The sequence below is a fragment of the Pempheris klunzingeri genome, chromosome 4 (genome assembly GCF_042242105.1).
Source record: "Pempheris klunzingeri isolate RE-2024b chromosome 4, fPemKlu1.hap1, whole genome shotgun sequence".
Lineage (NCBI taxonomy): Eukaryota > Metazoa > Chordata > Actinopteri > Acropomatiformes > Pempheridae > Pempheris > Pempheris klunzingeri.
This window is the reverse complement of record NC_092015.1, coordinates 21027094-21148989: the sequence shown is the minus strand read 5'-3', so window position 1 is coordinate 21148989 and position 121896 is coordinate 21027094. Positions and strand designations below refer to the sequence as shown.

Here is a 121896-nt window from a genome sequence, read left to right as displayed (position 1 = left end):
GCTCGGACTGCATTTAGCAAATCATGCCCCTGTAACTGTACTCCCCCAGGTTATTGCTGAAATGTACGCATTTTTGCCAGCTTAAGTAACGTTTAAAAATATAAGTGTTGTATACGCTGTAGAGTATAAGATCCAACTGCTATACATTGTCACATTGCACCCCAAGAGGTCTGTCAGTTCATACTTCATGTGCCGGGGCAGACGCAGACGTCCAGACAGACACATGCATAAACATGCATGAACAAACGTATACCCATGTTGCATAAGCTATATGTGCAAACACACGCTTGAGCTACAGCGTTGTCATTTGTGATAAAAGAGTAAAATCATGAAACATATATCAGCTCGTGAGCGATCCCAAAAAGCTTCCGTAGGACACCTGCTCAGTGTCTCTTTCGCTCTAGCAAAAAAAAAAAAAACTAAACCAGCTTTGGGTTCTTTGCCAGCTTTTTAACTGTAGCTGTTTTTCAACACAGCACAGCACCCTATAGTGTGTATAGTGTGGGCTGTAGACATCAGGAAGGGTATCATGAGTATAAAGAATATGTTTATCAGGGTCTGCCCCCCCCCCCCCAGGGGCTTTCCTGACTAGCTTTTGGCTCAGACAGTTGTAGACTTTCAGCTCTATTAGACAACTTTGTGAAACACCTGACAGGTGACTGAACACGTGTAAGCGAAAAACAACAAGAAACCGAGAAACGAGTTAAATCCATCAGCAGCATCTGTCTGTCGGTAGATTCGGACCAAGAGACGGTTTTTTGAAGGTGCTGTTGAATGTTGGATTTTGACAATTTGAACCTATCAGTGCGCTCTGGTGGACAAATTAAGTAATGGAGACACTATTTCCAAATAATGTATAATAATAATAATGTAATATAATACTGCTGTATATACAGTACCGACCTGGCTACTTTATCGGTCCAGCCCTACTGTCTGTGAGTCTATCTACTGCACCGATCAGTCTGGCTTAGTGAATCTGATCATTGCCATTCAAAAACACCACAAAGGAAAAAAAGAAAAAATGTTTTCCTCTCGCCAGTTGCATGCTATGACAGTTTACTAAATGTACTAATTCAATTCAAAATCCTAAGAATCTGGTTTAAAAAAAAAAACAGACAGAAAGTGTGGATTAAAAAAAGCATCAGAAGTATTAAGTTACCATGCTGGGATGGGTAAAAGAAGGTATTACAGTATGTGGTTTATGCTGCACAATATCATTTCAAATCTTAAGAATTTTTGATAAAACCATAAGATATTTTTGAATAAATTAGGTATAAAGTAGGTATTGGCTTAAATAAAGCGATTTATGTATAGAGTGCAGTTTTTGGAACAAAGTTACTCACAGCACATTAAACAGCGGATCCTCTGAAATTATTTTATCTGTATATAACTGTGGGGGAAACAGACTTAAAGGTCCCATATTATGCAAAAAGCACTTTGTATCGTCTTTGCAACATAAATATGTCTTCCCACTTCTGTCCTTCAATCACTTCTTCTCCTGCCCCGTCTTTCAGTAAATGTGTGTGAAAACGCTCCGTTTAAATTTGGCTCCCTTTGTGAGTTCATAAGGAGATCTGTTGATCAGGTGACCTCCTTCAGCCCTTCAGCAGGTCAGCAGCCCCTGCTCACTGAAAAAAACCCCTGAATCCACCCCGCTGTCCGCCATTGCTTCTTCTTCACTAACACGAAGATGTCGAAGGTGAGAGCAAAACGCGCGGATTGTTCCGTTCCTCTAAATGGAGCATGAAGAAAAAAGGCTGAAAACTGCTGCAGCCATGTCTGGTATGAGAAAAAAGAACGTGCTTTTTGAACATTATATGTAAACCCGTTTTAGCATCTCCTTCAAACACAAGCGTGAATTTGATAGATCAGCTCTCAAACACAAACACTTGTTTTGCACTTTTAGACATGCACACATACAAGAGCGGTGCAGATAGAGAGAGAGAGAGAGAGAGAGAGAGAGAGAGAGACCAACCTGACTGAATCATATGTTATTTAATCCTTGAAATGCTGCATTAGTTTTCTACTGTGCTCCACAAGTGCGGGCTATAGTTTCCCATGCCCACCTGACATCATGCCAGCTAGAGCCCTGGCTAATTGAAAAAGAAATAGTGCAGATAGACATGGGAGGGAGGGAAACCATGCAGCGCATTAGTTTGCTAATCTGAAAGCCTCTACGCCGCCGCCACATCTGCACAAACAACTCTAAACTGGTCGGAGGAACTTGTGGTGCTTTATGAGGAAACTACTCCCAGGAGAAAGGAAAAACACTTTGGGCTTTCACGTGTTCCACGTTGAGGGGCAGCTTGACAAGTAAACATGCAAACACATTTGAAGTGGCGAATGGTCAAGACCTGCGCGGTAACCTGCCCCGAAGGAGAGATTTACTTCCCTTTGCTGTGCAGTGGTTGCACAAGACGATGGGAAATGTGGGAAATGCTAATGTGGGCGGTATCAAATTATGGCCCTTTTATTTCTACAGTGACTGTATAAAACCTGCTTGTTGGCCCGGTCATGAACCTAAAGGCTACTCTGACACACACAAACAGCAGTCACTCTCACACAGTGGTCGCCATTCACACAGCCATGTTCTCACAGCCAGTAAAGTAAAGGACTTTCTACATGATCTTAAGTTTTAACGTAGCTGCTGGGTAATGTAGGAATTATCATTATACTGTTTAACTTTTAACATCAGTTCCTCTACAAGCTGCAAGAAACATTACTGTAACAAATCTCCTCATCCTTGTCTGTACCTGACATAAACTCTCCGTGGGTTGGACCAGCATCCTCCAACTTCAGTGACGTGCAGCCACTAAAAATAAAGACAATCCATAGTCATCTGATTAAAACACGGCTGCTGATCTGAGGCTAATGACGACAAAGGGTTCAAATACTACAGGTTGAGCAGGAGAATCATTGGCGGCGATTACACAAACCACAAGTATTGTGTCAGTATTGATTACAGAGCAAACGTTTCGCTCTATTAGACATCAAACATGCTATAAGCTATCAAAGTGTCAGAGCAAGTGTCTCCGAGCAAGACATCACAGCTCTTAAACAGCAAGCCAGACAATGTGACACTAGATAGAAACTTTCAATCACAATAAAAACAATACATCATGAGACGATAAAGAAACGTGTTATTGCACTTTGGTGTCTGTCAGATGAAGGTAAAATACTCTTAGCATTACATTAATGGCTGCCAAATAGATTTGAACGAATGACCTTAGAATCACGTGATGCTGATAACGTAGGTGGGAGCGACATTGTAAGCAGCATCTCTGTGATGTAGTGGAAAGTGTTTTCTGCAAACTTTACCACCTCGCAGATTATTTGCGAAATGATTATTAGGGCGTAGGTTATTTACTGTTAATACCCCCCACAGATCTAGTAGGATGACACAGTAGATTTCTGAGGGAAAAATTAAGAAATTCTATATCATAGAGGTTCTATATAAAGCGTGGAAGGGGCATGCCCTTGGGGGGGGCGGTGGAGTGTTATGGATCATGTTGCCTTAATTATTTTGGGATTTCTTGAAGTCAGTGGCTTTATGCCCACATTCTGTGCACTCGAGTGAACAGTGAAGGCTGACCTCTGAAACTGTTCCTGATAATGTGAAAAAAAACCCAACAACATTTGACCGGATAGAGAGATAGACAGAGGAGGTGTGGTGGGAGCTTTAATACGGTCTCCCCTCTCTGAGACAATACTGACGTTCAAGTAGCAGAAAATGAAACATCCCTTTAAAGGAAACGGAGAGAAAGAATCATAGTGCTGGTTACATTTTCTTTTTCATCTAATACAGGAAGAAACTACAAATGTCATTGAGTCCTCGTGTAAAGTAAAGAATTTGGCTTTGGGGCTTACATTTGTGCCTATCAAATGCTCCAAATTCATTAAAACACAAAACATCCCTAATTAAACAACTAATCTCCAAATCTGGAAGTTTCTAATGTGTTTCCCAAATCTCACAGATTATAAGCAGTGTAATTTCGAACGCCTAGAGGTTATGCAAAAACACGAATGATTAGAAATGACTGATATTGGGAGGCTCCGAAAAGAAATTAAACTCACGCTTAAGCTTGGACAGGCAAAAGAAATACCTCTCACCTGGTAAATAACGGCTAGTGTCACTGAACCCTGGTTTACACGCAGGCAAGACATATGGACACATCTCACACACATATAATATAATCAATATAAAGGTATAGCTGAGAACTGATTGGAGTAAACAGTGATTGCAATGATACACTGCTAATAATGGCATTATGGGATGTAAAAACCCCGGCAGAGTGGTCTTACCTTGATATTTCTAGCAGGACAGTTTGTGTTGTCCATGGAGCGTCTGGTCATCTGGTGTCCAAGACGTCGCCTATCGACGCAGCCTAAACCCAATCACACAAATCACACATGCCTGGGCTTACAGCAGGCCGTATTCTTGCTCTGCCTGGCTTAAGACACAAACACACATAAGCATTCATGCACCCGCTCACACACATGCTCTCACCCAAACACACACACACACACACACACACACACACACACACACGCTGAGCTTTAGAAAAGGATCCTTGCCCCTAATCCAAGACTCCTTGATGCATATTTATAAGTCGACCAAAGAGGAGTAAGACGACGCAGATCCATAAATTAAGCTACGAAATGTAGAAAGAAAGCGATGATGTGAAATGTAGATTCTATGAAGTCTGTGTGAGTGTGAGAGAGAGATTATTTGAGTCCCAGCCTGCCTGTGTCCTGGTCTAACTAACCCATTTACAGCCACCTGCAACCTACTGGGCCAAGAGGCACCATGCCAGGTACAGTAGTACAGTCAGTCTACTTAGACCTCATGGTGTGTGTGTGTGTGTGTGTGTGTGTGTGTGTGTGTGTGTGTGTATGTGTGTGTATGTGTGTGTGTGTGTGTGTGTGTGTGTGTGTGTGTGCACGAGCAGAGAAATGTAAGAGATATAATACAGGGCAACCTAGACAGAGTGAGACAGCACATTCACCGTCGTGTTGACATTCAGCTAGAATCACTGTGTCCTCTTTCTTTGTGTCACACCCAAACACACACACACACACGCACACGCACACGCACACACACACACACACACACACACACACACACACACACACACACACACACACACACACACACAGCACCCAGTCTCTCCTTCTTGTTACATGTAAAAGCCAGCCTGTGTGTGTGTTCAACGTCATTCCAATCAGCATCAGCTGAAGTACTAGGTTAATCCTCATTGCAACACACACAAATCCACACACACACAAACACACACACACACACACTGCACTGAAAAGGAGAAGAAGTGAAGAAAAACCAAAGGGAATAATGAGACCAGGTGTATGATGAGCAGGCCTGTATGGTTCAACGGTGGGCTAATTCCTCCCGTCAAACACAAACAGCTGGATATGGAAACTATCATAAGACTCACTTTTTGACGTCAGGACTTGTAAGCCAGGGTGGACAGGTTCACAAGTTCACAATCCTGCTTTGTTCTGCATCCCATACCTTCAGACATATCCACAATAAGCCTCAACAGGATACCTCCAGGAGAAGAAAGGACTGCTATTTAGACTTTCAAACAGTAAACCTATACTGTGATAACATACAACGTACAGATTGCACCTTCAGTAATACCAGGATCTGACCCAGATATAGCCCATAGATCAGTGGTGGCAGATCCTTTACTTACCTAAAAGTAGCAACACCACACCAACCTTATCTAAGTAAAAGTATATAACTTAAAGTCCTTAAGGATCAAAAGTACTTATTCTGCAGTAAAATGCTCCCTTTGAGTGTTTTACTTTGCATTGCACATGCTTAAGGTTGTGCAAATTGTAACGACTGAATCTACAGCAATGCATCATATTCTGTAGGTTCATCATACGTTTGTAGCGCTGCTGTCCTGCGAGAACCACAAAGCTCTAAAGAGTCCAGCTCAGACAAAACAGCGATGTGACGACGCATCATCCAACTGATTTAAAGAAAAAAATAGTATCTAAATAATTAAAGTTTCTAAATGAACCTTTTCACCCCCTTAGTTTTGGCAGAGGAACTCTTCATCCTTCAGCTTATCAGAAACATTCAAATTCAGAATCAGTGCCATCAGCTTTAAGGTTATACAAGCCCTTCATTTAGACACTGCTAACAGTTTAATATAGAACACACAAGACAGCAAAAAGTTTTTTTACTGCAGTGTATTTAAGCTAAATTGTAGCTATTAGCATCGGGCTAATTTACAGAATAACTTTAGCTTGCTGTAGTTAACTGACCAAGACATGAACCGTTTTGATGATGGCAGACAGAAATATAACTAATGTACAGAGAGAATATTACATGAACACCTTCATTTACCTTTATGACTTCACTGGGGTGCAGTCAGATCACATGACAGACACTTTCAGGAGATATAACTTACCTGTAGGCCTGCTCTGATCTGATTGGCTGTCAGTTGAGATAATTAACCAATAAGGGCACACCTCACACCTGCCTAGAAAACAATAACACCGGCTTTAATTGTTACCGACCAGATGCAATCCTTCTATACACTTCTATAAGCATGTCCCTAGTTACATACAACTAGTTGTCAGCATGGAAGTATTTAGTTCATTATTTTTCCTCAAAAAAGTAGAAATACAACAGTATAAAATATAAAATACCTAATTACAAAAAGTCCTTAAAAATCTAACTTTAGAAAGGGTATTTATTTCTATCAGCAAAATAAAATAGTAAAGTAAGACAAATTAACTTTCAGCTGGTATAACGGCCGTCTCACATGGCGTAGGAGAGTAAAAATGACATGGGAGAGAACTGCTAATATAAAACAACACAAACATCTGCTCTTACTTTTACATTTTAGACTCTTCATTTGGCTCTTGGTCCACACACGGACCATCATCCATTATCCACCAGATGCGGGGCTGCACTGACAACAAAAACAACAAGATTTGTGGGCTGTGCAGGAGAGACACTCACAAAAGGATTATTCAGCCTCGAAATACGTGGAATTAAATTCTAACAGGAAAAATCTCCTGAAGTTTGATGTTGAGGTCCATGACACATGTTCATAGTTTCTTCTCATTCTGAGGCTTCGCCCCGGTGAGCTGAGGTGAATAATTGCTGCTGGAGGTCAGGCTGAGTACCGGCTGCTCACACAACCTGCCAATCATACCAATAAACTCCATGCCTTTCATCTCACACCAGATACTTCATTCAAATGCAACTAGGGCTTCATATTTGTTAAACTATTTGACCTGCTGTTTATTTAGGCCCGCTTGTGCGAACACAAACACGCTCGGGTTCACATCTATATTTCTTCTATCGAACACTCAAAAACAGTAGTTCATGGGAAGCATTTAACTGTTTGTGCAGCTGTTTCATGGCAACTGTAATTACTCTTTTATATAAACCTGTCAAACAATCTGCACCTTTTGACCCGCAGTACTGAGACTTTATATAACTTCACAAAGGCAAAGGTGAAATACGATAAGAAATCATCTCCCATTTCCTCTTGAACATATTGTAAAACCATGGATTTTCCAGTTGAGATTTAGTGTTCACTCTCCTCTAAATCAAACCCAGATAAAAGAAAATACCATTCCTCTGAGGACAGAATTCTAGGAAAGGAATTGTTGGGTATGTTATTAATCAATTTACCAACAGTCCACACTTAAATCCTGCAACGCCATTTATCTAGCTTCTGTCGTAAGTGTTTCACTGACGCTATAAATCACATGTGAAAATCTCCGGGGCGTGTTTGAATCCGCCAAGAAGACTGGCACGAGTCCATCTCCAGCCATTTTGAGGGGTATGTGGACCAGGATGGATGGGGAGAAGCTCGTAGGAGAGAGCAGAAGAGTAAAAAGACGAGATAAAGGCAAAGAAAGTGGAGTGCCAGGCACAGGGTGGGCCAGAGGAGCTAACAATGGGAGGAAAAGTTGAGAAAATGCAGGTTGATAGGAGGGAGGACGGAGCAGTTAAACCAGCAGGCTTAAACTCTGGGTTGCAATGTTGGCAGGATCATTACAAAACAAAATTTTAATTCAAAAGCACCTAATCAAACATTCCTGTCACAACAACAGCTGTCATGTCCCAGGTCTCCCTTCCACAATCAGCCAGTGATGCTGACCGGGCACCTCTTACTCCAACAACCACACTGCAGAGGGTGAACGGCAATAACTCAGCTGACAGACCAACTGCAGGGAGGTCAAAGGTCGCCTTTACCAAGACAGGAGTGTTTTAAAGCAGGAAGAGTCAGAACGTCACCGAGGAATGATTACAGAGTCTATGCAGGAAGTGGTCGGATTTTCACCTGGCACGGCAACGCAGCCGCTCTGCGTAGAAGTGAGCGAGTCTGACCCTTTCCTGCTTTTAACATTCCTAGATACCCAATCGGGGGGATACAGACAGAAGATATGAAAACAAATACATAGATGAATGCACGTACACATGTGAGCACCTATGCTTCTTGTCTGGTGTACTTTACGTTGTTTGCTGAGAGAGGAAGTTATGAGAAGATTGTAACTGGAAATTCTGCAAGTGTTTTTCTAGGAACAGTAAATCACTGCTGTTTTGCCTGTGACCGAGAGGTTAGCTCGGCGAAAGAGACGCAGGCACAAGTCAAAGACATGAACTTCAAGAGTATGAATAAAAACTCAGGTTGCAGTTGTTTAACAAAAATGGAGGTGGTCTCTGTCCTCCGATTTCCTCGACAACCACTCATCTGATCGACTCTGTGCTTGGAGAGTTAATTGCTGAATAACAGAGGGGGCGCAGGGTCGAGTGCGACGTCGATCAGATCAGCGGTTCTTGAGAGCACTTCTGGGGCCAAACGACCGGACTGCTTCAAATGGGCGCGCACCCAGGCTACGATGTTTTGAACGTTGCATTAAACCAAGAAAAAAAAAAAAAAACAGAAAACAAGAACACAAAAAGGTGTGGAAGTAAAAGAAATAAAGACAGACAAAAGACACAGGCAGTCCAGTAAAAAAGAAAACAAAATCTTTATTGTTTTGTTTAGAAGAACAGGCTGTTTTGGAAGGAGGTGTGAGGGAAATATTGGAGAGGTAAAAGCAGCCGAGGAATAGGGCGGAGTCAAACAGACCACAAGTTGGGGCTGTAACCCGGATTTCTTTAGTTATGCCAGCGCGCCCATTGGGTCCCAGGCGGGGAGTACAACGGGCTCCTGCTGCATCACTTCCAGGACGTCAGGGGGGAGGAACTTCTTGTCTACCACCACCTCGTACACGTACTCGGAGAACCAATCATCCGTCATGATTAGGTAGCCTGCAGAGACAGACAGCGAAAGACAACCAATCAGTAGTTAACGCTGGATTAATGGCATGGATGATGGCAGTGAAGAAGGCCATTGGGGGAAAAACTAGTTCAGGTCAAACAAAACCTTGCTGTAGATCATTTTTTCATCACACTCTGGTAGTTGCTGTGTTTTTGTCACCTAAATAAGATCCATTTAGGATGATGGGAACCTTATTTGACTATTTTAAAGTGACAATGTTTGCATTATTCCTGTCTGAGCAGAACGTCAAAAAATCTGTCTGAACAGCGTTGAGACAAAGACACAATCTTCTACATTTGAAACCGTTCATTGGGACTTGGCTCGTCTCCTCTCGTCGCACACTCTGAGCCAGCTTGTGACTGTATCACAACCAAGTTTGATAAAGAAAACAACTGCTTTGGACATTTGTGTGGCTCAAAATGATAATTAAACCTGTCAGTCTAAATAAAAAAAGACCAGGACCAGTTCAACATGGTTGTATGCAGAAAGATTCCCCGTTTCAGACGCAGCTTTTTCTCCAAAAGAGAGCTGGTTAAGCCTTTAGATGAGTCAATTTCCAGAAAGCCTTAATCACACCACATTCTTCTAGAGATAAATACTTGATTCAAGAACATAACATGTCACTAATTAAACCAACTACGGTTACTCATCTTTCACTGAAAGGGGAGGGGTACAATTCAACAGAATTCAAACACACTTTGTCTTTGCACGCACATTTTAATTGCTTTAAGTGCTATTTAACACTAAACTATTGTTTCAACAGGCAGAAGGGTGAAGGACGAGAAGGAACCCCACCCCTTATGGTTCACACCCCCCCACCCTGTAGTGCTGCACACATTCAACACTTCTCCTTTAACCTCTGCACACCCACCCTGATAAAACAATGTCCCTGTCTCTCCCTGTGTGTGTGTGTGTGTGTGTGTGTGTGCTCACACAAGGTCAGCGTGGCCCAATGTGGGGAGGTTATGAAAGCCTATCTTGAACTTGACATGTTGGGATAACCTAATCTGTTTTTGGATGAGGATGTAGCCCCTTGCTGAATTGATTAATTAAAATAAAATACGTCAGCGTGTGTGAATTCGGCTCAAATAAGAGAGACGAAAAGATTTGAAACCAGAGCAGCTCGAGACACGTGTGGATGAGGACTGCCAACCAGATTCTAGAGTGAATTTAAGTTATTTACTGAGCTGAGCATCCCTCCTGCCGTCACGTTGACTTATCGAAGACGCCAGGGCAACCGCAAGAACGTGCCACAGTTCAAAACAACGTAGCAGGGATGGTGTGTCTGTTGCGTATGTGTGTTCTTCCAAGTACGCAATTCTTTGATGGCACGTTGCCTGGTTCTCACTGTGGTATCCGTGTGTGTGTTGATGTGAGCTTCCTGGAACCCGCGTGTTGGGTGGCATGATGGTGTGTGTGTGTGTCTGTGTGAGAATGCTGGGTGTCATTATTTGTTTTAAGGGATAGGCTGACTGTCCTGCCTCAGAACAGATGGATTAACTATAAGCTAGAAGAGTGTGCAGCAGCCACCGTGCTCTCCGAGCACCAATCTGCATCGCAGGACTATCGCTGGCCGGCGAGAACCATGATTTTCAGAAATGTCATCAAAATAAAGGTGGTGAACTATGAGAAAAAGTAAGGGTTTTTTCCATTCTGCAAATTTCAATTTTTTTTTTAAAAAGGGACAGTGTGAACCAAGTTTTATCATAATGTTTTAAATAACTTAAATGGTCACTTCAAACCGTAACTGTTACCCTGATGGTGAAGTTATTGACATACACTACTCACAAAAAGTTAGGGATATTCGACTTTCAGGTGAAATATATGGAAAATGTAAAAAGTGAATGCTACAGTGATATTATATCATGAAAGTAGGGCATTTAAGTAGAAGCATGCAATGATAATTTTATTCATCTTAAACAATGTATTTGTAGAAAATCTAATTTTCAGTCTCAATAAATTGGGATGTGGCCAAAGGACGTCCACTCCTCTCCTTTCTGTGACTCTTCCAGTCACTCTGTATCACTGTTACAACCTCCTGATGACACTCTGTGACCCTCTAAGCTCAGTGAACATCTCCGTCTGAGGACTTCCTGTTTGAAGCCTCCAGTGTTGAGGTGCTGCTGATCAATTGTTAGGTGTCGTCTTGGTCTCATGATGTCAGAATGTGAACAGCATGATGAGGAGGACTGTTTAAATACCAATTCTAACTGAAGCAGGAAATGTATTGGTCGATTCATGGATCAAACCTGTTGTGAATGTTGCTGTTAATCACCTTGTTAGAGAACAGCAACTTGTGCAAAAAGTACTGAAACACTGAACAGTTGGACATGTACATTCAAAGGTTTAGAGAAGGTCACATTAAGTTCACCTGGAAAGGTTAGAATGTATTTTAGGTTCATCCTGAAATTTCACCTGAAAGCCGAATATCCCTAACTTTTTGTGAGTAGTGTATATCGTATGGGACCATGATTGTACAAAATTCCATACTGTCCCATCCAACAGTTGGGGGGGGGTTCAATCGGAACCAAAGTGGTTGATCGACTGACTAAAGGAGATTGTATTTCCACGAGGAAGTTGAGGCTGGGCTCCACGTGATTCCATGATTCCGTCCTGACTGAAAAGAGGTTGTCTGGGTCTATGACCAGAGCACAAGGTGAGTCGGTGAAACTATTTTGTCGCTTGATGGGACAGAGGACAGTGTGGTATTACAACTACAACATTAGCAAATGTGTAAAATTGCCTTTACTTTTATATGTGGTACACATGAATGCATGGGGAACAGCACAGCCGCAGAACTGTGGTAAGACCTCAGAGTGTTTTTTTCCTTTTTTATTTCGTGGGAAATGAAATGGGACCTTTAAATGAGGTGAAGGGACAGATATGCAACTGCGGTTAGAAGCATGCTAAAAGCTAATAAAGCTTTTCTTCCCAAGAATCCGTTACATCTGCTACAAAGAAAAATCCTTCCATCCACATTAATGTCATCTTCTTGTATTTTTTTCAACAACAGAATCATGTTGGTGGAAAATAATAGTTTCTCTCTCTCCACGTCAAACTAATTCAGAGCTCAAATAAAACGTTTGACAAATGTTGAGGGGTCCACCTCAGACTGACGTCCTATGAAATTGAAAATAAAAACATCAGAACATCTGCCAACATCAAACATTCGCCTGAAACGGTGTAAAACTGTGAGCTGTGGGGTAAGCAGAGCCACAACATTGGCTGAGCGAGGGAAGCAGAAAGTTAAACCTCTCATGAGAGACTCCTTCAATATCACAACGGCCCCGAAGGGAGAAATTAAGCCTTTACAAACCTTACATACATCCCCCATCATCTTTCCAAAATCATCTCTACGTCTACTTGCCTGTTTTTCCTGATTTCTAGTGGATTCTACCTGTGCTACATCTCCATTTCTGTTTCACCTCCGTCCTTTCTCTTGCATACTCTGCTCTCTTTTTCCCCTCAGCCTTTGTCAAACAAACAAAGCCCCTGGATTCCCAAGTGAACGCCACTTCTCGAACTTTTGTTCTCAAACACTTTATTAATTTGGCTGCGGACGGGCTTGTGGGCCCTGGCCCTCCCTATCTGCTTGTGCTTATGGAATAAGATATGCGTGAAATACATTTGACTTGACTGAGGGGTTTTCACATGTTTTCCCAACAGTCACTACGGTTTGTGGGTTCAAGCAAATATTGTGAGTGTGTGTGTGTGTGTGTGTGTGTGCCTGTGCTGTACTGTACTGTATGTGTGCGCCGCCAGACGACGCATGACTGACCCAAAATACTCTCCTATAATTTGCAGTGGAATGTGGAGCCCAGAGATGGGGAGGAGAGGCAGAGAGGGTCAGAGGAAGATGAGAAGTAGAGATGAAAGCAAAGGGGGAATAACAGCAGTAGACAGTGAAGTCTGGGGCAGTGGTGAGGAGTACCTGCTGCGTCGTGGGGCCTGTTGCCTGGAGACAAACCAACTCTACTTACTTAATGACAACATTTTTCCCTGATGCATCCCAATGGCTTACTGGTAGTGAGCCCAAGACTTAGTTAGTTTGTTAAACTCATTTGGAATTTGTGGTTTTTAAAAAAACAAAAAACAAAACAAAACAAACAGAAGTCCGTAATCTGACTACCCCCCCAAAAAAAAAAATCAGGTTCAAAAGTTCCACGTCAAAATAAGTCTTTTTACAACTTTGTATTATATATGGTTATATTCTGATACAATCCATACTTACACCAGCATTTAAAACAGAGGCATGAAATCAATTTCCTCTAATAGAATAGTTTGATATTTGACATGAACTCTGACCGGAGGGTTCATTTGCAGCGTTGACCAACAGCAAGCTGCCTTGACAGCGCTGACGTTTGGGAGCCGGAGAGGCCAAAATGGAAGAAGCTATCTTAGCTGTGATGATCCATCTGATTGTCTTTACCACCACAGTGTACACTGCTCACAAAAGAGCAACTGCTTACAGACAATTATGACACAGGAGTCGATGGTACAAACACGTCTTTTGAATAAACTGCATCATCTATAGCCTGTTAGTGATGAAGCAAACATGTTGGCTAACTAAGCAAGCTCCTTAGTTTCTGTCCTTCAACTGAACTTTTTATTCAGCTCTCCACCTGCCATATGGCCAGGCCTGTAGAATCAAATATTTTGTAATATTTTTAAAAGACATTTTGAGGAATTTCATTGTGCTGTTTCCTGGCCTTGAGGATTAGCCCATTCTATAACCAAGTTTATACAACTGGACCCAGAGGCACTGAACTCAGAAAGCACGATAAAGGGCCGCTGTGCCTGTGTTAATGCCTGTGAGTCTTTCTGAAACAGGACACAGCCAATTATAAGTTCATAAAGCAGCAGCACAGGGAACCTCTCAGTCTAATCCTGGTCTTAATTTAATAGACGCAAGCAGGAGGATGCTGGTTTATCACGAGACCCCGTGGTGTGAGAAAGATGTGAAAGAGAGATGGGGAGGAAGGAAGCCTCTGTGGCAATATTTGTATGTGTATCGTTTTGAGACCGGATGCAGGTGAGAGCAACTGTTTTGGGTTCATTTCAGCCAGCAATTTCTTTCTGACTTGCTGGTAATTCGTTACATGTTCAATCTAAAAAAAAAAAAAAAAAAAAATCTTGAAAGAAAGGACTGAAAGTAGGAATAGCACAATAATGTGTTACCTTTGTTCCCACGGTCATCGCCCCAGGAGTTTTCCACCCTCCACTTCTCATAGCCTTCTTTTACATCCTGAGAGAGAGAGCAGACGATGGGGAGATAAGAGCGAGAAGCTGAGAGTGGAGGAAAGAAAGTGTCCTAACAGCTGGGGTTACTTAAAAAGGGGGAAATTGACATCACTATGAAAAACTGCAGCCGATTAAAGCAGCGTAAACACACGGCGAGGCTTTGATGCAATAAATCTTGGGAAATGTGTGTATTCCTGTTGGCTGTGCTTGTGTATGTAATGTACGTCTGCATGAGTTTACTGGACAGCCACATACCTGTACTGTGTGTTTGTGCGAGCGTACCTTGTCTGTGACAGCAGTGAGGATCATAGCATGGGTCATGAGTGAGTCTCCGTATATGAGCCGCTCTGCCTTCGAGAGGTTCTTCACTGAAACTCCAAACACGAGCTCATGGTTGAACCTGTACGTTCGGACACACACAAATCATAATACATCCTCTGATGAAAAAAAAAAAAAAGATTTTAATTTCACCCACATACCGTTCATTTTAGGAGAAAATGGAAAAGTTTTGCTAACTTCATGGGTAATCGCCCATATCACATCTCAGCAATACTTCATCTTTTTCATAGAGGCAAGGAAAGAGGTGTGATGACCATAAAAAGCAAAACCTTCATAAGTCTGGGATTCTGCATGAGCTAACAGACAGCTCGCCTTTCATTCCTTTCATGAGCATGACTGCAGAAATGAGGCTCCATTAAGCTGCAATCTCATTCCAATTATAATCTACCAGTGCAAGAAAAGATCTGTTTGAAGGATGAGCCTCAGCAGAGATGGTACCAGACATTCGGCACCATGCTGGTTTGGTTCAGTGGTCAAATTTGAGCCTGGCGCCAGCAACTCAGACACAGATGCTGCTGCTGCTGCACCTGAAGGACAAAGATAAGCAACTTTTCCCCTGGGGAGAGACTGACACCTCATGACGGCAGATGGTCTAGTTACGTGAACCCTGCAGTCATGGTGCAGACAACACTGGGCTACAACGGTGCCAAACAGAAGTGTAATTCACTTATTTTACTTTTAGATGAGTGCTTGGCTAGTATATGTTCAGCCATCTCAAGCATGTCAGAGCTGTAAGAGTAGGCATAGTAATAGTGGGGAAAAAACACTGCACTGATGTTGTATTCACTTGTTGCACTCTTCTAATAGTATAGTCGCTACAAGTCACTTGCCCAGAAACCACCTCTTTGAAAGGATGTAGCATGTAGTCCAAATTCTACTGCATCCTTGAACCTGCTACATTTGACAAATTAAGAAACTAAGGCCGTATCTGGGTGAGCCTGGGGAAGTCTGGCAGACTATATTCATATAGTTTGATCTAAGCCATTTGGAGTCAGGTAAATTCGCTTGCAATTCCCTTTGCAATATAAAATTCCACATGATTCCAATGCTGCCATGCCACATTCGTTCAACTGCAACACTGGACATCTTTGATCATTATACTCACACATTCATGTCATTAATGCCCAGCTTGCCGTGGAAATGTTTCCCGACATCACAACCAAACCACACCGCCTAAGAGAAAAACAGCAGCCATGTTCAGATTCACAAAGTTCACACGTGCAGACACGCTGACATGTACATACTTGTGTCCACAGTTATGCCTGTTAGCCCCAACCTACCTCTCCCTCCTTGATGGACTCAGCTGCAGCCTTTTTAAGGAGCTGGATGGGCTGGTTGTTGTACAGGGTGCTGCGACCCCCAACCATGTTACCTAGGAACTCGACACTGTACAGTTTCCCATAAGGGTTCTGGGGTCGCGGGTCGTTCACAAGGCAGACCTGAGGACAGAAAGTTTGCATACGAGCTTTAGAAACAATGCAACCTCTGACAGGAAGTTAGAAGCTCAAGTTTTACACTGTGATCAACAACAACATGGTACGCGGTCTATCTGATGCGAGATCACATACTTTGTCCTGAATGTTGTATAGGGGTTTGACGTGCTCCCTGTAGAACTCCTGAGGGGTGATGGGTCCCATGCGATGGAAGTTCTTGTCCTTGTCCCTGTACTCCCAGCAGATGGTCTCGGGAGGGCTGCCTAGACAAACGCTGGCCACCCGGAACACCTGCAAGGCACACACAGGGGGAATATCAACAACCTGCCAGCTTACAAGGCAAACTTCAGAGTGAACAAACGGTATCTCCATTTTAACCAGAGGTGACACAAGTACATGTGTGCATGGGTATGATACTGTTACTAGAGAATGGGGCTTTACTGCATATACTTTATGAAAAGAGAGTACTTCCTTGTGTTTAGGGGGGCTGTCAGAGAAGTTTGTAAATCTAATTTCTGGCTCATAATCTTAATGTGTGCTCATCTAAGCCCTCCATCCCCATGTCTGTCCTCGCTTACACTCATCCATCGGTGCCTGGGCTTCTCCCTGCATTTCCCCCTCTTTTTCCCCCCTCGACAGCCCCCCCCCCTTACATCTTTTTCATATCCCTCCATTTCCCCATTTGCGACCCACAACCTTCCCCTCTCCCTCCATGTGTGTCTTCCTGCGGCGCATGAAGTTCAGACTGAGTTCCTGTGGGCTAAATCGGGTTGTTTGGACTGGGCCGTCTGTCAATCTGGCCCTTCTAACCTCTGATATAGTTATCTCAGGAATTTCCCCCTTTTGCTTTTCACCTCCTCTGCTCTCCCCCTCCCTAGGACTCAGCAGACGCTTTTCCTATCAAACACGATTAAAAAAAAAAAGGGGGCGAAGAAATTAGACGTGGCACAGTCCATTGTTGGTAGTAGATAAAAGTGCGCCTAGACAGTGATACGTTGGCTTGACAAGAGGCAGACACACGTGTACAGTGGGTCTACAGCACAGTGTGTACTACAGTGAGTACTGTTCTGATTGTGTGGATGAATGGTGATATATCACTCTCTCACTGCTGCGACTATGGGTGTCACAAAGGACAAATATCCAACAGACTTTAACACACTATTTTTACTGAGCACTACTACTGATATCCAGACAACTTAAACGTCTGTCTCGCTGAATATAGAGCTGACAGGGTTATTATTTTTGGCTCGGCCTGGAGAAATATAGCAGCCATGGCAGCAGTTCCCCATGCTCAGTCAACACATATTAAATGTCTCTACATAAAGATGACATTCTTGCGTTCTTGTTAGTAGACACTGAAGCCACTGAGCCCGCCATTCTCACCCCGAACACACCCGGGCACATGCTCTTGCAGAGACAAACACACAAAAATGCATAAATTCTGGTAAGGCTTACGCAAACAAACAATCCCCGTCTTCATCACAGAAACGCGCACGGTCACAAAACTACAGATAGACACAAAAATACACACATGCGCAGAGTCAACAAAGGCATCTGTTCAGCGCCCTCCCTCCACCCCACCCTGAACGATTTTCCTCCTAATTCAACGACTTTGTTTAGACTGCCCTGTGGGCAAGACTACATGCCAGGGTGTCCATCCCCATGTCTGGTCTCTGTTTGCCCAGATGCCCTCGACATCTTAACAAGACATCTCTGTTACCCATTAACCCCCGCCTTTTTCTCTCCATTCCTCCTTTTTGCGTCTTTCTTCCAAGAATAGCTCTGCTCTCCCTGGTAACCGTTAACCTTTCCACTTTTACAATTTGTCTTTCAGATGCCCCGAGACAAACTGTAAGCACCTCCCTTAATGCCAGCTCAGCCTCGTGCCCGCTCATCCTCCCCGGGCAAGATAAATAAAGTAGGTGTGAGGAAAAGGCAGGGCTGACAGAGAGACCTCAGTCAGAGAATAAACAGCCACAGTGACATCAGAGCTGGATCAATATTGAAACACCTGCTGCCCCAATGACATATATACATAAATGGCAGAGAAAGAGGGAGAGACAGGGAGAGAAAAAAAAAGGTGAGAGGGACAGAGAGAGGTGGAAAAAAAATAGGGGAGGCTGACAAAACGGTTAAGTAACGAATAAGATGGAAGTGTTTTAATTGAAATACAGTAGTGTTAATGTAATGAATGTGACCACACATTCAGTCAGCAAATGTATCATGGTTGAATTTTCAGTAGAGAAATTAGAAATGATTTGAGCCCAAGCCCCAAGGGTAGACTTCAAGTTACTCATAAACTGTAACGTGACGTGATACATATTTAGATTGTGACTTCAAAGGCCATCTCATTTATATCTTATTATTCTAAACATGTGAAGTGTTAACAGGCTTCAGGAACCGGCTGTTATACAGGATTCTGATGGAGTTTGTCAACAGCCAGATTTCTCTTCCACTCGGTCGCTAGCAGAGGGTCCACCTCACGTCCACCTCAAGCCACCCTCGACTCTGTGACATAGCGAGTTTGCGTGTCTCGCTGTAAACAATAAGCTGACCGAGTGCACGCCATTGGGGCTAATGTCTGATAGCATCTGTGCTCCAGTGTTGATGGGCTGGCATCGCTCAGCATGTTTATTTGTTTTACGCGACCCAAACAAACAAATCACCTGGAGTCAGGAGTGAGTAACACTTTCAGTAAGTGGACTGGGCAAAAGGCAACACACAGCACACTGGAGTGCCTTGCTCCAGGTTACGCGCGCGCGCGCGCGCGCGTGCGTGTGTGTGTGTGTGCGCGCGCACGCACGCACGCACGCACGCACGCACGCACGCACGCACGCACGCACGCACGCACGCACGCACGCACGCACGCACGCACGCACGCACGCACGCACACACACACACACACACACACACACACACACACACACCATATGTTTTTATACTGTATATAGATATACATTATATCTTTTTAAGATTGTGGCAGTGGTGGCTTGACTTCAGCCTTCCTTTTTTCCATCTGTATAGTCCACAGAGAGCACTGACAGTAAAAAACGCTGCTTACTCTCATTGTATATACTATGTAGGTTTCTAGAAGTTACTATGATTTTTAGACAAACTTCTAACTTTGGTTAACGCCTAACTAACATCTAAGTGACTTCAACTTTTCCAGCAAAGAACCTCTGGGGAAAAAAACCATCTGATTGTGGCCTTTATGTGTTTGAATTGGCATGTTGCATTGAAGGCATTTAAAAAAAAAACAAAAAAAACGTATATTTAGATAGGCAGCGAACTGTCTATATCCTAAACGCTCTTCTTACAATAAACAAAATGATGAAAGGAAAGTACATTTCTTTTTCATTGCTTTCATCATGTTGTGTATTGGAAGAAGAGTTCGACCTGAGTGTAGCAATATGTGCACCTGCCACTGACTGACTATCTTGCTTCATTGATTAAGATTTTTTCTGGAAATAAAAGCCAAATAAAGGCTTTAATCTGGTCATCTGATAAATATCTGATCAAGACATACAGTAATTAGGGTGCAGCTGGCTCTCAATCAAATAATGCTATATTGGGCAGCTGTGGCACAGTGATGAAGTGGGTTGTCCACTAAACGAAAGATTGGTGGCTCAATCTGCATGGCCGCACATCAACTGATGAGCAGGTTGCTCCTTCCGTCTGTGAGTGGTTACAGTGCTTTGAGTGGTCAAACTGCCTAGAAAAGGTCCTTTTACCTTTGAGGCAAAAACATGTGCCTCATTGCTACTCTGAGGTAAATCTATAACTATTGTCTAGAAGCTGGACTTGTGAGTGTAAGCAAATGACACCATGCAAACAGTTTGGATAAAAATGAGCGAGGTTTTGATTAAACTTCCATGTTTTGTAAACATTCAACACATGTGGTCATTGTTAAATTCTAACAATGGTGCAAAGAAATTCAAGAAATCCGAGTGGACATCTCTGAACTGGCAAAGCTATCGTTGCAGCCCCTAACAATGACACATCTAAAAGGAAGCCACCCACATTGAACAACAAATCAAGTGAATAGCCAGCAGCGCAGAGCCTTTGAGCCGCGGCAACAATGTTCCTCTGTGATTTTGACGGCTGCCTCATAAATTAGTCTTGTCTTAAGAATCGCACTCCATGCATTCAGAGCCAAGAGCAGAGCCGCACATGGCGTTTCTGATTCCATGACGCAATGGAGCATGGAAAGGCTACAGTTGTGGCGTGAGGGATACCATCTGTGTGTCTGCGCATGTGTGTAAAACAACCGTACGTGCATGTACACTTACCAGTAAATGTGCGTTTATTTGTTTGTGTGTGTGTGTGTGTGTTGTGTGTGTACTTTCTTGTCTATGCAAGTGAGAGTAGAGGAGCACGGACACACACCAGATACAGCATGAAAGAGAAAGACTGGCTTTGAAACTTAAACTAATCCTCTCTGCCTCAATAACGCAGTGTATGGAGAATGTCATCCTCTAAAAAAAGAGAACCTGTCACGGTGCACAAGATTAGTTTGCTCATTCTTAGCGCAGGTGCTGGTTAAAATGAGTTAAGCTGCTATTGCAGAGGTTTTTAGATGGATGTGACGTGCTCCCTTTTAACTAATGTGCCTGACCAGCGTTAACAAAAAGAATAGATTCTTGACATGCGAGGGGGATCCATTTAAATCAAGTGCACCCCGGGTACAGTAAGTGGAAGCAGAGACATTGACCCCGGTTGCCTGTCACACACTCCACACACTGGAGTGTGTGTGGGTCTGGCATGATGAAGACCAGTGCACAATAACAGCCGCCACGTAGGAAGGGTGGACAGCATCACCTCCACACGCACCAAAGTAGGACTGACACGGCACTTTGATCCTGAGAAACACATGTGCACACATAGATACAAATGCATGTAAACATGTAAAGGAAATACTAGTAAAACATTTGTAAGATTTAGACAAAAAAAAAAAAAGACAGCTAGGGCAAGTATGTCCATAAAAGCACACGGTTTTGCACAAATGCACGTGGACGGCAAAGAAGCGAAATGTGAAATTACCACTTTTTGTAAACCTAATATAGCTCCTAAATGCTGTTAAAGTGCTTTGACATCACAATACTCTTACTGAAATTACCACAAACACACCTGACACTATGGATAATTGTTTGCTACTATTACTACTCCTACTTGTCATGTTCAAATGTCAATTAAATAATGATGTCATTCCACAATAAGTCTGGCATTTAATTGTCATAACTTGACGGCATGATTTTATAATTCTGCTTGTGCCATGATGATGCCAAATTGCCATTTACACACCCAGAACACATTACAATACTGTGGAATTATTATAATATTTATGCCACAAAAGTGCTATTTAATTTTTCAGCCTTAAGATCAGAACATCATGTGGGGTAACTTTATTGGGAATTTGTTCAGTTAATCAAATAAGTCTTTAGTTTAAAAACTGACGAAGGAATCTGCAAATAGCTTGCTTTGTCTGATTTACTGTCAAAGATATTCAGTTTATAATGAAATTCATGCAAATCTTCGAGTTTATTTTACTCAAGAAATTGAGCACATCTCTTCAGTTGAGACCAATTATTTAAAACACAATAATAATAAATAAAACAATTACTGTGCTAATTTTAGCCAATAATGTTGCTGTTGTGCTTCCTGTAGATGAAAACTGACACCTGACATGCAAATATCAAGTGAATCATCCACTTAAATACATGGGATTGGTCATAATTTTAATGTATATATATATATATAATGTAATATATTTTCAGTAAATTTTAAAATACAGAAAACTGACAAAAATATAGTGCATATTTAGTCGCTATTTTTTGAACTAATAAAGACATTTCACAACTTCATAACTTTCTTGATACTAGGGTCGTAACAAAGTCAAACTGTATTTCATTTGGTTCATGATTTCAACAATTGGGGTTTGATATCAATCAACATGTTAAAGATGTGACTTTCTGTGCTGCGGTGGATGTCCAATCATAATGATGGTTTTTAGAGTGCTGCTGGTCAAATGTACTTGCGACAATATCCTTGAACAATTTGGTTCTCGTTACGCCGCTCGTTCTTTTGACATGACCGAATCCTCCATCGCCAGCGGCCGTGACAGAGTGGTGTTTCGCAAAACAAACCACTTCCAGGTGGACAAACAAGCACACTGACAACTCCGCCCTCCACCCCCCACCCTGCCGTGCAGTGCAGCGGGAGCAGTCTTTACTGTTGCACAACATGTGTTAGTGTGTGTTAGTGTGTGTAAAAGTGTGTGTAAAAGTGTGTGTGTGTGTGTGTGTGTGTGTGTGTGGTGATGGCTGGGCATCCGTGGAGGCTCTGTGAGATACAGGCGACAGTTTAAACAAGCAACCGGCCGGCAGCACAATGCAACCCAACAGCTGACAACAAAGGCTGCTTAACCAGATCCCTGCTCTGTGTGCAATCGTCTCAATGGGAGACTGATTGACTGACAGGCCCCTCATACATTCACACACACAGGAAGCGTACATAAAGCCTCATATGCATACAAACATTGTGTCTTTGTGGTAACAAAGGCACATGACTGTATTTCACATAGAAGCACGTGTTACGCTATGAAAGAGTTTGTTTACATGCACATGTTCACCTTTTAATCTTGTTTTGGGGGCGAATTAGTCTTTGCCGTCCAGCGCCAGATGCCTTGTGATAAACTTTTCCATAATCAAGATCACCATCGTCAACTTAGTTCACTTAGGCAGTGAGAAGGTGATTTTTCTTTTTTATTTGTTTGTAGTCCAGATGACGTGTGCTCGTAACACGCTCAGAGCTACAAGTGAACGCTCTCTTGTGCACATAAAATAGGTACATGTAAGCACAATACACTGTCACCAGCGCTTTGTAACGTGTACATGATTATCATTAAAACAATTACAGGAAAAAATTATCAGTGCAGTTGACTTTAAGCCCTTAGAAGCTTCACAGTAAACTTATGGTGAACATGAACTTGCTCTGTTACCATTATATATAAAAACTACTTGTACTGCGCTGCATCTGCTGAATTAAGTCATTCTGATAGCAATTCCTCATGTTGTTCATTAGAAAATGACACCATTTGAGTAAGTGGTCTTTAGAGTTTCTTAATGAGAAAGGAAACTGTGCAGCATAATGTTGACACTCACTTATCAGATGTCAGAAAGTGGATATTGAACAAAGCTACGTTACGATTTGCTGATTTCCTTCAAAGTTGGGCAAAAGCTTCATCTTCAGACTGTTGCCATCACCCTGACCTGCAGGCTGCTTGTAGGTATGACTTCAAACTGGCTAGCCGTTGCTACTTTCAGCTAAGTATTACTTGACAGCCCCACCTTCTGGTAACAATGGAACAATGTTGTGACATTTTCAGTATACATTCAGTGATGTGGTGTTGGCATTGTCGAAAATGTGTAAATTAAATGACCATAAACATATAATAGCATTTCCAGTGGAGTACTTCTCATGTCTGGTTGGATGTCCTAAAGGAATGAGAAGGAGACTAAAAGCTCCATTACAACTATCGGCAAACTAACAGCAGTCTTCTGAGTGTTTGGTGGTTATTTAGTTCTGCTTTATTACATAGACCGTTTCGCTTTTTAATTTCTCATTTCACTTCTGTCTTTCTTCACAACTTTAAAGAAGAAAGCTGACTTCATGGCTGTTTTAAATGTTAAAAAAAAGCATCTGTACATTGCCCTAATGTTGGTGCCAGTGTCACCGAGTGCTTACTAATTTTTTTGAATGAAGCTGTACACAGTTGTAGCAGCCATCAGGCCTGTGTTTGATAGCGATGATCAGCTATCTGCAATGACGGCTTCTGAACTTTATGAAAGTAAAACCATGGGAGCAAGTACTTTTTTGGCACCCTAGATGAAAATTCTACATTCCTCCAGTAAAACAGATTATGTTCATCAGTTCCTCAAAAGGTTCTTGGCTCCCTGGGGAAATTCGCTATGACATATTTTACGGGAAACAGTTGTATGTGCTTTCAGTCTCACCTCCTCTATCATGGTGTCCACAGTCTCAAACAGCTCGGCTTTAGTAGCGTCACTGGCAACCATATTCCTGAGTCTTAGGCAGTATTCTCTCAGCTGAAACACACAATGAGACAAAAACAACAGTCAGCCCCGCCTCACCGAATATATGACAAATAGGTCTGTGCACGTGATTATTGTGAACTGAAGATTCAACTGCGTAAACGCACCTTATGATTAAGAATGTCATTCATTCTGCGTGAGGCCTCCGAGCTGTGTGACTCTGGAAAGCATTTCTTTGGGATGACGCCATACTTTTCTAAGACAGGACCGTATAAAACACAAGATTGTTAATACAGTCAGATGTTCTATTAAAAGATTTACATATTCAGAGTTGTTCATGTCATCTTGTTAATGTGCTCACAGTCCCGTTTGTACCTGCCTTTATCATGCATCTTGGGTGATCCAACCAGAAGTGGACAGCTCTAAGTACAGGTGTGAACGCACCCAACAAGCACTGAGGATGCACTGCAATCCAATCGCTCAGGCTAGAGGTGGTCAGAGGTTGTCTGGGTTGGTTTCTTTTAGCAGTGTCTACGTAAATGTGCCGCACTGAAAAAGCGCTTACTCAACTGACGTCCTCTGCATAAGCGGATGTACGTAGGGATGTCCATACAAGAGTGTCAGTGCGACAACAGGCAACAAGAGATTCTCAGACACATTGCCCTGTGCTCCAGATGGAACCTGATGCTGTGATATTGTTGCACCAAGCAGACATTTTTAAAAAAAGGGAGCCATTGTTTGTAGAGAGAATATGCTATTAATAGTTGTTTTAGTATCCAAATATCCATCCATCGTCTATACCGCTTATCCTTCAAGGTCGCAGGGGGGCTGGAGCCAATCCCAGCTGACTTTGGGCGAGAGCCGGGGTACTCCCTGAACTGGTTGCCAGTCAATCCCAGGGCCAACATGTAGAGACAACCGTTCACACTCTCACTCACACCTACGGGCAATTTACATTGACCAATTAACCTAACCTGCATGTCAGTACCCGGAGTAAACCCACGCAAACACAGGGAGAACGTGCAAACTCCACACAGAAAGACCCCAGGTTCAAACCTGGATTTGTTGCCTGTGAGGCAACAGTGCTTAGTAGTCAAACATATTTCATAAAATGTTTTTGCTCTTTTATAAATATTAGTGCAAATGGTGTACGATTCTTACAGAGGGCTGAAGTGATGTACTAAGAGCTGTACACTTGTGATCGGCCAAGATGCAAAATATGAAAAAGGGCCTATGTGCCGTGATGAGAACTAACCAATGAGGTTGACCAGCATGTCCCACTGTCCTCCATCATTGGTTGGATTGGAGAGCAGGAACTGGACCAGGCGTCCGTCCACTGGCTCCTTCCTCTGTGCTGTCTCCACACAGGCATGGAGGAAGTAGTAGCAACGCTCAACCTAAGGAACAAAAGGACAAAGCACATGAAAGAGACGTGGTGACTAAACAGGGAAACAGAGAGGCTGTACAAGATGAGACGTTATTGTGAGTTCCTCTGTGTGAGAATCTGTGACTTCTCACACTGACACAATTAACATGAGACCAAAACATTGAAGTATCATGTCTTTACTTGGTAAAATGTCTGAAAAATAAAAAGCAAATATGCAAAGCATGTCAGGCAGGCCTTACACAGCTGTTAACTATCATACCTAATAAAGGGAAACATGGTGTCATTTAAATGGTCAGAATTTAGCCCTTTGTAACTTGTGACTTGCTTTGGGAGACTTTAGACTCGACTTAAACTTAGTATAAAACTTACTTACAACTCTACACATCTGCTGTAAAGTAATAGCCAACTGGCTGGAAGGGAGATATTTTTAGGGTTCGACATTTACTGCTTCCTTATTTGAACTAATATTCCAGTCAGCTGTACGGCTGGAACTAAAAAAAGTTGCATTTGTGTGACTACAAACTGTCTAAATGTGGGAGAGAAAGACACGAGGCCAGAGAGAGAAAGCGACAGGGAGATAAAAACATTAAGCGAGGTGTCACTGTGACGTCCACCCTGGAACAGCACTGACCACAACGCACAAACGAGGGGTTTTAGGTGGACAATGACTGTATAGTAGTAGAGTAGGGCATAATAACACTGTACTGTACACACACACACACACACACACACACACACACACACACACACACACAGTGTCCTGACTGCATAAACAAAAACATCCACGTACCAGGATGTTATGACACTAATAACTTAGAACAGAGAACAGATGTGTGGCTCTATGTCCTACCTTGTCCCAGAAAAAGAGATAGGACTGACTAAACTCAAACTCCTCTATGTTAAATTTCTTCATGAAGGGAAGTCGCAAGACGTTGAGGCACGAGAAGATCCAACATCTCCCTGGTGATAAAAAGAAGCCAAAGAAAGATTATGAGAAATATGCAGTTGGTAAGGACTTATATGCAGGCATCAGTAACAAACGTATGTGGATGTCTATAGACAATTAGTTTATTTTTCAGACTAAGACTAAACTTTTGTGGTCTTAATCAACCAACACATAATGAGCTGCACCACCAAAAGCAAAGATATGAAACCTGCCAGGTCACTGCAAATAGCTTCTCAACTGAGAAGTGTTTGACTGCCACACTTCTCAATTGAGAAGTGTGTGACTGCCTGGCACCAATTTACTGTCATGATCTCATTGTCTATATTCTCACTTGTCAACTAAGCCTTTCCTCTGGGGTTCCACAAGGGTCAGACCGTGGGTTACTGCTCTTCCATCTATACATGCTCCCACTTGGTATTATCAAAAAGAAACAATCCATCCTACCATTCATATGCCAATGACACACAAAGGTGCATTTCACTTTCCTCTGCCGCTCTCAGTACTGTTATCAACGTAGTAAACTGTATTAATGGCATTCATTTGTGGTTGTCCAGAACCATTTAACTTACTTTAAACAAACTCGGCATTGATGTCTCTGGAATATAGTGAGCAGGTCAGAAACCTCGGCTTTATTTTGGATACTCATATCAATTTTGAAAATTACATTACCAATATCACCAGAACAGTGTTTTATCTCTTAAAAAATATATCTAAAATTTGCGCATCTCTCAAAACGACTCTCAGAAAGTGGTTTATGCATTAATCTCAAACAGGTTAGAGTACTATAATGCTCTATTTGCAGGATTATCCCAAACATCAGTTGGACAGGTCCAGCTCATTCAGAATGCAGCAGTCAGAGTGTTTGCACGGACACAAACATTTTACCTCATTACCTCCCGCAACAATACGGAATCCTCTTTTAAATCCTGCCTATGGTACATAGAGCACTTGAGAATTAGGCCCCTCAGCACATGTCTGCCTTGTCTGGCTCACTGATTATAACCCAATTGGGCCTCTCAGGCCATCAGGTGGAGGTTTTCTAGCTGTGCCCAGAGTTAGATCCAGGTCTGGTGATGGTGCCTTCAGTTACTGTGGTCCTGCTCTCTGGAACAAGCTGCCTGCTGACTTGAGGTCCATCACAACCGTGTCCACATTCAACAGCTCAAACGTTCCTATTGTCCCTGGCTTATGGTCAATTATTGTAGCTGTGTGTATATACTTGTATGGTTGCATGCTTCTTATACAGTGTTATACAGGTTACATGTGATACAGCAAGGGTGTCTATTTGATTGTGCTGACGTTTTTTTTTTTTTTTTGTATGTTTAATGTACGTTGGGTGGATGCCTCATTGATTTGGTATCTGCATTTTACTCATGTTTATATTCTTATATTTATGTAACTTATGCTACCTTTGTTTTCATGTTTATCCTTGTATTTTGTCAGTCAATGTAAAGCACACTGAGCTTACATGTAACGAAATGTGCTATAAATAAAATTTCCATTGCCATTGCTCAAAGCAAACTCATTTCTTTTTGTTCTTGCTGTACTACAATATGTCCTACCTGAGTTTTTCTGGTTGGTGATGGGCTTGCCCTCTGTTGGGATAGAGTGCTGGAAGATGTGCACAGTATCCTGGACAGTCTGCCGATGCAGACAAACCTCCAACGGGTCGATGCAGGTCGACACATTCTGGGCCAAGAGGTAGCGTGGCTCAGCCCGCAGCCGCTTAAGGAAAGTGGCTACCTTCTCCTGACTCAGACCTGGAGGAGCAAGAAAAAATGGTGGTTGAAGGGAAGAATAAAAGGCAGACAGAAGGAATACAGATGAAAGACAAGCACAAATACAGTTAACTTGTAACAGGAAGACTTTCACAGACAGTCAGTCAGCTAGCTGTTTATAGGTAAGAGGAGGAATTTCCAACTGTCCCAATACCCATGGCTCGTCTGTGCACTTTAGGCATACACACTTCCCACTTATGATCTGATTTATGAGCACTCACATACTCAGATGACGCAATAATGCCTGGAAATTACCAGATCAATAGTCATAAACTACCAGCACATCCTTTATTGAGTACTAAAACTAGCTTGTGCATCGCTTTTCCTCCATCTACGCAGAGGTCATGGTAAAGCACAGTCTATTCAGGATAATGAGTGGACTTGTGATTAGAGCTCTGAAAAAGAATGAAGGACAAACTTGGAAAGGGGAGAGACAAACAAGGAAGAAATCGATGCTCTCTAGTAGTGCTATAAGTGGCCCTCAAGAGCTGAGGGCAGACCAGAGTTTGCCAGGATCACTCATCTGGCTCCATCTGTGAGAGGAATACACTGGAAAGCTTGTCTAGTCCCGCCGGACAGGGGAAGGAGGGGTTACACACTCTATGACAGAAGCAAACTGGCACTGATGTGTGGTTTGTAATTCCATCAAATAATGGTGCCCAGCAATTAAACATTGACAGGGACATTGCTTAGTCATGCATGCTGCCTAGAGTTCGACCCCTCTCTCCGCTGCATTCTGTTATTTTCCATCGGCGCAAAACTGAGATGCACTGACCGCTGCAGATTAGGACGGTGTCAAACTTCATTAACTGTCACACCCATATTATCAAGGGGAAAAAAAAGCAGAACCAGGCCTAAGGCAAAGAATATTTCAGAGCAGGACTGCACAGGGTTCTGTGTCAATGTCACACTGCTTTGCTTGTGGCACAACAGTTGAATCTTTTGACACTGATGAGTATGGATCGGTAATGAAGCAGAAATAGTAAAAAGAGTATTAACTGACAGCTTCATGCTGGCAGGAAACACGACATATATCGGAAAGGCTGAGCCAAACTGAAGAGTCAGTTAGTTAGTTGGTCACAGTGTTATTCAACAAGTGGGAGCATGAATGGTGAGGATGTCCATCAGTGATTTTCTATGGAAAGGGGCCAAGCACAGGCAGCCAGGGTGACTTGCAGAATTACACGGCAGCAGTTATACACCCATCACATGTGCAGAGGAACAGTAAAGCTGTAAGGTGGAGGCTCATTTTACAGCAGCTGGCAAATCAGAGCCCAAAGATCAGATCAGAAACACTAGCGAGCTCCTCAGATTAGTGCATATATGGATATATAGGGGAATATTTTCTCAATGGAAGAGAACAATTAGTTGAGACAGTTCTTAAATGAATGAATGAACGAACGAACTTCCGACCAAAGGCAAACTCCTGCACGCCAACAAAAGAGTTACGAAACGTCAGGATAAAGAGGGTGAAACCGAAACAATCTAACTCTTCTGAGTCAGCTTCAGGTTCATGGTTCAGCTTGGCAGCCTCAGACGGCAATAAACCCTCCTAAAGGAGCGGAATATTATTAGTGAAACTGTTATCAGGTCAAAGCGGCGCTTCCTAACGAAGCCCCCAGTCAAACGAATCGCTGCCACTTTAAAGAGTTTGACAGCTTCTGGTACTTCCAAGTCCATTTCTGACTAGCTAGCTGCACAAGCTAATATTTCCGGCTCCTGAAGCCGAACCAGCTTTGAACTGGCCACTTGGGGTGTGTTAGCAGTCTGTGTCTACAGTTTGGAAGTTGGCACCTTGCTCGTATTCTATCGGCATGAACTGTCAATCTAACCGAGTAAACGACGGCAAAGCCATGCTAACAGCCTGGCGTGCTAACGAACTGAATGCTAACTTAGCCCGTTAGCTCCCTCAGCTGTCATCCTCTGTCAAATACAGACGGCTGTCAGGCTGCCGGAGCCACAAACCACCGTGGCTGAAACAGGGGAAAGAGGCACTCAACATACCAGTTTCCATGTTTCCGTGGAGCTTGAGGAGCTTTGTCTGTTTTCCTGAAAAGTCGCCGGCTCTTTGTTTATCTCATTCACCGATAGCCAGTCAGTGTGATCACAGGGTGCGCTCGTTTGTCATCTCGCGGTCTGTCTTTGACGTGGCGGATGGGCGGAGTTTGCGATCTAGCCTATCTAGTTAAGCCTCGCCCCCAATTTTCCACCCCGCCCGTGTCCCAGCAGGTGCTGTGACCCCTGAGAGACATGACAAAGAGCTGCGCCGCAGCAAAAGCCACATTAATTCAATATACACCGTGATTTCAATTTAAAGACTAATGACTATGACCTAATAACTTTAATGACTTAAATTGTTTTAGTTTACACAAGTGAACAAACATTCGCACAAAACACAAGTTATATTCTATAAGAAAGTAGACCCAATATGTTCCTCAACTGATGAGACACGAAGGAGAAAAAAAATACAAAAACATCAAGCAAGTCATCTCTTTTTTTCATTTGCAGAGGGGTTGCAAATTTATCATTTTTGGTTTTTGCAAATTGTAGGAAGGAGCACACATCCTTAAATAATTAACCTTCAAACCCATAAACTAAGGTTCAGCATTGGAAAACCTTTCATTTGTGAATGATTTCAAACCTATCCAGTAGTTTTTTTTAACACATATTTATCTATTTATCTGTTTATTGATTCATTTGTTTATTATTTTGTTTGTGTTTTCCAACATCATCTTGTAGGCTACTTAGTTAGTATACATGACACATACATGTAATAATGTACTATATTCTACTACAATTTATTAGAATAAACATTCCAAGCAGAGATCACAAAGGTCATCATGAATAATGATGTAATGATGACGCATTATCATTTAACGCTTCCCAACATAAAAAAGTTTATTAAAGCTGATATATTCATCCAGTGGACGCTGCTGTTCTTACCTCCTGTTATTCCCACTCATCATGTGAGTTGGAGGACACGCAGCGACATTAAACGAGCGCTCCCAAAGTCAAACATCACAGAACAATTGCGTATAAAACGTCCGGCAACTGTTTGCAAAATAAAAGCACGCTTTGCATCTATTTGTTAGCAGCCTGATTTCGAAGTTCCAGTCCCCATGTCACTTACACTGAAAACACTCGCGAGGAAAGTGGAATGATTCCAACGATGAAAATTTTTTTGGGGGGGTATTGTGAACCCATTTTTAAGATGTTTCTCTCCATGGAGGCGACACGCAGCTTTTATTTTGAAGCTTTTATTCTCCTGCTAAGTAACTTTCAGTCAAACATTTCACAATGGGAAACCCCACACATTAAGGGAAGCCAGCCAGCTGAACTTAAACTCTTTAACACTTAAGCAAAATAAGATGACTCAACTTGTGGCCTTCATCAGGTTCACCCTACAACACAAACTAACCACCCAACAGGTCACAACACATCAGAAATGTTCAGTTTCTGTATTGCTCAATGTTTCTCTTTTCATATTGCTGTTCCTTGAAACGGGCCCCTTTCCTGTAGGAACGTTTATATTACCACTCATGAAGTCATTGCTTTCCTGTAATTTAGCATGTGAGCCTTGTGGTACTGTGTGTGTGTGTGTGTGTGTGTGTGTGGAGGGGTTGGCTTGAGGGTTCCTTCCTTCCTTTGCCTCAGCAGGAAAAAGGAAAAGAAAGTGAGAGAAACAGTGAGCTGATGGACCTCCAGCAACTGACAACAATTTGAACCAGCAGCGTAGCCATGCACATCATACAGCCGTCCTGGTGGAATGAAGACATGATCTGTAGAGAGGAAGTCAAATCAGCCTGTGAGAACCAATGACCAACGCACTTTTACAGTCAGACATGCAGAAATATCTCCTCAGAGCCATCAGCTGTCTCTGCCTTCTTCACACTGGTAAGTAACATGTTTTAGTTTGTGCAAATCTGATATGCCATTCAAATTCTCATTATAAATAAGGGAAATCTCCTCCATATATTATTTAGAGTTTGAGGAGCTTGACTCAGACGGCAGTCCCATGTCTTTGAATTCACCTATGTTGCAACAGCTGTAGTGAAGCTACGTTACAGTAAGATCTCAGTCCTGTAAGATCTCAGTCCGTTTTATATGTATTCAGTTCATTTTGCATTGAACATCTTTTTTTTTTTTTGTGAAACAATTTGTTCAACATGGAAATTATCTAAAAGCAACAAAACCACCCAAAACATTTAGTTGCAAGTCTACAGACACCTTGTTAGTTGTGAAATGCAAATGATGGAATCTTGCATTTCGTGTGTGTGTGTGTGTGTGTGTAGTTTGTTTTAAGACATATAGTAGAATAAGTGCATAATTATCTTTAATAATTTAGTATTCAGACCCTCAGTGATCACATACTGATACATACTATGTTAAAACAGTAACATTCACCACTATTTAACATATTCTTTCGGTTTAAACTGTTTCTTTGTCCGACAATAACATGCTAAAGGAGACTTCCTTTTTCAGGTCTCATTGCAGAAGAATGCAGCCCAACTGTTCTGGCAAAACGTGACACATTTTATGTACCAGCAGGGGGCAGTCTGTCCCTGTCCTGTGTGGTGCAGCACTGTGGAGACACCTGGAAGGGAGGCTGGATGTGGAGAAATTCAACAGATGAAAGCATGAAGGTCACTAAGGAAAATGTGTGGCAAACCAATGTGACCGTCTCAGCCAATCAAATTCAACTCAATTTGAATTTCCTGAGTGTCAACCAATCGGATGAAGGTTTCTATGGCTGCAGAGTTAAATGGGATGAAGGTGACACTGCAATGGGACATTTGGTGTATGTGAACGTCACTGCCGGTCGGTAGAATCCTATTTATTAGCAAAACATATGTTTGTGTGTATTGTAATGCATGTGTCATCTAATTGTATTAATTTCTGTGTATATTATTCTGTGTCCACCCCCAGCTGTCCTCTCCCAGAGGAGTGTGTTGCTCAGGGTTGTGGTCTGTGCCAGTGCTTTACTTTGTCTCCCCATCATTCTGGGATTGGCTCGTTGTCTGAGTTCAAAAGTCAATCCTCAGCCACTTCCCAGGACGCTGTCCACCCATCCAGCTGAATACAGAGGCCTACCACACCCGGCTCCACAGCCTCCATCTCGATGTCCAGTACCCCAGAAACGTACCATGGTACCCCAGAAACGAAGCACTTCCTCACACAAAGGTATCTCCTATTCTTACTTTGTGGCCTGTAAAACTGATAAAGACTTACTGCAGCATTTAAAAACTGACTCCTTATTGTCACGTTTTGTATTTTATAGCTCCCACGGAGTCCCAGCAGAAGGCTGAGGTGGGTAAATGTCCTGTTTCAAGACAGGATGCCCTTTGCAGTGCCCTCAGCCTTGTTTGTTTCCCCTCACTAGCCTCGAATATGTCCACACTCCATGCATGTGACCTCCTGACTCTATTTTTCCATCTGCAATGTTACAGGTGGTGTACGCAGACATTTCCCAGGAAGCACTGAGGCAACAGGGAGCCACCAGAGAGCCTGACCAGTCCACTGTGTACTCGGCCCTCAGGTTTTCCTGAAAAGCTGCCTGCTGAGGATCAATAATGCATAACTTTTTTGTGGGATTCTGCTTGATCCTTCCACCTTTGATGTGAACTCATGGTACCAGGGGGCTCTCACTCGCTGGAGTGCATCTTTGAGAATACATTCTTTCCCAGTTCATTGTGTAAAATCTTTACAGCAGAGGATAAGAGGATGCAAAAGAAGTAATGTTTATCTATCTATGAATATGGACTCCACTGATTACACCCTGATGTTGTCGTGGTAACTGTTTTACTTTCAGAGAAGTGCCAAAAAATCCCTCATATGCACGTAGTGTAAGACACAGCAAGTGGAGCAGATAATGAGATATCTCCGCATGCATCCACAAACTCGCCCTGAGGTGCTGCAGAAAGAAAAGATTGTGCTATAATATTACTGACACTTTGATTGTTTTGAAATGTGACCGCGGACAAGCAAAACTTTAAATGCATCCCGACCAATTTAAACATACTGCTGTTTTTAAAATGTGAAAGAAACGTTGTCTGTAATGTCTAACAGTTTTTTTCTGATTTGTTCATTCGCATCAAATATGAAAGCATGGATAGAACCACCACCTCTGTATTGTGCTGTAAGTGTCATGTGAGATTTAAATAAAACGAGATGACACGTGAGTGACACAAAATACAACATTTTATTTTTAGAATAAATTCTCAATGGCACGTTACATAACCAAATATACATATACTTGTTTAGACATCTTTTAAATTAATATATTTCCTTTAGTCATTTTACCTTTTTAATTAGCGTACTCTGCAGTTACATTTTTACATGACATCAATGCAAAAGAAGTTATCATTTTAATAAATTAAGCATATTAACAGAGAAAAAGGCTGCAGGGCGTTTAGGCGATTCCTGCTACAAACTAAATGACATCTTAACTTCCTGCTTTTGTGTGATTTTCTGTCCCTGCCTCCCCCGCTCGAGGTAATCACTGGCCTACAATTAATGAGCGCAGTGTGCGCACATCTGCCTCTACTTAATCCGGAAACGTACTTCTCAAGGAACTCCTGGCAAGTTAAAAAGTCACCTAAATTACAAAGTAGGTGTTTGTAAATTGGGTGAACTGACCCTTTAAGCCCCCACAGGACTTGACACGCTATTAAGCCATTCTCTCTACAACAGGAGTACATAGGCATCCTTCCAAAGACCCGCCAGCTTGGTTGTTTGGTCACATAGGAAACACATCTGTGTGTCTCTAAGTTATTTCTCGCTAAGCAAACTTAGCCGTGCTAACTCTAGTTTGTGCAGCTCCAGGCTAATGTTACAGTATAGTTGAAGACTAGAGTAGACCTATTGTCCTGTTGTGCTTGTAAGCAACTGGCTTTACGATTCACTTCTAGGAAATTTTGTACTAAGACCTAACAAAATCAAAAATAAAAAAAGCAAAAAAAAAAGCTCCAAGTTCACATTCAAAGTGTTTTTGCCAAAGGGTGGTTCAAAGGTTCATTTAACCTGAAGCATCTTTTTTCAAGTCATCTTCATCAGCTCACACGCTGGGAAACCCCGGAGACGTTCCTGTTCAAAGGTTCCACCGAACATAAACACGGATACATCGAGCTAGCAAGCTTCAATGGGAGGTATCAGGAGGTGAAATGTTTTCAGTAAGTGCAACGTCTATTTTCAGCAAATGTGGGTGTTGATCGGCTACCCACAACTGTGCTGTAACCGGATCCAGAGGATTCTTGTCCTCTCACATGGTGAGAGAGACAGACAGACAGAGAGAGAGAGAGACAGAGACAGAGACAGACAGAAAGAGAGAGAGAGAGAGAGAGAGAGTGGTGAGGAGGGCTTTTGATAGATTGTAAGGCGCAGCTTTGGCTAAAATAAGCTTATGGCGAAATGTGTTGGCAGTGTCCCTTACTGTGCCCCCCCCCCCTCCCCGTGAGCTAATTTCCACTAACCAAGCACTTGAGTTCAAGTAACCCCTTACAGATGCAGAAATGCTGTCAGCAATGTCGTGTTTACAGTGCAGCAGACACAATGCAGCAGCTAGTGAGGTTACAAAAGCATCTCGAAAATCAAAGGCGTTCTCTAGAAAAGCATTTTTATATGCAAAGAAACAAGCTCTGATCTTAAAGCGGAGTAGTAAGACTCCCTGCGTTGTCACCAAAATGTCTTTTGTAAGCCGTGTTTCTGTGCATGCGTGTGTTTTGTGTGTGTCTGTGTGTCTTTTTTTGTTAGGGCAAAGGGGGAACTGCTCCCAGACGTACCGTTGGAGGGCAAAGGCAAAAGGGAACATCCTGATGTCTGACAAAAAGACATCCTTTCCACTGAGAACTCAGCGGTCAGCTAGATAAGGAGTAACAGTTCAGCCACAGTCTCTTCTAGATCACTGTGTCTCTCTATCGAACAAGATGCTTGAGAAAAAGCTGCGGCAGAGTCTGGCTCGGCCTGCGCTCACAGTATTACAGCCAAACTGGGACTTCTGTGTGATGTGAACAATTAATAACTGATATGCAGCAGCTTGTAACATCGGTAGAGTATGGACTGATTACTGTAGCTAAAGGCTGGCTAAAAAGAAAGCCAACATGTCGGCTGCTTTTCGTCACTATACACTCACAGTATTGTTTTATAGTGTGTGGGGACTCTGGTGCGGATGGTAATCCTGTCAGATTATCCTTGCCTTAGGGAAGTGATTCTACAGTGATTTTGTGGTTGTTGTTGTGATTTTATTTTGCAGCTCCATCAGCCCGCGCTGTCCTTCTGTTGTGCAAGTCTGATATTTCCGTTCCACTGTTCTACTCGGACTGAAAGAGAGAGAAAGGTGAACAGAGGCGGCAGTTAGAGGAGAGCGTTCACTGACAGCGTGCATCTTTCAGTCTGGGCCTATTACCCGACAGCAGCTCCACTGTTTCAGAGACATTGCAGTGATCCAGAGGTAATGAGATGTCTGTAACCTGGACAGAGAGTCCATCAAAAACACACAGAGGAACTTTTTATGACAGCTTCCATCCTGCTGCATTAATTATGTCAATTCAAATGTTTCTGCTCCTCTCCTGTGGAGTCTCCTTCCAGTCTGGGTTCGGGGGGCAGACACCCTCTCTACATGTAAGAGTAGACTAAAAACCTTCCTTTTTGATAAAGCTTATAGTTTAGGGCTGGCTCAGGCCTTGGACCAGCCCCTAGTTATGCTGCTATAGGCTTAGACTGTCGGGGGACTCCCCGTGATGCACTGGGCTCCTCTCTCCTCCTCTTCCTCTCCATCCTTGTGTTTCATGTCTCTTTAATGTCTGTTACTAACTTATTATCTTCCCCTGGAGCTTTTCTGTGCTTTTCTCATCCCTCAGGTTCCTGTGGATCCTGGTCCTGGTTCTCTGGCTTCATGAATCACTTTTTACTGATATATATATATATATATATATATATATATTCATATATTAACTATTGTCATGTTTTTCAGTGTAACCATATTGTTATTAGTCATATTCCTATTGTCAGTGCTATAGTTGCTGTTGCGCTCTCTCTCTCTCTCTCTCTCTCTCTCTTCCACCCAACACGGACCCCGACAGGAAGACACCCCCCTCTGAGCCTGGTTCTGTTCCAGGTTTCTTCCCATTAAAGGAAGAAGGAAGGGACATCAATATAATATCTGAAGCCCCTCATGTGGGGATTCTTGAATCCTTAATTTTGAATTCTTGAATCGTTGGGTCTCTCTCTAATTAAAGAGTTTGGTCTAGACCTGCTCTTCATGGAAAGCGTCTTGAGATAACGCTGTTATGAATTGGCGCTGTATAAATAAAGACTGATTGATTGATGATTGATTCTGCTCTAAAACCTTATAACACTGAAATGGCTTTATAATGTTCGGTGTCCTCTTATTCATCAGCACTTTGTAAAAAGAAACTGCTTTACAAGAATATTCATCAAATTCTGCTAAACCAGGCAGCCATTACTAGACTTACAGTTGTGGATGAGTGGCTCATTTTATCAAAGCGAAACTTCAAGTTTGACCGCGGTGACGTCTTACTTCTTCCGTCTGCTGAATACAGAACAAGGAAGACAGGAAGAAAAACTACTCATTAGACGGCAAAAATCTGCCATTTTGAGGATGTTACTCTGTTGACAGTAGGAAATGAATCTTTTCTGTGTGTCTGCATGTAAAATTGTGGGTTCACCTGTTGGACTGCGGCACATGATGACAGGGGTGCTGGATCCCTGGCTGTCGACACTGAGGGCAGGACTGAAGGCAGAGGAGGACGCTATAGAGGGGTGGCTGGCCTGGGGACGGAGAGAGCACGAAAAAATGTCACATGGATGAAGAGGAAAGAAACTGAACATGCTTAGTGAATCAAGAAAGTGATGTTTTGACTGAAACCTTCCTGTCAGCAAAGTTAGAGGTTTGGCAGGAAGCACAACTAGAGGTGCAAATTCATTCTAAGTATTATTTAAAGAGTAGTTCAACAGTGTGTAAAATACACTTATTCACTTATGTGAAACTGCAGCGAGCAGCCTTTTAGTTTAGTTTAGCATAAAGATTTGAAATGGGGAAACAGCTAGCCTCTGTCTGACCAAAGGTGTAAAAATCCCCCCCCAGTCCAGTTGTGGCTTTAGTCTTGGTTTTTATGCAGATTAAACAGATATAATATGTTGATTAGTGAACTTTAGAGGCGTGGTAGACTGATATTGTTGCCTGAGTTAACTATTTCTCTCTTTCTCTGTTCTAGGTTAAGCTGAACGGTTGCTGCCGGTAGCTTCATATTTACTATACAAATATAAGATCTTGTCCTGTAACTCTCAGCAAGAAAGTGAACAAGCGCATTTCAAAAGTTTTCCTTTGAATTAATCAACGTGTAAGTTATTCTAAGGCAAAGAAAAGCATGAATTGATCTAATTTCCGATTGTGATGATCACTTTAACTGCATCAAAGCACTAGTGTAACTACTTTCTCTGGCCCTCAGTATTCAGACGGCACACTGTGCATCTGTTAGCACTCATTCCCCTCCAGCTCAATGGTGGGAGTAAGAATGCTTTGACAGCATTTCTCCCATGAAATCATAAATACAAACTGACAGGCAGTGTCATCACATACACAGCAAGCGAGAGGAGGTGTAATCATAATCCTAATCATAATCATAATCAGAATCAATGTGCTGACATTCAACACGATCTATTAGACATTTCATGGTAACTCCAAACCAATTCATCCATCCTTCAACAGTCAAAACACTGAAAACAAGCTTACTACAATGTCAACGACAGACAAAGTGAAATATTTTAAATTCTTTTATTACACATTTTCTTCTCATTAGCTGAAAATGCTGTGCTCACCGTGTCCAGTTCTTCCAGGGCTTCTGTTTCTCCCGTGGTGCTGCTGAAGCTGCTGGTGCTGGATGAAGAACGGGAGATGTTCGGTCTGCCGCCACTGCACTCTTTCAGCTTGATAAACGGCCTGTTGAGGAAAAAAGCGAGGGGAACGAAGAGACCCTATTTCACATCGCAGATAAAAGACTAACTTCACTCAGTTAGAACTCAAGTATTCTGTTTGAGTCCCTGAGCGTTGAGATGATCTCCGTGAGCTAGTGTTGCTTTTACCTCTCCTTGTTGGGGCAGATCTCAGGTGAGCTGGGGTTGGACGATGTCTCTGACCTCACTTCTTGGGACAGGGGGCAGATATCTGCAGGCTTTTGGTCACTGCGGACAAACGGTAACGGCAACACTAGTGTGACGACTGACTTCCTGTATAAAATACACAGAAAATGCTGATGCCTGTGTTTTAACATAACACCGACCTGCGTGTGTGTTTGTCTGACGGGGATTCTGTGCTGGAGTGCAGACGAGGGAAGAGGCCTGAGCGTCGTTTCACCGGGCTCTTCAGAGGAGACTTGGCTGACAACCCAGGAGGCTGAAGATCAAAGGTTGGACAATTCTTTTTTTAAAAGGAATGTGACAAGCTTTAACGTTCAAATGAAATAATCATCTCTTAAAAAATACAGGTGCAATAACTTTCTTCCTATTATCATTGTTATTATGGGATTTAAAAATCTAGAGAGATTTGGATGATATTCAGTGTGACACAAGTTCTACTTTCAATCTGACTGATTATCCATCTCTAACCTCTGTCCCTCCATCATACCCTTTCACTCACATTGAAGGTGCTCTTTGTGCATTCGCTGGTGCTCTGCGGTAAGCCTCCTCCACTGACGCTGGCCGGGACCCCCCCTCCTACCCCGGGGCTCCTGTGGCGGTGGGACCCCACCATGGTCTCCATGGAGTGGCTCCTGACACGCATGGCTCTCTGGAGGAGGGAGAGGAAACAAGAGAATGAGTTGATGTGGCAGAGGGGAACAGAGGAAAGAGAAAGAGGCAGGTGGGTAGAGGAAAAGCTGGTGACGGGGAGGTGTGCGTGGAAAGACAGAAAGTGGGGTGGGTGTGGAAATTAAGTAAAGAAATTAAGTAAAATGGGGTTTTATCACTTTGAATGCATTATTTTCCAAATGCTGTTGCTTTATACAACCACCAGAGAGCGCAGAGGGCACACAAAAGAAGCCAAGTGAGTTGGAGTGGATGCGTGACCACATGCTGTAATAATCCTTATTATTCTGAAGACTTTATATTCATATAGTTCATTTATAACACTGAGCACATTTCGATAACTGTTAACAATTCCAGCCATAAAGCAGTTACATTTGAAAGTTTTTGTCTTTCTAATTCAGCTATCTACTGCGGATACAGCAAGCATGTATGTTCTTTGAAAGTATAAACACCAACAACATCATATAAAATACATTTTATTTATCATGTGGCAATACTCCTGTTGAATTTACAGTAATGCAGACAGGTAATACAGAGTGACTGCCAGGACAGCAAGGACAACAGCGCCTCCTGGGACTGACTGCAGAAAGTGCAAAGTGGCTGCCCATAGTGCCTGGGAAGTGAGGGAAATAGTCACATTAGCCACACATTCATTTCACACACACACACACACACACACACACACACACACACACACACACACATACATTTGAATGGCCCTATTAACATCGCATGGACAAAAGGGAAGATAGTGAAGAAACAGTGAGTGATGAGACAGAAAGCGTTAGAGAGCAAATGAGGGAAAACTGAATAAAACTAGAAAAGTGCACTCAGTAGAGTGCTCTTTTCTGCTACACCAAACCATGACCTAAGCTGGCATCGAAAAGATAACTGTAGTGGAACATAACATATTTGGAATGGAATTAATTTGCAGAATCTCCAGTTCAAAATGAGACCAAACTTTTGTGCCAAACTGTAGCCTGCAGCAGACTAGGTACGGCTTGTTTTTGGCCTAGCTGATTGCTGGAAATGCTTTTTGCTATGTGATTTCAAACTGAAGCAGCTGATCACTTGCGGCAAATAAAATGAGTCCTTCAAAACTTCTGAGCCACTGCTACCATGAGAAATTGATGAGCATAGAGGCATAAATATGCACAAAAAATATTAGGACTATCAGTCCAGTAGTGTGCCAGATTAGCTGCAGAAAGACAGACAGACAGACACACACACACACACTGAATGAATAATCCCCCCAGTCGAACATCTGAGGGAGGTAATACTTACGATTAACAAGGAGAAAGGGACTATTTGTTCACAAATACATAAGCACAATAGTGTTTGCATTCATTTTCACTCTCTTTCTCTCTCTCGCACACACACACACACACACACACACATGAACGCCTGCACACTCACACAACACTCACAGTATAAGGAATCATCATCTTTGAGCAGAGAAAGGCAGCAGCGCTTTTAATCATCTTGCAGACCTGTGACATTTAGTTGACCTACAAGCAAGAACATCTCACACTCTTGTGCTGCAAAGACAGTGATTAAATAAATGTCATAGATAACATGGTGTCACCTTGAAGGACTCTAGCAGACCCCCGTGTCCCCCATTCTCCAGCTTGTCCTCCTCTCCCGCCTGGCCCAGACCCAGCGTGGCCTGGCTCTGTCTGTGCAGCTCGTCGTGAAGGTTGTCCAGCAGCGCGGCTCGTGTTCGGCCCTGGAATCAATTCACACACACGCACAAAGCTTATTGTGGTGAAGCGTCCTGATGGTTATGGATGAGGCGGAACAGTTATTGAAGGCATGTTGTGGTGTTTGAGCGCGGTTTGCGCGAACGTGTGTCACCTCTAGTTTGGCAAATTTGTCAGATTTGTAGCAGGCGTTTTCAGCATTGATCAGCTTTGTCAGCAGGAAGTCTCGAAACTCTGGACCCTGGAGGGAGAGAAGGAGCATGAGAAAGAGGGCAGAGAGAGAGAGAGAAGATGGGAAGAGTTAGATGATGAAACAAAAGGGTGGATGGCAACGGAAAGGAAAAGGTGACCTCTATCAGCACCGCACATATTTAACAATACTGCAGCAGTCTGTGTCTGAACCAGAGTATGAACCTCACTCATTTAAATCCTCATCAGCCTTAAATCTTCTCTCCGTTCTCCTGTACTGAAAATCATGTTCCCATTAGCTTTACTGAACCTTTGAGTCAGATTGTTTTTACAATTCACTTTCCCCTTAATGACAGTGATCTGAATGCTAGGGGGTAAAACAGTAGGGCAACAGTTTTTTAATGTGCACCAATATGTTAAACTGCTGTTTTGAATGAGAACATTTTAAATGCGTACAAGCTGTAGAGGATGAAGTACTCAGATCATTTACTTAAGTAAAAGAACAAACACAACAATGAAAAACATTCAGTACTTTTAACTACGGTGGGGTCCTGAACCTGGGGGCTAATGGGGCAAGAAAGCAGGAAAGTAAAAAAAAAATAATAATAATGATAATTAAATTTGTTTTTACATATTTGGGTGGAAAAAACTTTAATGAATCATTCTGAAGCCACAAACCACATGTACTGTAGTGATCTGTGGATTGGCTCTGAAGTCATCTCAATCTGCATAAATCATGTCTTCATGTAGCTCAATAAACTTTAGTTAACTATCTTGACACATTAGTATATAATGTCATATATCCGAACGGCGCTTCCACTTTACAGTAGATTCTAAATACTTCACTCCAGTCATGTTTGTAAATCGGCGATAAGCTGAAACCGACATAGTGTTTCCTTAATTATTGATTATCTCGCCCTTGGATGGATTCTAAGATACAGAGACATTATAAAACTACATATGATAGTCTGGAAAACTGTTACAGCACCTAAATAATATATATGTATTATTTCAATCACCAGCAACTCATCTACTTTTAATCATACATAAATACTGTTTGCCAGACTTTTTACCATTTAAAAGCAAAGCCATCAAGTGTGTCTTGGTATTTGAATATTCTGAGCCAAAGGTTTTGCATGTCTGGAGGACGGCACAATGATGAGTGATAATCCAAGTTGTCATCTCTGCCAAATGTATCTTTTCCTCCTTCTTGCACAGGCTGCCATTGGATTGATCTGAGCTATTGCCACGGTCAGAAAAACAAAGTCGACTCACTGAACACTTTATCTCCTAAAAAGCCTAAAAGTCAAAGTCAGTGTTGTTCCAGATGTCGGGGCACAACCTGTATCTGAAAGGTGATAGGATTCACTATATTTTCCCCTGTGTCGATCTCAGCCCTGTCTCTCACCTTCCTAAAGACAGCTGGGTTCGGGAGAGGGGGTCCAAAAGGAGGCACGTCCTCCCTCGCTGTAACAGACACCTGACGACATAAAACGAATAATAGTCATAGGTTAGTCAGAGGGAAACCTGAGAAGACGTCGTCATCGTGCCGGATGAGCGATGATTAATTGGGCCTCTGTTGTGCTTATGAAGTTATTCATCTTCTCGGCTGCTGGCAGCGTCAAACACTACACAGCTTGTTTGGCTTACTCATTCGCACGCGTTACACGGCACCCTGGTGTGGCAGTCGTGTCATTTCACCACACGTGCCTCCTGCTTTGTACCTTGTATGTCGTGTGCTCTGTGCAGGGGTTCTCAACCTGCACCAGCACATAAGCGTGCAGGAAGTTGGAGGCGATCATGTCAGGAACAAACGGTGTGGCCTCTTCCTGGAAGACCGTGGCCACGATGTCATTTCCTATGTGCCTTTTCCTCTGGAGCTAAAGAAGCAGAAGGAAGGACGATTTATTAGCTGGTCATCATTGGACATTTTTAGAATAAGCTTTATGAGTCTTCCATGACACATAAAACCCTGAATGCTAAAAGTTTTTCTAAGCAGTTTGATATCAAATGACTTTTTGAAACAGCAATGAGAACAGCACAGTACATTGTCATTGACTACACCTGATCTGTTCAATACTTAATATTGATATTTCTGACTTGACAGCTAAATCCACTGCGCCTTTAGTGCGTCCACAACAAAGCCAGCCTCAAAGTCTTGTACCTGCTGGACGTCTCCCTCGGTGAAGGGGAGCTTGGTTGACACATGGAACATAATCTCTCTCCGCCTGAAGACAGTGTAGACAGATTCAGACCCTGTTTGTCCGTGGGAGACATCCAGCCCACCGCGAAACCTGTCACATCAGCAGGGCACATGTGTCATGTTCTCTGTGTGGCCTCCACTCTTCAGTCATGAGATAAGTCTTGAGGTTTTATTTCATGTATTTTAAACATCTGCTGCATCACATTCTGTGTCGTGCAGTTTGCCCTAATGTGTCTGCTATGCTTTCAGGCCATGTACCACAATAAAAAAAAAAAATTCAGTATACAAAGCTGTGATTGCCTGCCCCTGTGGCACTTTCTCTTCCCGGACGTGTTTCACTAAGAAGTTTATCCCGATTACATGCTAAGGCCGAAACAGCAGGACAAATTGAGCCAAGATTACAGCAATTAAACCCTGCTATTGTGGTTTATAGCAGTGCACTTTAATGGCATCCTTTTTGGGCCTTTTTTATTCGATCAAATTTTACCTTATTTCTTATTTTTATGTTTCTGAATCCGTCTTTTTTAAAAAGGAATTAATTTTTATTGAACTCTACTCCTGCTCTCACCCTTTAAAGTCCTGGAGTTCAATGTTGTCGCCCAAGATGCTGAGAAACTCCTTGAAAGCCGGCGTCTCCTCATTGTTCCCAAATAACTCCTCCTCTGATGTCTGTGAGGAAGCGACACAACATTGGAAACGACAGGAAAAACAGCAGGTAAGATCAGATGGCGCGCTTGAAATAAACTGGCAAACACCGACGGTATCAACATAACGGCTCACCTGTCCAAACTTCTGGTAGACGACTCCAAATTTGAAGGTGTTGTTCACCTCGTGCTCATCGTAGGCCACTATCAACTGGGATCCCTGCACATGAACAAAAACATTCTCCTACTTATTGCTAAGTTAGCTTATCTCACTCACTTTCTTCTCGCTGTGGGAGTTAGGAAAACATGTTTTCCTTTCCTCCACTCTGTCTCCAGGGCAGCTTTCTTGGGCCATTGTTACGTAAAGCTGACATGCAAACCCTCAGCGAGGCCAGTGATCTTGTCACTGCTCTCTGAGACACAGATGGGTTTTTTTTTTTTTTTTTCCTTTCCCGAGGCACAGGCTGAAAGCATGCTCCATCACACTCCTCCACAGGGCTCACAGGAGGAGAAGAGACAGATTCATCGTTTCCATTTTAGGAAGTTGTTTCCCTCTTGTATCATCAGTCGCTTTTGAATAATGCACGGAACAGGGCAGATGTTAGTGAGGTGGGGGGCTTATGAGGGCAATATGTGATAAGTGCTAGTTAAGTACAGGCTGTGAAATATTTATGGACGTACGGAATATAAGAAGTTACTGATGAAGGTGACTTTAAAGTTGAAGAATTAGCACCTTCAGCCCAACAGAGCCCCCCCCTCTCAACTGTCTCTTGGCAGAAGCGGTCGGAGACGGGAAAAGGTAACTCACGCCAGCTTTGATTAATGAATTTGTAACTGGTTCAATGAGCTGAGTTTGAACTGGTTATTAATGAGGTCACAATGTGGAGTTTAGGATAAACTCACCCGAGGGTACAGGACTGGGTTGAATTTCAGCCCTGTGGCATCATCACATAGAAGCTGAGGGAAGAAAAGAATGTCAGTATATCTAACTGATATCATATGAAAGAAATCGCATTATATTGTATATAGTGGGAAGTAAACCCACTGCAAGACACAAGGGAAGTTCATTTGTGTTTATACTTACAAGCTTGCCTACAAAGTCTATGGGATTTGCACATTTCTAAAAATCCTAATAATTTGCTCAGTGCACATCCTAGTTTTATCATCACATTTGCTTACAGTGTGTAATACCTTTCTATCCCTGACTGGATCACTGAATCACATGTCAGGGTGTAAAGCTAAAAAAAAAGCTGGTCTTTTTCTTCATTTCATGTGGGTTTGTCCTTCTGTTTCTCTTTTGAAAGTGAGTAATTAAAAGTATGCTGGTTGCGTGGTTGCTTAAACCGTTGCCAGAATCTTCCCAGCTGTGTTTATAAGGAGACGGGCCTCTCCTACCACCAGGTGTATCAACACGAGCTTACGTCAAAGACCAATCTCTGTCCTCGGAAGAGTGAGGCAAAGCCTGATTTTGCTGAATGGTCTTGAATTATGTGTTTACATGTTGGAAAAGTTAATTAAAAAATTGCCAAAGGCTGTTTTACTAGCACTAAGCAGCTTAAAAGATGTCCTCCTCCCTCAAGCTCCCCCTTGCAGTTAAGAGTGAGCAGGCACCCATATATACAACGTGGCACTCACAGCTGCAATTATGTTTTGAGGTTGTTATGTGTACATGGAGAGAGTGGGAAACTCTCGGAAAATACCTATTTTTAAACCTTGAGTACTTGTAAATTGTATTTTACTGTATCTTACCTTGGCAATCTGGGGTACACTGGGCAGCTGGCTGATGCCTGCTAATGAGATCCTGTCGTGGACCGTTTTGATCCTCGACCTGCAACAGAACAAAAGGAGGAGCTCTGCTGTTGAGGTGAATCTGACATTTGGCCAATCAAAGAGGTTTGTCAGGGAAATTGGGGAAAACTATGATCACAATGAGTTAGTCTCAGAAAGTCTCAACACATAAACAAAGACTCGTGATCAGTGGTGTGCTGATTGATACCCAATGCAGAGATACTGGTGATATTATCACTGGCACCTGTCAAAGATGAGATTAGCCATCACCTGGCTACGGTCCCCTTTGCAGCGCCAACAATGGCTAATCGAAAACATTGCATTTGTTCATTGTTTTCCTCGTCTGTTAATGAAAATGTCACCAACTGTGAAAGCTGTCCGTTACAGCACCACCAATCTGTTCAGAACTACTCATGACAAAGAGCACAATGAGCTGCAACAAAAGAAAAGGGACTGGAACCTGTGATGAACCTGAGAATGAATCAACCTACTTCAGTAATCTGTGATGAAGTGACGGGCAGGCCGATTCTTTTCACGGAGTCGGTTTCTTTGAGTTGACAGATCTAGCTCTATTGAACCTTTCGAGTTTTGATGCTTTTTGCAAAATAACGCTGCCTGTCACTACCTGATCCATACATTATCCTCCTGCCTGATCTGCCTCTCAGCAGAAAATGAACTTCACAGCCATCCAACAAAACTTCTCTTCAATGCATTGCAGTCCTCATGTATAAGTTTACATTAATGAAGATAAAACATTAATTCTAATGCTTTGATTCTGCATCCCAGTTCTATGTGAGCTATATGATACTATGTTAATACTATATATATACTATGCTATGTTGTTCTTTTTGAGTAGGCAAGTGTCTGGACCTGAGTCTGACTTCTTGTTCAGCAGTATGAGCGGCAGTATGAGTGGGAAAGGTCGGCTCTTCATGAGCACCCCGATGTTCGACAGGCCGACCTGGTAAATAACGGACACTAAAGAGAGTTGTTTGTTTATTTTCTCCCATCACTACACTAATTCTCTGACTGTTAGCCGAGATCCACCATGAATTTTCATGTTTGCAGCTGTCATTGAAATGTCTAGACAACTACTGGATGGATTGCCATAAAAGTTGGTAAGAATATTTACATTTTGGTGCAGTGGTTAGAACTGTTGCCCCACAGCAAGAAGGTTCCAGGTTTGAATCCAGGTTTGAACCTGGGGTCTTTCTGTGTTCTCCCTGTGCTTGCCTGGGTTTTCTCTGCCTTCCTCCCACAGTCCAAAGACATGCAGGTTAGGTTAATTGGTCACTCTAAATTGCCTGTAGGTGTGAGTGTGAATGGTGATTCACGGGCGACCAGTCCAGGGTGAACCCTGCCTCTCGCCCAAAGTCAGCTGGGATTGGCTCCAGCCCCCCTGCGACCCTGACAGATAAGCGGTGTAGATAATAGATGGATGGATGGCTTAAAATTTTTCTCAGGATGACTTCCGCAGGACATCAGTGTTTCCAATACTTTGGTTTCTGGCCAACTACCAGAGGAATCACATTCCCTTCAGCCTCAGCTATACTTTGTGTTTATTGCTAATAATTACAAATGTTAGTGCTAACACACCAAACTCAGATGGTGAACACGGTAAACATTATAGCAGCTTAATATCAGCATTTTAGCTTTGTTACTAAGCGCATGTCTGCATGCAGAAGTTAGCATTTAGCTCAAAGCGCTACTATACCTATGTAGATAGCTATACAGCTTCATAGAGATACGAGCATGGCTGTAGACTCTTAGTCTTCTTATTATTATTATTGGTATAGTGGTTAGTATTATAAGACCTTGGTATTGGAAAATATAATATGGCCCCCAACTAATAGGGACACGAACAGAGCCAGCAGACCAGGAGAGCAGACGTGGTAAAGACGGAATTTAATAGTCTGGACTCAACAAGGCTGCTAATCAATATTAAGGGTGTGGTGTTGATATTATATTTCTCCTATTAGATATAGATATTTGACATTTCTATCATTGTACCTGAGCATGATGCGCAGGAACTCCTGTCCCTCTGCCTCCTCGTGTTTCAGAGACATGATGAGGTTGCCTATGCTGCTGCCAGTGCAGTAATAGTTCATGTGTTCCTGGGGTGTAGAAATATGGGTGTGAGAAAGAAACATTTTAGATCAAACATAAGAACAGATATCTACTGCTAAATACAAGGTGAAACTGATTTGAATACACACACACACACACACACACACACACACACACACACTAACCTTCCCCAGGAAGTGTTTGCGGTAGGCGCGGGCTGTGCTGTTACACTCCAGGCGGAAGCTGTGCCCCCCACCAGGGCTCATGCCCTCTCCTCCATCCTCCTCCTCACAGAAACTGGACTCTGAGGAGGAGGGGGTCCCCGCTGGTGCCTCAACATCCTCGATCCAGTAACCCCCGAACTGTGGCAGGATTACTTGGGGATAAGGACCACCCTTCTCCAGGACCTTGGACAGAAGGGCAGGAGCGATATAAGGACACAAGGTAGATACAATCATCATACAATGATCAAATGCAATTCCTCTGGGACATGCAAAGTTCTCCAGAATTGCACCTTTATAAGTATAACCTTGTTAGCATTTACCACTTAGCAAGAAAAAATGCAAACTACTTCAACTTTAAATGTATTTTCTATCGTAGGAAGCATCTCTAGCTAGTGGTTTCACACGAGAAGGGTGTAAATATGTGTTATGAGTGTGTTATGTGAGTAAGAAATGACTCACATCTTCTATTCGCGGGTAGGGGATATAGTCATCCTGCAAATCAGAGGACACACACACTGTTAAAAGGACTAATTTTAACATGAGTGAACTTCACTGACTTTCACCACAATGATACAGTTGCAAGCACAGCCACAGACACAGGAATGGAATGGTAACACAGCTCATCATGCCAAAATGGACTCTGAGGCGATGATGCAACAGCCTGAAATTCACAGTCATCAGCAAACATCAATGAGGGTGTGTCACCCCTTGATGATGTCAGAGGTGTTTTGATCCAGGAGCCCCTTGGGTTAAGAGCTGTTATGAGCCTGTAGTCGTTTGGCAGTCTGCTAGTGTAGCACAGCTCCGCTGTATGACCTCTAAATACTGCTGAGGCCCGTTTGCACCTCTGAGAGCTCAGCACTACGGACAGCCAGTCATCTGTATTCAGCATCTGCAGGAGTCAGGATACTTGCAGTCCAGAGAAGATCGATTGACAGCTGGAGTTCATTCAACTTATAATCAATCAGATCAGGAGGCTATTGATTTTGTACTTTAAAAGGCCTGAGAAAATTTTGAAAAGCATTCACAGGGGTGCTCAGAATATGCTGATAGGCAGACGAAGAAAGAACAACCACAGAGCAAATCAGCAGTCGTGATGATGCAGTGATGAAGGAAAGCATGCAGAGAAATGAGGGACAGAATAACTAATGAGATGTGTACAGGTGTGTGTCTGGTGTCTGGTCACACCTTCCATTTTTTTGTCTCTTCAGCTTTAGGGACCTTATAAGTGTCCATATGCAGCATGAGGGTGAAAAAGCACAACATTCAAAAAGCAAGTTCCGGTTATTTTTGCGCATTTAGAAATTGCCCTGGAACATAGCATTCTCGTTTTCAGACCTCATTGTCTCTGTTGCCAGATGACAACTGTGTGAGTCATATATGCTAATGCACTTTCCTGCACGCGCACGCACACACACACACACACACACACACACACACACACACACACACACACACACACACACACACACAGGTAAAACAGACACCGTCATCCCCTCTCTCTGAATCCAGCTTCCAGACATGCTAAGTGTTCCTTTCCTCATTTATTATCCTCATTACTGAGATGCAGGCCAAAGCCTTCTCCAGTCTGCTGTGTTTTCTATTTATACATAGATAGAGATATAGATATATAGATACATATATATAGATACAGATGTGAAAAGCCAATCTGGTGCACAAGGAACAAACTTAGAGGCTCAGTGCCAACATCATTTCTACACGGCTGAACTTAGACGTGATGAAATGTACACGTGTGGGGATTTCGAGAACTGAACACACCACTACCATCACGTCTAAAACCCCCAATCATGCCAACAATCAGACAGCATTCATTTGAACAGTACAAGTACAGACTCCTGGGTCTCAATACACACACACACACACACACACACACACACACACTTCTCAGTCTAGTCTGCAGCAGTGTTTGTCTGTCTGAGTACATATTGACGGAGCAGCTGTTACAGTCATGGGGGAGTCATTGTCAACAATATGAGACTGATCACAAAGGGGCTCTCAGTAGGCTTTAATTTTCAGTCCTGACCACACAGACAAAGATGGAGAGAAGACAAAGGATGAGCAAGGAGGGAGACGTGGAAAAGGAGGGACGTTAGGGAGAAGGAAGAAGACAGGATGGGGAAAGAAGAGATTGGGATCAAAAAGGTGACCTTCATCAGCACTGTCCAGATTTGAGCACTGAAGCACACTTTGAACGCTGAGTTCCAAATGTGAAAGTCGAGGTGACAGAGTTCAAGAGAGCAGGTCGATGCGAGCTGAGGTCCACAAAAGATGGATGAGGTGCAGGTTCTGTGTGTGTGTGTGTGTGTGTGTGTGTGTACGTGTGTGTGCATTGAACTGACTGTCATCCACCACTCACACTTTCTAAATAACACTACTTGTGTTCAGTCAGCGTGTTCTGCTGCGTCTCCCGGAGCAGCATCTTTCTAGCTTTCCCTCTGTTATTAAGGCAAAATCATAATTCTAAATTAAAGGAGACGGCTGAAAGACAAAAAACAAGAACACACACACACACAGAGAAACAGACTGAATGAATCACCAAACTGAATGAATTCCAAACTGAGAAGAACAAAATGGCAATCCTGATTTTTCAAGTGCTGCTCTTCTCTGCCCCCAGCGTGCCCATTATCTGAGCAACAGACTGAACCCAGTGGGCTGACCTACGCTGATTGAATCATCAATGTCTTGTCTTATCCTTGATTATGTTGAATCTGGCTGTGGCAGACACTGCTCATATGCAACTTTTGCATTGCCATAAACTTAGCCAAAGAGAGGCAGAGAGAGAGAGAGAGAGAGAGAGAGAGAAAGGAGGAAACACAGATGGTGAAATAAAGAAGAAATACAAAGAGGATTACAGTATGGAAATAATTTGGATTCACAGGAAAGAAAGGAATTAATGAAAATTTCGTACCTGCATTCTCTCGAGCATATCGAAGAACTCTGCAGACTGAAGCAGACAAAAGAAGATTACAGAACATGTAAGACAGGGTGTGACACTGCTACATTTTAACATTCACAGCACCAAATTTCCACTGACACCAAACCCATGTTAGTTAGTGCAACGGCTGAGTCACTGACCTTCAGTTGGCTCTAATTTACACCTCATGCAAGTGTTTCAGCACTCAGAAGAAAACCAAAATGTCTGAATTGAAAGGTCTTGCATTGGACACATTTGTGTCAGCCGCAGCAAACCTTGTTGGCCGGCTCACTGTGTATGACTCTCCTCCACAGCATAAACTTAGCTGTGTCAAAAGGGCAGGGCAGCGGAGAGACTTTCCCATCAGCCTCTTACACCCACATGCACACAAGCTGATAACCACCCACTTCCTCAGAAAGTAACACACGCTCACACAAACATACGCATCCTTGAGTGCATTCACACATCTTCGCCCCCCCCCTGGGCTTCCACTTTGTCACATAAACAAGTTGTGAGGGTGATAATGGTCTGCATGCTTTGTGCCTTTGTGCTCTGAGTTTGGCACATGAATAATGTGCAAATGCAATGTGTGCAGCGTGGCATAGGCTGTACATGTAAGCACTCACTCACTCACACACACACACACACCCACACCCACACAAGGGATGTCAGGTCATGGCATTGAATTGAACTCTTCCGGCTTAAAGGAATAACTTCACAAAAGCAGCAGTGCTATGCTTCCTTTTTAAATGGCTACTACATAGTTCACTGCTCTTAAATCTCAATGTAACTAATGAGAAAAGAAAAAAAAAACTTTAATTGCTACAAAAGAGAATCAACTGTAACTCAACTTAAATGACTTTAATAGCACACATACACAATCTCACTTATAACTGCACCAGTCTGGGTGCTGCACCCTCAGTAGCGCCATAAAATACAAAGCAAGAGGAAACGGGAGATAAGTGCCTTACCCATGAACCGTAGCTCCTTAAACAGGGAAGTCTGGTAAAGGTGATTAACTGGTGTTTTACACCCGTTTAAACGACTGGATTCTGGCAGTAAAAAACTGTAAATGACTACATTTTGACAGCATCTCTGTAATAAAAATAAGGGTTATTCACTACGCTGGTTACTGGCATGAAAATAAAGCTATCATTTCTGTCAGCTGTGGGAGTCCCTGCCGACGGAACCACACACACTCAGCTTATCAAAGAGTTAATATTAACCAGTTAAAGGTGCTGTCGCTGATACTGCGCCGCGGGTGGACCTGCAGAGTCAACACCAGAGAGCCAGACTAACAATAAGCACTGCTGTCAGATAGCAACATGTGCTCTCAGCCAACTGCACATGTTTCCAAGAGGTGTATTTGTGTGTGTCCTGTGATGTTTAGTGGGATCATATGAGGGTGACAAAAGGAAGGGAGGGGATGCGCTCCTAAAAAGCAGCTTTTTTTTCCCCCCCTTTAAATCTAACGAGATGTGAGTGGCAGGTCCTCACAGACTGTGAACCATGACAGTTTAGAAGACACACTGATGCAACTTGTCCTGAATGGGATCCTGTAGCGCTGACAGCGTGTTCAATCAGCATTCATAGCCCCCGCAGAGACCAGACAAGAGCAAGGACAAAAGACTACTATCTGTCTTTCTGCTCTGCTGTCAATCCAAAACAGGACCTGGATGTCTGTATTTGTCACTTTTCTGTCCTTGCACTTTATTCTGTCTCTTTTATTTCAGTGTCTCACTATGCTAATTTGTTCTCTCTTCTTTCCCAACGCTCTAATATGTTTCCTCCTTTCTTCTCAGTCCCCTTTCTGCCTCTTATTTATTTACCTTTTCTCCTACTTTCTCTCTCACTCTGTGTTTTGCCTCTATGTTTCTCCCCCTCTCTCTCACCCGGCAACAACATCTGCATCTCTTATCTCCCATGGCAACCCACTGGGGGTGACCGAAGGCCACGGGCAGATCAGACCAGCTGTCTGCCTGCCTGCCAGACTGACTGACTGACTCCTCGGCTACTAGAATTCACAAATATTCATGTAAAGTCATGAACAGTATCTTCTGCACATTGGCAGCAATAATTATAAGTCACAGGGACGGTGGCCTCCGTGTCTCATCGTGTTATCTGCAGGATATTACAGAATTTAACCTCAAGAAAAACACTACATGAACATTTTGGGAGAGGAATTAAATGGAAACAAGCTAAATTTGCAAGAAACTACTATTTTTGTTTCCTCTTTTGTTAAGTCCCACTGAGTCAAACTGGCACAAGCACCATACTGTAGGTTTCACACTCTCTTTCAGCTTTCTAGACGACAATGAACATGAACATTTTGGGAGAGGAATTAAATGGAAACAAGCTAAATTTGCAAGAAACTACTATTTTTGTTTCCTCTTTTGTTAAGTCCCACTGAGTCAAACTGACACAAGCACCATACTGTAGGTTTCACACTCTCTTTCAGCTTTCTAGACGACAGCCTGAGACGGTCTTGTTCAAAATACTTGCACTTAGCATGACCAGGCCATACATCCACAGACTCTTCTCTCCTGCCCACAACACAACTCCCCCTCTGGGTCAAAAAAGGTGAAATGTGGATGAAGGGATGGCTATCAGATGTGCAGGAGGACACAAACACCCTTATAGCATCCTTACAGCACAGCTCTGTCAAACACTGACTGATATTTGCACTGACACACATCTGTATTTGATACATGAATCAATACTTGGCTGGTTTGGACCGTGGGGTTAGGACATATTGCTACAGAATACTGTACATGTGGGAGTAAGTGTGCTGTGAATGTGCCATAAAACCGTTCTATATTATAGGATATGTAATTCCATCACGACACTGACTAATTCTTTTACCTCAGTTGACTGGGGGATGTGAAGTTGTAAAATTTGCTCAAACTAGATGCAACATGTTTTGAAATGGAAACTTGCAAATTCTTTGGTGATTGCATCTGATATGGAAACTGCAGAATGCCTTTCTGACCTGCCCTCTAGGGACTTCCTTATATTTGGAGCAAAAGATAATAATAATAATAGTAAAACTTGTCTAGACAGCAGTCTGATTTTGTCTTTTGATATGGTTATCTTCTTGCTGCTGGGAAATTTATTGAATTTGGATCCATTGCAGATGGAGAATTGATATACATGTAAACTTAAAAGCCACACGCTTTGATCTGAAAAACATTACATATCAAATTGTTTTTCATAAAAAAACTACCCGATGGACTTTTGAGTCAGAATTTAGACTTACCTTAACAACAGCAGCTAAAAACAAGCGAGCCCTCTGTGTCTCTGCCTTCCTCTTTTCCCTACCTCTCTTCTACATTTATTTTGTCCTTATACCGCCTAAAGCTGGAGGACAGGAAAGTCGAGTCCGGCAGCAAACTGAATCGTTTGTTAAAGCAGAACAGGTCATTCCAGTCAGCCACGTGGGCCAACAACTGCTTAAGTTTTATTTTGCTGCGTAAGCAACCGTGTCTTTGAAGGTTGACTGCTAACATTATGCACATTGTGAGTCACTGCGACGTGTAAAATCACAGAATGAAATACTTTGTCTACAAAGACAACAAACACACAGCAAGCAGCTGCGGCGGCTCCAGCACTGCGCTGCAGAACATGTGCCAGGTGCACAAAATCCATATGTCTATGCCTGTGTGGCCTCCCAGGAGATTCATCTTTATGGCCATGAAAGGCCGGTGCCAATAACTACGTTGGGTAGCAACAACACGCAGCCTGTGCAATCAGATGTTTGTTGTATATCAGAGCAGTACATTATTCTGCACATAAAATACACAACAGAGAATTAGATGTGTGAACGGTAGCAGTGATTCTGGAGCTGTTTCTGATTCTTGGTTGCTGTCAGATGTTACTGTCCTTCTGATGCATCAACCTGCACATGGTTTAACTAATAAAAATATTCTGAGAAGCAAGGCAAGTGTTCACTGTACACCGTCCTCTGTGTATTATCCCACACTGCAGCCAAACTTGTACAATGTGGTGGATTTATTTGATGTGGACTGTGATTATAGGAAATGATGAGCTTCATAACTTCTTTACTATTGTGACATTGATCTGACCATTAGAGCATTTTAGCCCACAGCAAACATTTGGGATGCTGATTGTTAATTACCAGGAATCAGCCCTACACTGAGAAGGGAGAAGATGTTATATTACTTTCATATATTATTATTTTCTCTCACGTTGTCTTTTCTTCCTGTCTTGGACTGAACATATTTACAGTCAATCAGTTCTGTCTGTCTTACTCACAATGAGCAAACTTTATCCTTCGGTTCATCCTCTCCGACCTGTGCTATTTCCCTCCGTGTTGTCTTCAGCAGATTCAATAATGATGGCTTAGTCCAAGGTGACATACTGCAGAAAGTGGCTCCTTCTTGAAGGAGCTGTCGTCTATTTCCTGTATATCATCCTGCTGATCTGCCTTTCTGCAAAATGTGTCCTCTCTCTTTTATCGTGCTGGACGATAAATGGAAAAGCGCTGTGTGAGTAATGAGTGTAATGTCTGAAAACATCACACCTTACAGCCTCGTAAAAATAGTAGAAAATACTTTCTCTATATTTGCAGCACAATAACATGTCGCTGCAGGAGTCAGTGTGACAACACCAATGAAAGAAATATAATTTATATTCATGTTCACTTTGGCTTTGCTCTGATATTTTTTTCAATTTGCTGAGTCACAGCTTTGGCTGGCTTTTGGCTGTTTCTATTGATGACAAATTTGACTTAACTTAACAATTTGTGTTCAGGATACCATTAGAGAATAAAGCTTCATACCTTGTCCTACCGTAGTTGGTCACGGACCAAGGTACACTACATAAGAATTCATCTGCAATCCCTTTTTCATTACACAACCTTTTATTGGCCACCCATCCCAAAGTCATATCAGCACTGCAAATACATTAGTACACTAAGGGAAAAATAAAAACAAATGAGATCAGGTATGCTGACAGGTTCAAGGCCACAATGGCCATGGTTAGTTTTCTAACTGATTTGAATTTTGATTGCCTTGATCACCTTGACATTTTGTATCATACTAAATAGCACTAAACCAAACAATCATGAAAGGTGTATGTATTTAACTAATTTAATACTGTGAGTCTATACTGTACATACTGTATTTATTCATATAGATGCAACATGAATATTTACCTTTTGTGTGTCATAGATTATGAAAAAATATATATATAAATGTTGTGACATAAAACAACACCATAACCTGTTAAAACCTTACTTTGCTTCAAATAAACTCATGTAATATGTGTCATGAAGTTAACTTTAAGTTGCTGAGACGCTGCACTTCTCCGAACTGCTTTGATCGCTAAAGAGATTTCTCAGTGAGGATGATCAAGATCAATAGATTTTTTTTTTTTGGAGCGGGCCTAAAGGTATAAAGGTTAAAATTCAGCAAATCAATATCTATCTAAAAGGTGTGTGTTTACTCTTGTGCGTCTCACGAACACATGAACATACGTGTGTGTGTCCTACCTTCATGCTGGGCGGAGCAGTGCGGGGCGGTGAAGGGGGACATTCTCCCAGGGGAACGTTGGATATGTTCAACAGCTCCTGTTTCCTGCAGAGGAAAGGTAAAGAAGGTTGATTTATTGATGTTTCATGACCACCAAAATCGACCAAATTTTAGTAAAGGTCATCCGTCCTCATTTGCATCCACGCGGTGCACTTTCACTGTAAGCCTAATCTGATTAGGCTAATGCACTCGCTTCCCTTTATGTAAGTGAATGGAAAAAGGACATTTTATTTGATTATTTCCCCTCCGAAACACTCATTTTAAATACCTCTTCTCTGTGCTAATCCTCAAACACGATCCTGAGTGGTTTGCTTATACTAGAGTGACAACCTCCAGTTCCACCCTAGTTCCAAACCACTCTATCACAACTTACTCATTGGCTTGCTGTGCACTTTATTTTAGCCTAACTGCAAAGGATGTCTCATCCCTCCATCCATCATCTCTAACTCTTATCCTTTAAAGGATTGCAGGGGGCTGACACCTATCCCCGCTGACAATAAAACTATGTTTTAATGAAAGATTTCCCTCAAAAAAACTGAAACCATTTATCTTGCTAACAAATTTTGTCTGTAATAAAGACATTGTTTGTCTTGTAACTGTTAAAAACACACATACAGTGCATTGCACAAAGCATTAAAAAGCTCATAAGAGTTACATTATCAGGCCTAATGTGGCTAACTAAAGTAATTCCCGGCTAAATGAACAGCCGACTGGACCTCAATGAAAACAGGGCAACCAACTGAAATGCAAATTAAAAAAGCTAAAATGAGGATATCTGATATTATCTACAATATGCCATTAAATTCTGGATATGACTCCAAGTATCAGCAGCATTATGGTATTTTAGCATCACACAGCTTTCACACATCAGCACATTAGCCAGAATCTGGTAACTATCAGTTGTTTTTGCACCACTGATGACAATCTAATTCTTATGTGGCTTACAATGTAGTTTAAACCCAGATCCATTGACCTAATGTTCCAAACAGTACCATGTAGTTTTAACTTTAAATGTATCTTCATTTGAGGGTTTCAAAGTGAGTTGGAGATATGCACTGAAGTATCAGATGGCTGTTAAAGATGCTCTCTAGAGTCCCACGGGCTGTCAAGAGAAGTCCTTTGGGGCTTGAGGCCTCTTCTCCTCGTTTATGCTTTTTCTCTGCAGCGTACTCAGAGGCATGAGTGCACATTAATGATCCCAGATGTTAAAGGGAGGACAACATGAGCATTATCTAACCTGCTGTCTGTTCTGATAACATCCAATGGGTTTTCACTGGAACAAATGATGGTATGATACCTTGTGATGGACACCACTCATGCTGAATATACGATCAAGATCAAGAAAATGTACAAAGAAGTGATGTGAATCATTTAACGTGTTATATCTGGTAATATCCTCACTCTGATACTGACAATCAGGCTTATATCAGGTGACACGTGTTATTTAGTTTATTAGTTGCTTGTACAACAGAGTAATTGAAGGCACATGTCCGCTGTATTTCCAGCAGTGTGGAAAGCTGTGAATGATCACTTCAGATTTTGTGGATGGAAGGATAAGAGTTTAAATTGAGGGTTTTTGTGAAATGAATATGCCTCTTTGTTCCTGTCATTAGCTGGAGCCATAATAGTCATTCTCCAACAAGTCAGGTGTTTGTGAACTGCGAAAACACACAATATAACAATGTGAAATAGTGAAATTGACGTAGCAACAGCAGCGTCAGCAGCTGTTGCTGCGTCAAGTTCAGCAGGAGAAATGTCAGCAGGAGAAACATGACAATGTCATGACAACATTACTTGTACTCGGTTCGTCTGCTAAATTTAATCCACAAAGCTCTTTGACACTGACTTTCAAAACCATTCAATTTATATCTTAGGTTCACAGACACCCAAACAAAAGGTCACAGCCAAAGCAGAGTCTCAGCTAGTCACCACAGGCCAAACCTAAATTCCTGTTCATTCCACTGTCCAGAGAAAAAGCCCGTCCTGGCCAGGTCTTTCCACAGACTCAGCTTTCACACAATGCACCACTGTCTCCCCTGTATACGTAATGCTGCAGTACGTTAGCTCACAGTAACCCAGGGTGGACAATTTTGCCGTCTTGAGCCTAGACAGGCTGAAAGACTTTATAAAGCTGAGAAAACATGTTTTTTTTGCTGCTTTGTTCATTGTTCTTTCCCTTTGTTCTCTTCGGCTTGAGGACACCGTGTGTTTTACAGCACTGACCTGTGAAAAGGAAAAGCTTGTTCAGACTACTGTCCTTGGGGCGGATCCCTGCTGTGTGTCTCTACAGCTGCCCTGTATGGGCACATGGACGACACCTATCTCGCTGCACTTACACTTTTACTCACACCTGCAGACACGGAGATGCAGGGTGCAGGGGAACATTGTGTGTGTGTCTGTGAGAGAGAGGGAGGGAGAGACAAGACGCTGCTGTCCTTGCAGCCTCTCTGTCTCGGTGGCGATGAAACAACAGCTACGTCACTGCTACCGACTGCCACCCAGGAGGGGAGGGTAGTGGGGGAGGGAGGGCGGGAGAGTACATACTGGGACAGCAGGAGGGAGGAAGCAAAGAAACAATTTAGGAAGAATAGGTCATGGAGAGAGTGAGTCACCAGAGGGAACTGTGGAAAGAGGGTTAGACGAGATGTGCAGTAAAGGCACTTAAAATAAGGTGCGTTGAATAAGAGTATCATTATATGGAGTAATATGTAACGTTACAGCACAGTAACTCTATGTCCACATTGGATGATTCAGCAACATTGGCTGCCAAAGCAGACGATAGTGTGTCCTTTACTGTAAGTGACAGGGTGAGAAGTAGGGGTGTGGAGGTCAGGGTGGTGGATGGGAGTGTAGCACATCAGACTCTCTCTACTTGAGACCGCTGTCATGTACATGCCCTTACAGTTGAGCTAAGTAAAGATGTGGCCTAGAAATGGTCTGTGTCTCTGCTTTGGATTTCAATCATTTGAGCCAGTATTACCAGCTATATATCTATATATTCAGCTATATATGTACATAATAACCACCAGCTACCATCTTTTTTTTCGGATTAAGAACTAGAGCTGGAACAACTTGGGAAATGGTTGAAAGATCATTTTGATCATGCAGCAAATAGTATATAGTTTAATCTAGATGGGTATAAGAGCGTGAGGATTCTGGGAAATCCTTAAGAAAATAGGTAGATTTGTTAAAAGACCTTCTGGATCTTTCGAAGTTTGTGGATTTATCTTTCAGAAGAGCAGATGCTTGAATGGCTTGAACCTAATAATACAAAAAAAAACTATAACCGTGGCCAGTAGCAGCTTGTCTGGTGAGGGAGAGTGGAGCGAAGGCCAAAAGATACAGGAAAGCAGGAAAAAGAAAGTGGAACAATGGGAGTACACAAATTAGATTTAGATACAAAGGATAGCAACAGAGAGAGAGAGAGAGAGAGATGGGTATCTTGCCATCAGTGCCAACGCTGTCTCTGTGTTGGACAGTTGCTCCTCTGTGCGGTCAATTTAACTTCCGGCTTAATGAATAAATGGGCATTTTTCCTGAAATATTTGTATCAGTTCTGTCATGTCGATGTTGCCTAATCATCTGGAGAGAGAAATCAAATCACATGGTAAAATCACATTCAAACCTCTGACGCTGAGCTGAAACAACGCCTGGCAGAAATTTCCCAGCCAGCCAAAGGGCAGCGGCTGCCACACAATTACATTACTCTAATACACAGTAAATACTGGCTGCGAGGAATGCGAGGCAGCTGCGGTGGTTCGTGTGACTCGTTCTGGCCAGACGCTTAACGGAGAACAGCGAAGTTAACTCTGAAAAATCTTCTGCAATGATGCATGTGCTCTAGGAAACAATTACTGTTGAATGAATTTCTACCGAGTGAATGAATTTAGTGTAACATAACTAAAGCCTCTGTCACCTGGAGCTAAGATTAAGTGGTTGTAAGGCTGCTGGGTAAAAATAGGTCAGATCATGCTCCACATTTACATCCAAACTAGTACAAGATGTACCTTTCTTTCTACAGCAACATGTCTATAATCCTGCTTGCATTTTGGCTGGGGCGCTAATTATGGTTGATTCAACAGTAATTACATCTACACAGTCATCATGTTTATCTAATGACGCCAGTATTGCGTGTGTGTGTGTGTGTGTGTGTGTGTGTGTGTGTGTGTGTGTGTGTGTGTGAGTGAGTGAGAGAGAGAGAGATTGTAATACACCTGTTATTTCATTCAGGGCAGCAGGACATCAGGCACTGCCTCAGACCCAGAGAGCGAAAGAGTGTGTGAGAAAAAATAGAGAGAGACAGGGGAACAACACCTCTGCACATCCCCACAAGATGAACAGATCACCGGAGGAGGAGATAGGGGGATGAAAACAGGAAATCAGGGAGACGGAGGGTGCAGAGAGGATAAAAATAAAGACAGAGGCAGAAAGATTGAGGAGAGGGTGAACGGCGGGTCTCGGATATGAAGCCTCTCCCAGGGGCTTACCGTGCACTCCTCTCTCCAGTTGGGCTTTATATTTGTTATGAAACTTGATAAGGAGCCTGATCCTCATGCCAATTGGCCAATTACACAACTGATGGTTTCTCTAATGGAGTTAATACAACAGTAATTGGAAACAGAGAAAAGGAGAAAGTCGCGGGTTGTAAAGAGACGGAAAGCGTGGAGGGCTGGGAACATAAGACACCCATCAACCGTGATGTAAATGAAAGCAGACTGAGAATAAAGAATAACGTCGCACAGCAAAATCCTCTGCAGTATTACATATATGAGACAGGTCAGTGTCAGCTCTGATAAGCACTATAAGGGGCTGATGTTACAGGAGGCATGTAGGAAAAGTGAATCCTGTTGCTTAATATAACTAGAGTTAATTAAGTTACAAGAGTATGAACACATCTTACAGAAATTAGAAGTGGCTTTTGATGAATGGTGCAGAAGATTGACTGTGAAGACAACCACATAACGAGATCAACTCTTTAAATTAGCTCACTTTCTGTCTCCCACTTGGACGGAAGTGGCTGCATTTGACGTTCTTCAAGCTCATATATGTTTGGGATGGTGTTTAGCCACGCTAGCTGCATGTCAGTCGGTCTAACTCAACAACTATTGGATGGAACGAGATGAGATTTGGCACAAATATTCATTTTCCCCTCAGGGTGAACTGTAATCACTTTGGTAGTTCCTAAACGTTCCATCTAAACTTTCCATTAATTTGTCCAATATTTTAAGACATTTCCATCAGCTGCGCTTATTAGGTGTTTTACAGCATTTTAAAGGTGTGAAAATATTGACTGTGTAAAAGTGGCTGTAGCTTCGGCTCTGAAAAGTGAAGCCCATGCGAAGTGCCTTAAACCTGCATTCTTTCTAGTCCGAATGTAAGGAAATCTATGAGAAAACGGGCCTACTTCTCACTGTATTTATTACCCCAGTAAACCCTTTCCTAATGAGTCATCAGTAACGTGATGTTCATTTTGAATTTATGGTCCCATTTAGAGTAAAATAGACCATAAAGCAGGGTACGCTTTAGAGCTACCTTGTGACTAACCAATCATAGGTGGTCTTCGTGGAACAAACGTCACTTTTGGCTCCGAAAAAAACCAAGATGGCCGTGAAGCCAAACTTGAGGCTTCAAAATGGCGGTCCACAAACCGATGGGTGACGTCACGCTGGCTACGTTCACTTCTTATGTATGGTCTGTGTGTGAAAAATGCCGTGCAACAATTTTGTGCAAAATTCAAATCTTTTAATTCAGTTCAGTTCAATACAACTTTATTTGTCCCTGTAAGTGCAGTCGTATGCAGCAACTCACCACTCGGTTCAACAGATTAGATGACAGCAGATAGAAAAGAAAGAAAACTACTGGTGAGCACAAAATAAAAAACATTCAAATGCTGTCAGCTTAAAAAACTATGGTGGAATTGATAATAAATACATTAATAAATAACTGTAAATAAATTTGTGTATTCAACAATCTTAAAGGACAAACAATCTGAAAGTACAGCTCACTAAAGAGTTCCTATTCTGTGTTGGGGGGGTAGAGAAGGAGTGAATGGGGAAGCGCTTTCAGACAAAGCTTTAGTCTTATTTGGGGATTGTTTCAGCTAACTTGTGACTAAAGATAATCTGTTTGCGTGGTAAGGTACATCACAGTGCTGTCACATGTCTTTTAATTGCTGTCACTGTCTTCTCGTCTTTCCTCTACTTCCCCCTGTACTCTAAGTCCACTCCACATATAGAGGTAAAGAAGTGGATGTATGAGTCAGTCAGCTGTCCAACAGCACAGTACAGGCATCCCAGATATGTGCAAATATGTGGAGAGGTCAGGAGAGCAATAATTAAAGGCAACTGCACTCCAAGTCACCGGCTGTTTCCTGTGGGAACGCCAGGCCTCACCCTCTCTCTCTCTCGCTGTGATATGAATAGATACAAAGATGACAGCACAGACAGGAGATAAGACTGTCCAGCCAGACAACCTGAAACACTCTCATTATCAATAAGAGGAAGAGGAACAGACAGACGGATGGTGAGGGGAGGGGAGGGGAGGGGAGCAGCATCTGAAATAGACAATCGCTACACTTCTAAACTTAATACATACATTTGTACAGAAATAATTATTGGTGCTTCAATTACAGAGCTGGCGAGTAGAAAGAAGCTGCACGGCTGATAGAGTAGAGGAAAGGAAATGGATTTTGTAGGGGTGGGGGTGGGGGTGGGGGTGAGGGCGTGTGCAGGCTTTGTGGAGGTACAAAAATAAATGACACACTTCAAAACCTATTTCAACTCCTTGAACAAAAATGTGAGCATGAAACAAACATCTAAACACACTTTTTCATTATCACGCTCACAACTTCTTTATATGACGGCCTGAAGCCCGTGTTAATGAGAACTCACACACACACACACACACACACAGGCAACGCTCAGAGAGCTTTAAGTGGCTTGTGTGCACGTTGCCATGTAATTTCCTTTAGTTTCCTATGACACCAGTGCAGCTGCAAGACACAAATGGCCATTTGGAGTGTGTGTATTTGAGACTGACACATAACCACACTTAATACACTTTTCGAGTGTGTGGTGTTTAGTTTAAAAGGTTTTTGATTTAAGTTGATTAAAATGTGTGGTCTGGCACTGGTGTTATTTTCAGCCAATATTTAGCTCTGCTTCAGTTTCACTCTATTATTATACAATCTTTATTCACAATTTCACAGTGTATGGTTTTGTTTTAGTTTTGCTGTATATGCATTTGAAAAGCTTTGTTTTTTTCAATTTCAGTTCAGAGGGAATTTATGATTGACCTTTGTGATCACTAAAATATTGGCTGCATGTGTCGAGTCTTGAAGTAAAGTGAATCTAAAAAAAAATGTAATTTTTGTATTTTTAGCATGCAGTTCACCTATCAGCCCCTTTTTTCTCTTTCCAACTGCCTTCTTGGTCCTCTCCTCTCCTCTCCTCTCCTCTCCATTGCTTCTGTAATTAATCCAAGTGTTAGACTACACTAGCATGAGTGAAGGTCTCGCCCTCTCCATGCACACACAGTCCCAACCAAGGAAGCTATCAGAGTGTGTGTGACTTTGTCCCTCCCAAAGAAACCAGGTTAATCATATAGCATTTAATTTGTAACCCTGTAAGATCCTCTGGTGCTTCACTATTATGTTCACAATGTTAGGTAACTACCAGTACTGACGCTACTTTACTGCCTTTAAAGATCAGGTTAAATGACCAGCTTCTCTGACACACGCGCTGCATCTCTGACACTGGATTTACCATCTAAACACCACAGTCGCACAGTACAAGCAAGTAAAAGGTTATGTACTGCAGCTTTTGTCTTACCTTTGAAATGTCAGTGTTGTTTTCTGTCTTGCTGCACAAATGGTACCAAGAGACCTCAGACATTTACGTGTACTTACTAACCAACAGCAGGGAGACACAGATAAAGGCCATGGGCTGAATCTTTGTTTGTTTCTTTGTCTGTGGTGGCACTTTATGCAGTTAATCACCTGCTATTTATATAGTCCAGCGGTGCTTGTAGTCAATTTACTCTTAAGTGACTGTAATGTTATTGGTAGGTGCATAGATATGGAGCTTTTTCATCCAGTTAAACGCCTGAATAACAGCTCAATCTGATGCAGGAAAAACACATCATTTGGAAGAAATGTTATCCTGTTTCGGTTTGAAACATGAAACGGACGTCATGTAAATGCTCTTTTCAGTTACTTTCTGTTTTCAGAATATCTGGTCTTCACATGCACATCCCCTGAATGTCATTCAAAGATGTTACTCTGGGGAGACGCATCACTCTGTCTTTAATTTTTTTGTCATTTGCAAACACTCTTGGGCATTTTTCAAGAGAGTTTGCAAATGACTAAAAATCTGTGTGCATCTTCTCTTCATCTGAAGAAGTGCGCTGTTCAATTATTAACACTGGACAGTGGGAAAAAAATGTTAATGAGGATTTAAATAAAGAGGTTTTTGCCCTTTGGCACAGTACTGCATTGCAGAAAAAACATAGTTGCCTGGCATCACTGTCTCTTTATATAACTGGAAATGCCATAAATCCTATCTAATCCTGTTCATTTCATGGGATCCACTTCCTCTTTATCACTGTCCAATCTCACCCAGTCTCACTGACTTGAGTCAAAGGAGCAAATACAGTAAAGCATCTGTCAGATGACATTGAATACACCCCTTCTCAACCAGCTCCACCACTTCAGACTAGCTGATAACCACAGCGGAAAAGGTCCCGAAGAAAAGGAGAGAGATATGCAGACAGAAAGGGAGAAGTGAAGAATGAATGACAGATCGCTGAAAGAGAGGCTGCAGAGTGAGGTATGGAGAGAGGGAGAGAATAAATGAATCTCTGCAGACTAAAAATAGCTCCCAATCCCCAGCACGGAGCTGGGTAAATAGGGGCGTCTTGGGTGGGTCTCTGGACACTTGTTAGAGACCATACCATCTCATCCATTACACCCCAAGACAAGGCTGACTGTCACACACATTGCACACAAACACACAGATTTGTACAAACAGACATGTGAGTTCAAGTGCAATCAGATGTGTGCATGTTTGTGTGTGTGTGTGTGTGTGTGTGTGTGTGTGAGAGAACACCTATACATGGGGTCCCCTGCCGCTGCTAATCACAAAAGGAGTGAAACGCACAAGGGGGACTTCAAGAGAGGGAGTAATTGAGGGGACAGAAGAAAAATAAGGAGAGACGGGGGAATGGAAATACGAGTTAGTCAGTGAATAAAAAGCACTTGTGTTAAACAGCAGCAGGAGGAGGAGGGTTCGACAGCCATTTGAGGGAATGTACAACACAACACGGAAAAACTGTGTAAGGTGGGTAAGAAAAGACTGCACTCTAAAACATCAGCTCTGTCTAACAAAGTTTCCTCTCCAACATCAAATGTTCAGAATCATCCATCGGCTTCACAAAAGGAAAAGAATGAATTGATTGTTTGGAAGATTATTATCTACAGGTATTTTTTTTTTCAGCTGTCCACAATAACACAAAACAGTTAAAATCCTTTTCTCTTCCATCCATCCATTCATCCATCCATTATTTTCCGCTGAACACAGCCTGAGCCCCCCCAAACTGCCCCCACACCCGGGTTTTCACCTCAGTGACCACTGAAACCACAAACCCTCTGGCCCCCCGATACCGATCTGCTGCTTCAAGGGACTCCCGGGCCAGCCACGCCCGAAAAGCCTCCCTTATCAGCTTGATGGCCACCCTCATTGCTGGTGTCCACCAGCGGGTTCTTAGGTTGCCGCCCCGACCAGCACAGACGACCCTCTGGCCACAGCTCCTCGGCTTTGAACATGGCCCACTCTGATTCCATGTCCCCAGCCTCCTTCAGGATACATGAGTAATATTAACCCCCCTATGCCTAACCACCTAACATGTTGTTCGTTGGCACAGAATTCAGATCAGGCAGGCAGTTCCTCCCAATCAACCCCCTCCAGGTTTCTCCCTCAGCGTTGAAGTCTCCCAGTAGAACTATGGAGTCCCCAGACGGCCCCCTTCCAGGATGCCATCCAGAGACTCCAAGAAGGCCGGATACTTTGGTGCATAAGCACACACAACAGTCAGAGCATTCCCCTCGTAGTCGAATGGCGGCAGACCTCTCATTCAACAGGGAGAACTCCAACACAGTGGCACTCAGCCCGAGGCTAGTAAGTATCCCCACACCTGCCCGGCACCTCTCACCCTGGGCAACTCCAGAAAAGGAAGAGAGTCTAGCCGCTCTACAGGAATTTGGTTCAAGACCTGACACTTTGTGAAGAAGTGAACCCAACTATATCGAGCTGGTACTGCTCAGCCTCCCGCACCAGCTGCGTCGGCCTGTGGCCTGCCGCCCTTTGGCCACGAGCCCAAAGGGCGGTGGCTCCACGTTATTCCGTGGATCCAAGCCCTGCCACCAGACACCCACGGGCGAGCTCCCTTGCCAGGTCTGGCTCCAGGAGGGGGGCTTGGTTTCCCTAACCCGGGCGAGGGAACACTAAACTTCTGGATCCACTTCATACAGAGGTTTTTTGAGTTGCCCTTAGTCTGGCCCCTCCCCTGGAACCACTTTGCCTTGGGAGACCCTACCAGGGGCTATAGCAGCCAACAACACAGCTCCCTGGTTCACAGGGGCACACAGGGGCTTTTTGTATTCAGTGCTTTAGCACAATCTAATGTATATAGTCATCAAGTATATATTGAATCATACTGAATCAAGATGCAGTCCCAAAATCAAAGTTAAAACTCGTATAGAGGTGCTTTGTAATGTGTGTTTGGGTGTGTGTCTGTGTCATTCCCCTCCTCTGGACCGCTGCCCGACTGGCTGCAGTGCCGCGGCTGAATCTGAGTGTCAGAGGAATGGGTTTGAGCTGTTACCAGCTGCTGGTGTAATTTATTCTCTCAGTTGTTGTCACAAACATTTCAGCAACTACGTGGATACTGCAGGACACTGTTACAAAGACTCCATGAGCCATGAGAGGGTCTAATTCCAGCTTCACCATGACTGTGCATGCTTGTTTGAAAACTATAGAAATGTTCGGAGGTGTACCATGCACTTTAAAGGGAAACAGTGCTAAATTTGTGTCTGACCATGTACCTTTCTATTGTTCTGCTCCTGCACATCTCCATCACAAGCCCTTAATAATAGACATATAATAGACTACTGACACATGTTTTAATTAAGGGACCACAACGGTTGAGATACTTGTATAACTGCCACTTCAAATCAATCTATCTAGTCCAAAGGTGAATATGATGCAGGGTAGGGCATGGTTTAAAACACCCCAAAAAATAACTGGAACAATCACTCAAGAACAACTAAGATAAAACATACAAAGCAAATAAATATGTAGAAGATACAATATCATGTACATGGTTTTCTCTAATCACAATATCAATATTCATCTATACCAGGACAACATTCAGGTGTTTCCATTTCCTAGCAGGCCCTTTGTAGCAGTGACCTGAAGGCAAGAGCTCAAACTCTCTGCAGGATCTATGGACCTGCTTGTTGTAAATATATCCCTGTAAAGGGCCTGACTCACCCCAACTACGGCCTCTTGTCACATTAATAAGGCCATTCTTTCTGCCTGTGTAAAGATTTCCATGTCAGACAACAGTAAATAAAGATAAGATAATTTCCCTCAGAATGAAAAGAAGCTGATTCACTCTTTAAGAATCTCAAATGATTTCAAAACAGTTTCCTGTCCAGAATAGTATCAGAGTACAGTATTTGCTGTGTTCCACCAGCTCGAGTTCCTCTCCTTTAGTAACAATCACTGTAGCAGCAGAGGACGACTTGCTAAAATCAATACTCTTGTCCTTAGTTTTGGCTACATTTAGCAGGATGAATGACTTGTCATGTCATGGTGCAAAGTCCTCCTCCACAGGCTGCTGATCTTATTCAACCCCATCCGTGGAGGCTGACTAATAACTGATTCATCAGCACATTTTATTATGTGTCTGTTCTCATTATTACTGTGACAGCTGCTCTTATAAATAATATAAAGAAGGTGAGGAAGACCTTGTGGGGATCTGAAAAGGGACTTAATATAAAGGGAGACTGTTGACCTGTTGGCTTAAGCTTTTGTTGTGTAGCTGTTGAATTGGCCTCATGTTTACTGGTCAGACATGAGAATGATGTTGATCTTCTCATCTGAATCGAACTTTTAACCGAATAAATGTATTTAAAAGCTTGTCTGTCATGCGACAGATACTATGCAAACTGTACTTTTTAATGTCCTTCACCATAAGTATGTGTCCTCAGTGTATCTACAGACCCTGAAACTATATGAAAAGACAATGCTCTCTCTTTTTCTGCTGTACCATCTTTCAACATATATGTATGCAAGCACACCCTTGAGCTAGCATTTCTTTGACTGAATGAATAACTGCATTTATGTACAGTGTAAGTGAAGTCACAGGGAAGTAGTCAGGGTGAATAGTGGGCATACAAAGTACACCAGAGTCCTGAATTCATGTCCACATTTTATGTCTGCGGTTAAGTTTAGGCAAGAGAAACACTTTGGTTATTATTAGGGAAAGATTGTGCTTTCAACAAATAAAAAACTAGTGAAATACATCCAGACTCCTGCCCGTGGTAAGGTTTAGGCAAGAAAAGCACTTTGGTTAAGGTTAGGGAAAGATCATCGTTTTGGTTATTTGGGCAGAAAACAAATTAAATATGTTGTCAGTGAACATTTTGATACATTCGGTTCTAAACATTCTTCTAACTTGTTTGTCCAGAATTTTGTGGTATTTCCCTTTAAACGGGTTGCCTTGAGTTTTCCACAGCTGAAAAGCGAAACCCAAATGACCTTGACAAGTTGGTTGAAATGCTAATAAAGCAGCACAAAAGCTGATCTGCTACATTTTACTGTGATACGTCTAACTCCTTATTAAAATACACTAGGGGGATTTTTTGATCATTAAAAAGTATCCACAATTCACAAGCGTCCTTGTAAGTTTTAAATTATAGATGAAGAATGTGTTCTAAATGTACTTTCTGAACCATCATAACCTAGCCTCAGAGGAAAACATGCAAACCAGCAAAATACATAATAATTATCCTTATAAATGTAGGTTGTTTATTAGTATTAGTACCAATGTACGTTCACATGCTGTTAGTGCACCCTTAACAACCTTTCCCTTTAATTTGGCTTATTTTATGAAGCATCTGCTCAGCCTCTGTAGTTACAGTCAACTGCAGGCTACTGTTGCTTAATTTACAGATGAGGTTAGCAGCCCATCTCTACATCTGGACATTTTTCTCCCCTTGTCAGTGAATCAGTTTTCATAAAGTGAACCACTTAATGTGTTTTTTTGTGAGCCTCAAAACCTCTAATTCACAGTGAAGGTCACGCTGCTTCCTGTGCCATTACTGTCCAACTGTCCAATCAACAGGAGGTATTGTGCCAACAGGCCAGTATGGTCATAAATAATGCTAATTACATGTTGCAGTTTTGCAGATGCAATTTTGGTCAATATGTTTGTATGTGATATTAAAAGCTTTTAATACTAGAAGGAGACAAAACAGTGTGTGAGCAGGAACCCCCATGCTGTGATTATAGATTAGGTCTCAAAAACACTCTGGCATCATAAATTAGTCTCTCTCTTGCTTTCACACGTACAAACACACACACACACACACACACACACACACTCTCTCTCTTTCTCTCTCTCTCTCTCTCTCTCTCTCTCTCTCTCTCTCTAACCCAGCGATAGCACCAAGCCACGACAAACGGACGGGGAAATAAACCATAACCACGGACACTTGTCGTATAAGCCTAAACACAACTCATTCAGACTACAGGCTACACACACACGATGGGACAAACATCTCATACACAAGCACACACAGACAAAACAGGTCTGCTGCTGGAGATAAATGAGCTGTGGAGGACATTAATGCATGGAGGGGTAATATAAACATTCAGACACAAGCAGCAGACCGCATGCTGTTCATCTTAATGGAGGGCAAATATACATTATGGCTCTATCAGCGTGGAGATTGAGAGTGCCAGGAATACTCAGAAGATACAGGTGAGGAGCAAGATTGCGTGTCTATATGTTTGCATGTGGACTTGTGGGTGTTGCCTGTATTTGAGGGAAGGCAGAAAAATATGGACAGTAAGAAAAATATTACATTTTGAAATTCTCTGCTGCAAAGTCAATAAAACGCTATTTTTCAAGCAGTCAATGCAACAAGTTCCCTGTTATTATGTGGTTACAAATGCTCGGCTCTAATAAAAAAACGGTCTACGATTAACTTTTCCTTGTATTCATTGTTACAATAAGCTTGCTTCAAGGACACAAAATACCCTGTCACAATGAACGGCCTATCGTAGAGAGAGACAGTAGTGGTAAAAGTCTGAAAGGGGCGCAATCATGCACATAACACCTACACTTGGAAAAAGACACCTTCAAATCGTTGGCAATTTTGCCTGGATCATTTTGTGACACAACCACAGCAATAGCAAAGACAGCAGTAGAAGATTGTTGTAGAAGTGCTTTGAGCTATTTATATTGTCCAGGCATGATTGTGCTATCATTTGACATGAGGGAATAACATGCGGAATTAAAATCACAGAGCTAGCATGTGAAATAAATGTGTTCCAGTCACAAAAGCGTGTGGTTTTGTTGCATTGACAGACGATCATACCCCCCAGGCATGGTTGGATTAATCCACTAGCAGGGGCCCTGGGGCAAAAATTAACTGCCGTGGCCCGACTGACCGACACTTCCTCTTGCTCACTGTGTATGTACCTTGTTGCTGTCAAATACAGATTTTGCCCGGAGCCACAGAAACTAATGACTTACTATTTGTTGGAAAACGACCTACCATTTCAGGTTTAGTGTTGCATGTATTTAAATTATATTACAGTTATTCAAATCACCACAAAGTGAGTGTCACACAATAAACCTGCGACTTTTAGGGACCCAGGAGGTCTGGGGCAATTGACCACTTTGCGTGGTTGCTAATCCAGCCTTGCCTATTACACTATCTGGAGCTAAATTACACACACACACACACACACACGCACACACACAAATACCCAGAGGTCAGATCGACTTATCAGCATTTGCAAAGTGTGTTACAGTCTATTTTGATGTAGCCTATTTTTGGTCCAAGCTGTTAGAACAGAGCGGCAAAAGGGCTGCATATCATATCACACGTACAACACCTAACCCAGACCGCACAGTAACAATAAATAGGCAAAAACAGTCTGCAACCTTCTGCTCGGGTTCCAGTTCAACTGTACATGCATGGCTGGTAATGTTAGCTCGGCCAAAAAGGTCCGTCTGGGGGGGAGGCGTCGTGGGGGGAAGCGTTGGCAGCCTCGACCCTGCCAACCTCGCTGTTTGTTACCAGGTGGGATATTCCCATGGGTCTTATTGACTGCACTCATCTAAGGTAGGTATTAGTGGTAAGATGATCTAGACGCAACGCAGCACGCAGGGAAAATCCGCTTACAGGTGCATGTGGCGAGGCAATTTCTGAAGAAGGAAGACGTCAACATCTTCTGTATTCTTTTTCTCTACTGTGGTTTGCAGCTCGCCTATTAAGCTCTCAGCCAGTGCACAAAACTATGAACGTGTGCTAGAGCTGGCTGGACTGAAAGAGTTCCATCAGTATTACAGGCATCAACAAGTGTCCACTGTGTCTACAGCAAAAACTGTAAAAGCAAAAAAAACATACATAGGACATAAATAGATGAGTGGATGACCTTTGCCCTTCACCTTTTGCTTTGTATCTCTTTCTTTTAACACTTCACATTGAGTGAACTCTTTTTTCAGTGTTCCTCTCTCTCCTCACCACAGCTTTGCCTCTGTCCTCCGTTCTCTCAATCCCTCTCGTTTGCTCTTCAAAAGCACTCAGAACACACCTCTACTCACCTACAATCCTCAATACCTCTCTCTCTCTTTCCTGTCTGTCATTTCCACTGACTGAATTACACATGCAAGTGTGATCAGCAAGAGACACACACACTCACACACTCTGGCAGACTGATAAAAAGGACCTATTATAAACTGCGGATGCAAACTCATTGAACCATAAAGAACACAAAGTGCCTCATGCCTCTGGAATAACAAAGACATTACAAGCTAATAAAGTTTTCTTCACAATCCCTGTTCAACACTGCACTGCAGAACCCTCTGCTTGTCCCTGAGCCACACGTAATCTACCCAGCATGCCCGCCACATCTGACGACTCAAACGGGACCAACTTCACCCACCCTTCGCTCTCCTCTTTCTCCCTCTCCTTCTCCTTGGCTTTGCGTGACTTGTGCAGGAGTCCGATGAGGATCACAGCGGCCCGAATGCCAGCCTTTTTATTGTGGAACCGCCCTCCGGTGTGAGACATGCTGGGCGCTTCGGCTGGTGCCAGGAGGGGTTCAGGCGACAGCCGGTCCAAGGTCAGGCCAGCTCCAGGGTCCCTGGACTGCAGGACCTGCTTAGCTGTGGCTTTGCGGGGTTCCAGCTTGAGCCGTGGGTGTCACAGTCTTGGATCTATATGCTGTCAGGTTTGGAGACAGCTGGCAAGTTTCTGACAAAGTACCTGTTTGATTTCAGGCCTTGGATTGGCAATTTAGAGCCTCTGTTTCAGATGCTCTGGTATCTGGACCAGTAATCCAAAAGTTAAAGATTCTGCAGCCACATCTGGTTTGGCAGCTTGTCAGATCCAATTAAACTTCTCTTGTTCTCGGTGTTGGGGTTGTTGAGTATTTCTTGTAATCCCAGAGTTTCAGAGGGACACTCTTGGACTCCAGCTCAAGGTGAACTTCTATCTGCATTCCCTGCTTCTGCAGAGAATCTGTGCATCATCGCTCCATAACCCATCATGGTTTCCGATGAGAGGATGAAGAGTTGCGCCACTGACAGCCTCGCAGACAAGCTCACTGTGACACTGCATCTCCCTGTCTACCTAGCTCTACCTTCCCACCTCTCCCTCCTTCTGTAGCATGCTCTGCTTTTGCTCCCTCTCTGTCTGTTGCTGTTCTGCTACCTCCTTCCTGACTGCTGAGCCCCGCCCTCCTCCATCTGATAGGCTGGATTTTGTGCAAGGGCCGCCTCCTCCTCCTCCTTTTCCTCCTCCTCTGCTGTGTGGCTCCCTCAGTCTCTCCCTGCCCTTGTTTCTACCTTGTTAATAATTTTATATTAATCTCCCTGACCTTGTTCTATCTATGCTTGATTTTATGATTTCATTTCTAGGCACACGCATGCACACCCACACCTACCTACCCCTCTCTCACACACTCACACACAGACACACATCCTCAGTTGTGTGAAATCTCAATTCAAACAGGCTTATCAGCCTATTGCCTGCTGTGCTGTTGCCAAGGACATTGCAACTGAAATGTAACCTCACAAAATGAAAGGCGATTAAATGAAACCACATGAAGAATTATAATTTTAACACATTTTACACACTCACAGTCAAAATACATAACACATTTTTTTCACACTGCACTTTTTGTTCTTTGCCTCTTAATAGCCTGTTGTGCTTCATCTTTTCTCCAATTTACCTTTATTTTGTATTCCATCTACTAATAAAGTGTCTGCATGCTGTCTACTATGCTAGCGTTTCTCTCCAGCCGGAGCCACTTTCCTCCTCAGTTACAGCTCAGTAAACAGAGCTACAGTAGTCATCTTCTCAGAATATATTGATCTAATGCGTTCTTCTCTGTCTTCTCTGTTAGTCAAACTTACCAACTGACTGATGGACTGAGTGAGCTGATGGCTAAATGACTGACTAGCCAAATAAATTCTAGTAGCATAAATTAGCATTATTTAATTTTTCAGCCCGGCCAAGCTGGTCCATCATTAACCATGTGGCTGTTTTTTTCCCTTCTTTCATTCATTCATCATATAATTTCATTATGTTTTTCATTAGTGAAATACTTTGATGTCCTAGGAAATGCACATATTTGCTTTCTTGCCAAGAGTTGGTTGAGAAGACTGATGTCTGTCCTGTTAAATATGAAGTCACAGCCAGGGAAGTTAGTAAAGCAAAGCATAAGGACTACAAGCGGGAGTTTCCTCTGGTTTCCTCGTTTTCCCTTTTTCGGTTTTTGTAAAGATTTAACAAACAAGGTATATGGCAGCCTTTCAAAACCGGGGTTGCCGTCCTTGGGGTGCCATCTGGCTGTCAACAAAAATATTCTGACATTCGACGCATGATGAAATGCATTAAAATCCCAAAAAACTAAAGCTACAACTTATCATGAAAATGTAAATAACTAAAATTGTCTCTTCTCCTCGTGTCACAAGTTTAACATCAGGGTCAGTGTGTACACACCATGTATATCACAGCATCGGATTTAGAGGTCATTTACTAGGGACTGGCTAGCAGCTAGCCACGTATATAAAATACAATTTTTTGGGGTTTGTTTTTTTTTTATTATTGTGCAATGTGTGCTGAGCTTATGAAATGCTGAGTGAAGCGATCGGTGCGCATAATCAAGCAACAGTTTTTGTAAAAAAAAAAAAAAAAAAAGGCGCCAGAATCACAGCGCATCCAGAAACTGTGACACTTTTGTGCACTACTGGAAAGGAAGCTCTGATTTGTTACCTTTCATCCATCTCAGTAAACGGCTTTACAGTCTGGCTTCTCTGCATCTCATTTCTGTTTCATGTTTGAAAAGGTTTTTATATTTCTCTGGACCATGAAACATTCCAAACGTATAACGTAAACTTTCATTTCATGGCAAAAACACCCTTGAGAATTATCAGCTTCTCATGCGGCAGCAAGGATTAAAACTCTATAGACCGACAAGGACGCAGACATAAAACTATATCAAGCAGCATAAAAGCCTGATGCAGCAGAAAAAACACACAGTGAATCATGTTGCACATCTGGTACAGCTTGTCTGGGGGAGAATAGTGACAATAATAAAGGGGTTCATGCTGTAAATGGACGATAGCTGAAATGGAGTGTTTCAGAAGATAATTAGAGAAATGCATCATTCAAGACAAGACACAAAGACATCTGAGTAGATGAGAAGCTTCAGTAATTGTCCTACAGGAAAAACATTGTGCTGGGAAAACAGTAGCAACAAACACGACAATTAAATAGATGGTCCCATTTCTCTCCTCGTGCATTGCTCTTCCTGTGTGTCATCAGCGCCATAGCAACTGGCAGCTGCCAGAGGACCTGCCTGAAAGACCCCCAAGGCTCAATCCCCTGGACAGCTGTCCAAGAAAAGACTTCTTAGATTTTTGGTTGCTATCATTTTGTGGACTTTGCTTCAAAAAGCTGCTTTTTGTGATTTTTGATTGACACAATCTGCGATAACGGCTCCCTCGCTCAAAACCACCTGAGGTTTCTACGAAGTCTTGTGCAGAGAAAAACAAACAAGCCGGACTATCACATGTCCTCTAGAGATCGACCGTAAAAACATATACATGCACACACTCGCTGTCTCTCTCTCTCTCTCTCTCTCTGCCGTTTCACTAGGGTCCTATTGTGCGTCATCAAGGGGGGAAATGAAACACCTGTAGGCCTATCTATTCACTTCCAGACACACAAACATGACTCAGTCTCTTTCAACCCCCCCCCCCCCTCTTTCTCTCACCCTCTCACTTAGATGCATACACACACCCAAACCCACAGGTGTGACATTGTTCCTGTGTGCTACACTGAGGTGCACCACTGCGCCCCTGAGCTTGAATGAACTTTCAGAGCACATACGGAGTAGTCTAACATAGACTTAATATGCATGCAGGCATTTCCAGTAGAAACTCACATATGAAAGGCAGGTCCTCAACTCTTAAATCATCAATTTTCATTTTCAAAATTAAACAGTATGTTACATATTTCTTGTAAGGTCATACCCACCCACAGATCATTTTGACAGTAAGCCAAAAAAGACTGTCTTTTTTCATTTTTGGGGTTTTTCATTTTTTATTTATTAAAGCAACTGTTATTCTCTCAGCCTGAAAGTGTAGATACTGCTTCAAAGCCTTCTCCACACTATTGGAATACACTTGTGGGACAGAAGGGGTTTGTGTGTTTGTTTGTTATGTTAATGGTCTAATAGTAGTTCTACTTCAACATATTGGACATAAAAAACACCAGAATCAGCCTAGAAATTAATTTTCACAATGGTTGGTGGTTTGTGGCTGGAACTTTTTCTCATTCTTTTGTTTTGCGTCACAGCCTCACTTCAAACAAAATGGCAAATTTGATGATAGTTGACAATATTACACATGTTGTGTCTCAGATGTAAATGTCCGCATGTACAGTAACAAACAGTTTCTTTCTATTGTAGACACACACACACACACACATGTGTGTGTGTGTCTACAATGGTGCCAAGCAGCCTTCCCTGTCACTTCACAGCTTCTCAAGTGTCTCTCAAACAAACAGATGCCAGTCCACCAACGTCACCTCCTCTCAGCTCATTCTATTACAGGACACACACACACGCACGCACGCGCACGCACACACACAAATACACACACACATCTACACGTATACACTTAAATTACATGCTCAACTCTGAAATGTGCCTTATAGTAAACAGAAATACAACGTGGCCGTCCATATAATAGGCCTACCCTTCACACACAAGGTCATGTATCTGCATACACACACACACACACACACACACACACACAAACACACACACACAAAATGTTTGACCCAACTGCAAGCCTGCTGGAGAAAATGACCTTCACAACTGCTGCTGAGTAACTACTCCATCATCCCACACACACACACACACACACACACACACACACACACACACACACACACACACACACACACACACACACACACACACACACACACACACACACACACACACACACACACACACACACACACACACACACACACACACACACACACACACACACACACACCCTCTGTCCACTTTCCTCTCTATTTAAATCCCTTTTTTTCCAATCCACCATGTTCAATAGCACTGTGAAATATAGACAACTCAAAGGCAACTCATCATGGCACCACGGCACAAGTGTGTGTGTGCAGTAACTATCAGTGGTCCATACAAGAACAAGTGTCTAGTGTTTATGAAGACACAAGGTTCAAATGAAAATGGCAAACGTGCCACAAATAAGAGATTAACTCTGAAATGTCATGTTGTCATATAAATCAAACCATGAGCACTGAAGCAAATAAAAGGAAATGCCATCTCTCCCTATTTTTCAACTTCACATATTGAGCTTAAACGTGTTACACAGGGGTTTAAATATTGTGCAGACTTTGATTATGTTAAGAGAGAAAAACACCACTTTGAAGAGTTGGTATTTTAGACATATTGCAGGTTTCCCTTTCATATGGAAAAGCCTGTGTGCACTGACTGTGTACACAAGGCTTCTTTAACCGGCTTTGATTGCTTCCTAAACATAATTTACTCCGTGTTTAGTTTCTTTGTGGGTGCCACTGTGCAATATGTGACAGGTTTCTAACATGATTAGTTCTCTTGTACTGACACTCTGTCGTGTCAGTAGCAGCTGGTGAAAGGAATTTCTCCTTTGGTGTGCTGGTGTCACTTTGCTGAAATGAACATTTCAGCACTTTAATCCTCACTTTAGTTGACCTTTAACTCTTAATGACATAACACCATTGGTAATTTCTGACCTACCAACCTAATATTTCACATCTTGATGGTAAACAGAACAATTAACACTGTGCCAACGCTTAGAACAAAGAGGAACAAATTCCTCCTCAATCTGCACAGCCTTAATTTCAGCAGATTTCAAAGGAAGGTAGTCATATTTCTATTATCCTGACAGAGTATGTGATCACTCATTATGTTGCATTTAGATAATCACTAATCTGTGACTGATTACCTGCATTCATTTACAGTTCTAATCCTTCCATCCACACCTATCTGCCATTAAGTCTCATCTCCAATCACCCCCCCTTTTTATCTCTCCTCTCTGCGTACTCCCCTTCCTCGCACAGTACACGCTGATCCTTTCCACCATTCAGCATTTGGATTCACGCCCAGAACTATAGCGTGCACTACCAGTACAATGACACATGCTAACACATACTGCACAGATATAAACAGTGAAGTATAATCATGCATATGCAGGCTCATTGAAAAACAAATGTGCACACACATAAGGTGCGGTTGCATCAAGTGATTTATCGCAGGGTTTAAAAGAAAAATCACAAAACATTCACACATAGTCATTTATATAATCATAAACTGTTCCTCTTTCTGTTCCACTCATGCCTCATTCAGTATAATTTCCCACTCTGGGGTGTGTGTGCAGTCAGGTAAGCAGTGGCCTCTTGCATTTACTCATTCAGCTAGAATTAGCATTGTATAAAAGAGACGCTGGTGTATTAGAGGTGAATTAAATGACGTTACAGGATTAGTCTGGATATATCCTCTATTTTTCGAAAAAGTCAACAAATCCAGCGTCAAGAACAAAACTAGCAATGATTGAAGTGCTGTCTGTGTAGCCAAGGATCTACTAGCTTATTTCTCAGTGCCATAGAGCTCCATTGTTGTCCAAAAATTAAGGAGACCACATTACTGACCTACATTGGTTGATGTTTTCCTTCATTACCATGAACACACATACTGTAGTTTATTTTATTTTATTTTATTTTTTTTCATTAATCCCACATTCATCATCCTGTTGCCCCAAATACTCCCTAGAGAACTAAATATTCATTAATCCACCACTGAAAATAATCTCCAACAAATACACCATTTGCTGCTGTTTGAGTCATATTTCCTAAAAACTACAATGCTTTGCCTTTTTAGGAGACACCTTGGCCTATTTTAAAAATGTAAGGATATGTTTTCATGATCCCTTTTTACACTTCATCAAAAATCTAGAACATTAACAGCATTTTTTCAATGACATTTCCTTTCTCTGCCTTGGATTTGTGTTTTTTTTATATGCACACCACTTCCCAAGATCCCTATTGTTCTTCAATCCACAAGCCACGTTAATGTCTGCTGTCACCTGACCACGTCTTTCCTATCCAGCAGTCGTGTTTTTCTTGAGTATTTGCAATACCTTGGGTAAAAAAACAAATCTGTGCCCAGTAGATGAATAAAAGAAACAACAAAGGCACTCAACATAGCTGTCATGTGATAATACAGAAGAAACAGGGACAGCAAAGTCTTTGTTTAGTCTAAGACACATAATTTCTTCTTTTGCGCACACTTGCCTTCCTCTGTCCAAATAAGCTGCCTCTTTTGTCTTGGTTTTCTTTAATAAGATTTGAGCGTCTCTGGGTGGCGTCCGTCCACCCATGGCAGCTGTAGCCCCTCATGCTAACTATCCATTTCCTCTGCAAGCAGCATAAAATGAATCATCAAAACTGTGCGACAGATAATTTTCCCAGACCTACTTGACATCTGTTTTCAAATGTAAAAGCTTCATAAATCACTGTTGCACCGTATCAGCGGCAGAGCAGCAAACAAACCAGAGTGTTGTGGATTATTACTTTAAGATAAGTTTACTGCAGCATGCTGCCAGTTCCTCTCAGGCAAGGTAGTAGACGTGAGTTATTACTCAGACACTGTTCCGAGGCAGGGAAATTGCTCTTATATAAGTAATGCACACATAAAATAACACAGTCACACCCACACACAGACACAGACACAGACAAACATGTCCACACATACAGTACAGGAGTGACATGGGAAGCAATGACTTCAGCTCAGTGATGAATAGTGTACACAAGAACAAGTGGCAGCAATGGATGACAAACTCTTTTTAAACTGGGACACAAATCAAATGTGTGAACACCACACGAGACATTGAGACAATTATAGGCCCAATACAGGTGGGTGGATAGATGTCTTTTTAGTATGTTTACAGTATGTGATGTAACTATAAGTCATCTACACACTAGACTAGGGTTCCAAACTATATGGTCCTCAAAAATCATCACGTCGGTACTGGGAAACTGGTTTTTAAAAGTTATGCTCCACAGAGATGGACCAGTCTGCAGAAGCTTGTAAAACTATACAAGCTAATCCCTTTCAATCAATTTAAATCTCTGTTGACTGACATGGTGCAGCACACTTTCTTTAACATTATCTTTTCCCTTATGTTGATGTCCTTGGCCTGTTTGAAATAGATAACTGATGCGTACTGTGACTTTCTTAATTTTGTCCACGTTCTTATTGTTGCATATGTCCTACATTCAGGGAGTCGTCGCAGAGGAATGCATGCTCTCAGCGGTCTTCCCTACTTAAATAAAGGTCAAAGAAAAGAAAAGAATGCACGTGCACAGTAAAAGTGGCATCTTACGTTGTTCAGTAATGTAATATGTTTCATTACAGTATTGCAAGTGACACTTAATACCAGGATCAGTGGATTTTTGCTCAGATTTCAGGGAAAAACAACATACAAGAATGATTTTATTTATTGGCTTTAGAGAGGAAGCCTTAGAGTCTGAAAGGTCTTAAATTTAATTAAGAGTTAAATTTTTTTGCTTATGGCTGTTTTATTATTGGGGGCCCGGATGCCTGGCTTTTCCTGTGTCCGACCTACAGTTTCTACTGTATAGTCGCCCAGGACATCCAAGGAGGGAGAATCACTTAAATCGCTTAAATTTGCTCCCCTGAGGTTTATTCCATTCCATTTTCTTCAACATATTTTCTGGGTGTTTTTTTTTTCCTGGTGTCCTTGCAGCGCTTGGACCCTGTTGTGATGCTTTATGTGATATTAGACCATACAAATAAACTTGAGTTGTGGATTCGTGGGAGAAACATAAAACCACACACGTATGCAAGAAAAATAAATTAAGACAAGACAGAAAAGGAGCAACACTGTCTATGATGTAGTTAAAAGCATACAATAAAAATGACTCATTTATAATATGTCATGCGGAATGTAACTAGCCATTAAACCCAATTGTACAGTATATCTGTGGTTGTGGCTCACTCAGGTATCCCTACATGTACTTTCTCACCAACGTTAATAAGTGTTATTTTAATTAAGTGTTATTTCTCTTAAGCCTTGACAATGGCAGCACTGGTGTACAGGTACATGTGGATACACACTCAAGAGAAGAGTTTAGTGTCAATACAATAAGTCAGCAATAATGAATAGTATGATACCAGCCTTAATGTGTAGGCTCTATATAGATAGCTTTTATTGGTAATTAGGCCTGGGGGGTATATTGATTATTACAAGAACCTAAGGCTAAGACCCGTTTGACGTACCTGTGTTTGTTGTATGTGTAGTTTGATGTGTGCTTACTAGGGGTGTCATGATATACCGGTATTGACGACAACTGTGATATTCAAGAAATGATTATTGAAAAAATATTAAAAATACACATATGCAGCATCTCGTAAATCATCTCAGTTTTATTCTCTTTTCACTTTATCTCCTTCCCCCAACGGCACATGTCCAATTATTATTTCAAACTTTCGATAGATATCACAATAATATTGTTATCGTGAATTCTTTAGGGCAACTATAATCGTGTGATTAAAATCTGATATCACTACAGCCCTAGTGCTTACACACCCTCTATGCGAAGTGCAGCCTGTTTTCAAAGCGCTCTAAGTGGATGCATACGCGATCTCTGTCGTTCAGGGGCAATAAAATCCTGGTTACTGAACATTTTCAACAAGGCATCTGGATGTGCCAGCCGTTATTCTGGGTGGCAGCGGCACCCAGGATGGCTGGAGCGCATGCAACAGCATGATGACTACACCACATGGTGATCACATCAGCATGTCACACAACCCCACATTAACATGACTATTGTAATTAGTGTGTCACTAACTGACCGTGGCATGTGCATGTGAATGTGTGAGCATGTGCGTGTGTTTAACTTGTAGCAGATCGTGTCACACGCCACACTCATGATTGGTAAAGTTAACACAAAATACATAAAAAAAGTTCAGTACACATCATAAAGATAGATACACTGGATTTAACCCTTTGAGGGTCTTCAGCACTTTCTAGTGTGTTATGATTTTTATTTTTAGCATATTTTATCAGTTTTTCATGCATATTGCTTATAATTTTGCAAGATGGTGAATTTTTCAGAGTTCTCAATTTTTTTCATGTATTTTTTGTGTATTTTAGACCATAAAATGATGCGCATCATGACAAAAACATGGCAATTTAAGGGTTAATTTTTTAAAAAACTAATTAAAATTTGATATGTATGATTAGGGCTGATGCTGGTCTAAAAAACTATTTAAAAAAAATGTTAAAAAAAGAAAGATTTTTAACATTTTTATGGCTTGTTTTTATGCATACACATTTATGTGTGTAAGGATCTTTAACGTGATTATTTCTGAGGACCTTCAAGGGGTTAAAGGTGCACTAATCAGCATTTTTATATTAACAAGTGATTCATTTACGATTCATTTGACTTTAAAGTTAAGGTGCTGCTCGCAGTGGCAAACGCAGAGACAGCCCCACTCTGCAGTTTCTCAGCTCTACTAAGGATTTGATAATCCTTCAGGTTATTGTTTCTATGTTACAGCTTCGGAGCAAAAAGAGTGAATAGTAGACTTACATTGATCAGCTGGTCAGAAACAGGAAAATACCAAATGAATACTATATGATCAAATTAACACTTAGGCTGCTGGTAATCTGGTGGATATGTAAACAGGCAACTATTTGCTAACACATTCACCATATCAACTAGAAAAGAGTTGTTTTTACAGCTTGTTCCACTGCCCCTTGGAGGTTTGTAATTATTGTGAGTCTTTGTTTCCAGGCCGCTGTGTGATCTTCCTCAACATTCTGGTGAGACTATGAGTTCTTGCAACACATTAACCATTCAGGTGGATTAGACTGCAGTAGCTTGAGTAAATGTTGTCGCCGCCATTGGACTTCATGGCAGCCCCTCATAAAAAGGCAGCCATTTGTTTTCATTAGTTATGGCTGTTCATTTGATGAATAAAGCTGACACCGCTGCTCAGATATTGAAATCAAGGCCAAAGATCTCGTTGTAAGTAAAGCGAGGAAGGTCTCACTTTGAAGCTGTTAAGCATTCAGCATGCTGTCAAGGTTTTATAAGGTTCATACACTCTAATTTTCTTGCCCCATAACTATCATGGATTGGAGCTCTCTTCAAGCTCCCAACTCTGAGAGATGTTGATGGATATCACCTTAGCCATCTGTGTGATACAGATTAGACTTAATAAGCATATCCATTTGATTTCAGGTTTCAATATTACTTTGGGAAATGTCTTAAGGGTTGGAGACACAAAGTTCGGCACAAAGCCTCCATTATTTACATGGGGATAAACCAACGAGCCCTACTGCATTGCTGCAGGTACTAAGAGTGCTGCTCTCCACAGAATGTGTGGCCCTTTAGTAAACTGTAATCCTAGAGGTCTACATGTCACATGCCTCTCTGTCATAGACTGGCATATGGCATTCATCATGGGCTGGCCCCTAGTCTCAACCTGTCTCACCGCATGCACGCTGAAGTCAAGTAATTAGCAGAATAAAACCATTCAGTCATCTGTGTGTCAATCCCTCTCTGAGCCGGTGTTTCTATGTCTCTCTATGCCCATAATTAACAGTATTTATGCCTGTTTGCTCCTCTCATCAGCCTTCTCCTCTGCTCTCTAGCTTTTCTCCTCCTCTCTACCAGGATAGTTCGCTGGCAGAATTTCAGGACACAGGACGAACCTGCTAACAGCCTCCAGTGAATGAACTGCAGTGAGCGCCCTCGTATGCCACCACTATGGATCATGGATTTTATTTTTTTGTCCGTCTTTCCCGCCCTTGTTTATGAATTCTGTCTCCCATGATGCATCCGTCTTGCCTCACTGAACTATTGTAAACCCCTTCATACCCTCTACATAGTACCATTATACAACAAGGCATGAAAGATTGATGATTGTAAGCTTGTGTGTGTGTGTGTGTGTGTGCGTGTGTGTGTGTGTGTGTGTGTGTGTATCTATACATGTAGCGCACATAGCCGGGGGCCTTGCTGAGTCGGCCAAACAAGACACCATGTGTTTGTCAAGAGGCAACAGATGGAGAAGGAGGAGAGAAGAGGGAGAGACGAGAGGAGGAACAGAATGTGTGGTGTGTGACGGTCAACACACACACACACACACACACAAGTATGTACACACACGCACAAGGCCAATCTTAAAGGGTTAGGTTAGGACAGAATACGAGCTCATTAAAAGTGCAATATATAAGATTTAGTCACCTGCTCCTGGTTATATGCTAACTTCAGTAAATATCTGTGCAACCAAAACATAGACATCTTTGATATAACATCACTACTGTTATATCTTCAAATTCTGTTGATATTATTAGTCAAAAGTGTTGAACGCATGAAGCCAAAAGCAGCAAAATGACACAAAACCTGAGGTGCAGTTCTGTTTTCATAAAGTGAAACACGTGACATGTATATAGAAGTCATCATCAAGGTCTCAGTATGCTTCAAGGTGTTCCATCATAGACAGTCCAGCCATCGCCTTCGAGTGTGAGTCATTGAGAACAGGTGTGAACACATTTCTCTTTAGATGTCTTCGGACGACACGACCAGGGGCGTAGCACCAAATTCTGGGCCCTGTACACTCTCAATGTCAGTGGGCCCCATCCCAGTGGAGCCTATTACTATGACAACTAAAGATAAAGAGAAAAAGTAATCTAAAAATAAAAAAATCAGATATTGATTTATAATGTGTCAAGTGTTGTGATGGTTTCTCTCTCTCTGTCTCTCCCTCGCGAACCAACATACCAACGTAAGTTAATTGGACTTTGCATAACAAGCAAACTCGGTTCACCTTTGGGAAAGAAAGCAGTCAACAGCTGCCACTGCCTCCCCTCATTCTGCCTTCTTTCTTTTTCTTTCCTCTTCTGATACCCCGACTTGTGCTCCTTGGGCAGCATCATGTCTAGCCCCCAGGTCATTCAATCTGGACTCACTGACGTTACACTTGTCGCCGGTCGCTGTCGGGCAGACTCAACCATTTTGCGCCTCCAAGAGGGGGCCCCCAGAATGTCCAATATGTTGGGAGGACTTTGACATAAAGTTCATTCTCTCAGTTGATGTTATCAGTATATTTGAAATAAATTATGACACCAATTAATTGGAGGGCCCAATTCATTCGAAATGAAAACATCACAAAAAAAAAATATATATATATATATCAGGATTTTCATGGGCCCCTCTCCCTACTCGGGCCCTGGGTAGTCAGGTCCACTTTTCCCCCCACTACCACGCCCATGGACACGACATACAGCCAACACTGTTTGAAGCATATACAGTATGAACCTTTTAGCGTGAAAAGGTCATTGTTGTGTGGTGTTTTTAAACTGCACATTCTAGTAATCACCAGTCAGTCAAACTATGTCTCTGACATTTTGACACATCATAACAAACCATAGATGTAAAACAATAACATTAATAAGCACTCTCACACTTACAGTGCTTTCTGTTCTGTACACTTAATGGAACTAATCCAATTATCATTTTTCCATCCACCTGTTTTATGCAAACTTTTGGCTACGCTAAAAATCTAACGAGACAAAGACGTGCACAGTTTTGCGAGGTAAGCGGCCACGTGGCCCTCCCCAAGCTACAAAAGCAAAATGCTTGATGGGATACGACTTGCCACATGATTGAGCTGAAACTCTCTGCTGCTCACAATGAATAAAACGCCTATTACCGTTTTTCATCATTGTTGCACAACGCTTATCAACATGAACTTTAGCAGCAACCAAAGCATTTAATAGCAGACCAGTTTGACATCAGCTACACAGGTACGAGCTGTTACTTTAAGGTATGTGAAAAGCAGCCAGTTGTTTTTTTCTTTCATAGAAAATACAGCCGAGCAAATCGAGACATTAAAAGGATCCTTCACTTTCAACAGGCTGTGTATTATTACAGTGTGGGTAGTATTTACAAATGTTTCCTCTTCTCTGTGTTCACCACGTGATGCATTTATGTCAGCTGCGTGGCTGTTGTTCGAGTGAATGTCTAATTTAACAGTGAAATTATTTTTAGCTGAAATTGCACTTCATAGTAGAGCGGGACCAAGTATCGACCTGCATTCGATAACTTGCATTGTTACGTGGATTTATGGCAAAGTGTGGGAGTGGAGGGCTTGTTCGCGTGCTCCCAGTTACACACTGATCAAGATTTATAAAACAAAACCATACGTACACACAGCTTTTTTTAAATCTGGCAAAGAAAATGCATGCATGTGCATTTCTGTCTCACAGTTTTTGTCACGAGTCTGAATTTTATGCATCTGGCCCCTGGTGTTTAAAGCAATAACTGTAAAAGCTTTTATTAGCAAACTGTGAGATTGATCACTGCTGTACTATTTGAATGGGGGAAATAGACTGTAGCAAAGGTAATTTTATATGAAATTGTTATTACTTTAATTTGAGCTTGAATGCCTCAAGTGTTGTGACTCATTAATATTGCAGAACTTGAATTAGATTGCTCTCCTTCGTATCATAACATTTGTGTGCCCAGAAATAATTTAGACTTCATAGAAATGCAGGGGACGTGGGAGATGAGACAGTGTAGACATCAGGAGCTGCAGCATATGTTTGTCATGGTCACTGCAGCAAGGGTAGAGACAGGATTGTCTGGACAACAGAACTTTGTCAGACGCTGTTTGATGACACTTTAAATATTCACCTGAAGCTCAGATGGCCTTGAGTGATAATGGCACTGAACACAGAATCACACACACACACACATACACAACCACACACATACACAATACTGAGTGGCAATATGGCGTAACATGCACACATACACACACGTACACACACACACGCACGCACATATACACTTCTATCTTTTGTCTTGTGAGGACTGGCCAAAATGTCCCGACTGTGCTAGTAAAATGTGTATCAAGTACAAGAACACACTCACACACACATACACTCACACACACACACACACACACACACACACACACACACACACAGCAGTTTACTTCCCCTGGGCCACAGCTGTGGGAAATAAGGGCAATAAACTAAAGAGGAAATAGTGATAAAACTGTCTTTGGGAGGTTGTGTGTGTTTGTGTGTGTGTGTGAAGTACCTGCAGGACCAATGAGCAGCCCTGTGAGATTCAGAGCAGAACGGAGATGCAGAGGAGAACAAGGCTTCAAGGGCTACACACACACACACACACACACACACACACACAGCGCGACAGCCCAGACAGCTATTACGAACTGCTCTCTTGCCCCCAGAGCGTCCAAAGTGGTGTCTGATGGATGATCCATCAGCAGGACTATTGGTGTCTGGTCTCCTGACAGGCTGTGACACAGACAACCCAGACAGTGCATGGCACCAGGACTGGTTCCGTCAGCATCAGGGAGAAGGTACAGAAGTCATACGGGACTAAGCTGCAAATTGTGGATTCATTTTCAATTACTTTAATTACAGAGTGATTCAGCTGATGATACAGTGGCAAAAAGATGTGACTGAAGAATTGAGAAATGGGGCAAAAGCAATGTGTGATACAACACCATAAATAATAAACCTCCCATCTGCCCTGTCTATCAATATTACTTCTTTAGTGTCCTTTAAAGACCCTGTTTTCAATCAGATTCTCACTATGAGCGATGGAGTCCTACACGAACACACAATTTTCTGCTAAATTATTATTAAATTATTACAAATAGCTGCGTTTCTGTTTTTGTTTGGGCTTTCTTAGTGGCTTAAAGTCGCCGGGTCTCAACAGGAAATCAGTGATGTCACAAAGTCCCACACTCCAAGTTTAGCACAATTTGAATGAAAGCTGCAGCCACAGGAGAGGTGAAGCAGGTTTTTCAATGTTAAAATCGTTTTTGTCAGGGAACAACAAACAGAAAAAGAAAAAAAAAAAAAAAAAAAAATCGATGCTCAGTTGACCCCAGACCTCATCATGCAGTCACCCATCTGTTCTTGGAAAGTCACTGATTTGACATAACTGAATCAGTAACAGCTGTGTGGTGAAACACCAGTCTGCACCTGTCCAGTCTTATAAAAAAAATCCTAGGCTGATGAAATGGAGGGAGGTCAGAGAGGAGGGAGACGATGTGTTTCCTGCCATCGCTTTTTCTAGTCCACTTATCCCATTCAGGGTTGTGGGGGCGCTGGAGCCTATCCCAGCATGCATCAAAGCAGAGGCAGAGTACAGGCCTAGAGAATGTCTTTTTTCTGATTATTAGAAACTGTCAGCACAAGATGCCACTTATATATTGCAACCTGGTTTTCTAGGACCACGTACATGACTACGGGTCATAACTTGTCACGGCAAAAAGTGTTCGCTCTTCTTGCATCAGCTGTACTTTGACTTTTTGGGAAATATTCTATATGCTACTCTGTGCAAGTTGACAAAATCCTCCTATCAACACCTCCACAGCGCCTTTATTAACTCTGCTCTATCTCGTCTGTTCAATCCATACAAAGAACGAAGTGTAAAAATGACAATTTGCAGTTTTACAGAGGTCGAAATTCCAACGACACTTGAAGTGTTTAGAACGCCTTTATTGTTAGACCAACGTGTTTCAGCTTGTGGCCTTCATCAGGTCATCGCAATGGTAATGTGTTTCTTGACAATCCTGATGAAGGTCACAAGCTGAAACATGTTGATCTAACAAGAAAAAACTGTTGTTGCTGGAGTTTTGACCTCTTCAGACCTTCTTCCCTTCTCCATGCACATTAGACTTAGATGAAATTGTGCCAGAATTGCCTTCTCCTCTTCTAGATTTCGCTGGTTGCCAATAGTTCGGAACATAAACCCACATAAGCCCCCAGCAAAAACGTATTTACAGATCCAATTTGGCTACTTCCAGTCTTCACATTTAACCTGCTGCTGGCCCCAGCTATATATTCGCTGTACAGACATGAGAGAGGGATTAATGTTCGTATGTAACTCTCAGCAAGAAAGCAAATAAGTATATTTTCCAAAATGTCAAACAATGGAAAAGAGGAATCGAAAAGATGAAAATTAAGTATAAGAATGAAAAAAAAAAAGCATAAAGACAAAGAAAATCAAATAAAAACTAAGCTGAACAGAATATGAGAATATAGAGCATGGAAACAAGTGAGTGAGTGAGATGGAGCGAGGAAATGCGAGACAGTTGAAGCAGAAAAATGAGATGTGAGTGGTGCAGGGCGATGATGAATAGGAGATATATCCGTTCCTTTTGTGAGCACTGATTACGGTGTCAAATCACAGACAGCTCTTTGTTAATCACCAAGCACACTGGCCTTGACTAGCCCTCTGCTTGCTGCTGTCATTTCATCGCGACAGAAATGTCACTGGACAATTATCCTCACACACTCTGGGCTATTTGCAGCATGATTGTTTATCTCTGCTTGTGATGTGTTGGCAAATTGGCTTTGGGCAATATTCTGTCCCTCCGTCTCTCTCACACCCAAATAAAATAGTTCTGCAAAAATTTGTACCCCTGATTTTGCAATTGTTGTCACAGATCGCTGAAATCACTGCAAATGTATCGCTGACAGGTCCATGTTTAAAAGCATAAGGAGATTATAAAGCTTTACTATACTGCTCCTTTGTATAGATCCAGCGTTGCGTTACAGTGAAGAAAAACTGTAGTGTACGCTGCCACACCTGTTTCTCTTTCATTACTTTTTGTTCCAGTCTTTTGTACTTTGTATTAGGCCGTCTCCTGCTCATTTATTCCTCTGTGGTCTCTCTCCTTCCTCTTTACCTCTCTGATGTCATGCGTAACATCAATTTCCTGCTTTCTCACTTTGCTTGGTTGACTAAGATGTCAGCTGACTGCTGGCTGACCCGTAGACACAAAAGAAATACATGCGCACATCTGAACACACACCTTGGGAAGAAGGGGCTTGGGGAAGAACAGAAATAAATCTTTACTCTAAAAAGAAAGGTTTGGAGATGGTTACCAGCACTGCAGATATGCAGCGTAGTAACATACAGCAGCGATGTAGTGTTGGACATCGCTGTGCATCATGTACCGCTGTATGTGTGAACCAATTGAACCTAAATCCCTGCCCCAAAAAGCAACTATAACTAGGCACAGCAAGCCTGTTAAGCGCTGGGATTCTCTCCATGAAGAGGCAGCATGCATTAAGGATGTCAAAAAAAAACATCACTCACCATTTTAAGATTTTGGTGAGTGCTGTCTTTTTTGTCACATTCACACCTAATGAATGTATCCTGCTAATGAAATATTATGAACTGTATACAGAAACACAGAGCTTGGCATACATAGCAACAGTAACTAAGCAGGTTGCAACAATCATTTTAATGGTAACTATTTTAAACAAGCAGCTCTCACTTTAGATTTACATCTAGATATTCATCTTCTGTAGCGTGTAATTTGATGTGACCAGGTGTAAATTGGCATTATCTGTCAACACAAAGCCATTACCATCTTAGGTGTTAGCAACAATGTACAGGCCAAACAGGCAAGGACCAGCTGAGCTGCCATACCTGCAGGTTGCTCATATGGAGATGAATTATTCCCTTAAAAGAAAATTGGGTATGAGCTCAGCTCTGCCGGAGCGAGGCAGGACCTTGTTCCCTACCTCTGATGAATTTACAAAATGGAGGAACTGAGAGGGGAGTGTGTGTGTGTGTGTGTGTGTGTGTGTGTGTGTTTATGTATGAATCTGCATATAAAACACAGAGTTGAACAGGAGCCAAGTGCAGCTTAATAAAGCTTTTTTCCCCCCATATGTCCACTCATGACTGAGAATAAGAGCAAGGTGAGCCAATAAGAACAGCGATTTCAGCCATAAGAGTGAGAAAACTATTGTTATTTTGATGAAAAGCTCTGAAATGGCTCCCGAATCAGAGGACAGATAAGAACGTCAGCGAAGTGCTCCATCATCTCTCATGTGGAGGTTTGAAAATGACCTCACAGGGTCAAAGAGAAGGCACATATGCACTCACTGTCTCTCAAACACATTTTACCCACAAGAGAGTAAGAGGAAAAAAAAAAACATTCTCTTTCATAACCCCTAGACCTTCCTTCTCGGCCTCTTTGTCCTTCTTCCTCTGCCCTTTTTCCTGCTCATTTTGCACAAGAAAGAGGCCATCTCTTTTTCTTCACCCTCTCCCTTCCTGTTATTTTTTCTCTCCCATCCCAACCCTTTTTTCTCGTGTTAGATGTGGTGTGTGGTAGTCAGCAGTGCCAGGAAGGAAGGAAGGAAGGAAGGAAGGAAGGAAGGAAGTGAGGAAGGAAAGTGACTATCTCTTCTCCTTTCTATTTGTCCAATCTAAGCAAAGGATCTGTCTCCCCTGGCCTAATACTGTCTCCTTGCCCTCTTCTATCACCCTTGATCTTTTTTTCTCTCCTGTGAACCAGGCAAAGCCTCTCTCCATCCTTTCAATCATTCTTTTTCTCATTTTCAGCACTCCATACGGCATCGCCCTCCATTCTTTCAAATGCTAAAGAGACGGGTTGTAATTTGCCGCTAGCTTATGTCAAGTGTTTGTGTACAAAACAGTAACAGCAGCAATTGCAGAGCATAACCTACAACATCCTATTACGTTGGTTTCCAACAGCAACCCTGTCGGGCCTGCTTAGATTTAGCAAAGACTCCCAGAGACACAACAAAGATTGACGAGACAGAGGAGAGGTGTACACAGGACACATCGAGGTTAGTTGTGATTAAAACACACATATCACTGGATGTTATGTTGTTACTTTCCCCAGTAAGAATATAGTAATATAAAAAGTAATATAAAAAAAGGCACCTAACCTCTGTTATGTTCGAAATGTCAGATTGAATTTGAGTTTCCTTCCTTCCGTCATCTCCGTCCTCTCAGCTAGTTAAGGTGAGAAATAGAGAAGTTCACTGTCTCTTGCAAGTATATAGAAATCTGAATCTGACCCCGTTGGTTGTAACCAAAGATATAAATCTTTAAAAGCAGCTCGAAGGTACATAGTTTTATTTTGAAAAAGCTCAAAAATGACTTGGCAATGATGTTTGTATCAAAATGTAACTCAGTAATCAGTGAATAGTGCATTTTGGGACTATTTTCAGCAGTGGATTCATACGTATTTGGTGTGCTAGTGGGTTTTTGGGGCAGCAGGGTGTTTCATGTGGGATAAACACACCTGACAGTGTGTGTGTTCATGGTAATGAAGGAACATGACACGTAACTGTAAGGCTAACTTGTGTTTTAGTTTTTGAGCTTTGTGGCAAAGGAGAACAAACTACATCAATGTTTGGATACATATAGTGGGATTTAATGACAATGAGTAAAAATTAGAAAAATGAGGAAGAGGTTACTTATTTCTGATTTAATATGCAACCATATTTTTTGAGACATATAAATAATATATTGAGCAATCCAGGCTTCATGTGAAAAGTGTAACAATCAGGAGTAGGTGAAACAATAATGCTCCTTTTAACCCCTTTACTGGGATGAATAATCAGCTCTCTGAATAACAAACCCAGCCCTGACATGTTGTCTAAGTTGTCAGATTTGTACTTTGCAGTACTGACGCGCATGTAACTGTAGGATCAGCGTGCAGGTTTGCAGAATCAATCTCTGTATATCTTTATCCTCGAAGAAAGCGAGTGAGGGCGGTAGAGATGAAGACATTTACAGAAGAACAGGTACATCCTCTGATCCTCTCACCTCCTATCTGTCTCACCTCCTACGTCCCCCGTGGATATGGATGTTCGTGTAGGTGGGTGTGCGTGAGACTGTGTGTGTGTGTGTGTGTGTGTGTGTGTGTGTGTATGCAGAAGCGAAAGTGCACGTGCTGTTTACCCGTTTTCCACAGCTTGCCGCTCAGGGAGCCCTCTGACTCTAAATAGGTGAGGGCCTGTTTTATGAGCCCTTAACAGCCAGCACTCAGGCCAGATGGTGCGCTTATCAGCTACTCTGAGTCTATGTGTGTGTGTGTGTGTGTGCGCAGCATCAGACGGGAAGCAAGAAGTAAATATTTGTCAAACAGAAAGAAGCAGCTGGTTGTCTGGGGGACTTAGGAGTAACAAGATTCTCGCTTAACAAGCAGAGCTCACACACAGGGACATTAGTGGCAATGCATATCTTAGAGACTGGAAGAGAAGGACAGAGATGATGTTAGTTTCATGTTTCTTTCTCAGGGATAAGGCCAGTGATCAACAGAGAGGCTGTAAACAACTCAGTCAGACTTCAGGATCATTTGCTTCTATTGTCTAACTTTATGAGGCCGCAAAGGAAAAATAAGAATTATACTATTCCACTACCCTCTTCTGAAACAGGAGAAATATGTCCCAGGTGTGTTTAGCCGCACGTAGAATGAAAGGGACTACTCATAAATGTGTTGTACTTACAGCATATTTTGGTCAGATCTAGTTGAACTTAAGTTGCTAAAATCAACATATTCATACCAACAGTGGATGAAAGGGCTGTGTATGTAAAGGAGGTCAAATATAATCACCAACCTACAAGATAGTACTACCTGACTCTGCAGTTTTCCTCAGCTCGGCACTTTCACTGCTTCTTTCAGCTCATTGTTTTTTACGGCACTCAAGTTTACAGTTCAGGTTCACTGTTATTCCTCTCATAGCATCATCTCCAGACACAGGGGGGGGGGAGCCGCTTACAGCAAAAAAAAAAAAAAAAAGTTGGTGGAGACAAAAACTGTGAAAAGAAAAGTTAATATTGGATTTGGATCAACAGGTGGCCAGACATGCCATTCCAAATCAGCATTGGTGCTGCTCCAAATGTTGCTAAATTTGTAAATAAGCAGCTGTCTGCCGACAGGTTCACCATATCAGCTTACAAGGTGATAATATGTGGCACTGTATTGTGTACAGTCATCCCGATAAAGCTGCTTAAATTGAACTGAAATTGAAAACTGAAATGAAAGCAGGATTGTGTGCTCGGTGACTGCAGACGGCAGCATCTCATACGTCGTGTCTGCATTGTCAAGTTTGAGAATCCTCTGACACAACATACAGACATGCAGTATGTTTCCCTTCACAAGAAGCATCACTTTTTTCCCACCTGCTACAAGTCTATGTGCTTCCTTCTCTTTACTGTGTTACAGAGAGAGGACAATGATACCTTCTTATGTTTCCTGAAAACAATGGACAAGCATGACGGAGTGCTTATTTAATCAAAGGAAAAGCAAAATGCACCGTAAACGAGGGGTGAGCAGAGGGTAAAAGAAGCTTAACAGCATGTTCTGCAGAATGTTTTACCTCTGACCTCTGTTTAAACAGAGGTTTAACATTGCAACCAGTGATCATCTCCTCTTATTAAAACCATAAAATCCCTTCTCCTGTATCTTTTCCCTGAATACAGAACCTTAGTGCAGCCTCCAACCCTCAACAGTTACATCAGATTTAACCTTGTTCTAAGTAGAACTCCATGTCCGGCAACAGCCACCTGATCACAACATTAATAAAGCTGTCTGTCCTCGCCATGTCTACAAACTTCACGGCAGCTTCTTAATTCCTTCTGACAAAAGAACACAAAGGCATTAGTGAAATGGACAATTTCAGAGGGACACGGGGCACAAACTACTTTCGATGTCATGTCACCAGTCATGTTATGCTGTCCCCCATACCTCTCATCCCTGTAATTCTTTGGACACACACACATACACACACACGCACAATCTCTAGATCCACGGGGGGAACACGCTGTGGTCGTTATGGGAAACTACTGACAATGAAAGACAGATTATCTTTACACTGGTTATATCTGATGCATCGGCAATGAAGTCTGGCTGCAAGGCGAGACAACCAGGGCCTATCACCGTGGTAATGAACCATACTGGACCGTCCCTTATGATCATCAGTTCTTGCTGCCATGGCAACAGCCTTGGCTCCCTATAGGCTGCTAGGTACAGTATGGCTGAAAAAACAAGGTGCTTTTGTATTGCAGCAGTAACCTATAGACATAAGCCTGTTGGGTTTAAGGTACATGATGTGGGGTGACATTCAAAGGGAGGACTGCACTATGTGCAGAACTGTGCCTGTTTTTACCACCTTGTTTATGAGGAATAGAAATCATTTCTGAGTGGTCAGGAGACAGTAAATGAAACATAACTATGCAATAAAAATGATATCTAATTGTTCATGAACAATCAATAGATAAAATTGAATCTATTTTGGTTTAACAAGTACAGTAGATTATAAAAAAAAAAAAAAATGACAGCGTAAATTGGTTTGACAATGAACACCAATGTCATCCTCAACAGGTAGACATGTTAGCAGGTGGGTCAGAGCTTAACACTGATTCAGCGTGCGTGAAAATAGAGAAATTGCTCCCTCTAGTGATCCGTTTTCTTTACTTCACCTGCCTTCATTGCAGTGCACCGCTCCCTCTGAGACAAACACATACTGTCAGCTCCCTCGTATGGTCACAGTTGAAATTGGTGAAAATGTGTCCACACATTATTCCACCCATGACCAGAAACTAAGATTTTAAGCTGAAATAAACCAAAAAAAATGTGGTTTTAATTATCGTCTTTTAATCCTTTTTACATACTGGTTTAGATATAGTGATGTAATCAGGTGTTCCATTTTCCGGTTCAAATGAAAATATTAAAAGTCATGCATCAAAAATGTCGTAAATAACTAGAATCCTATTCTGTAGCTTAAGTTCGTTGGGATTGGAGGTGTGAGAAGACAGAGGAAGTGTGACATCCTCTCCTGAGCTCTTGAGGATGGGTGGAGTTCCACCACTTCCCCATTTTGCGCTGCTACAAGTATCTCCGCAACTTTGTGGTCTCGGTTTCTCTACCGTTTTCTCACACACTCCCATGCAGCCACACATAGGCAGAGGGAAGCAAACTCTCAAACAAGACCCAAGTTTGTGTCATTTAGAAAAACTAAACTGAACTGAAACTGTGCTATGAGGAGTGACTCAATCCCACCAGATAACTTTGTATGTATATGAGAGTGTTTGCGGTTACACTGAACCCTGGTTCCAAAATGCTGAGCATCATTCAATTAAATTAAATAAATAAATAAGATAAATTAAATTAAATAAAATAAAAACTTTCTGACCTTCTTTCCTCCATTACTGCTCGTCCCTTTTCTCTCTGCTAGTGCACTGTTACATTAGATAACGTACTGTAACTGTGTACACTAAACCTACACTACACAACCTCATCCAATAAGCAAAACACAATAAAGCTGACAGCTAATTAAGGTTGCATACAGCCTTCCTGTGACTAATCATTGCTTCTTCTCCTCGTGCTACAGAGCAAAGCCTTGAGCTTTAATAAGCCATCATCTAAAGCAAATATGATACCAGCAGACATTTTGTCTTGTGTTTGTTCGGTGGTCACAACTCCCCACCGTTCCCTGCAATATAGAAGGTGCACCAGGAGATAGAGCAAATGCCAGGCTCCAGAAATAGCAGCAGCACATTTGCTCTTTTCCATGATGCTGGCAGACAGATAACATTTACACCTGGCCCCAAAAAACTAGGCTAGACAATGATAAGGGGACGGGTTTTTTTTAAGGCGAGTCCTGTTATCATACTCTTCTACATTTTTTTTTTAAAAAAGCCTGTTTCATAATTTTTTCTATTTTCTCTGGGGCTCTTGTTCGATCCCAGCCTCAGTCCTGTCAATCATCCTGCCTGTCAGTCCACACAACAATCCAGCTCAAATGGACGGTATGTTATTCATCACTTCCCCTATATGTGCAACTACAGACAATAATTTAGTCTTAAAAAAAGGCTCAAAATATCATAGTAAAAAAGTTAAGACTCCACATCAGCACCATCCGGCTGCAGCCTTGGTCTTAAACAGCGGAGAGGAGAACACCACAGGTGCCTGTGGATCCACATCACAGCGCTCTCATATGTAACCAGCTGCCCCCTTTGAACTGAACGGCAGAGGTGAGGAGAAGAGAGGGAGAAAACAGAGGAGGAGCTGAGGAGGACGGAAATAATGTATGACAAGTATCAACGTTTAATTAGCAGCAGCTGGCTGCAGAATCTCTGCCTCACACACACACACACACACATGCATGTTAACAGTAAGGTTGTTGTTCACGAGGCAGGCAGACAGTAACACCATCTGTGGTTGAGCCTGAGCAGCAAAACTCTCAAGTGATTTAAACACACACAAACACACAGCAACACTGATTTATTACACTCTGCTTGCATCCACTCTGTCCTAATCTGCTCTGCTCCATTCTGTTCACTTTGGCTGTAGTCAACTCTACTGGATGTTATTTAGTAAAGCAATCTCCCTCTCCTCTCCTCTCCTCTCCTCTCCTCTCTTCTCCTCTCTTCTCCTCTCTTCTCCTCTCTTCTCCTCTCTTCTCCTCTCTTCTCCTCTCTTCTCCTCTCCTCTCCTCTCTTCTCCTCTCCTCTCCTCTCTTCTCCTCTCTTCTCCTCTCTTCTCCTCTCTTCTCCTCTCTTCTCCTCTCTTCTCCTCTCCTCTCCTCTCCTCTCCTCTCCTCTCCTCTCCTCTCCTCTCCTCTCCTCTCCTCTCCTCTCTGTAATGTAACATCAACAGTAGCTACTCTTCCTGGGATCCATGGAAATATACGATGCTTCGTTAAAAAAATTAAGACTCAAAAATGACAAACACTGATACAAAACAACACAATAACATCGCTCTACATAACAGTATATCACCTCACCCCTTACCTCAAACAAAGCGGGATAGATTAATATCTTAATATCACATCTGACAGGAGCAAAACCAGTTCTCCATTTAGACATTTCTTAAATAAATAAATATAATCTTAACATTTTATTAAATACGGTGACATCAGAATCCAAATCTCTAAATGGTAAATGCCAATAAAGACATAATATGTCATATAATCTAATATTTTGCTGCACAATAGTGCAGTCTTCAGTCCAATGCAGATGCAAATTCATCTACAGATAGATGCAGGTTTGATGAAACAACTTAGGAACTGATGAGACAGAAAAGAAAAAGAGGATAAAATACTTACTACTAAAATACTGTGATCGTACTAGTTTGCAGACTGCAAAAAATACACATAAGACAGACAGCAGTTACTTACCACAGTTTGCGGGGCATCGTCGCTGTCTATTAAGAAGCTGATCAGGTGCAACCTCTCCCCCTCTCTCCTCTGTTTCATCCTCTCTCTCCTCTATTATCCCTGTTTGTCCACTTGTAATATTCATTTAACCTGGCCACCACTTCAAGACAAAACCCAGAAACAGATGCATGTGTTTGCTCTCACACACACACACACACACACCCATTTAGGCCACACAGGTTTGATTATGCGGTTATTAATGAGGTGTTGTGTGTACGGTGGAGGGTGAGGGAACTCTTTGAGCAGAGGGGAGGCAGAGGAGCACCGGGGACTAACGGCAGAGGAGAGAAAAGAGGGAGAGAAAGTTGGAGGAATAAAAGGCAGGGATAAAAAGCACGACAGAAAAGGGAGAGTACAACAGAATAAAATCCTCACACCTGCTGCCCTGCAGCCCCAAACTTTGAAGTGAGACATCCATCTGATGTTTTTGTTCCCATGGCCTTCCACTTCCCTTTTTCACCTTTCCCCCTTTTTGCTCTCCTCTCCCTATGTAGTTTTTCTTTTATTATTATTTTGTCTTGAGCATTTCATGCATTTATTTGATAGTGATAGCGATGGGGAAGAGAGGCAGACAGTAGAGGGAAGGAGTGAGGAAATGACTTGCAGCAAACTGTCAAACCGCTCGTATCGAACGTATCATTTGTGCCCATGTGGTAGGCATGCTAACCATTCGGCTAATGGGAAGCTTTATTGTCCTGTTTGTTCCTCCTTGTACAATTTCATTGCGGGAGTTTAGCTGACTGACAACCAACTACTGGGTCAGTAGCTGAAAGTTATAAATTAGGAAGACGACAAGCTGTGAGTTTGTTAGGACTGAACAACATGAGCATCCACACACTCATGCTCATCCATGTTAACCTTTTCTATCCTGCAGAGTGCCGCCTCTCTGTTTCTCTCTTCCTCAACGCTATGCTGCTTCTCCATGCACTTATATCTAACACCTGGATCAAACACATACACACACACACACACACATGCGCGTCCACACACAAGTTGGTGCTATTCAGTGTCTGGGAAGAGAGTCACGACTCACTTATTCATATTCAGAGCCACTCCAGGGCAGACGGTCTAATGACAGCTGGCCAGGGACTGAGGGAGACACTGGATGTGTGTGTGTGTGCAACAGTTGTTTTAGTTTTATATTTCTAATTTCATTAGATTTTACTATCTTCATTTTTAATTTTTGTACCTTTTATTTTTGTTTCAGTTTAGTTTTTGGTTGGTTTTCAGAGTGGGTTTGTTCATTACAGTTTTCAATTTGTATTCTTTAGAAATGTGACCAAAGTGACAAAGATTAGAACTAAGGGCATTATTTTAGTTTTGGATCAGTTAGTTTTTGTTTCCCTAAAGTCTAGTTTATGTGTTTATGTAAATTAACTAAAATGTTTGTTTTTCCAGTTAACAATAATCACCTTGGTTCACATGCATGGCAGCACTGTGGATCCTATTTGACATAACTCAGGCTTCCCTGATTTGTTATGCATTTTTTAGTGTTTTTTCCCGGTGGCCTTTGGAGACTCAGTCCAGCATTTCAATTGTATTGCTCATGTTGTAGATTATTAAATCATACAAGACCAAGTTTCGCTTTGATGTTAACAATTCTGGCACCATTATTGCAATCATTACGGCACATATGGACAGCCTGAGGAAGATGAAAGATGTGGCGACAAACCTTTGGGCAGCACAACCGGTTTGATCATTAATGTCGGTGTAAAGTGAGTGAGACACTTAGGGGAGTGTGCTTTGGAGAGTGGGGTTCGGGGTGTGGATACAGACATAAGCCTGTCACCTCTCATTGCTACGGCAACCTCAATTAGCGTGGCTTGCTGGTGGTTTGCTTCCCGCACACACAATATCCTCAAAGAACATCACATCAAGCAGGTTCACAAATGAGCAGGTGATTCGCTCTCCTCACCGACCCAGAATTTAATTGACCATATAGCTGATATGTATGCCTCAAAACATAATTATACAATGTGATTTCACTTCAAATTAAAGGTTCTCACAACGTTCACAATCCAGTCAAATGTATGAAAATCTACATCTGTCAAAATCTCCGCTGTTACTTCTGCTTTTTACAGCTATAACTTATGAAAAGGAGCTCATAATCATCTATTGAATCTTGACAGCGCTTGTTTCCAAAACACAGACGTGGGGATGAATGATGGCGTGTGTCCAAAGAATCAAACATCAACAATTCAAATACATGCAAAGTGGCGGAGCAACACAGTCCAGCTATTAAACAGTATGTTATGGCTATGACAGGTGTCGTGTGTTAAGGAAGAATAACTGGTCAAATATGACTTTAAAGCAACATTACATACAGTATCCTGCAGAAACCGGTTATATTAAGTCTAATAATCTAATTTATACTCTATCATTCCCTGTATTTGACCCATCCATTCTATTTTGGAGCAGTGGGCAACCATATTACAATGCTCACATACCAGCTCCAGCTCTGAGGCCACAGCACTGATCAAGGACAAAAGCAGGAGTGTAACTAATGCCTAATGTAGCTCTTTGACTGCAAGAGACACCAGAACAACCAGAGGAAACCAACGCTAACAGTGAACCCTGTAGCTTCTGACTGTGACGGTGGTAACCAGCTAATCAGCACGCTGTCGTACGATGAATCAGTAAGATCTGATATATGACAGTGTTGCACACAGTTTATCTCAATTGAACTTGTAGAAAATTAACTGCACAAATACAAAAGGAAAAGAACAAAGAATTTATTTTTGGTTTAATAAGGGAATGGAATCAGGAATCACACAGAAACACCTACATTTATATAAATTTATATTAGAGTTGGTCTTCAATAAGTCTAAGTATAGAATTAGAAATGTGGTCTTAATTTCTGTATCATTAATGCTCTAAACCTAAACATTATATGTGGTTTAACTGGTGGAATTAAGATTAAGACTAAGATAAGGATGTATAAGAGTTTAAGACTCAAATATTGTCACCAAAAATATATTCTTGTCCCAGGAACACTGTCCTTTCCTGTTTTTACTTTGATGGATATTTAATTGTAACATGTTCTTTTTATAAAATTCCCATCAGGTTGCATATATTACCAAAAAACTCCCTCATGACAGAGTCAGGGCAGCGTGGCTGTAGCTGAGGCAAAACCCTTGAAATGATCCAATACATAGGGTTTTGAAAAACTGAGGGGGTCATGTGGAAGTTACACACTTGCTGCTTCATGTTCATAAAATGAGCCACATTCACACCTGGAAGCCACAACAGAAACAATCTTCAACCACATCTGAGCATCTCCACTGGAACAGTGAGGAGTGGAGGGCTTGGCAGAACATGTTTTTTTTTTTTAAATCACAATCCTCACACAGCAGCACATGGAGGAAAGTATACGAGAAAGCAAACAAGAAAGTGATGACACAGTAGGGTTGAAAAAGCTTATGAGTGCATTGTGAGTAGTGAGTGTGTATTGCTCAATAAAATGTCCATAGCTCTACAGTGAATCGATTGTGGAGGTTTTAGTCAGAATCAATGATGGAAAGTTAGCAGAAATAGGTCCAGGCTGACACTAACTTTTACGATGTGACCAGTCCCAGTCTGTGAGCTGTTACACATCACTGCCTCCCAGTCATTTCTCCACAAGCACGTTTCCATAAATTATGCCTTTGCCTGACTAACTAGGATTAGAACATTAACTACATACTGAGATAAATGTGATCATTTGAGAAGCAAGAACTTACCGGGCTTTCAGTGCAGACAAAGTGGACTTGTCAATCCTGGAGAAGGAGCAGGAGAGAAAGGCAGACGGACACACACACACACACAGACAGACAGACAGAGAGACAGAGAGAAACATTATTGATCATCTCGCTGAATACAAAGTGCTCATAGCAGCAATTCAATTCTTTGCTGTTAGTGCTCTTATTTTACTTTGATAAACACTGGAAGACATGCAAATCAAGATGGTGAGGGGCGAGATGTGCGCCTCCATCTCTGCATGGTATAATCGCCCCCCCCCCCCCCCCCCCCCCTCCCCCTCCCCCTCCCCCTGCATTTAAAGCAATAGTCATTCATGTGTGACCGCTCATCTTCTCAGATTTGCATTCACTTTAATGTGGAAGAGGGAAATCTCCTTTGAAGTCTTGCGAAGTCTTTACATTTAACTGTAGTATGCAATACAGATTTTGTATAAAAAGACCCATTTTGTGCTTGGTGCAACTAAATTATGGGCTACGGGCCCATGACGGCCGAAAATAAGTACAGATCAGTCACTGGCAGAGAGCAGAACAGGCTTTATGACAGCTGACTTAATTTAACAAGGTTACATCTCAAGCTGCTCAGACCGGTTATGAGAGGTCTCAGTGTTTATAAGGGATTTATTCATGCCTCACTACATACTGTTCACACTAAAAACATGGCCAGTCACAAGATCCAAGTAAGTATGATATTAACTTTTCACCTCAGATGCTACTCATGGCTAATAACAGAGGAGGATCTTTGAGGCTTTTGTTAACATGTTGAGGGTTTTTACCTCATATGCATGTATGTGCACGTTCAGTGCTTGTCTTACGATGTTCTCACATGCCTCTCTGAGGACGACGGTATGACGTTAAATCTTTAATCCCGTTAATTTAGAGACTGAAGCGTGCAGATCTATTTCATGCAAATACACACCCTCGAAATAAGCACAAACACGGCGTACAAACACACAGCAGACGCTATTTCTACCCGACAGATCACAGATCAGTCATTCTGGATGTTTTGAATATTATTTTATTTCAAATAGCATCAAGCAGAGTGAACTGAGGCTGTTATTCTTCATGTCATTGACTAAACATTCATATTAAGCTACAGCCAGAGAAGTACATGCAACTAATATGGAAGAGTTAGCATAATTCATTAGTAAAGATGAATTTCAGTGCACAGAAAAACAGCTGAATAAAACAATAAATGCACAAATTCTCAGTGGGTGTCTCACATTTTGTTTGCTGCTCTGCCGCAGCGACACCTTACTGTCTCAGTGGCATCTGATCTTGCATGACAACGAAGGTTTTAACCTTTTTTTATATTGTAACGGAGCTGTAGTCTCTGTACACCAACACCCACCTTATGCCTGAATCACCCGACAGATCACACGATCATGTGTAAGCTTCATTCACCCACATCTCAGAGATGAAGGGAATACCACAATTGACTGTGTGTGTTAATCACATTATGGAGACTAAACTGTGCGTCCAGGATTTAACACCATATTTGATCAGCACCTTCAAAGCTATTGCACTACAGCACCGTTCTTTTTAATGATTTGATATATATTTTCACGAATGGCCAGCCTGCTGGTGCTGAGGGTCTGGTACTGCGTTCACTCATGTATGTTTTAACAGGTGCTCAAATAGCTCTCTATTTGAACTAGCTATCCAAGCATCCATATGTGTGTCTGTTCATGTCCAAAAACATGTTCAATTTCAAAAAGAGGCTGAATAGGATAAAAAGTAATATAATTTTATTCAACAAGACCAAATGCCTAAAGCCTGAACTGTTAGAACCACACCGAACATTTTAGTATTCTTAGTATTCTGACTATTAGACTGAATTACTATTTAGCATTCTTTAGTATTTAGTATATACTATTTTAACTTTAAAGTAGTGGAGCCACATTTTGCCTGTCAGTGTTGTGGGTGATATTTTTCTGTATAAATGACAACACAGGAACTGTCCAGATGACATTACAGTTAGGATTCATTCTCAAACCCAGCTGTTGGCTGGATGATAGCATGCCATGGTTTAGGTGTACCTGCACCGTGTTTTTTAGTCTTTTCAGATCACTAAGTGAAGAAGAGAGATACTGTCTCTTCACACTGTGTCTGCTTGTCTGTGTTTGTTGCACACAAAACATAATCTGTTGCCTGTCTATTAGTTGCTAATGGTAATCCGCTTAGATTCAGTTAAATTCGGATTAGTTTGCCTTCAGAAGTGATGCACAGCAGGACAAATCCTACTTAAGAAATATTTTCATTTCATATTTAGCTTTCAAGACATTTTAAGAAGCTAAAATTCTGCCAAAAAGGTCAGATAGTTTTGAGTGCAGCTTCACCTTTTATACAAGACACTTGAATTCTTGGTCATTCTTCACACAAAAAAAGGTTTTTCTAGTGTACAATCGAACCCAATCATATTGTCTAATAACTAAAAACAGTTATTAGAACAGTTTCCTCCAGTGGAGAAGTATATTCCATGGTGTATTCTTCAATTTGTAGAAGAATTATTTTCATCACTGCCTTCATTTTTGCACTTACATGCTGTGCATGACAAACATTTTCATCTCCAATCACACAACATTGAAATGTATCACTGATCTGATCAGTAATTTGGCACAGTACTTCAAATAAATTGGCTTTTCTGAAAAATATCTGAGTGCTTTGTTTTGTGTTTATATCATTGGTACACACAATAGTCACTAATTGACCCTGTTAGATGCAATGTGCTGCTCAGTTCTGTCTGTTTCAGGTTATTTCAGCCTGTCTGGCAGGATGTGCTACCTCAGCCCAGCTGGGAAGGTTAAGTGCTCTGAAGCAGAGCTTCAGTATCAGAACGCCAACCAGCAGGGGAGCCGGCACAAAAACACTCCATCCGAGTATGTCAGCCAATTCAGCGCTAAATGGGCTCCCTGGCAGCTTCTTCAGAGCTGCATCATGGGAAACTCTACTCGGCCAATAGAACAGGAGACCGTGACTGGTAAGAGCTATGTCCCATAACTAGACAGCAACAACAATAGCAGACACAGCCAGCAGGCAGCAGAGACAAAAGCAGGCTGTTGATTGTAATCCCTCCCTGAATGGAGACAGCACAGGGTGAAACTGTACATTCACACGCACAAACACACACGCACACACACAAAAGGCTGCGGGACAAAGTGTTAGAGGTGTGACACCGAGGAGCAGCCTCCACCCATCCTTCCTTTTTAGAAAAAAGTTGACATTTTTGCACCACACACACCCGTCTATAGCACCAGCACACACAAAATGTCAGCAGCACAATGGACATTATCATCAACAACTAGCTATAAAACCATAGTCATGATCTGCACAATCACAAGCATTTACATACATAATTCAGACACATACTCATCTGCATCCATTGAAAAGTCAACATACCATCCAAAGCCTCCAAATGACACGCTTCTCCTTCTTCTCAGCATTTTGTCAGACTGAACTTTTCAGCAGTCTCTTGCTCTCAGGCTCTCTCCTCTGGGAAATATATGGTCTGCTGTCAGTCTCTCTGACAGCACAGAGAAATGTGTACACTTGCACGTTGTTTCTCTCTCTGACCCTCCCCCCCTCCCCCTCTCTCTCTCTCTCTCTCTCTCTCTCGCTTCTATTTGCCCTCTTTTTTCCCTCTTTTGTCTCGTTCCCGTCTTCTTTGCCACTCCCCTCCACAGAGCTGTTGTCTTCCACTTTGCCACTTGACCAGCAAACCACGTTCCTAAAGCACTGCTTGCTCTTTGGCTTTCACAGGCTGTTAAATACACACACACACACACACACACACACACTGACACATACAGATACACTGATGTTCAGTATACACACATTTCAGTAGGGGGAGGAGCAAAGGTGAGGAGGGGCCACAACCTCCCATCTGACCGTTTGTGTTTGTTGCCAGTACACATACTCAGAGACATTCTGCACATGCAGTAGCATTTGGTCTCTTGAATCATCATCATCATCATCACACAACCAGCCTTGACAAGTGTGGTCCGCCCACATGTCCACCACCAGGAAATATGGTCTCTTCCTGCACTGTGTGTCCCCCTGGTGAGTCTGATGAGAGCCCACTTCACACTCATACAGCAACCTGCTAAAACACCCTAAGTGATGAAGAGATGAAAAGAAAAGTAGATTGGTCTTACAGTACATCCAATGCACATGATCCCTGCAATCTGATACAGCAAAAATAACAATCAGAGAGAGATCATTTTTCCAGAGTGGTTCAAATCTTGATCTTTCATTTTCAAGGTAGAGTTTTAACAGTCCTGAGTTACCAAATATATCAAAGCTATATTAATTCCACCACATGTTCAACACCAGTAATGCTGAATTTCTTTTGTAATATAGACTTATTAGGCTACTTAAGGAGAGGGGAGGAGTTGAACAGCCGTGCGGTCAGACTGTGGTATATACATAGAAAACCTCCCATGCTGTGACCAATGGGTGTGTCCTTCCTGAAACCCTTCTCACTCTCAGGGTTAACGTTTGCACAGCTAATGAACTGAGAATCATTACCAGTACGCTTTTTATTTTAACCCTAGAACACTAACAGTTAGCAACACCATCACTAACGTCGGGTATATTTTACCCGATATAATATACCCGATAAAACAATACTTTACTCATCAAAATATATTAAAGTCTGAAGTGTGTGACAACATTACAGAAAGGATCCCTACAGAGACAGACCTGTAAGAAAGCCACCAGGCTCAATACAGTCATTTTACCTTGCAGAACACAGAAGTTGCAGGTCTACCGTCGATCATGTAGTTTGTTTGTGTTACCAAAATATTGTGTTGGATCCAAACTTTAAAACACCAAAGTGACACAATAGCAAAAACAAACCGAGCAATCCAGGCAGAGGTAGACCAGAAACAGCTTGCAGGGTTATCTGTGTCGGGATCCTTTCTGTAATCCTGTCAGACACTTCAAATAACAATCTGAGCTCGATCGAAGCGGCCAGCTGAGCCAATCTACAGGAGAGCCCCCCTACAGGAGTTATCCAAGATCATCTTATGAAATATGTAATTTCATCACAGCAGAAAATACATTTTGACAGTTACAGTTCTGAACAAGTAGGGCTTACTTATTTATAAATAGGTCTAAACACACTCCAAGGAGGTAGTGATTTCTCATGAATTTTAATTTCAGTTCCACTTTAACGCTACACAAATGATCACCATGTGAACAAAATAATAAAGATCTTGACACTAGTTTATGAAACACGGTCCTACTCCTTTACACAGGATGTGTGTTCGTTGAAAATGTATGTTGCAAATATGTGCTGCAAGTTCCCTTAGAAATTTGCAATTAATGAAAATACAAAAACTGGGGGCCTTGGAGTGGTACTTTATCCTTAAATCCAATATAACACTGTCAGAAAGCACGGACTCAGATCTCCAAAGACTCACCATCTCTCTAACAAACAAAGTATTTGCGCACTTATTCATTTTCCAGGCTTTTGTACTGAATTACATTATTGCCGTGTGTTATTTTTAGACCCTGTGTAAATTGGAATTCAAAAGCAATCAATAGGCTGTGATACCACAGAATGAAAGAAACTAAGAATAATGTCCCCCTGAGATTCTAGGTTTCCTTTTCACATTAAACCCAAGCTCTTGTCTCATTCTCCTTTGAAAAGGACCTTGATTTTATTTACAATCACTTCATTAAGTATTCATTTAGACCAAGAAACCAAATAAGCACATCCGAAGCCTGTTGAGAATGATTATGGTCAAACGCTTTCACAATGAAATATCATATTTTTGCTTTGACTCTCTCTCTTTTCTCGTGGCTGGTGAGTGGATGGCTGGATGTGCTCTCCGACGATATCACCATCATGGTGAGATTGCACTGATTAAAAGCAATAAAACGCTCCACTGGCATAATGTGGTGTGTTTGTCTGCTGCACACATACACACACAGATGAGTCAGTCAGGTAATTATCATTTTTAGGGTTGAACAAGAATAGAATATAACAGAAGATACAATGAGTTTAACAGCATTTAAAAAAAAACTGCACTTAAATAAGAGGTAAAATGTTCATTCATCATTCTACAACATAGCTTTGCAAAATCAAAATGAAAGTTGTAATCCCATTTATGCTACACAAGAGAGATGAAATCTAATTTACATAGCTGACAGTGACAGTTTTGGGTGCAGACCGGATTAAAGGACAACTTTCCTTATGTTTTCTTTCTTTTTCAAGGTAGGACAATGAAGTCACTCTAAAAAAAAACTGAACAATTGCATCATGGCTTCCATTTGGCTTTGCCATGTCATTCATTTTGCTATATTGAACCCTTGTTGCCTCCATATGAATCACAGATAAAAAAAAACACCTTGTACTCCCTAAGGTTAGAAAACAGTTCTCATGATTACTTTATTGATCGTCGTTTATAAATGTCTCAAATGTCATTGTGTGAAACCGTTTTCCTCACTGGGCCTAAACACAACATTAACCATGACCCTGAAAGGTCGTCACTAAGGTGATGCCACAAATTTAGTTGCACACTCACAGAATTACAGGCTGTGTTCTCAGAAGAAACATGCAGCATCATGCTGCCACATTATAGAGATACCGTAAATCTGCATAAAGAGCTAGACAGCTGTTCTTCAGGTCAAGCTTTGATGATTTGCTATCAAATGTAAAACACAGGATTACGGTCTCCTTGTTCAGTGTATGATCACATGATGCATGCACATGATCATTTATTCCCACGTGCACTATTTAAAATGTTTTTCTACTGATGCTGCCGTGCTTTTGAGCAATAATACTGCAGCAGGGTTTTCAGTCAACTTTTAAGAACATAATCACCAGAGAATATTTGTTGTTTTCAGAGTCTGATCTCTAGTTCTCACGTCTCCGTGCTGCCTTGAGCAAAGCACACCAACATCCTCCTAAAAACTCACACCATGACCACATTTTCTGTCACCACTGAAATGTTGGTGAAAAAAGTGGGTTTGGTGGCATCATGCTACACTGTAAACCCAAATGTTCAAAGTAATGAAATAGATTAAGTGGTAAATAAATACAAAAAGTTCTACTAACTTAAATATTTTGAGTTGAGACCACGCACAACTGCAGGCTTTATAATTGCAAATTAGAAGTCTGTTATTGGAATATTTGGTCATCTTTTTTCAGAATAGCATGTAAAAATGGATGAACTAACATAACATCAGAATTTTATGAATTTCAGCATGTTGTAGAAGACGGCGACTGGCCATCTGCAGGTGGTGGCTCTTGTGGAGTACTGTCTGGTCATTTGGTCCAGGACATCCACTTCCACCTTGCTCTTGTTATAATAGTGCACTGGTGTCTGTCTGTTTCTTCTGGCTGTCACTTTCCACGTTCACTGTCTGGTGCATTATGCTGAGGATGCACACATTTTTGTTCACCTTGCCCTGGTATATTGTGAGCATTGCCATGTCACTCTTCATCACTTTGATGTCATACAGTGGTGCTCTCTGATGCACAGAAGGTGGGAGTGAACGCTTGTTTTTGTTCACAGTGCCTACCTGGTGTTCCTTACTAGGAGTTTGTGAGCTAGGGGGAGCGATGTAAAAAAGTTGTCTGTAGTGACGTTTCTCCCCTTGCCTAGGTAAGGCTGCATCAGGTTTATCACTACACTCTCTCCTAAGCTCAGAGTTGGTGGCCGGGCATGATGTTCATCCTCCCCCAGATAAGGATAGCCATTGACCATATATTTGGCCTCCACATCTGTGGGAAGCCAGAACTTAATGCTGAATTTGTCTGGTTTACCTGGCATGTACTGGATGAACCGACAACGTGCTTCCATGGGGAACAGCTGCTCTTACGGCTGCCCCTGGCTTGTAGCAGGCATCAAACTACATCAAAGTTCCTCAAGGCGAAGAAGATCAAGGTGCTCCAGGACTGGCCAGCCCAGTCACCAGACATGAACATCATTGAGCATGTGTAGCATGGGTAGAAGGAAAGAGGAAGCATGGAAGACGAAACCAAAGAATCTTGATGAACTCTGGGAGGCATGTAAGACTGCTTTCTTTGCTATTCCTGATGACTTCATCAATAAATTGTATGAATCATTGTCGAACCGCATGGATGCAGTCCTTCAAGCTCATGGAAGTCATACAAGATATTAAATATGGATCTCACAGCACCACTACTTAATTCACTGATGTTATGCAACATGTTTTTGTATTTGAAGTAAATTATTTGTTCAATTTTCACATTACTCTCTGTAGGCGACACAACTTTTGTCTTGCCAAAATCTGACCTTTCTGTGTTCATTAAATGATCAATCTTTCTTCAGTGAAGCAAATTTATTTTAGTATACTGAACATAATTTGGGAGGGTTTTAGCTTTCATATGAGCCATTTCTAAAACCAATGGATTAATTAAAAGTCAGGTTATAAGCTGTTGTTTCTACAAAATGGACAAGTGACAAGGCTTTTGTCAGGGACTGTATATAAATGCAGTCCATTTACCATTTTTACATTAGGAGTAATGGAGGTCAAAATTACCTCATGGCAGTTCTAGGTAAAAACACTCCTTTTTTCTCTTTCTTTTATTCCAGAATCCCCAAAACGCATAAGATGATGTGTAACACACTTTTAGGAAAAGTCATCGACTGGGAGACATAGGGTTTTTATTCAAGTTCAGTTACGTGCATTTTAATAGGCGAGAGAGGTCAAAATGACCTCATGGCAGTTCTAGTGTTAAGTTAATGAAAATGATCATTTTTGATTAAGGTGAACTATTTTGCAAATTAAGTAAGCACCACTCAAAAGTAATAATTTAACTATACTTATTTCTATTGTTTGTAAGTGTGTGGGTCTGACGTCAGTAACGGACGGGTGTGTTATGAGGGAGTGGGAAAGCGGGATTTTGCACACACAAAATGTCTCCTGTGAATCTGCGCCATTGGTCTCACGTAAGTGTTAAATATTCACATTTCTTAACATTTCTTTTTTTTTTTTAAAGTATTTGTTTTAATACTTAATACGTTTTTTTAATTTAACTGTAATCAATAGATATGTGTCTCATGGGATCTAAATATTTAAGCTCTGGCAATGTTTGACTTTTGAGTTTATCAACTTAAAAAATACTAAGGCAATCAGTTAACTACATTTTTTGAGTTCTGTGAACTTATTTGGGTTTACAGTGTACAGCAACCAGATGGATGGTGTCAGTGGGTTACCACAGTATCTTTGCTTTAGAAGAAACGTTTAAATATAAAACATAATTTTTTTTTCCTGCTTTGCAATGTGGTTGCTAAACGTTAGACTCCAGGGTAATGCACGACGCTAGTGCTGCTTTGAAAAACAGAACTAGAAATAGAATTAAAAAAACTTGTGACATTTGGCTCTCTCAAGAATGTTTCCTGCGCTGATGTGAACTAGTAAACACTGATGGCTTGAGTCCCACTTCGTCATACATGTTTCTAGCTCTATTATAATTTAAACACAGTGTTCCTGTGTCGGGAGACCAGGCTGCAATTTGTGTAATGGGCCATTGTGTCATTTTTAATTTCAAGCATGTCCTTAATGAGTGATGTAGGGTAGGTAAATGCTTTTTCCTGTGTGTATTTGCACATTTTTGCTATAGCTAAATAATGAAGTTGTTATAAATCTCTGCAGCTGCAGATTCAGGGGGTAATTCTCTGCAAGTTCATCACTATGCGTGTCCCGTCTCACATTGTCACATTGACCTGAGTCTATAGGCGAGTCGATGTCTGTAGTAACAGGAGAACGGAGGTGGCCAAACAGTGTATAGGTTTTTAGTTTTTAGCAGCCAGGCTAGTTGTTTTCCTGCTGCCAGTCTTTGTTCTAAGCTAGGCTAAACAGCAGCTGGCTGCAGCTATATTTAATGACAGATAAGAGAGTGGTATCGATCTTCTCATAGAATTCTCTGCAAGAAAGTAAATGTTACCTCTGGGGAAATTCCCAGAGCTAGAATGCGTATAGCATCATCACTTTAGTAATACAATGATAGCTTTTTTATCTGCCTCTGATTAGTTGGAATAGAGACATCACCTTTAGAATGTTGTGATGGTAAGTGGGGCTAACAGGTAGAAAAGGTGCTGTGTTTATCTCCAGCTTTTATAAATTGCTGTTGTTGTTGAATATTTCATGCAAGCTTAAACTCAAAGAGTATTTTCTGCCAGGTTACAGACTGACATTCGAGAGGGAAATCAAATAGCACATGACCTGATTTTACCATCTCTGCCCACGAATGTTTTTTTTTTCAGTATTTCCCATTTTGCACCTGTTTTGGTTGTTTATCTTCTCACAACAAAAATCTCCAACTTGAAATGGTTCATTCTCCTCTCTCCAAAGAATTGCTGTTTTTCTTGCCATGTCTGTAAAATGAATCCTCTAAAATCCAACAGGAGTGCATCAGTGGACAGATCTGTCACTGGTTCTAAACGTACAGCTGGTGTTACAGTGTATGTGAATGAAGCTATTTAAGCCTTCTTGTTTCAAAAGGCATGCATCATATAGATACGTTCCTTTGCTTACAGTGCAGTGCATTGATCTGTTGTCCTGCTTTAACACAAGCTTGTTAACAGATCAAACAGCATTGAATCCATCTCTTTACCTCCTGTCTATCTCTTAGCATTTCTCAAGTAGCTTGTAAACCTGAATGCATCATGTCTTCATGTGCTCTTCTGACTAAAAGTACCTTGGTAAGATATATGGATGCTTCAGGGACCAGATCGTCTACTGTGCCTTCTGTGAGTCTATTTTTCTGCCTGCTGTATCTCATCTTCCCTAGTGCGTGTGTTCTATACAAAATGCTGCATCCATGCCGATCACTGTCCATTGTACTTGGTCAGATTACAGAGAGCTTGAACTGTGCAATCTGGCTCAGCCACTGCATTCTGAATAATGTATTCACGAACATGATCCTTAATATCAGTCAATCACTGCAGTTTCACATCTTGGTTTTCATTCACAAACAGTGTGTACACGCAAATCTGTGCTTAAACTGTGATTACAAATATTTGATGCCCAAAAATGTCAGCCATCATTGGTATTTCTTAACTAAATGTGTTTGTAGTCAGCAGTCTGACAGTCCTGCCCACTGAAAGCCTGAACCCACCTCGCTGTTCTCTCTATGTGGCTCACACTATTAGCTCTGCTACTAAGAATGTCGAAGATTGGAGCAATGCACGTAAATTGTGCTGTTTTTGGCTGCAATAACTGACACGACAGTCTTCATGCTTCATGCTCTCCTACCATATGTGGAAATGATGACCCAGAGGATTATTTTGTATGAGCATGTGACAGAAATGTCCTCACAGTGTTTGCAAAATATATCTGTTGTGTGTGTGTGTGTGTGTGTGTGTGTGTGTGTAACGTTATTTTACTCTGGACTACTTTCTTAACGAGGGCTGTAAGCAGCATAAGCTCAAGGATGGATCAATGCCGGCTGTCCATGACCTGACTTCAGACTTGGAAGCTTTAAGATTAGTCGTGTTTTATGTTGTTTTGCTCTTAATTTGGCAGGTTAGTCTGCTGAAATTGGCATTCTAAATGTGGCTGTCTTTGGAGTGAGAGCTGGCCATTCAGAGCAGACTGGGCTTTTCCAGGAGACAGAAGCTGGAACAGAGTGTTCAGAACGAGCTCAGAAAGAGCATGATGTGAAAAAAAACGTGTTTCTTGAACATTAAAGCATGCAAACATATTCTAGTTGGACCCCCAAATACAAGTATGAACCTGAAAATAAGCATTATTTGTCTCCTCTAAATAAACACAAGATCATCAGCATCAATTTTGTCATAAAAATTTCAACCAAAAAGGTTTCTGTGACCTGAGCAGTCTGGAAGTCTCTCCCTGCCGAGTCTGAGTAATAAATCTATCTGAGGTTCGTCCTATTTACTGGATTAATGTCAGTGAGTGTTCAGTAACAACAGTTTAGCATTACTTTTACATCCAAGGCCATGATGTGTTTCAGGGCTAACAAGCTAACTGCAACTTATTCTGTCTTCCATAATCGTCAGGACGATGGAGGCTACGGTGGGTGAACATATTGCAATTTCCTCTCAGGTTACTGTTGGCTGTCTCACTCTTGTCTGCTCTCTCCTCTGACATGACTTTGCACGGCAGTAACACTTGTCACCACGCATGTTGGTGGTAGTAGTACTAGCTCGGTACTCCTTCAGGTGTATTTGTGTTTGTGTGTGAAATTGAATGAAACTGAAATGATTTAAGAAGCGCTGGATTATATACATATGTCATTATATTATATATTATTATCAATAATATATATATATAGATAGATAGATATAGATATTATTGATAATAAATAAATCAAATGTATATTGCACCACCCCTAGTTGAACATAAAGATGCTGAAGAAATGGGGGTCTGGCCGTATGTTGATCGCAAATAGTGGACATGCATCTGTCAATGGTGATTCTGATTCAGTGACACAAACTGGGTGGGAACGAACCAAAATTGGCAGTGACAAAACTTCTTAAATCTGACGATAATGTTGCTTGTGCACTAATTTCATGAGCAAAGTAAGATTTCTACATGCATATTTAGTAGCCCTAAATGAGGCCCACTGATTCCAGTGTTCAGGTCAGGTCAAGCTCTGCGTTCAATGACCCTACTTGCCACAAATAGTTTCCACAGTTTGGAGCTAATCCAATGGAACTCAATCATAGTATCACTGAATGATACATTTTGTTTATATATATTTTATTTACTTATTTCTCAATTGTAGGTTTGTTATGATGAATTTTATGAGTCTAGTACCAATGAATGCACCTATTAATTCTGATCTGGGGAGTTGTTGTTTTTTTATATATAATATATATATTTTTAGAAGTAACCAGACTTGATTTTACACAATGCAAGCACAGTGCAGCACAACAGGCCTTTTCACTGGCATCAGTACACACATGTACTTCAAGCTCCTTGGTTGAATTTACATCTGAGTCATCACATTTATGTTCAACATAATAACACGAATGAATGGCAATATTTTTCAAATATAGAATTTCTGAACACCACTAATGCCATTATTCTGCTAAATCTTCAGGAAGACATTGATCCAATGCCATTTCTCTTTCCACATCTCCAAAAAAAGACATTTGGTTTGAATACTGAATGGAAATAAGAGTCCAATAGGATCAAGGCTACGCAGCCTGAAGCATAGGGATGGGAATTGAGAATTGGTTCCAGTTCAGACTCAGATCCAAATTGTCAGATCTATTGGAATTATATGTCTCAGAGCTCATCATTTCCTTTTATCAATGCCGACACAGGCCTTGAATTAAGTTATTTTTAGGACAAGGCCACTTTGGCCTTTGATATATACACATTTATTTAAGGCCAGAACCAATGGTGCACAATAATAAGTGATATTACACCATATGAAGACACACAATATATAATCAACAAATAGGAATTAGTGATTTAAAAAAATTTCAACACATTTTCCCTATGATTTCCACTTGCTCCATCTCATGTTTCCTGCTTTCCCCACAACTGCTGCTCCATTTGCATCATGTCATATCTGAAATCATTTGCTTGGCTCTCCATGATACTTTCACAGCATGATCAACATTCTCTGCTCCGGTAAAAAAATCATCTACATACATTCATTAATTCAAAACTTTGACTTTTTCTGGACATAAGTGCTCATATTTTTTGAGAGGATGCCAAATCATTGCAGCCAACAAAAAGGGGCTGGCAGATGCACCAAGTGGCTTGAGTTCTCTCATAAAGAGCACCTTTAAATCATTGAGTGATTTCTCTATTAGCCATAAGAATCACAGTATCTCTCTCTCTCATAGGGTTATTTGCAAAATAGCCTTAGTTGCAGCCTCAGTTCCTCAGTAGATCTGGAATGAGATTTAGTCCGGTTAATCTGCAGTAGCAGCCATAAGAGGCATCAAACACAATTTGTAGCTTAGTTGTAGTTCTTCTTCCTCTCATCACTAGATCAGAGCAACTAATAGTATATTGGATTTTCCACATACGTTACCTCTTCTACTCTTCTATAATTCCCTGTGCTAGATACTCTTGAAACACATGACTATATCGATTGTACTGCTGGTCATTATTCTGAAATCTTACAGTACAGTACAAAGTCCCACCTGAACACATACTGGCCAATCATAATGTAGCTTCAGCCAGCTCTGGCCAGGGTCCAACAACAATAATGCTGTGCTCCATAGACTCTAATGGAATCGTTTTAGATGTTCAGCCAGGTTTTGTGGATTTTGAGCTTGTCATGCTTAAACATGCTTGTGTCTGGGTCACATGTCATACACAATATTCTAACTTTGTATTATTACACTGTAGGTAGTATTTGCAAATGAACGATGTTTACCTCTCTTCTGTGTTGCAGCCAGAGCTGCCCGCTTGACATCCAGCTCGTAACGGACATTTACCCATTCCATGGCTGCTGTTTAATTGAATAAGTGCTTTAATAGTAAAATAATAATTTTACTGTTAAGGCTTTGTGTCGTAAATTGTAATCATACAAAGATGGTTGAAAATTGACTAAGTATCAGTTTAATTTCATTGTCTTCTGTTTCACTTTTCCACTATGATCTGTAAAATTAGACTTTAGCGTCTATCTTACTCTATGTAGCCTGTGTTCGCTGCTGAGTCAGTACAACATTGTGGGATGTAATATTCAAACGCATATTGTAGACCCTTCTATCTGCTTTTCTCTGAAATCCCTTCTTTGTTTTTCTGAAAATTAGACAATATGTCTTAAGGAGGTGGAGTTAGTGACGATGTAGGCTCTATGCTAGCTCCGACAGCTCGATGGAGCAGCATCAGCTAACATTACGGTACTTAAGTTTGTGGAAAGGAGAATGGGAACAAAAAGTTATGGAGAGTCCCTGGACCGTGCTTTTCGCATGTCCACAGCTCAGTTTTAGCTCTGAAAAACACCCCCAAACCTGTGAATGATGCCCAAATAAGGAAATGGGCATCACTTAGGACGTGAGTGTGACCCCCCCCTCATAGAGAGCTGCTCATAGACGTGTATTCTATTGGACAGTGAGTTTGCATAAAGACGCAGTATGTATGGAATGAATGCACCGCTGCCACTTCTTCAGGATTTCTTCATGTCTCACAGAACTTCTTTCAAACTACAGCAATTCATCTTTTCTTTTGTCGCATCGCAACTTTTTCTCTCTCTCTCCCATCAATCTAGTTTTGTTTGTTTTGCTTCAGTCCCTCATCTCATTCTCATTAACTTTCTCCCTGTCATCCATAAGCAGTGAGGCTCCACAAGAGTCGTGATGTTTGCATCTTTATTACTTTTGTCCCTTCCTTGCCACCTCTCCCTTCCTCCATCTCTCTTCCCACCATGTAATAAGATATTTTGCTATTAGATGAACTCCCAGGAGGTGGTATCTGCCCAGACAGACGTGAGAGACCTTTCTCTTTTCCTTCATCTATCTTTGATTCCTTCCATCCCTCCTTTCTGTGTCTCTAATAGGTTACTTAGTCATGTGAGGTTTTCCAGGAGGCTTGCTGATTTAGAGACTGATGCTGATGCTCCACTTTAATGGTTCTTGTCTCAACCACATCCATCACCATCTATTATAAGGGACATACAGATAGTCACAACCACAGAGCACAGAGACACCAACCCTATATAATGAACAACAGCCACACGATATTTCCAAATGCATCTTTCTTTTCTTTCTTTTATGTTTACGTACATATGCTTGGTTGGTTAAGCAGCTGTTTTCTAGACAGAGAGCATAACTTAACTAATTTATATATTATGTATCTATTAGCTGCAAACTATTGGCTGTAAAGTCAGGCTCTTTCATAAATTTTGCCCTAAGCTAGTAAACGAGTTAACCATGATCACAAAAGATCCATTTTATTTCAATTAAAGTAACTTCATCTCTCATTAACATTAGACTACCAGTTAATGTTGTTGTGCGTGCCATAAAACATTCCATCTTAACATTTAAAGTCATTAGCAGATTACAACAGATCGATTTATCATGTTTGAAGTTATGATGCAAACAGAGGTTGCAACCACTATGATTCCTCTAATTAAACTAATAAAAATGAATGTAAAAAATACATTATATGACGATTGTGAAACAAAATAAACTCTGAATACATGAAAACACATGATATCTTGAGCCACCCACGTAATTAAGCTGTGATGTTGGGACAATGGGACTTGTGAATGTGACCAGACGTCTGTCTACTTGTTTGAAAACACCACATGGACTGTTGGAGGAAAAACCAACTATCTGCTGCTCTGAGCAAGAGAAATCAAAACTCATTCCCTACTGTAAAAAACATGCCCTTTTAATTCCACAATTTGCAGCAAAGGAAGAAATATTCAGTCATTCAATCATTTACTTGGTAAAAGTAGCAATACCTCACTACTGAATGACTCCATGACTCATAGCACCCACGGGAGCACCATCCAAATGGACATGTTCAGATTCAGTCCATCTTCATGTTAGAGGACTTGCTAACGTCTGATCTGTTCAAGCAGAGCTTCTTCATAACAAACCAGCGGTTATTTCAAGACATGAAGGAGCTCATTTCTCCAATTTTCAACTCGTGGAAATCTTATTTTTTGACCACCCGCTCCAGCTCGCATCAAAGTTCAAAGGGCCCCACCCTGAATGCAGCCCTCTACAACAAACTACCGCTCTGAAATAAAGAATTAAATTCTTTAAAAAATCTGAAATAAATTTAGTGAAGTAAAAAGTGTAATGTTTGCCTTTGAAATTTAGTAAGAGGGAAAACAGAGTACATGTACGAATTATACTTCAGTACAATATGTTTGTAGTGTTTACTGAGTTATAGAATAGATTGAAGAGGACAGATTCATTATTCTATTCAACACATAATAAAGCGATCATTATCCAATCAACTTATTCTTTTGTTTCATTAGTATGTGAGGTTGTTATTTTATCAGTATTGCTTCCCTTTTCTAATCTTCCATAATCCTCAATCTACCACTCTTCACTGAAATGTCTTCTTGTTTGCAATCTATTTTTATTTTCCTGTGTCCTCCCCCCCACATAGTTCTTCTCTTTGTTGGAGGATTTTAGTTAAAAGTGACAGCAAGCCCACCCACACGCCCACTCTTCCAGTTCACATACATACACACAAATGAATGTACACATCCATACACACCATCACAGACAATCACAGATAGACTTGTATGGTTAACAAGCTGTGACGTGTGTGTGTGTGTGTGTGTGTGTGTGTGTGTGTGTGTGTGTGTGTGTGTGTGTGTGCATGCGCATACACACACACACACACACGCGCACGCACGCACGCACGCACGCACGCACGCGCGCACTGCAACTCCACCCACAGCCTCCACGGTGCTGTTCACTCTTCCAGACGACGTAGATCAGAGAAAAACATCCATTTAATTCACATACTTCCTCTTCACTGCAGCTTTGGCAGGCTACAAAGAGCAGCACATAGACCTAAGATCCCATGAACACAATGAGAAACACCCACAGGGGCAACTGCCAATGCTCAGCCCACACAAAAACAATTTAATCAGGTGCATTCTGAGAACATGGCAATTTCCTCACACCATATCATTTTCCACTTAATGGGAACACACAAATACAAACTCGGGATGCAGAAGTTTAAAGTAAATCCTCCTCTGCAGCTGTGGTGTCACAGTATCAAAGTTTGCATTGATCTCATCACCAAAGTAGGTGAGGGAATACTGAGGTGGATTAACTTGGTGGATTTGACATCCAAGCAACAAAGGTTTGGAAAGGAATGTGTAATGATCTTCAAGAGGAGATGTGGCATGATTAGAGATACGACTGGAAATGAGACTTAATGACCGCAGGAGCATATGTGACAGAGGAAGGCGCAGAGGTGTAAGATGTAAAGGAGGAGGGAGGGGTCGCGGGAAGCGAGAGGTGTTGGCAGATTGAGGGTGGATTAATGAAAGATGGTTAACGATGAGCAGGAGACGAAGTGAGAGGAGAGGGGAAGTGTGAGGACAGAAGACAGGCTGGTGTGTGTGTCATGTTCTTTGAGTGGTATTTGACTTTTAGCAGCTCTCGAGTGTCTATTCAAGTCATGAATAGGGACAAAAGGCATCAGTGCGTGGGCATAATCAATGATTCACTCCAATGAAGTTAAAGGAATTTTGGTAAGCAAATCTGAAAATAAATGCAGTAATGATTCACATTACAGAGTAATATAGAAGAAAAATGTAGCATTTTTTCTGCTATCTTGGCAAAAAGCATTGAGACTGGTAGCATAAATCACCATAAGAATGCATGCATAGACAGTATGTGCAACTGCATATCTGTGTGCATGCTCATACACATTTAAGTAAGTAGGGCAAACCCTAAAGTCACTCCACCTGAGAAGTACAGATTAGCCTCCACCTATGCTAAGTTGGAATCAGCAGCTGCTAGTGACAGGACCAGCCGTCCACTCAGCACTGCAGAACTGTGATTTGTCAAGCCTCTAAGTCTGGGACTGCTGTGTCAAGACTCTCTGGTTGATATTAGGGTTTTTTTACATATCGGGCATTGCACTGTGGCAGCAATTTAATATTTAGTGAAATCTTTCGTATTCTGTTCTACCTTATTTTTATCATCTATTTTGTGTTATTACTT

At 41.8% G+C, this 121896-nt stretch overlaps 3 protein-coding genes across 8 annotated transcripts; 1 reads left to right on the top strand and 2 right to left on the bottom strand.

Moving 5' to 3' along the window:
* Positions 1-8997: 8997 nt before the first annotated feature.
* blmh (bleomycin hydrolase) lies at positions 8998-30616 on the bottom strand. Its single transcript, XM_070829185.1, has 12 exons — positions 30494-30616; positions 28274-28471; positions 26616-26725; positions 25634-25775; positions 24546-24634; positions 24340-24432; positions 16463-16618; positions 16175-16333; positions 16000-16067; positions 14838-14955; positions 14493-14559; positions 8998-9304 (listed from the first exon to the last, which is right to left on the bottom strand). The coding sequence occupies exons 1-12, from the start codon at positions 30501-30503 to the stop codon at positions 9156-9158; spliced, it is 1359 nt and encodes a 452-aa protein (XP_070685286.1). The 5' UTR covers positions 30504-30616; the 3' UTR covers positions 8998-9155.
* A 1570-nt stretch (positions 30617-32186) lies between these two features.
* On the top strand, positions 32187-34684 carry LOC139199609 (uncharacterized). Its single transcript, XM_070828674.1, has 5 exons — positions 32187-32383; positions 32972-33307; positions 33416-33670; positions 33768-33796; positions 33937-34684. The coding sequence occupies exons 1-5, from the start codon at positions 32305-32307 to the stop codon at positions 34033-34035; spliced, it is 798 nt and encodes a 265-aa protein (XP_070684775.1). The 5' UTR covers positions 32187-32304; the 3' UTR covers positions 34036-34684.
* Positions 34670-74560, bottom strand: rap1gap2a (RAP1 GTPase activating protein 2a). Of its 6 annotated transcripts, XM_070828673.1 has the most exons (23): positions 73847-74560; positions 57569-57653; positions 52054-52089; positions 50313-50345; positions 49584-49616; positions 49086-49307; positions 48844-48947; positions 46795-46873; positions 45949-46002; positions 45182-45265; positions 44970-45070; positions 44363-44492; positions 43923-44078; positions 43607-43678; positions 42164-42250; positions 41895-42035; positions 40143-40292; positions 39787-39899; positions 39590-39688; positions 39326-39446; positions 38173-38275; positions 37960-38033; positions 34670-36804 (listed from the first exon to the last, which is right to left on the bottom strand). In XM_070828673.1, exons 1-23 carry the CDS (start codon positions 73972-73974, stop codon positions 36796-36798), a joined length of 2214 nt encoding a protein of 737 aa, XP_070684774.1. In that variant the 5' UTR covers positions 73975-74560; the 3' UTR covers positions 34670-36795. The 6 variants fall into 6 exon arrangements, with proteins under 6 accessions (XP_070684774.1, XP_070684768.1, XP_070684769.1 ...); XM_070828667.1 differs by lacking the exon at positions 50313-50345 and having other exon boundaries at positions 37960-38036; XM_070828668.1 differs by lacking the exon at positions 50313-50345.
* Positions 74561-121896: the final 47336 nt, after the last annotated feature.

What these genes read in the sequence shown, in the direction of transcription:
- blmh (XM_070829185.1), bottom strand. An exon ending in AGTCCATCAAGGAGGGAGAG is followed by an intron (nt 16,068 to 16,174) that starts GTAGGTTGGGGC and finishes TTTTTCTCTTAG; the next exon opens with GCGGTGTGGTTTGGTTGTGA. An exon ending in TCACTGCTGTCACAGACAAG is followed by an intron (nt 14,560 to 14,837) that starts GTACGCTCGCAC and finishes TCTCTCTCTCAG; the next exon opens with GATGTAAAAGAAGGCTATGA.
- LOC139199609 (XM_070828674.1), top strand. Translation starts at nt 32,305, where the DNA reads ATGACCAACGCACTTTTACAGTCAGACATGCAGAAATATCTCCTCAGA. An exon ending in GTATGTGAACGTCACTGCCG is followed by an intron (nt 33,308 to 33,415) that starts GTCGGTAGAATC and finishes GTCCACCCCCAG; the next exon opens with CTGTCCTCTCCCAGAGGAGT. An exon ending in AGTCCCAGCAGAAGGCTGAG is followed by an intron (nt 33,797 to 33,936) that starts GTGGGTAAATGT and finishes GCAATGTTACAG; the next exon opens with GTGGTGTACGCAGACATTTC.
- rap1gap2a (XM_070828673.1), bottom strand. Translation starts at nt 73,974, where the DNA reads ATGTCTCACACCGGAGGGCGGTTCCACAATAAAAAGGCTGGCATTCGG. An exon ending in CTGCTCCGCCCAGCATGAAG is followed by an intron (nt 52,090 to 57,568) that starts GTAGGACACACA and finishes TGTCTGCTTCAG; the next exon opens with TCTGCAGAGTTCTTCGATAT. An exon ending in ATCTGCCCCAACAAGGAGAG is followed by an intron (nt 39,447 to 39,589) that starts GTAAAAGCAACA and finishes TTTCCTCAACAG; the next exon opens with GCCGTTTATCAAGCTGAAAG.